This window comes from Martes martes, assembly GCF_963455335.1.
Source record: "Martes martes genome assembly, chromosome: X".
Lineage (NCBI taxonomy): Eukaryota > Metazoa > Chordata > Mammalia > Carnivora > Mustelidae > Martes > Martes martes.
In genome coordinates, this window is record NC_137897.1 from 85,814,861 (window position 1) to 85,959,039 (window position 144,179).

General features: G+C 41.0%; 1 protein-coding gene across 2 annotated transcripts; it reads right to left on the minus strand.

Moving 5' to 3' along the window:
- Positions 1 to 343: 343 nt before the first annotated feature.
- On the minus strand, positions 344 to 100,523 carry DCX (doublecortin; the record flags this gene model as incomplete). 2 transcript variants are annotated; one of them, XM_080795659.1, is made up of 7 exons in its annotated part: positions 344 to 400; positions 9,948 to 10,042; positions 24,800 to 24,922; positions 26,915 to 27,017; positions 91,179 to 91,519; positions 99,620 to 100,005; positions 100,319 to 100,523. In XM_080795659.1, the coding sequence occupies 7 exons, from the start codon at positions 100,420 to 100,422 to the stop codon at positions 344 to 346; spliced, it is 1,209 nt and encodes a 402-aa protein (XP_080651785.1). The 2 variants fall into 2 exon arrangements, with proteins under 2 accessions (XP_080651785.1, XP_080651784.1); XM_080795658.1 differs by lacking the exon at positions 100,319 to 100,523 and having other exon boundaries at positions 24,785 to 24,922; positions 99,620 to 99,983.
- Positions 100,524 to 144,179: the final 43,656 nt, after the last annotated feature.

Genomic DNA, 144,179 nt, shown 5'->3' on the forward strand with positions numbered 1-144,179 from the left:
GAAGGAAGACTGTCGTGTATGAGCAAAGTGAGACGGGGGAGAAATAACGCAGGCGCCTAAGTTTTCAATAGAAAGGTCATGGACTAGCACATTTGCATCCCCGGAAAGTTACCCCGAAGGATGGTTATCGATCTATCTCTTATAATTGGTAACTGTGGATCAGTGGCCCAGAGGAGAAATCACAGGAACATAAACCCAACATATTACAGTGTGTTTTTAAAAATAACAACAATGACAAATAAAAATTTGAAAGCACCAATAGCCCTGTTGGACGCTTGAGCAGAAGTACCCTATTGTAACGGTGAGCTTGGATTTGTACTCTGGACTCTGAACATTCTCTTCTTCACATGGAATCACCAAGTGAGTCCGAGTCATCCAAGGACAGAGGCAGGTACAGATCCTGTAAGAAGATAAGAGGTAAAGTTAACTCCTTTTCTTGACATACTGGGCTCTGAAATGGGCAACATCAGATGACTGGGTTGTTTTAATTAGTATTTTCTCTAATTTTTATTTTGAACTAATGACAGATTCAGAGGAAGCTGAAGTATCAGGAGGAATACTTGTGCTGATGTACCCTTCACTCAACTTCCCGCAGTGGTAACATCTTGCCATTTTCCACGCACTTGTGTTGCACAAATGTGTGCATAGTTCTATGCAGTTTTACCACGTGTGAATTTGTGTGCCCACCATCACAGCTGAGATACAGACCTGTATCCTCAACAATGGGCTCCCTCACGCTGCCCCATTTAGAGCTATAGAGCCCCGTCTCCCACATCTAAACCCCCTATGGCAACCAATGATCTGTTTCCCATCTCTACAGTTTTGTCATTCTGAGACTATTATATAAATGGAACCATACGGTATGTAACCTTTCAGGACTGGCCTTTCCCATTTAGCATAATTCTCTAGGGATTCGTGCAAGTTGTTCCACACGTCAGCAGGTTCACTCGTTTATATTGCTGAGCAGCATTCCGTGGTGCCATTATGCCACAGTTTGGTTAACTATTTACCCATCGAAGGGCATTGCGGACTATTACAATTTATGTATGTGGCTTGCAACCATTTTCTCCCATTCTGTAGCTTGTCTTTCCATACCTTTTGCGTAGTCTTTAATAAAGCAAAAGTTTTTAATTTTGATGAGGTCCAGTTTATTATTCTTTTTATTTTATAGATGGTACTTTTGTTGTCAAACCCGAGAACTCTTTGCTTAGCCAAAGATCACAAGATCTTCTCCTAGGTTTCCCTTTTACCTCTTTTACACTTATATCTATTGTCCATTTTTAAGTTAATTTCTTTTTTTCTTTTTAGAGTTAATTTCTGCATAAGACATGAGGTTTAAGTTAGGGGTCATTTTTTTGTTCTATGGATATTCAATGTTCCAGCACCACTTATTGAAAAGGCTATCTTTCCTCTTTTGATTGAATCTGCGCCCTTGTCAAAAATCAGTTGTGAATATATGTGTCAGTTCATCTCAGGCTCCCAGAGAACTGCCAGGTCCTGAACAAATGCTTAACCCAGAAAATGTACCCCATCTGCCTACTTGCACCTTATTTCCTGATGCTCTTCCATTTTGCACCAGGAATTATAGTCCATGGCTCCAATACTGCCCAAGACTTGTCTACATCTTGAGAAGATGAGAAGAGGACATGGCATTGGTTTTTCCCACTGTCCTCAAAGCTATATTTGGAGATACTTGTGATTCCTCTTGGACATACTTCACCCATAATCTAAATCAGTGATTTTCAAATCTCTGTCTCTGTCTCTCTCTTAATATCTCTCTCTCTTCTCCTCCTAAGTCCTCTATTTAAATGAGATCTTGTTTGGGAGCCCAATACATAAAATAAATACAAGTGTAGTTGTTGTAGTTGAATCAGACATGGGGAGGGGGCAGAATCTCACCCATCTCCAAATGAAGCAGTTTGAAAACCACGTTATCATTCACATTATCAGCAAGATACTAAAGGGAACCAAAAATTTTAGGGTCAACTCTGGATATTTAAGAGATCCTTCTTGGTATAATCTCTCTTAAGTAGAGAATTGTCCAAATAATTGAAGCGTACAGCTTCTCTGTGAGTCAGAAGAAAAAAATGAAGATGAGGAAGAAGGACAAGAATAGGGAAGAGAGGGACTTATTTATCTAACGCTAAGAATGGTTTTTGCTATGGGGCACCTGGTGGCTTAGTCGGTAGAGGATGTGACTTCATTTTGGGGTTGTGAGTTTGAGCCCCATGTTGAGTATAGAGATTACTTGAAATTAAGATGTTTAAAAAAAGATTTTTTTTTTTTTGCTTAGAAGGAAGGGGTAAGAAAATTTTTAGACAGCTTCAATGGAAAGAGGAACAAAGTATATTCAGAAATCTGAGTTTTTAGTCCTAGAATTAGTACTACTGTGACACTGAACAAGTCTTTGAACCTTGGTGTCTTCATCAAGAAAATTCAGTATTGGAAAGGCGATATGTAAAGTTTCTTCCACCTCTTTGACTGTTATTTAGGACCCTCAAGGGACTACAATCATTAAAAAAAAAAAAAGAAAGGCAAGTATAGCAAATAGACTCACTTCTCACCAACCCGGCTTCCCTTCATGGTAAATCAGGGGCTCATAAACTTTTTTGTAAAAGGCTAGATAATAAATATTTTGTGCTTTCTTTGCTGGTCACATATGGTCTCTGTCATGCAGTCTTGTTTGTTTGCACTTTGTTTTACAACTCTTTAAAGATATTAAAAAACATTTCTTTTTTCATATTGGGGGGCCATCCCCAAACAACGAGGTCATAGGCAGTATTTGGCACCCTTGTTCTAAACTACCAAACACAATCTCTTATAAAACTGATAAACAGGAAGTGCAAGGCTGAGGAAACAATAGAAGTTCAATAAAAACTTGTAAAATTGAACTCAGGCAAAGTGGTATATAATCTGGTCACATATCTGAAGGGATTTTGCCTCTCTTGTACTTGAATAAAGTGAAAATTGAATGTAGTCAAAAGTATCTTCGAGCTCTAGACTTTCAGAATGGCAAAGAAAGACTCTTTGAAAATCTGCTCCAACAGTGACACTGGAAAAATTGTTAAAACCAACATTTTCAGAACTCTGGAAATTAACCAAAAGCTTTCAGCAATCCAAAGAGTGTTTATTCAAGAAAAATGGCTGAATATCTGTAAGAATACCAAAATTTGTACTACTTTAGCTTATTCTCTTTCCCTTCTCTCTCTCCCCAACTCCAAGGTAGACTTGAAAGCCAATAGCCTCCCAATTCCAGTATCTGGAAAACAGCAAACTAGTAGTGAGATGGTGTAGAATGAATTAGGAGCTCCCTCCCACAAAAAAAAAAGCCCCTTTCGCAGAGAATTGTCACTATTTGGCCTGTTTGGTAGCTCCTTGGAAACTCCCATTCATACACTCTTTATTTGACCTAATGCAGAGCACACTCACTGTGAGCCGCCTTTTCAGGTGTTTAAAATCACAGCTGCCTAAAGAAGAGGAAACTGTTGGGGCAAATGAAGCTACTCCAAACATTAAAAGGAAAAGCTAGAGAATTAGTGTCCATAGGAGACTTTGAAAAGTTCCAACATATTCACATGCTCCCAGGCATCTCTGTGACATGGCACATTTTCAAGACTGGATGTATTCTGAGAAAAGACCTAAGAAGGTCCTAATCTCTCATCTCTGGTTGGCCTTGAGGCCCTGCACAAGCAGCAAATGAAGGCTAAGGCAAAATTATAAACTGCCTGAAAGAGCATTGAAATCATGCCCCAACACACACATACATACACACACACACACACAAACACACACACAGAGCATCTAAGCCAAGGCAGGGAGCCTTATTGGATCAAGGCATTTAAGGAAATCTAGTAAAATTATCTTTCAAGAATGAAGGAGAAAACAAGACATTCTCAGATAAACAAAGACAGGGCATTCATTGCTAGCAGACATATCCAAGAAATACTAAAGAGAAGCTTTCAGGAGGGAAATGAAAGGACAATGGACAGTAATTCAAATCCGCATAAGAAAGAAAGAACACTTGGTAAAGGTAAATACAGAGGTAAATACAAAAGACACAAGTTTATTTTTGTAACTCTTTTCTTCTATTATCCAGTTCAAAAGACAACTGCATGGAATGGTAATTATATACGGTTGCTGATGGACTTATTATGCATAAAGAAGTAATTTGTATGTTAATAGGAGCCCAAAAGGAGGGGAAGGGAGGAGGGTCAAGGCCATACTATAGTAAATATTTTTATATTCAATTGAAATTAAGTTGATATTATTCCAAAATAGATTGCACTAAGATGTCAATTGTACTCTCCAGGGCAGCCACAAACATAACTCAAAATTAGTAAAATAAATAAATAAATAAATAAATAATAAACCAAGGAGATTAAAGTGGTACATTAGAAAAAACATCTAACACAAAAAAGAGCAAAAATTGAAGAATAAGGAAACCAAAAAACATAAGATATGTAGAAAATAACAAAATGGCAGATGTAATTTCTACCTTACCAGTAATTACATTAAACATAAATAGATTAAGCAACCAAATTAAAAGGTAGAGGTTAGCAGAATGAATTTTAAAAACAACAAACAAACAAACAAACCAAAAAAAACCCCATGATCCAGCTCTCTGCTGCCTGAAAGAGACATAATTTAAAGACACACATAGGTTGAAAGCAAAAGGATGGAAAAAGACTTATCATGCAGATAGTAATCAAAAGAGAGCTGGAGAGGCTATACTAATAACAGGGGGAGAAAAAGCTGAACAACTCAAGTGAGCAGGCCAGATAAAGTCCCAAGCTGCCCCATTCCTTTGGGAAGGTACCAGTGGAAGGTGCTGGGGCAGGTCAATCTTCTCAGAAGGACGATAAGGGCAGAAATGCATAGCACAAAAACACAACAAGAAGCAATTTAGTATGGGAGACCTATATCCCAGGCCTATCCTGGCTATTTAACTTCCCCTTACAGGGTCTTTGCTTCTCTATCTGTAACTTGGAGAAGATGCAGACTAGAAGAACTTTCAGTTTCCTTCTGGTTCTAAAATTCTCTAGGTCAGATCATTGCATTTTGTATTTTATTAGTTAGACCAAAGCAAGAGAAACGAGCTAGACACTGCCAAGTTCATGAACTCCCTGGGAATTTTAAGGGTCTTTTCATTACGGAGGCCACTTTGAGTCCCACCACACTGAACCCTGGGTTTCAGCATTCACCCTTGCTCTTGATTATTCATGTAATAGAACCTTCATTGTGGTTGGTTGGCTGGTGGAAATAATTATAGGAGAAGATTATTTCAGACTTATATTTCAGAGGAAGGCCTAGGGGTAGAATCAGAAGGAGACTGCTCTTGTAGCTGCTATGACTTGGGGTGGATAAAGTGAGAGTCAGGCTGTGGAGGGAACCATAGGATTAGGCTTGGGAATGAACTTCTATAAGTCTGTCCTCCATCCACTTATTCCATATTCAAAAGATATTTTCTTGTGTGGGTAGAACAATGTTCAGGAAAAGGAATTATCTCAACTCTGTGTTTTTGTTGATCGATATGTAGAAATACAGAAACACACATATTGCTTAACAATACAAATAATTTGCACCTGAAATTCATTTGCTGAGTCCCCTGGAGCCCTACAGAACAAAATGTTTGTAACAAATACAGCTGTGCTGGCAATACTATTGCGTTAGAGAAAACAAAATCTTGGTTTCTGGTCCAAGGAGCTTATAGTCCAAAGGAAGTCAGAGAGGAGTTTTGAGAAACCTGGCTTCTGGTTTGGGTTTGCTTTTTCCCAAATGTGCCCTGAACTTTTCTGATGGTGTGGCTTTGTTCTTGTTGATTTATTATTATTATTTTTTTAATGATGGCGTGCCCATTCTCTTCACCAGCCATCAAAAGCCTACCCAGGCTTCAATGCCCCCACTTAAATGTCACCTAGTCTACAAAACTTTCCCCATCTCCCACCATCCGCCAGGCAGAGGACTTTCCCACCCTTCTGTCCGTTCTTGATTACACTACGAAAATCCACTTAGAGTGGTGTCTGTGATTTAAGGATCAGGACCCTGCTTTATTCATCAAATTATCTCTCCAAGCACTTACAGGACAATAGAAAAAAGGCCTAGAAACATAGAGGAAAATGTGTATTTAAATAATGTTAGTTATATTTTCAAATAATATGTCCAATATATTTCCCTCCACTCTCTGGATAACTTTGCAAGCCAAATACCTCCACATTAAAGGCATGAGTGCAATCACTGATCTGGAAAACATTTTTAAATAAACAAAAGGGTTTCCCTATATTTCTAGGCTTTTCAAACATCTTTAATGTGCTACCTTCTCCAAATTGTTGAACCATACTATGGTTGTCTTTGCCCTCGGCACCCCCTTTTCTTATTTCTAAAATGGAAATGCCACCTGCCTTATCACTGTCACAGTGTTATCACAAGGGTAAATAGGAAAATGTGCAAAAGGATAAAGCAGTATGGAAATGCACAATGTTGTTCTCATTAACTATCCAAGGACTTAACTTTGTGTCCATATTGTAGCACTTGAGTATGCGGACTTTGGCTAACCCCCTCACAGCTGCATTAAAGAAGATTCTCCATGAGCTGCTTAAGAGGGGAAGCCAAGAGGCTGATTACAGCTTAGGGCCCTGCCACAGCCATCAAAAGTTACCAAAGGGATGCTGGGACTTCAAGTTTGTTTCCAATTGCGCAGGAGGAAAGTCATGGCCTAGGCCACCTGCTTCCTGTCTCCCCCATGACTCACACCTTTCAGGTCCACTTGGATTGAAGTTCAGATGAGAACTGCTTAGGCCCACTGCCCAAGGGCCTTGATGGTGCTAAGGCTCAGGTAACTATGTAAAAGGAGGAGCAAGAAGCTGAGTCCTGAGGCCCAGGGGGACTAAGCCAAAGTCACGAAATTTTTAGCTTATTCAGAAAAAAGAGTTCACCCTGCATCATTAGTAGGGTTAAGTATGAGGCTGTTGCCTCTGGATTGGATACATTAAGAGAGACACGACATTACTTCTATGACAATTCCGCTCCAAAGGTGTCATATGAACTTAATCACAAGGAAACATCAGACACATCTAAACCAAAGGACATTCTACCAAAGAACTGGGCTGTACTCTCCATTTCCATAATACACCATCAAAAAGAAAGACTGGGGGCACCTGGGTGGCTCAGTGGGTTAAAGCCTCTGCCTTCGGCTCAGGTCATGATCCCAGGGTCCTGGGATCGAGCCCCGCATCCACGGAGTGGAGAACCTGCTTTCTCCTCCCTCTCTGCCTGCCTCTCTGCCTACTTGTGATCTCTTGTCTGTCAAATAAATAAATAAAATCTTTAAAAAAAAAAAAAAGAAAGACTGAAGAACTTTTCTAGATTAAAGAAGACCAAAAAGACATAAAAACCACAGATGATGTGTGGTTCTCGACTGGATCCCAGACCAGAAAAAGGATGTTACTGGGGCAATTGATAAAGTTTGAGTATGGGCTTTAGAGCATATAGTAATGTCTTACCAGTGCAAATTTCCCGATTTTGATCATCGTGCTATTGTCAGGACTGAAAATATCCTTATTGTTAGGAAATACATGCAAGCATTTAGAGATAAAAGGGTATGATGTCTTCAACTTAGTCTCTAATGGTTAAAAAAGTGGTGAAGTGTGTGTGTGTGGCATGGAGAGAGAGAACACAAAAAAATAAAGTAAATGGGGCAAAAATCTAAACAACTGGTGAATCTGTGCAAAGAATATACAGGACTTCTTTATATTTTTCCTGCAAATCTTACATAAATTTAAAATGATAGCAGAGGAAGAAGTTAAAAAGTTAGTAAAAAGTGTACCAAAATCCAAATAGTCAAAAGTTTGCTTTTAAATCATATAGGAAATCATATAATGTTTATTTGCTTATTTGCTTTAAATCATAGGAAATCATATAATGTTTATTTGCTTCACTGTCATAAAAAAGAGTCATTTAAAAAATAAAAGTATACACTGAAAATCACACAGCGAGGCTCTGACAGTGCCGCCACCTATAGCTTGTTCTTCAGTGGTTAAATTGGTTTGTAGAATTGAGTCAAAAGAAAATGAAACACCCACACAAAGTTTGCAAACCCAACCAGGAGAAACAGTTTAACAATGCCAGCACTCACCTCAACAGGCTTATGGACAATGGATCCTCAGCCTAAATGAACTGAACATGTCAATTGTTAAGCTGAACGACTCAAGAGAGCAGGCCATATAAAGGCCCAACTGCCCCATTCTTTTAGGAAGGTGCCAATGGAAGGTGCTGGGGAAGATCAGTCTTCTCAGAAGGACAGCAAGGGCAGAAATGCATAGGGCAAAGACACAGCAAGAAGCGATGTAGCGTGGGAGCTTCTGCTAGAGAGTGGAACAGCTGAAGTAGGCTACTTCCCATCTTGGAGTGTCCATCTTAATAAGCTTTTCCCAGAAGAATAACTGAGTAGTTTTCATCCATGCTACAACCTCTAGGTAACACTGGCCATATAAACAGTGTAGCAGATCGTCCTTTGGGGAAACCAAATAGCTGAGCAGGACAATTAGAAGGTTCTGGTCAGGGTCAGTACCAGAAGCTGAAACATTACAGGAATGGAACAGGAAGTAGGAACAGTGGAACAGGTAATGGTCAGATTAACCAGGAAATAAAATCCTAATGTAGAGAAATGAAAATGGATGTTGGGCAGTAGTGTGCTGTTACATGCTTAACAACTGACTTTCTGGGGGAAAAAATAATACCCTTGGTGTGTAGTGTGTGCTGATTTCCATGATGCAAATATTCCCATCACAGCTGAGTTCTAGGTACCAACATGGCATCACTGAACACAGAGCAGGGAAGGGATGTGCACAATCAGCTCTCATGAGCTAACATGAACTGGCTCGGGCATACTGGTGGCAGTAACCTGGGCGCCAGTCCTATGTCTACCACCACCTAGCAATGTCACCCTAGTCACTTAACCCTCCTGGAACTTCATTTCCTCACCTGCAAAAGGTCAACCTCACAAGATGATCAAGAGAATCAAATGAGAGTAATTTATCTCTATCTAAAATCTCTTTCAGCTCTGAACATCGGTGGTTCCATGATGGAACTGGCCACACTCAAAAGGCCTTTTGCCTTTTTCCATCTCATATTGAGTCTTATGAGCAGGGAGAAGACAAAAGAATTCTAGAGGAAGCTGCTCCAGAGTGTGGCTGTCAGAGCAGAAACCACATTCACGAGGCCTCAGGCATGAGGTTCAAGGCTGTGACCACTTCCACTCCAGATTTTCTATATGGAAGAGATTCCTGGGTGGGAATCTGCTTGAAAAGTGGGGCTAATGAGTTTAGAAACTTCCCTTATTTTAGCAGGATATTGATTTGGGATGACTTGGAGGTGTCAACTGTGCCCAGGCAGGGCTAACATGGTGTATATGTGCCCTCTCCTTGGCACTGATTCAGAGTCTGCCTGGGAATGAAGCATACAGAGGGTAACTTGGGTCTGTTCATATCTTGATGTCCAGCAAATCTAAAGGGAGTCACTCAGTGCTAACTTTCTTTAACTGCTGTCTTTGTCCCTTCTACCGACTGGTGCCTGGGGGCATAAATTGCCCTCAATCTCCTCTTTGCTGTGCCTCTAAATTGGAGTGAAAAGCACTTAGCTCATCCTTCGAGACATCATTTGGGGACTCCATGAACTCAGAATGGGTATTTGGGACCTTTGTTACCTCTTCCTTTTGGGTAAGTGTAACTGGAAATAGGTAAATGTGAGGGGTGGGGAGTCAGAGGAATAAATGAAAATGACTGGAACTTTGGGCCCTGCTTTGATTCCCAGGGATTCGAGCTCAAGGACCAGAGGAAGGGAAATTTTGGCTTTGATGCATTGCTGAAGTAGCTGGCTGAGCAGACCCTCACCCAGCCACTCAAAGAAGTTGGAGTGCAAAGGGGTTTAGTAAGGTATAAGAGACATAATACCTTGTGCTTCCGGAGGCTGCCAGGACTGGTGGGCGTGGAGATGGGTGACTGTTTAGACTTGGGGGTAGAGAGCTGGCTGCTGGAGGTCCCGTTTGCTAGCCCGAGGCAAGAGAAAAGGAAGGGATAAGAATCAACAGCATACAAAGGAACCAGTTTTCCTTCCCCTCCAAAGACACTAAGAACATTCAGGCAAGGTACACAGACAACCAAGTGATTTGATGAGTGGAACAAAGGTGAGAAGAAACACATTCCTCAGAAAGCCCAGAACTACAATCCTCAGTTAATTAGATCCTGGAGCAGTGCAGGGCCGTAATCCTCCCACCTCTCCCCTGAGTGCTTCCAATTACAGGGCTCTGGTTCTTTTCAAATCTTTCTCATATATTCATTCCCAGATTTGACCCTAACACCATCTCCAGGAGGTAGTCTGGGAACATATGATTTTGTTTCAATGTTACAAGGCAGAAAAAAAGTGAGGCAAGAGGTTCTGTGCCTTACTTTAAAGGGGAAGGGACAATGGGTGACTGAGACCAGGGATACATCCCCTCTGGTGGCAGCTGATGTGGCAGGTACAAGACAGCCCCATGGTCAATCTCTCCCCACTCTCTCTTTCCCTGCTCACCTCCCCCCATTCCCCCACCCACCTGGACCCACTCTCTCTTCCGCCTCATCCTGGCTGAGAAGAACAGAAGGAAAGGAAAAAGAAAGGGAACTACTACTCAGGAAGAAGAATAGAAAAGAAAGTGTGTGAGACACTAAAGGCCTCTAGCCCAAGATGGGCAGAGGAGGGAATCAAAAACGAGGGAGAGAAAGAGACCAGGAGTGGAGAGGGGAGACGAGGAAGAGAGGGGTAAGAGATTAGGAGAAGAAAATAATGAGGAAGTTTGAAACCAGGAGAAAGGCACAGAGATGGAGGAAGGCAGACAGCCATGGCCAGAGTCAGGGTGCACTCCCATTTCTCTCTAGGCCAACAAAAGGCTGAAAAAGAGATGGTTAAGTGTGTAACATTTTGATATTCCATTGTGTTTGCAAGTTGTTTTTACATTCCCTTTGCTAATGAGCTTTTTCAAGATCTAATCATGTGAAAAAAAATGCAGTGCATGGAAATGAAACAAACAGCTTTTGAAAGGATTTGTGTTTAGACATCTCATGTTAAAGTTAAATTTTTTTTTTAAATCTAAAGACCAACATTGTTAATCAGAGATATCCTGAAACATGCTTTAAAAATAAAGAGATTTTTAAAAAATATCCCAAAGCATGTGGGGGCAGAGGGAGAGGAGGAGAGAAACACGAAGGAAGGGCAGAAAGAGAGAGAGAGAGAGAAAGAATAGAAAATTCTGAAAGTTAGGCAGGAGGATGGCCTGAGAATGTTGCTTAAACTATTGTATCATGAATATTTCCTGAGGATATAGTTCCTCTCCTCCACATAGGATAATGTTTTTCTTAGGTTCCGGAACCTGTGTATCAACTGTAGAGATGGAAGACACACCAGTGGGGAGTTTGCTGAGTCTATCCAAGTGCAAGTAAGCTGAAAACTGGGCACATAGGTATCCACTGTCTGGCTTGAGCTGTGTGTTAGTGAATGCCTCTCTCACCTACTTACGGAGAGGTCTTTCTCCCTGTTGGGGCTTCCTGAAAGTCATTCATTCATTTAGCCAGTAGTTACGGGGTGCTTTCTCTAAACCAGGCCAAGTATTAGACACTGGGGTTTCAGAGATGAGTAACTCACTTCCTGTAGTGACCCAAGCAAGAATATGGTGTGCTAAGTACTACAGCAGACCCACGCAGGGGTAATTATTAAACCCCAGAGAAGAGGCTTTGAAATCAGGGGACTGGGAGGCACACAGGAGGAGGTAATGCCTGAAAAAAAAAAAAAACAACCTTGAAAGATGACTCTGGAATAATGGTAGAAAAATCTGTGGAGACAGAAAGTAGATTAATGGATGCCAGGGCCTGGCCAGGGTTGAAGTGGGTAGTTGGGGAAATTAAAAGTGTCTGCTAATAAGTACAGTTTATTTTAGAGGGATAAAGGTGTTCTGGCAATTGTGGTGACCATTGCACAACTCTATGGCTAAACTAAAATCCATTGAACTGTACATTCTAAAGGAGTCAATTCTCATATGAATTGTATCTCAATAAAGCCGTTATGAAAAGATGAATTGGAACTGCTTAGGCAGAGGGCAGAAAGGGTATTCTATTTCTTTTTCCAGAAAGGGTATTCTAGCCTTTAAGATTGTACCAGTAGGGGCAAGGACATGGGAGTATAAAAGAATACTGTACATTTATAGAGTACAAATAGCTTAAAATGGCTCAAAAACAAGGTGCCAATAGTGAGTTCCAGGACATGAGATGGGAGATGACATGGGCTGTGGGGGTCTTTTGTGGGGCCTTCTGTTTGAGTTTCACTTGTGAAAGAAATCTGAGAGTGATACTGCCAATTTTGCATTTTAAAACTACTACGCCGGTTACTTTGATAAAGTTGGGGTCCGGTGGGATGGGCTGAGGTAAGGATAGAAACAAAGAGACTGGTTAGAAGACAATGCACTAGTCCAGGGGCACCTGAGTGGCTCAGTCAGTTAAGCGTCCTCCTCTTGATTTTGGCACTGGGCTCCACACTGGGCGTGGAGCGTGCCTGGGATTCTCTCTCTCTCCCCCTCTGCCCCTCCCCCACGCTCTTTAAATTCTTATTTAAATTTTTTTTTTAAAAGAAGATATTGCATGAGTCCAGGTGAGAGGGGATGATGACTTAAAGCAATGGAGACGGAGAGAAGGGACAAGGCAGAAGATAGAGACCTAGAGGAGAAATAAGCTTAGAGTGTTATGTGTATGCACTGATAAGCCATGCCAAGAAGAAGGTGATCTGTGCCAACCAGCATGGAGATGTTGGGTGCTAGGCTTGGCCAGGGCACTAGGCTTTCTGGTGAATGAAGGAAGCACTGTGGAAAAGGCAAGAGTATGTGGAGCTACAGTGCAGTACAGTAGTCCATTACAGGAAAAGGAAGGGTTGTGGGGCCACCTACAGTGCCTGAAGGCCTCCCTAGCAGGACCTGACCTGTAGTATACAAGCTAAAGAACAATCTTGGAGATCGGTCTGAGCTGACATAATGCAAGTCTTTCCAAAGAGCCCTGACCTCAGCCATGGTCTCACAGATGTGGGCATCCCCAGGTAAGTTCCGGCATTTTGTTCCGTGGGATCGATGCATCCTTTGGCAACAATGGACTATAGTTCCCCAGCATTTGTCAGCCATGCTACACAGTGGTGGTGGCCATACTCCCCGTGTAAAAATGATCTTTTTCACCTACACTCTTATCTAACTGAGGGTGAGCCCACTGGTCTTGCCAAAATGGAGAAAATTGTGAACCACAAGCATGTCTGTAAGGGAGTTTCCACCCACTTGTTGGCCATAGACCTGCACAGACAGGTTCTTGTGCAACTTCCAGTACTTTTCTCAATATTTTTGGAAACTCTTTCCTTCAAACACTTTAGAGGTAATACATAAATCCATATGTTATCAATACCTCTCTGTCTAGTCTCTGTGTATGTGTCTATGTTGATTCTCTGCCACTCTCCGACTAATTAATCTTAAACTACCTATAATAAAAGTCTTTATTTTGTCATCCACATTCACCAAGAATTTTGAAAATCAGTTTCTTAATACCGTAACTGTCACTCACTTCATTGTTGGAAAATGCAAACACTTGCCCAGACTTCTTTCCCTCCACCAGATGTCCTGATGGACTAAAACCCAAAGATGGACATGAAGACATGAGAGAATGTAGACACCCACAAGCAGATGTCAAGTCTTCACAAGCTGAAGGAGTCCCTATGTTTACAGACTAGATTAAAAATACATTCACACGTGGGAAAAAATACCTGGGAGGGTGCTATTTGATATGGACTCTAAAGCCAATTCATATAAATGTCAAGTAAGAGAAGGAGCAGGAAAAAAAGTGCAAATAGGGTCTGAAAAACTGTGCACGGTCTCACACTGGTCAATCCACGTGGACGGCCATGACAGTTCATCGAGACAGTGGCCAGAAATAACACCACTCCTTGACATCCATTATTGTCCTTCATTTTTCTTTACTAAATACCCTCAGCTCTTGTCTCTGAGCTTCTAATTCTCAGCTGTAATTTGGGGATGCACCCAAGGAGACTTTGCCCCCTTATCAGACTTATCTTTCTCCTTTCCCTGCTCAGAACTACTGTCTTCTCTCACTGTGGTCACTTTTATTTCCTCAGAGTCCAAATCCTTTCATTCCTTTTTTTCTCATTGTATAGGGCAGTTTTTTTCTCTATATAACAAGGTACATCAAGGACTTCTCAGTCTCCTAGGCCATCTTATCAATCTTACCAATAAAACACAAGATAATATTTAGCACTTATTCAGTGTCTGATAGGCCAGCACTCACTGTGTGTGCACACACCCACCCACCCACCCCCCAAAAAGTACAGTCTCTTTTAGTTGTATTTTCATTTCCAATGAGGAAAGAGAGGCTCGTTCCAGTTGGAGATAGTAAAGTCAGGATTTGAACACACATCTCTCTGATTCCAAATCCTATGTGTGTTTCGGTTTGTTTTTGGTTTTTGCTCCACCACTCTTGCTTTTATAAATGAATTGCTTCTGGGACCCCTTCCTATGTCCTATGACAACTTTCTGATGGAGGAAAGAAGGGGGCAGAAAAGTTGTGGTAGAGAAAAAAGAGAGGAATAGGACAAGGTAGAAATAGACACCAGAGCTTGCATACATCTACCAGACTTTTATTCTACTTACCTAGTTTAGATTAGAAAGGAGGACATTAGGAGAAGGAAGGGAAAAATGAAGGGGGGTGGGGAATCAAAGGGGGAGACAAACCATGAGAGACTATGGACTCTGGGAATCAAACTGAGGGTTTTAGAGGAGGCGGGTGGGGGGATGGGTGAGCCCGGTGATGGGTATTAAGGAGGGCACGTATTGCATGGATCACTGGGTGTTATATGCAAACAATGAATCATGGAACACTACATCAAAATTCAATGGCATACTGTATGGTAACCGACATAACATAATAAAAAAAAAAGATTAGAAGTATTTAGCAAGAAACTTCTTTTATTTGCCAAAATGACTGGGTATGATAGACAATGTCATGAAACAGTAGCAGACAGAGCACCCAGCATGGCATGTAACTTCCGTCACACCACACATCACACCATTACTCCCCTCAGCTGCTGCCCCTCAACTATGCAGCACAATGGCCAGGCTTGGCTTGGCATACAGTCTTGTCTCCCTAGCTTCTCTGAATCATTATGCCTGCCCTTGCCCCAGTGCTCATCTTCAAAACCTTGGCTCTGTCAGAATGGAGCAGGACAAACCCAAACAAAAGATGGCTGGTCAGGTAACTAGGCTGACATACCTATTCACAGGGATTTACGTGTATGGTAGAAAATGGGTTCCCAGGAGTGAGGAATAAGACAGGTTGAGTTAGTTCCCAAAGAACAAGGAGAGAATCTAATTTCTGGCATGGGCAGCCAAGGACAGAGTATGGTCACCAGGCAAGCAGAGTTGATCCTGAGCTCCTAGACTATGGATTCCCTTGTCTGGAGACTGAATTGATTCCTGGAAATTGGGATGCAGCTGTGTGTAAGGTGGGTGTAAGTAGTCCAGGTGTGGCAATTATAGAACTGTCTGGGCAGCGAGTTAGACAAGTCATTATACTTTATGGATTCAAGTTTGGATGGCCGAAGTGGCACAGAAAAGAAAGGGGGGGGGCTTGGCATCTGCTTTTTACCCAACCAAGAGACCAAATCGATAATGCTCATTCACTTAGCTCTGGCTTTTCCTCCCATTCTAATCCCAACACTTGACCTCAACTCAAAATCAAGCCTATTGGTTTTGGTTGGATGTAATTTTGAAACATTGCTCACTAAAAATAACTCCTGTCTAAAAAAAAAAAAAAAGCCATGACAATAATTTAAGAGCCGTCTTAACAATTGCAGTTGTATTTCTACAATTGTTTTCAAACCAATTTACCATATATGAGTTCACATGATTCTCCTAATAAACCCAAGAAATGATGGCCAGGAATTAGTGGTCTCCTTTTAACCACAAGAATATAGAGGTTCAGAGAGAGTAGGACTTGCTTAAAGAGGAAAAATTGCTTATCTTCAATGGATGATGGCCTCTGGTGTTTCCACATCACATGCCTCCCACTGCGACCTTGTAGTGATTGGTTCTCTGTCTTGTCTGCTCTCATTCCCTAATGCCTTGCAGAAGGAGATCTCAATACATAATTCAGCCACTTCCTCATTTTCCCCATATTGAGATGCTCTAAATGTTCTTTCATTCCAGTTCAAACACACCCTGTTTTCTCCCTAGATATACAGGGAGTTTTTCTGGAAAGCCATCCAAGTAGAACCAAGGTGGTTTCAACTTACTTCGAACAAGGCCAAGAGACAGAGCCTGTGGTTTTTACACATTCATTCCAAAGACACCCTTGGTATGGGTGTCTGGACTGGTTTGGCTAATTGTTTCTGCTCAGTGGAAAAATTGTGCCCCTATCCCCAGACCCATCCACAAGGGATGCCCAAAACTGAGGGCACAGGAATCACGGATCCCAGCAGAGGGCTGGTTCCCAGGCCAAATTAAGTCATAGGTTGTGAGATACTGTCACTTCGGGAGCTGGAAGTGGAATTCTAAATCTATTTCCTATAGAGTCTTGGGCAGCATGAAGCTTTGAATCTTCTAAATCAGGAGAGAAGAATTTGCAAAACAAATATGGACACCCATTCCTGCAATATTTTGACACAGATCAATGTCCCGCAAGAAGAGGACATCTGTAAGGAGGGTGCTGGAGTGCCAGGATTGTTTTCTCTGAGTTGATAATGCTGACAACATTTGTTTCCTGTTGAAGGTGGTTTTGCTGAGAGCATGTTTCTGGCGGAGTGAGCCTACTGTCTATGCTCACTACTGTTTTCATGGGGTAGAAACTAGAAAACACAGCACAGCTCTTAATCTGCAAAAAGAACACATGCTTTTGGAGTCAGTCAAGGTTCTAAATCATGGCTCAGCCTGGATATATGTGATCTCGGGTGTTCCCTAACCTCTGTATGTCCCCATTGCCACATCTGTAACATTTGAATGAAAAGACTGCTTAACTCAATCGTTGTTGTTTTGAGGATTACACGGCAGACTATACATGAAACTCTTAGCTAAGTGCCTTAGCGCATAGAAAAGGCTTCATAATGACATCTTCTTTTCTTAATACTGCCACAACTAGAAATGGAAGGACATGAATAACTATGCAACCTATAGGCACTGAGTAAGGAAACCCCCTTTTACAAGGGATGATTTATCAATCTCTACGGACGGAGGATTTTCTTTGGCTGGCAAGTCAGGCATTAGAGGACTGAAGTTTTTCCAAGTGAAGCCCATTGCTTTTTAGTTTCTGCATTTTATTGCATTTTAATTATCCCGAAAACATTGTCCTTGCACTCAGCCCCCTGCATTTCTCTTTTTACTCTCTCAGCCATTACCATGGAGGTGATCCATGCATGCTGTGTGCGGCCACTGAAGGCTCTGCAGCAGTGAGGGGAGGGGGAGGTGTTACATGATGGGAATGCATTTTAGGGTGAGAATATGGCAGCACCACACCAGATGCATAAAGGGACCGAGATTTGAAATAGAGATGCTACTTCGGGGTCTGTGGAGTAACCCTGGTGTCAGGTGATGAGGGAAAGGAAGGAATTCCTGTGTGAGTGATGTGGAGATTTTTCAAAGTTTCCACAACAGGAGCGTATGGTGGACTTGAAGGAGTAAAACATAGGAAGAATCTAAGATAACGTGAAGACGTTGGACCTGGGGAACAGAATAGAATTGATTCTATTGTCAGGCAGGGAGTTGGGGGAGGAAATGTTTTTGGTTTTTAGACACATTGTATTTGGTATGTGTAAGTAGGATTGTCTGGAAGGCATTCATGGGATTAACATCCGGAAGGAAGGTTGGGGCTAAAGATGTAGATTTAACAGCCGCCTCCCTATGCCATCATATGCTATATTTATCACCTTCCCTGCTCTTTTGTTCATGCTTTTCCCCCCGTCAGAAATAATCCATTTCCTTATCAATTGAAATAACCCTCCCACAAGCCCCAGTTTTTCCAGGAAGACTTCCCTTAGCACTTACTGTCCTCATCTCCCATTCACTGGGCACTTAAACAAACCATTACTATTAATTCCCATTCAGCACCATGGTGCAATGGTTAAACTGTGGACTGTGGAGCCAAATTGCCTGGGTTCAAACCCCAGCTCTCCCACCGATTAGCTGTATGGTCTTGGGCAGGTCACTTAGCTTTCATGTGCTCTAGCTTTTTCAGCTGCAAAATGGGGGTAATTGTGCCTACCTCACAAGGTTGTTGTAAAGATTAAATTGGCTAATACGTATAAAGTGGTGAGAACAGTTGCTTGGCTCATAAGAACTATACAAGTATTTGTAAGTAAATTTTTAATCAAATTTATATATCTCCTGGTTCCCCAATTCTTAGTGAAAGGGAATTTGTCTTACTCCTTTTCCCTGTAGCACCTAGCACTACTAGGTATGCCACCCAAACTCTAGAGATTCAGTCGTATTTAAACACAAGTCCCAGACTGTAGCAGGTTGATAGAACCCCTACTATAGGGAGATGGGTTGACACCACCACATACCATGCCCCACAGTGTGCTCAGAGACCCCCATTATATTGCTTGCTTCAACAATTTCCTAAGTGGTTCTCCAACGATGACGGAAATGTTGCCTTAGACTTAAGGCAGTTCTTTCGCTGAAACTAGACATAAACTGTGGTTTTAGAAAGAATCAGAGTGGGTGAGGGGCAAGGGACACTTTTCTCTTCCCACAGTTTTGCCAAGGGCACCACTTCCCCTTAGAGTGACAACAGGGGAGGTGATGGAAATCTAGGACCAGGCACTGGAAACAGAGGTGCCTAATTCCTTATAGCTATGCTCGATGCAGCAAAAAGAGTGACACCAAGCCCACTCCACTCCCCAGCTTCCCCACATCCCTTGCCTGGAGGTGAAGGAAGGTGGAAGGAAACAGAGAAGCAAGGACCAGCCAAGAGAGAGCTTTCTATTTACTACTCTGGAGATTCCACACCTTGCCTTAAGGACAGTGTGAGGATTGCCTGCCTGGAAGTCAGGACAACTGGACTCTAGCTCTTGGGTACCAAGTGGCTGAACGGCATTGAGAAGACTACAAGATACTGAACATCTTTCCATCTTAGTCTCCCAGTCTAATTTTCCTTTCCCAACCTCATTCATGGTGCTATTATGCGTGACGGCGGAGGTGACGGACCCGGAAGTATTTTGTAAAGTGCAGAGTATCTCATCTACATCGAAGACTATTACCTTGAACCTCTCTTAGACAGAGAGGAAATTTATTGTGCTGTCTAGTACACTAGCTACTAGTCACATGTTGCTTTTGAGCATCTGAAGCAGGACTAGCCAGAATTGAGATGTGCGCTCAGTATAAGATACAACCTAATTTTAAAGAATGGAAAATAACTCCTTAGATTTTTTTTAACTTCGATTGCATGTTGAAATGATAATATTTTGGATATATTTAGTTGAATAAAATATATTATCAAAACAGATTTCACCTGTTTCTTTGACCTTTTTAACTCTGGCTATTGGAAAATTGAAAATGATCTACAAGGCTCACATTATATTTCTATTGGACAGAGTTGATCCAGATGGACACATTCAGGAAGGACAGAACAGCCAGGTCCCTCTTTAGGCAACTCAAAGCAGCCTCCTGGGTTCAGAAGAGAAATTACTCCTGGATACAATTCTCCCATGGACACCCCCCCACCTCCCCCCACCTCCCCCCCAACCCCCTGGCTTCACTGCTGTTTTGTGTCCCTTGACCTCCCCTTACAAAGGCTGTATATTTTGGTAGTGAATCCATTCTTCCTTGGGGCTTTGGGAATAGGGAAGATTTGACTTTCAGGACTAGGTATGCATAGGTTGGGGGAAGGAGGGTGGGGAATATTGAATTGCTACAACAATGACTTACTGCTGAACAACAGCGAACTAATTATCACATTACAATTCTCTCAGCCTACCAGGGTTGGTAATTAGCTTCCTTGGAGGCTCCTTCAGAAAAAAAAAAAAAAAAAAAGGCGGGGGGGGGGGGGGGGAGGAGAAAGCAAGAAAGAAAAAGAAAAGATTCCTTCCCAGCAACTAGCTACTTTGTCCTTTTAATTCAATTCAGTTCAATTGGGGGTAGCTGCAAAAAAGGAAAAGTTAACACGTTCATGGCTGAAATGGAAACAGCAAGAGACGCCCCAGAAAGGTCTTCCTGCAGCTCTCAGGCTGAGCTTGACTTTTTGTCCACCAAAATGGCAACTCCTGGGTTAATCCAAATGGGGGCACTATACAAGCTTTCTTCAGACCCCCCAAAGGAGACCTCTGGGCTCAGATTTTATCTGCTTACCACAGTTCCCTGTCCTACTTTAAAGGCAGACATGGCTAATGGGACTTGGATTCTAAAAGTCCATCAGCTCTGCCCAGAGAGAATGAGATCTCCTTCTAGCAATATTGTATAGACAACTGAATCCTTCCTTAACTGACGTGTAGGGCTTAGCAACAGACAGATTCCATTTGGGGTGCCCTCAGTATTGGCAGGAGTGGGAACTGAACTCAAAGGGAATAAAGTATACAGAGTTTGATTTATTCATGAAAAGAACAGAAAAAAAAAGATAACTTAAGGACCAAGGAATCAAATTATGATGCAAATTACAGACCAGATCACATCAATTTACTAAACCTCAAGGCAAACCGAACCCAGATATTAACTGAACCATGAATTGGATCAAATGTACACACACATATATATGGATGGATGTGTAACTGACTCATTGCTCTTATTCATTCACTAGTATTCTCTTCTGAAAGATTTGTTTTATTTTATAGCTTTAAATAAATATTTGCTTTCTCCCAATTCCATTGCTCTGTTCTTCTTAAAAAATATTTGAAAATCTAGCAAACTTGTTCAAACCAGAATCAAACCTATATATTTTCTAATGAACTAGAACATCAAAACATTCCTTTAGCTGAACCTGAACTGAGCCAATGTTTCGTTTGGTTTGAGTCCCTGCTGCAGTGGAACATTTTTGGCTGTTGTTTGCCTTCAAAGGAAGGTAGTTAAAATTCCCTGGAAATGGCCTATCTTCCTCAACCTTGGGTTACTCAGGTTGAATGAAAAAAATGTGAATCCATCCCACAAGTCCCAGATCCAAGACAGACAAACCCAGGATGGAAACAGGGCAGCACTGCCATGTCCTAGAAAAGAACAGAGAATTTCAGCCCCACTCCACACCATTATTCTTCAGTTAAATGTGTATTAACCTGCCTACATCCCTTGCTGAGAGCTCAGGAATACCTTACACTTCCTGATGCAAAATTATGCATTGTCTATAGCTCATCCTTCTAGCTATTCAATTCTGATTCCATGGAAGCTATTGCACAACTCTATAAATTGGAAATAACTGATAATACTGGAAAATGATTTTTGCCTATTAGACATGCGAATTCTGTCTTAACCAAATGGGAAACCAAGTCTTAGACAAGGTAAGAAATTTGTCCCAAGTGAAAAAGCTGGGAAATGATGTCACTGGGCCTTCCTACACAGAGGCCCCTCTCTCCTCTTCCATATCCTCTCCCCCTCCACTTTGCAGCTTGGAATGGTCCTGAGTGACGTGGAGGTGGGAAGGGGAAAATGGGTATGTCAAATCCAAACCTTACCTAAAGTACTGTTTTGCCTGAGATCAGCTTTGCCCCTGTGGAATGTTCACTAAATGGATGGCCTGGACATGGCTCTAAACTGCCATGGAATGGACAAGGTCATGTTATAAAGATCCTTTTATGCATTGGGCCTGAAATCATGCGGAAGATGTAGACACATCATCTGTGATGAGCTCAAACATTCTGGAAATTGCCATTAAGACTGGCTAGACTAGAGTTTGGCTTCATTTCTGTTCATGAACTATCTGAAATAAAGATTTAAATTCTCTCTCATGATAATACCACTTTGGATTTTTTGCTGATAGGGAGCAAGAGCTGTTTGTGGTTCTGGTATCTACCAAGTCAAGTCTCCTTTCCCTGCCTCAAATTGGGTTACTCTTTTTATCTTGTGTGTGTGAATCTCTACTCATTCCTTCTTTTTAGCAAGGGAGTTCTGAAGAAGCAAAAGCAGATCTTGCCTGCCTTTGTCTGGGTTGGAATCTATTATAACTCCTTTTAATTTGACAATTATTCATTGAGTCCTAATGTATTCTTTCTTGGTCTCTAGTATCTTAGAGTCAGTGAGGTGCATAGTTTCTAGAAGGGAAATTCTGCAGGCAGTGCTGATGATCAATAACTTGACATATGTTTAAGCTGTGTTTAATTACAGGTGGTTGTATTCACATGTGCTGGATAACCCACCTGGATACAGTCTACAGAGAATCTATTGACTTCAAGCTGCTGCCGCCTCAGCATTTTTAACTAACAGGTTATGTGGTGGTTTAAAAATAGGTCCACAAATTGTTGGCAGTCTAAAAACAAGTCCACCTTCCCTCAAGAGGTGAAGACTGATTCTTCTTTCCTTGACTATGGGCCAGACTTAATGACTGCTTTTAATGAATAGACTAAAACAAAAGTGATAGTATGTGGCCTTGGAAACTAGATCATGAAAGGCACTACATATCCCTTGTTCACTCTCCTGAATCACTCTCTGGGAGAAGATCCTGCTCACGGCTATCTTGGAAGCAGATCCCACAGTCCCCATTGAACCTTCAGGTGACTGTGGCCCCCACTGACACTTTGACCTCAACTATATGACAGATCCTGAGCCAGAGGGAACCACAGAGTTAAGCAATCCAAAATTCCTAACCCGCAGAAATGATAAAATAATAAATGTTTATTGTCTTAAGCCATTAAATTTGGGGGTAATTTGTTTCATAGCAAGAGATAAATAATACAGATTAGAAATCCCAGAAGTGGTCAGTGATATTTCTGAAAAAAATGATTGGTTAAGCAGTTATTGCCAGAGTTTATGAATCTTGACCAAGTATTTAAAGTCTATTCTTTTTTTGCAAAGCCCTGCCTAGAATTTGTACAAATAATTTCATTTTTAACCCAAGTGTTAAAACCTAGGTCTTCATAGTGTAACCCATATAAATTTGCTTAGATAGATTCATGTGTTGTTTTGTACACTTCACCAAAATATCACCAAACACATGCACTTTTGTTCCTTTAGCAAATATTCCCTAAAAGGTAACTAAGTCTCTAGCACCATGCTGGGTGAACTAGGTACTCTTACACGTCTCTTCATTCACAAACATTATTTGAGCATCGGCTAGGACCCAGGCACTGTGCTTAGCACTGAGGAAACAAAATGAACATGACATCTTGCCATTGAGGGGCCCAGTATTTAGTTGGGGGAAGGGGGTAGTAGACAGGTAAATACAGACTTTACAACACAGTGTGGTGAATATTACCCCAGATACATGAAGAACATGCTCTGATAGTGCACAGAATGGGAACTATTTCTATTTGACATGTTGAATGATGAACACACATTTTCAAGCAGAGAGGAGTGGTCGGCTCAAGGGATGGCATTCCAGGAGCAGGGAAATGGGATGAGCAAAGACACGGAAGTATGAAAATCTCAAGCTGCCTCTTCACAGTTTAGTTCCTTCTGCCCGAGGGAAAAAAAATATGGCTGGTGCTGTGCATGTTCCTGGCAGCATGAGGCCAGCAGGACAGGCTGTTTTTCTAGGCCATGAGCATTTCAAAGTGAACAGGCTGATCAAGCTGCCTCAAACCGAAGAAGAGAGAAAGGGCATTTGTGCTCTCTGCCCCAAAGCTCCCAGACTCCCAGGCTAGAAGAATTTTCATGGTCAGTCGAGCCTTGGGGTGAGGGATGTGAGTCTTCTGGACTGTACAATTGCCTTCCCATGAAGAATTCACACTGTCTGTCCCTGACTTTACTAAGTTTCTAAACTTGAACTTCTGTGGCCTTTTACCTTTTAGATCAGTGTCACTCAAACCGTGGGTGCAAACTTTTGCACCCGAACTTAAAAGAACACACTGCTGCTTTTCTTAAAAAAAAAAAAAAAATCGTGCAAAAAAAAAAAAGTCAGCTGAAGTAAATGTTTGCTTAGTGGCATAATTTGCATTTGGCACAAGCTTCTAATCTTGTCATAGACTGATAAATAGTTCATGCATTGGCAGTGATCCATAGACCACATTTTTTTTGATCACTCACTATCCACTAATTAAAATCCTGTGTGACAAATCTCTGTGTTTCCTTTCAGAACCTCGCCTATGTAATTTTTTTTTCTCATTGTGAGAATGATGCAAATGATTTCTTTTCTCTTTTTGTTTTGACTTCTACAAAGTTCAAAGTCAAATTTGAAGCTCAAGCACGTCAACTCTGTTGACACTTCAGGGTGGCAATTTTTTTTTTTTACATTTTTGTTTTCGATTTTGATTTTCTATTTCAAGTTTATGCTTGACTTGATTATTTCCTTGACTCTGCTTTTGCGGGATGATGTTGAAGATGATGACTATGAAAACAAACATGACAATAAACATTACAGCAAGCATGACAAAAAGGCCAGATTTCTGGTCTGAACCCATCTGAGTGGAATCGGGGGTCATAGCTGTGTCTCCATGACTCCAAACAAGTTTGGCTGGATAGTCTCTGAACTGAGAGAGCTGATATCATGGAGATACAGTGGTGTTCATGAGGAACTCATTCCCCTGCATGCAGAGGGTGTGGGCCTCCTTAAATGAAGTCAGCGTGCACAGTTAGGAGAAGAGCACTCACCGTCTTGGTCGTTACCTGAGTCAGCTGGAGACTTGCTCCGGCGCATAGGGCCGGGGCTCTTAGCTGAACTCTTCTGAGGCGTTGGAGATGCCTTTGGGCCCGCTGTGGCCGATGGGTTTCCCTTCATGACTCGGCATTCTGGTACAAAAGAACAGACGGTGCAGTAAAGCCAGGGGAGAAACGAGCCTTTGGCATATTACCAACTTCTGGAAACTAGAATAACCAGCATGGGCCAAAGTACCCAATGGTTCAGGACTACGAGGTGGTCCTTATTGTTGGTAGGAACGATGGCCCTGAGCAGGGAGGCATGGGAGAAACTTTCAGAATTCATCTGGGCCAAGCCAGGTGTTTAAATCCCTGGATTATGGAAACAAGTGAAGAAGTTGAAAAGCAGGTTGGGTGGGTTATTAAATAGTCAACTCAATCATTTGTGGGCACCCCGGCCACGTCTCAGAATAGCACCTGTTGACATAATGAATTAATTTCCTTGAAGAAGAGATTGACAGCTCTGAGGCTGCAACCACACAGATGAAACATTCATGAGTAATTTAAAGGAAGAGGGAGTTGCCATTTACTGTTCATTACATGCCATGTATTGTAATAGGCATATTAGGGATGTCATGTCACTTTATAAATAGGCACTAACACCACCACCACCACGCATTTGCAGACCTCTTTTTGATTTTCAATGTGCATGATCATAAATCCCTGTGCTGGTTTAATAAATCAAAGATCCAGCAGTGACTCTGTTGCTCAGAGCTTATAGAAAGCTCTTGGGTGTGTAGGGGTATCTGCCAAATGTTTCTGCTACTTGCCTCAACTTCAGTCTGCCATGCTTGGGGCACCTTTCCTACAGGTCACTCAGAGTCCCTACTGTGGCAGTTTGGGGACACTGATCATGCTAATGCATTAGGAGAATTATCATACTTGCTTTGCTGATGAGACTATAAAGAGTGTAAGCCTCTTGCTTAGGGCTGTGAAGCAAGGAAACAGCAGAACTAGGACTAGCAACCAAGTCTCCCAAGTCCCAATCTAGTGTTCTTTCCAGTGTAGTTTTTCCAGCCACGGAAAAACTCAACATGGAACCACATGGCTAGGTAGAGGGCAGTCTTTTCTTTGGACATTTCCTTGTCACCTCCTACTTAAAGATATATTGAAATATCAATTACCCACAAAGATTAGGGGATCTTTTCTGGCAAACTGAGTTTTTGGGGGGAAACTAAGTTAAGTAGAAAGCTCATTTCTGTTTGTTTTACTTCTTGTTTTGGTTGATGAACTTCAGGGATCACTTTCCAGAGCTGGAGATATAAAAGGTATAGGAAATGGGAGATAGCCTGGGATTTGTTTAGCTGTTTTATGGCTATTTGTCTCTTCTCAAAGTGAACACAGCAGAAATGCCACCTCTGTCAGAGTCCTTGTCACTCGAGCTGCTGGTAAAGTCTATATTAATACAATTCAGTTTGTTTTTCTCATGTTACCCCTCATAATTGGGAAAGATGTTTTGAATGTATCTTCCCATCAGGATCATATCCTAACCTTGTTGCTGTATGAGCTAATTCACCATTAACTTCCACATGGAACTTGGACTCAAGCAAAGGGAGGTGGGCAGATGTTTACCTCCTTCCTGAGATTAACAACCTCTGGAATCTTGAGTCACAAAGCAGGGGGAATGGGGCAGCAAGCCAGAAAGCAGGAAGAGGGGAAAGATTTGACACTAACAACACAGTGGAAAATCTTTCTAAAATGGAACCATCAATATGAGCCAAGTCACTGGAGGATGTTGACTAGAAAAAAATTATACATATAATATCCAAGTTCTGACTCCAAATGTTCCTTCCCATAGTTTGATTGCACCTGTCAGCCCATGTGACACAATATGTGGTTCGAGAAATATGGTTACTATTGGGGCTGAGAGTGAGTTTTATTGACTTTGGAGGCTGGGAATCTGGGACATTCAGTCAACCTTTCACTTAGTGACTCATGTAGCCCAACATACAGGAGAATGAATAACAATATTTGCCCTTGAGGGTCTGTGCATGGATGTTCTCTGGGCCATATGAACCCATGGAAATACTAAGGGATAGAAGGAGGGTGAACAATGGAGCAACGAAGTCCAGTGGTTGTGCTTACCATTTTCATCCAGAGAAAAGTCATCCTGAGCATAGCGAAACTTTTCAGGACCACAGGCAATAAACACATCGTCATCACCAAAGAAATCATGGAGACAGGTTACCTGTGGAGAGAGCAGAGACATTGGATTTACATGTGATAATCTTGTGACAATAAACTTAATATCATTTTGGCGGGGAGGGGGGAGAAGCTTCACATCTGGGCCATCATCTTAAGCCCCAGGGATCTTCATTTTTCAAACTACCAGGCTCATGGTCTCCATCATAACCCCCAGTGAATAAAGATACAGAGGAATGCTATTGTCTTTCCATGTTTCATATGTGATAATCTTGTTTCCACTGCATTAAGAATAACTTCAAGACTAGGGTGCCTCGGTGGCTCAGTCAGCTAAGTATCTGATTCTTGGTGGCTCAGTCAGCTAAGTATCTGATTCTTGGTTTCGGCTCAGGTCAGGATCTCAGGTTCATGAGATTGAACCCCAAGTTGGGTTCCATGTTGGGCACTGAGCCTGCTTAAGATTCTCTCTCCCTCTCCCTCTGTCCTTCCCCACTCATGTGTCTCCACTGAAGAAGAAGAACAACAACAACAAAAATTTCAAGACCATGTCCAAAGGGAATGTCTCTGCTTTTGAATAAAGGTTCACAAGTATCTGGTCCTGCAAATGTTACTTTTCTCAGAGCTTCAAAGACAGAGCTCCTAGCCCAACTCTGGGGCCAAAGGTGTAAGCCAAATCAGATGAGAAAGTTCTTCTGAGCCACATAGACAGACCCTGTGGCTGACCAAGATGTGGAAGTTCCTCTCTTCATCTCCATGAGTTTTGAAAGAAGGGTACCAATTCCTTACTGGTTTGGACCCAGGAAATTGGAATTTTGCTAAAAATGGACCAAGAACATGGATGTGGCCCAGAATACCATTCCTCCCTCAAGAACAAGGGGGAAAGCTGTCCTGACCACTTAAAAATTAATCAAGAGCAATGAGTCCCCATAGGATTGAGGCTCTGCTGGTAAAACCATGTTCCCTGGATCCTTCCTGCCCTCTAGTGCCCTATGCATTGCTGCTTCGCCACAACAGAGTGATAGTCTCCCTAACCCGTTTTCTGTACAAAGAAATGAGGGTCCCTGGGAAAGTATGTTGCTCCCTGCAGTCTCTCCACTTCTCAGCTTCCTAATTACATCTGATAATTAGTCCAGCACACCAGAGAAATCCCAGGAGACACCATAGAATCAAAACATTCTTATCCCAATCCTTAACTTGAAAGTGTTCAAAGCTCCTAATTGTTCTAAGCTACCCATTCAAGCTGCCAGCAATGGCTTTCCAAAGGCACAGTGCTCACAAATTAATAACAGCTTTCTGGGGGCAGAGAGCAATATTTCACATTTGAAAAAATGTTTATATTAATAACATCATCCCCTACCCAGGGTCTATTCTATCCTTGCCCACCCAGCCAAGATGATTGCAAGATTTACACAAGGCAAAAGATGCTTAGATTATCCCCATTATCTCAGCCTCCCGATCATCCAGGAGATGCCAAGATAAGGGAGGGAGACTTGGAGGATTGCCAGTGTTGCTCCTATTAAGCCTCTTCCCAGCCCTGGGTCCTGACCTCATCAAACAGGCCAACATCCCTCTTCAACCCACTTGTCCCTCACCCATTCATCCTGTGATCACGTAATGACAATTAAGAGCTACCACTAACTGAATGCTTATTTTGTGACAGGCAGTATGCTAAGTACTTCCAAACCTTTCATCTCATTTTACTCTCACCCCAAATTATAGAGGTCGATATTATTGTCATCACTGTCTCACAGATGAGAAAACTGAGGCCCAGAGACAATACATGGATGACTCAGGTGGAAAGTAATGAAGCTGAACAAAAGCAGATCCATCCAACTCCAAAGACTGTGCTTTGGGCCATGCACTAATACAAAGTACTCATGCATAGTTCAGGCACTGGGGAGACACAGATGTGTAAGACTCAGTCCATGACTTCATGGAGCTCACAGTCTGATGGAGTGAGATACTCAACAGAGTGCCATGAATGCTAGGATGTAGCATCTCAATGTAGTGTCATGAATGCTAGGATAGGAGTATCTGTAGATGCCGTGGAAACTTCTTAGTACCATATCCAAATGACACAGTCACTGGCTGGCACTGTTAGTTCAATCAGCATCCTCCATATTGCCCTGGTGGCAAATCCAATGACAGAAGTTACATGGCTTTGCACCCTGCTGCTGACTCCAACTGATATCTTGGACCTTGGCTCAAGAAAACCTGAAGCCCCTAATTCTGATACATTGTGTGTCTCCAAACTGTTTACGCCCTGGTGCCTCCTTGACCCTGAAGATCTCTGCAAAGTCCCCGTGCTCAAGGTTGGCCCTGGACCTGACTTAAGTTTTAGTTTAGAGAAACCTAAACTAAGTTTAGTTTAGTTTAGTTTAGGGAAACCTCATCCTTGAGTGTCCCTCTGGTAGTAGCCTCCAGGAAGTAGCACTTTGTTTCAAGACCTGCCTGTATTCTCATGAGTATTCCCCTCATCCTTCCCAAGTTTCCTGAATCTAACAATCAAGTTTACCCCTTTTTCTATATCTCCCCATGGTTCCTGGTGGAGTGCTTATCACATAGTGAGAATTTAGCAAGGGCTGTTTTTGCCTCAACCAAATGTAAAGAAAATAAGAGGGAGACTTTGTAAGGATATACAAAGGCAAAAAAGTTGGAACAAAAAAGAAATTTTTTGTTGGCAGACAACAGGAGCTAACATTGAAAGGTTTTGAAAGGTAACACTAATACACAAATTTAGGAATAAGAAAGGAATAATGATTATACATTCAGAAGTTCTTCTTTGCAGAAATATGCTAATTAGTTTGAAAATTTAGATGAAATGAATGATTTTAAAGGAAAATGTAAATAATTAGAGTGACTCAAAAAGAACTAGAAAAATTTCAACCAACTACTAGCCATGAAAAGAATTGAGCAAATGCTTCAAAAGTCAACCCTGCCCCCAAAAGTCACCAGAACATTCATTTTGGAGATGTTTGTGGAAATTGCTTTCCAAGAAGAAAATCCAAAAGCTCAAAAAGCAGTCATTGCAGTGACACGCCATGATATCCTATTGTAAGACAACAAAGCCCTCACAGATTTCTCTGGGGGTTGCTGTTACAATGACCCACCCTCCTTCAACCCCAAGCCTTTTTGCCCCCACCCAGGCTTTGGGAAAAGCCTTTGGATAACCCCTCCTTTGGGGAGATTCTAAGAAAGGCAAAGCCCCCTATGCTTCTGACAAACTCACAATGGTGTGGCTGGCTTCTAAAACATTTATTTTGCAATCCAGCTGTTCAGCATCAGGTTTCTTGTGTGATCCCTCCCTACATTTTACTGGCTCCCAAATGTAGGCAAGTTCACAGTATGCCTGTGAATACCCAGCTTTTCCAAAGGCCTTCAATACTGAGACACAACAGCTCTCCCTGCCTTTGTTACAAAGTTGAGGAAATAGAAGGCTCTCCATCCTAAATATGAGGAACCCAAAACACAAAGAGTCAAAGTGGCCCAAGGATACAGAGATGGCTCATGGCGGAGTCGAGACTAGTGCTCAGGCTGTCTTGAGTCAATTCAGGACAAAGCAATTCAATCGCCTGAGAGAGGGTGCTTTTCCTAAAGCCCTGATGTCAAAGGCTTACACAGAGCCTAAAACAGGAGAGTCCCCCTTTGTCCTAATCAATGCTGGATACTCATTAGAACATTTTACTAGATAGAAAAGAGAAAGCATCTATATGGATCGCATGATTCTACAGACAAGAAGATTCTCTTTTTAAAATTTTATTTATTTGTCAGAGAGAGCGAGAATGGCAGACAGAGAAAGAAGCAGGTTCCGCACTGAGCAGGGAGCCAGATGAAGGACTCAATCCCAGGATCCTAGGATCATGATCTGAGCTGAAGGCAGATGCTCAACTGACTGAGCCACCCAGGGTTCCCAAGATAAGAAGATTCCTACTCACTGTTGTAACTGGCAACCGAGTATGTGCCAGGGAAGGATGACAAGGAGAAGGGGGGGAGGACGAGAAAAAGAAGGAGGATAAGGAGAAGAATGGAGTGTAAGAAATAATTTCCAAATGAAACTCACACTTACACGTGCTTTGTAAAATTCCATGGAGGTAAAGTGACAGAAAGTCTAGCTTCACTTACGTGGCAAATGCAAAATTTTGCAACTGAGTTTTTTGAGATAACATTTCTGTCATGAGGTGGCAAAAGAAGTGGTAAATCTAATAATCATTATGATACCACTTACAGCATCCTCAGATCAAGGGTCTTTGTGACATCAGCTTTTGCATGAGTCACACCTGAGTTTTTAAGTCAGGGACAACAAAAAAGCACGATGCCTGTCTTTGTAATTAATCAACTGCCAGCACAAAATCAATAAAATCAACCCATACTAACATGGAACCATTAACTCAAGTGTTCTTCCTTTAAAGAAAAAAAAGAAAGACTGGCAGGCATATTAGCTGCGAATGACAAATTTTCTCTGTAGCTCAATTTAAGCTTGATTAGACTCTCCACATGTCCAGATGCTGGCAGTTAGTTCTTAAAGACATATTTATTTATTTTGAGGTTGGGGCAGTGGGACAGAGGGAGAGAGGGAGAGAGAGAATCTTAAGCAGACTCTCCAGTGAGCACAGAACCAAACACAGGACTCAATCTCATGATCCAGAGATCACGACCCTGAGATTACCACCTGAGCTGAAACCAAGGGTTGGATGCCTTAACTGACTGAGCCACCCAGGTGCCCCTGGAAGTTAGGTCTTCTAGAGTAGATTCTCCATTTCATGATCTAAGTATTCGGCAAGAAATGCTATCTCAGGAAGTAAGGTCTTATATATGTATGCAACTCACTTTCAACATGCCAAATATTTTCATTGGAAGTTCAAGTCCACTAATATTCATTCATGAAGCTCTTACTATGGCAAAGGAACTCTGTGAGAGATACACACATGGACAATAAAAGTACCCTGCTTTTGGAGTTACCAGCATAATAAGCAAGTCAGAACCACACAAATAATTGGAATGTGAGGTAGGCTGTTGATAGCCCTATGACAGAGACATTAAGAGCAAGGGGAGCACAGAAGACAAAGAAAACAATTCTTTTTTTTTTTTTAAGATTTTTATTTATTTATTTGACAGACAGAGATCACAAGCAGGCAGAGAGGCAGGCAGAGAGAGAAGGAGGGGAAGCAGGCTCCCTGCTGAGCAGAGAGCCGGATGCGGGGCTCGATCCCAGGACCCTGGGATCATGACCTGAGCCGAAGGCAGAGGCTTTAACCCACTGAGCCACCCAGGCGCCCCAAAGAAAACAATTCTAATCATGAGAAGTGGGAAAGAAGGTGACAGAGGAGAAGATTCCAAATAATCTGAGTCTTGAGGGATGTGTAGAATACAGGTGGATGGAGATAGGAGTAAAGGATAGTCTAGGTAAGTTCATCAAGGCAGGAACTGGTCTTTTCTCAATAGCCCTAGAAAAGAAGACCTGCATCTCATCAGCTATGGTCCCAGAGATTCTAACTCTCCAAAGCACAAGTGCCTGGACCCATCTATCAGCCTTGCAAACAAAGCATACAGTTGCCTACTGGTGAGATGCAGAGTGAAGGGAAGAGCAGAGAGTGCCTATGGGAAGAGGTGTGGCCTCAGTGGTGAAGAAGAGGGAATCTTGCGGCGAGGAAGACAAACCACACTGATTCTTCAGTCTTGCCAACAGTGTGCCCAGTGCATGGAGAGAGTGGCTGGCAAGCTTTGCAAAATGAGTTAATGAACGATTCAGTAAATATTACAGATACAGCTTTTTCTAAAAGTTACCACCATTCTTATTCTGGAACATTTCCTGCCTGCAGCCCCGGTGGGGCTCCAGAAGTTGGCATAGGGTTGGCTTGGTGAGCTGAGACAATGTTTCTGAGACCACCGTGGCTTTCTTATCAACGTTGTTTTCCTGTAGTTATCTTGAAGTCTTACTTGTGGTTTCTCATGACAGCATTTTTGCCTTGGTAAACAGTTCCTTGGTTCTGCAGAACCTCTATTGGCACAGATATGTTTATTCAATGTCTTGAACTTCCCTAAAATCTCTGGTGACAAAATAACAATGCCACTTGCATTTGTAAAATATTTTTACCATTTTCAAATTACCTCTATATTTGTAGTATCTTATGTTCTCTTCCACACTTCCAGTTCTCCCCTTGACCCAATCCAACCAGGCTTCCATCTCCCTCACTCTACAAGGCTGCTCTTGTCAAGGTCAACAATGATTTCCATGTTGTCAGATCCCACAGTCACATCTCTGGATTCATCTTACTCAACCTCCTAGCAATACCGGGCATAAGTTGAGCAAGTCCTCGTCCTTAAATACTTGCCTCTCTCCGCTTCTGGGATCCCACAGCCTTCTGGGTTTTCCCCCACCTCAACCTCCTTTGCTAGATTCTCTTTTTCTTCCAGACTGCTCCATTTTTGAAAGCCCCAGTACTCAGTTCTCAGATATCCTTTCTTCTTTTTCTTCCCCTCTCTTCTTCATTTTCATTTATTTACTAGGCTTTACATACTATCTATATACTGATGACTCACACATTAATATCTCTAGGCCCTTCTTATCATTGAACTCAAGACTCATATTCAACTGCCTGCTTGAGAGCTCCACTTAACCAAGATGGAGGAATGGGCATCCCAAATTTAAATCAAGACTAAACTCATTTCTCCTCCTCCTCTAAATGGTACCACAATTCCTCCAGTTGCCCAAACCAAAAACTTAAAAGTCATTTGTTACTAGTGGTTACATTTCCCCCTCCCTGTTGTCACTGGCCTAGTCCAAGATCTAGTACAATAGCCTCATAACTGGTGTCTTGGCAGCACATCCCCACAACCACATACACATACACTCATATGGCTCTCCCTACCATGGCCACGACAGTACTTCAAAATTTTATTTTGTTCTTATTTTTTAAAAGATTATTTATTGGGACGCCTGGGTGGCTCAGTTGGTTAAGCAGCTGCCTTCGGCTTGGGTCATGATCCCAGCGTCCTGGGATTGAGTCCCACATCGGGCTCCTTGCTCACCAGGGAGCCTGCTTCTCCTTCTGCCTCTGCCTGCCATTCTGTCTGCCTGTTTCTCTCTCTCTCTCTTTCTCTCTCTCTCTCTCTCCCTGACAAATAAATAAATTAAAAATCTTTTTTAAAAAAGATTGTTTATTTATTTATTTGACACAGAGAGAGAGAGACAGCAAGAGAGGGAACACAAGCAGGGAGAGTGGGAGAGGGAGAAGCAGGCTTCCCTGCTGAGGAGGGAGCCCGATGGGGGATTTGATCCCAGGATGCTGAGACCATGACCTGAGCCGAAGGCAGACACTTAAAGACTGAGTCACCCAGGCACCCCTGTACTTTATAATTTTAATCACTCATATCATTCCTCTGTTTAAAATCCTTCAGCCCCGGGGCACCTGGGTGGCTCAGTGGGTTAAGCCTCTGCCTTTGGCTCTGGTCATGATCCCAGGGTCCTGGGATTGAGCCCCGCATCAAGCTCCACATTGGGCTCTCTGCTCAGCAGGGAGCCTGCTTTCTCCCTCTCTCTACCTGCCTCTCTGCCTACTTGTGATCTCTGTCTGTCAAATAAATACATAAAATCTTTAAAAAAATAAAATAAAATCCTTCAGCCTGTCCATTTTAGAGAGAATAAACTCTGAGCTTTTGACCTTGGCTCTACTTTTATACATTTATACCTATACTTTTATACCTATCTCTTATACCACACATGCTGGCCAGCTCCAGTCAGACTGCCTGCTTTCTGCCACTCAAACACATCAAGACCTTTCCTCCTTCTGGGCCTCACTCTGGAAGCTCCTTGTACCTACAGAACGGAATATCTTCCAGGATGTTCACAGAGCTAGCTGCCTCTTGACAATCAAATCTAAAGAATCATATATATAAGTCTGTGTAACCCTCAATTTATGTGCTGTTGTTGCTTCAGACTCTTAGTTCTTTTATTTCACTCCACAAATTAGTCATTATTGTGTGACTTTATACAGTTAATACTGTTCAGATTTACCTACATATTTACCAGTTTATTTGCTCACCATTCCTTGTTACATCTTATATCTTCCCCCAGGGTCATGTCCAAATCAAGCACGTGGTAAGCCTTCCTACTCTCTTTCATGCCTCAACCTCACCTTTGTATTTTCCACCTTCTTATCTCTCAGTATTCCATTCTGGAAAAAAAAATCTTCATATCTGCCAGTTCACTCTTTCTCTCTTCAGATGTGTTTAATTTGCTGTTTGGCCCACTCACTGAATTCTATTTCATTTTTCCCCCAAATTTGCCTGGTCATAGCTGATCATCTCTTTTTCTTATCCCATTTTGATTACATGTTTTGTTTCTTGAAACAATCCATCTGAAGTTGTTTTATGTCCTCTATCTGATTAATTCTAGTATCTGAAGTCCTTGGGAATCCAAAACTGTTGTTTGAGCTAATTCTCCCTTGTGGTGGCTTGTTTTCTTATATGTTTGATAGATAAATTTTTTTTTTATGGTGAGCTCCTATTTGGTTGAACTAGGTCTTGAAGAATATTGAGGGGTCTAGATTTGGGTTGGTTTCTTCCAAAAAAGATGTAAATTTGCTTCTGCAAGTGCCAAGAGGCACTAACAATATGGGGCCACCTTTTCTCAGTAGTGCTTTCCCTCGTGACATGAAGACCATATATTTGAACTCCAGACCTGTGTTAGAACAAGCTTTGTGTTGCAAACTCTCAAGGGAAGGCTGTTCCACTCTGCAGCATTCACACCCAAAGACACAGACCCTAAATTAGTCACTCTCATTATCCATTTCAATAAAAGCTCCTCAGGAAGCTGATGAGACTGATCCACAAAATGAAACAATTCCTTCACACTACACTCCCTGGTTCCAGTAGTTTCTTTGTTTGGTCCTTCCCCAACGTTGACTACCTTCTTGGTGACCAGACATCTTAAAAGGACTTTCTGTGGCCCCTGCACAATTTTTACTTTGCAGGGATGGGAGCAGCTTTGAGGTTAGTGGCCCAAGCTCAGACTCACAGAAATCTACATTTGGCCAAGCATCATGGTCTGACACACTTTCGTCTTTTACTTTTAGTTTATCTATTATGTATAGTGATAGCCAAGGGACTGAATATTCTGCCTTCTCTTATTAGCTTGCACTTCCTTAGAGACGCATAGGGCAAGGAATGGGGAAAGGACACATAGCTTCCAAGCCTTCTGAGTGTGTCACTCTCCCTGCCTCTCCATGTGTTCACCAAGGGAGAAGCTCTCCTAAAATTCTCTTTTTTTGTTTTTTTTATGGAGGCTTCTTTACATAGACATGAATGATTACATCATTGGCCATTGGTGATCCATTCAATATCCAGCCCCTCTCCCCTCTCCAGAGATCTGGGGGTGGGACTAAAATTTCTACTACAAATCACCTGGTTGATTCTCTCCTCAACCAGCCCATATCCTTAGGTGGTTTCCCAAAGTCTCCTCATTAACATAAGAAAAGACACCTTTGTCACTCATCCCTTAGGATATTTAGGGTATCTAATATTATATTTAATATCTAAAGTAATTTTTAGGAACTCTTTGAGAGAAACAGGACAAAGACCAAATATATATATTTCTTACAAATAGCATTATCACAACATAAGACCCAGCACTTCCACTTCTAGGTATATACAAAAAAAAAAAAATTTAAAGCAGTGAACTGAATAGATCCTTGTATGCCATGTTCATTAGAGCATTATTTACAATAGCCCAAAGGTAGAAACAATCCAAGTGTCCAGCAATGGAGGGATGGATAAACTAAATACTTAACAAAGGAATCACACAGTACTCATACAATCCAACCACAAAAGGAATGCATCTCTGATACATGTGGCCTGGACCTTGCAAACATTATGCCAAATGAAACAACCCAGACACAAAAGGACAAACACAGTATGATTCTACTAACATGAAATATCTAGAAGGGACAAAATCATTGAGACGCAAAGTAAACTAGAGGTTCCCAGAAGCTAGGGGAAAGGGGGATTGGGTAGTTATTACTTCATACTTACATAATTTTTGTCAAGGGTGATGAAAAAGTTCTTGAACTGGTGAGTAGTGATTGTTGAACAACACTGTGAGTGTAATTCATCCCACTGAATTGCACACATAAAATGGTTAAATGGTGAATCTTTGTAATCTATATTTTACCACAATTAAAAACCCTTAGTGATGTAATATACCAAAAAATCCCTGTATGCTTTCTAGTTATATGTATAAAACAATGAGCTGTGAAGCTGCTGCCCCAACTAAAGACAATTTCTTAAGCACCTTAGTTGCCCTATGAGTTTTGTCCTATCTCACTCTTTCATCCTTCAAGGCATCTACTTCTTGAAGCCATTGACCATATCTCTGATTTCCTTTGTCTTGCTTAGCTTTAACATGTGACCCATCCTGAGGGCCTTAGGAAACAGTCCACTGGATGCTTGTGGTGGGAGAGATGGATATTCTGTTCCCACTGTCTTGCACCACCCTCTGGGAATTCTATGCCCATCTGCAAGCTGGTCTACCTATTTCTATGTCACGTCATAGTGAGGCTAACTCCCTCTGATCCCCCAGCACTAGACCTGACTGGGCTATTCTTTTCCTCATCTGGTGAAGAGTGACTTGTCCTTAGAAGCTCTTCTCATTGGTCTCTGGAATGTAAAATAGCACGTAAAACTTCAGGAATAGATTGAGTTTCTGTCAACAGATTTCACATAGCCAATGGTGACTCTCCTTCCACCTTCCTTCTGGAATTTCCCATGCAAAACTGAAATCCAGATCTCAGCTGGGCTATCAGCCCTCCAGATGATTCTTTCTGCCTTTAAAACAACTTATCTCTGAATGGCCAAAGGTCATAATGACCTTTTGTTGTTTTGCATTTGTCAAGTGATCTCACCTCCATTACCTCATCTGGTTCATTAGCCCCATTTTTTTTAAACTAATGAAGCATGAAAGCCCATCAAGGTTAAGTGACTTGTGCAAGACTGCAGAGCTGGTTAGTACAGAGTTGATACTAGGACTCACGACTCCTTTCACTCTGACACATGGGATACCTAAGTTACACAGCAAAAACATTTATTTCCTAGGTGGGGAGACCTGGGTAGGGAAATCCAGTAGGGCACTCTGGGTAGTATGAAAATATCTGTGCCCTGGGGGGAAAAAAAAGAGCATAGAAGTGGAGATGGGAAGGAGCAAGACTTTCTATCCTATTTTCCAGAAGATGGTTGTGATTTAATAACCTGAGCTAGGCAGTGCCAGCTCCCCTGGAAGCCTGGCAACCCCTCAATGCTCAAGGGTGTTTTTTCCTTAGCTTTTCTTTACCATTTTCCAAGAGTCTCTGTGTCAGCTCCCACTGGGGGCCTCATAGGGATGAGAACAGCTGCAGAGGCACTGGAGTTGGGCTGCTGAGTCCATGCCCAGGACCGACACCTGCCCTTCCACAGGGCCCTGGGGACAAGTTGGCTCAGAGAAACAGGGACGAGACAGAACTCCATTCATCAGAGAGAACTGGGGTGGAAAAACCCTGCTTGATCCCTTGGCACCACTAAGCTCTAAGGTTGGCCCTGAGCCCCACACAAGTCCAGATTCTGTTCAGCAGGGTCAATTAAAATAAGAGAGTTTACTTGTAGGGCCCATTGCAGTTATCAGTTGCATTTAACAAGTTATCTGGTGTCTGCTATGCATGAAGTACAGTGGGAATATGGCTTTGGAATTCAGGAGAGAAAGGAAAGGTTTGTTTCAAAAAGGAAGTTAATATCTTCTTAGATCCTGGGTGAAATCCTGCCTTTGACTCACTGTGGAATCAGATAATTTGCTTTCTCTCTGGGTCTCAGTTTCCCCTGCTGTTAAGGTGAGGGTGCTTCTCTGGAAACTTTTGAGGTCTGTGACTTTTTTGTGTTACAAGCACTTTGGAGAATTTGATGAGAGCTATGGATCTTCTCAGAAAAATGCATATATGTAGATAGACAGCTAATTTTTCATATCATTTCAGGGCTTAAATATTTCCCTAAAGCCTATCTATAGATCCTAAGAACCCCTGGACTAGTTGATTTCCAAGGTCTCTTCTAGCTCTGACAGTCTCTGTAACATTCCAAGTTGGACACAGTTAATGAGCAGAGACACCAGGGCCAGAATGCTGGCAGCTGTGGTGGAATCCCAGAGGCTTAACTGTACCCCCCCTTCCCAGGCTTCCTGAGACTCCAGTCCAAGGGAAGCAAAAGGATGTAAGCTCATTCTCTGCAAACTAAGTCCAAGGGAAGCAGAGGGGTGCAAATTGATTTACAGCAAACCAGGGACTGGAGTGTGCATCAGATGGTTGCCTCCCAGGATGCTGGAATTTAGCAAGGATATGAACTTTGTGGGAGAGAGTAGACATAAGAGTCATGGCCTCTAAATGTGCCTCAGTGGTTGGTTGGAGCAAGGACAAGAGCATGGACTACCCAACTGGTAAGGAACATATAGCTCAGTTGCAAATGTTCTGACCTGGTGACTTAGGAGCTGATTCTCAACATGGCTGCCCAGAATGCTAATGGCCATAAACCTACTGCACTCCTTACATAATGTCCCTCCTTTATCAGACTAGATTTTAGTACTAAAAAAAGATCAGGGGAGAAGAAAAGAAAGAGATTGGTTGGGTGTCCCAGTCAGGGTCCCAGTAAGAAATCCATGACAGATTCAGAGTGGATAAACTGAGTAGTTTAACAAAGGGAATTGCTTACAAAAGTATGGGCAGGGTACAAAGAAGCCACAGGGGATACAGCAGTATCCCAGGATTAGTAACAGTGGGGTCCATTATCACCCTTATTCCTGAGAGAGAGAGAGGGGAGGTGGAAGTTACCAGAACCCAGAGAAAGGAGAGAACATAAAAATGATATGAAAAGATCTCCCTGATTGGAGCTTTGACCTTCAGTCAAAAGACGCCCAACAACTTTTTAGGTAGGGGGCCAGGGAATAAATAGCTTAACATTATTTTTCTCCTCTCTGCCAGTGTTACCCATGAGCTAAACACAACCGGAATTCAGAAGACAAGGGAGCCTGTTGACATGGGTCAGCCTCCTAGGGCATGGAGCAGGATAGGGCAGGGTAGAAAGTAGAGAGCAAATCTGAAGAGAAAGGCCTGGGGAGTAGGTCTGTCACTGCAGGCAAGAGAAAGGAACTATTATCATGGCCTTGAATGTGCCATCCACCCAGTGGGTTCCTGTAACATCTGGGCAAGAATAAATGAAGAGGTGTGAACTGCAATTAAGCAATGATGAAACCATTTTGCATATGTAAAAGCTTTTACATGTTTCATGCTGCTTTCACCTCATTGTCTCATCTGAGCTGTAAAATTACCATGTAAGTAAATAGGTGGTTCCAGCCTACATATGAGGAACCTGAAGCTCAGCCAAGGCAAGGTAATTTGCAAGCTCAAATGTCAATAAAGAGGAAGGCAGGGAATAGAACATGGATTTGGACTCCTGATCTAGGGTCATTTGCACTATGCCCTGTGGTCTTTTCTGTGTCATGTTTCAGTCCACAAAGCTGCTCTGACAGGCCTTTATAAGACTCCTACTACTGATAGATTTGAAAATCCACCACAAGGGCAACAATGAGGAACAAAACTGCATGGACTGCCTCTTCACATTTTGAAAAAAGGGTCAGTATAATGTGGTGGTAAGAAAACAGGCAGAGTTGGATGATAAATAAGTGGATACAATATTCTTGCAACTATTTTCCGGAGCAGAGATTCCTGGACTCAGTTCTTCCCCCATCCTCTCTCCTTTGTTTCTAGCCTCTGGGTGTCCTACCTCACCAGCTACAGACTTTAACTGAAGAGAATGTCATAGCTTGAAAGTCAGAAACAAACGGAAATGAAGAAGTAAAAGCCCAAGGCAAATAAGAAAACAGTAACTTATCATGTCTTTTGAATTCATTGCAAAAAATAAAAAAGTGTTTTCAAATTTGTCCCAATTTGCATGCAAACCAAGGAAAACCAGGAGCTGTCTATCCTTAAGTTTGCAATTAAGTAGGACTGGAGGAAAATTCTGAGGGTTCAGGGTTCTTAGGAACTACATAGTGCTTAATGGAAGAGCTGAGTCAGGCATTAGATGTGAAAGGACACTGGGGAAGGATGGAATTGCAGATGCCTCTGCCTACAACCTTAAATTCCTTGTTCTAAGTATAATTAGAAGCCGGTGAATCCTAGAAAGTTCAAAACCAATGAGCTTTCACAATCCTAGATTCTAGAGCAGTTCTCAGCCCAGGGCCATTTTGCCTCCCTCTAACTCCCCCAAAGACATATCTGGAGACATTTTGGTTTGCCACAACCTGGTGGTGGAGGTATTACTGACATCTAGTGGGTAGAGACCAGACATGCTGCTAAATGTCTTACCATGCACAGAACAGAGCCACACAACAAAGAACTAAAGAAAGATCTAGACCAAAACATCAATAGCGCCAGGCTGGAGAAACCCAGCTCTAGGGCGTCTCTCAACTGTCAAGATGTTACCTTTGCTACAACCATAACACTCTCCACTCCCCAGCTGTAAAGATGGCCTCCTTGCTTCCACCTGTGGATGGCAGACTGGCAATTCTCTAGAGCCAGCTCAATGTCAGCAGGCTATTGGGCTAAGGCAGAATTCATCTCATTTCTCAGGATGGTTTATTGTTGTTACCATTGTCCATTGCTATTGAGTTTTTGACCTTTCACCTTACTTTAACCCCACTAAGAAGCTTATTTCCTGGTTTCTAACTGCTTGTCTGGTTAATGACTCACAGCCTTCCTAGACCTCTGGTTTTTGCAAAGCCCTTGGCTCTTCTAGCCCTGGCGTCTTTCCCAGGCTCTGAGGTCCAACTTCATCCATGGTTTCAGTACTCAGTACAACACTGCTTTACTCATTCCATTCTGGGACACCAAATGGAGTTTGGGCTGGTAATTACTCTGGACCTGTTGCCTCTTGAATCTGTGTGAGAAAGTTGCCAGTCCCAGGAAGGGAAAGACTCAATGAACTATCGACTAGTATAAGAGGTACTCCTTCTGTGACTGTGAAAGAAAGCTGTAAGAGAAAGATGGAGACGATGCTTTCTGATGCAGCACATTTCAGAAGACTTCTGTATCAGTTGGCTTAAGGAGAGACAGAAAGACGTACTATACAATGTTGTTTTAAATCTCATCAAGCATGTACTTCATGTTGGGGAAAAAAAAAACAACAATAAACGCTGAGGATAAACTGAGATCCCATAGTTGAGATAATGTCTGATTTGGTCCTTTTCCAAGTGTCAGTCTCATATGTGTACGAAGGAGTACAAAAAAAGAATTTGAAACAACAACACAAAGTATGAGGATTATAACCATGGAGGCAAGTACGAGTAACTGCTGTATTGCTAACAAACTTTTACTTCTGAATTTTGAGACTCAGGGTGATATTGGTGCAAAGGGACTGGCTCCTTGTCCTGGTTCAGTCACACATTGCTATGTGATCATGCACAAGTCACTCATACTTTATTCCTCTTTTAAATGGAACTCATATTACTATAGCTGTATTTTTTTTCAACTTGGAACAAAAAATAGTGCATATAAAAGTGTCTTGAAAAGCATTAGTTTTCTGTGAATGCAAATTATTATAATTATTTTCCAAAAGATGCATGACCTAAGGGGAAATGAAGGTGGGTAAGGAGGGACCAAACAAAGGTGGTAAAGTAAATCGGGTTTTGACAAAGGAAAGACAAGGACAAAGAGGTAGAGATGCACAGGAGTGAGGGAGAAAGAGACCGACAGAGACAGAGAGAGAGACAGAGAATCTCATGAGAACTATCTTCATTGTGTTTCACAGCACCCAAGGACTAAAAGAAAAATCCACTGTCTTTCTCTGCCCCTACAGAACACTTTACTCCCACATCCTGAGCGTAGCTGTACCTATCTCCTTTTATAAAATCTCTACAGCAAAGGACTCCCTAACATGATTTGGTAATGAATTCCAGAATCGATCTTTTAGTCACAAAGTTTTTCTGAATCAATTACTCGTTGAACAGCATTCACTGAGTGGTTATGAGAATTTAGCCACCACGGTAACCGTTGGGTAACAAGGAATAAGACACAGCTCTTGTCCTCGAGGAGCTGTCAGTCTGGTGGAAACTCCTTGGTTGAGTTCCTTCTGTCACAGTTTAATTCTCTTCTTGCCTCTGACCTACATTTAATGGTATGAAAAGTTGACTTTGGGACCTTGTTTACACAAGCTTCTAAACTGCCTCACAGTTCCAAGTTTTGAATCATAGCAATTGTTTTTTGAGCCTATTAAGATTGAAAACTTACCCCTGGGGATAAAAATACATTATATATTTATTAAAATAAAAAAAATTAAAAAAAATTTCAATTTGAAAATAAAATTGAAAACTTACACAATTAAATTAGTTTCCCTTAAGAATGGGGGAAATAATCCAAGTCCAATATATTGGCAACCAGTCCAAGTGGTTGCTGGGAAAGGATGAGTTGATTGCACATTTCTGAAAACTAATTTCTAGATGCTAGAGTATTCATAGCTTAATCTGCATCCTGCCCAAGGTTGTAGGTAATGCCTAGAGATGACTATAACTGAACCCTAAGGAGTAAAGCTCTAATAGCAGACATCTCCTATCCCTTAACATTTGATAAAGGATGTCTGAGAGCCTTTGATGGTCCCTTCAAAGCACTCTCTTCATGTAAACCATCTTTAACATTCCCTTTCCACTTTCTTTTAGTTCACCTTCCCATTATGCAAATCACCATGTTTAATGAGCCAAAGTGGTTCAAATGCAGCTAAAAGTCAAATACACAAAGAAGTTAGGATGATTCCTGTGAGAAAGAGAGCTTCTGTGGCAACTCTCAAGGAGGCCAGGAGACAAAATAGTTCTCTGAAGACATTCAGGAGGAACAGCTAGTGAAAGTTCTATATTCTCCCCCCCTCACAAAAAGTCCTTTCTTTTTCCCCTCTTAAATCCATTCCACCTCCCACACAGAGAGGCAGGACTAGTGGCAAGTTTAAGCAGGAATGCAAATTGAGGGATGTGTACAGGAAGACAGAAATAGACTGTATAAAATGGCAGCCAGTGTGATCGCCTGGAAGGAGCTCAACTCAAACCTTTCCACTGAGAGCAAAGCAGCCCCTGTTTACAGTCATCCCTTGCATGGGCTGCTGGGATCAGGAATCAGACTTTCAATGGTTGACAGCAACAGGACAACCCATTGGAGGGCTGAGGGTCCACTTCTCACTGTCCTCTTACTCAAATAAGTGGTAAAATCCACACAGAGGGGACAAGAATCCAATGAAGACCAGGCTTGTTGCAGCTTCCACAAAGCAAGCTCCAGCATGGGGTTCGGGAGACAAGCTACGGTCACCTGAATCCCATTTTTTCCACATTTACAGTGGATCAAGGGTCATTTAGTACATGGTTGGAACACAGCATTTGGATGAATTTCATTTTCCAGTCACTGAAGGTTAACCTTTTCAAAAATTCACTTGTACTTTAGTTCCAAATTTCGTTCAAGCAAAGATTTGGGGGGAAAAAAAAACAGCTAAACATCAGCCCCTGACTGTTTGTTATTCCCCTATCAAGGTAGAAAAAAAAAATCATCATGTTATTGCAACATCTTTAGGATCGTGTTTTTGCACCCTCCCAGGCTAGCACAGGACTGGGCATCTAGTAGGTTCACAGAACATTTATTTCTTTTAGCATGCTAACGAATCACCATTTTACTGTATTTGTGTGTGTGTGTGTGTCTCCAAAGCTGATCTCTCTTTTTCACATACATACAGCCTGAGGTACATCTGTGATTAACCCAATATCTTCAATTTCTTGAAATTGTTTCTTGTTTTGCTTATTATCTCTGTCATTAACAGTTACTGACCTAGGCCCTCATCCGGAACTCAAGGGCAGATGTGCGTTCTTCTGGTCATTTTTGTGCTGAGGTTATGCTTTAGCCATCCAACTTCAGCTCAGAGTAGACAAACTACAGCAAGAGGAGAACATGAAGCCAAAAGAAGGGGAAGGGAAGAGAGACAGGGAGAGCCATCTGAAATGCTTGCTGGGCCATGGTTCAGAGAAAACTGCCTCCCTAGACTTGGCTGTCGTTCTAGGCCAGGCCTCTGTCAATAACACATTTATTGGCCATCCTGACTTAAGCCTCTGATTTGCCCAATTCAAATATACTTTTTCCAAGAAACAGCTCTCCTAGTCATGGCCCCTGACCATGACAAACAATGCTGTTGAAAGGTCCGAGTGAATGGGGCCGTTTTCTCCAAATGAGTCACCACCACCTGGAAAGTTCTTGGAAAATGGAAGAGGCGCCAGAAGGCTAAAGACAAGAAAATGTTGTCCTACTTTTTGAAAAGGAAAAGAAGTTTATCTCAGAAAATATAAACCAATAATTAACTTGATGCTGATACCCAGAAAAATACTGCAAAAGGACTATTAGAATGTTGTTTGTGAGCACTCAGGAGAAATTAGGATCACTAGACACAAGTAAGGGTCAGCACAAGCCATGCCCAGCTACCTTTTATTTTGATAAAACTTCTAGATATATGTGGGGCATATAAAAATATAGTTTCAAAAACATATTTTGTGTACTGACTATGCCCTGGGCCAGGGTTAGCAAAATACTTCCTTCCTGAGCCCATGGCAGAAATCATTGACCCCTCACAACACACTAGCGCTGAGTTCCTACCTGATGTGCAATCCTTCTCAGTAGGCAGTCACCATAGTCCAGCCACCCCAGGATCACTGTCTAGAGATGCAGATAATACATAATACCCTTTAGGAATTCAAAAAATACTGAAGTATGCTAGTCATTAAAATTCTAGTATATTATAAACATGGGACCCATCAATTCTGTTTCAAAGAGGAAGAAATGAGGGCATAATAACACTTCACAGAGGAGGTGACATTAGAAATGGCCTCAAAAAAATGGGTCTCAATAGACGAGCATGAGTTCTCCAGGTAAAGGAGCAGAAACGCCATAAAATATAAGGCTTAAGTTTTTGAAGTTAGGTTTTGATTATGCATTTATTGCCAAATTGAAGAACTGGGAGTTTAATGTCAGTGAAATGAATTGTAGCTTTACTTGAATAGCCCTGTCAAACGAAATCAAATGATGTTAAATGACAGAATCAAGATTTTAAAGAGTTTTCTGGGGCACCTGGATGGTTCAGTCAGTAGACCATGTGACTCTTGATCTGGGGTTGTGAGCTCAAGTGCCATGTTGGGTGTAGAGATTACTTGAAAATAAAATCTTTAAAAGAAGTTTTAGAAAGTTTTTTTTAAAAGGCAGGACTTATGGGCCAAAAGCAAAGATTTCTAATGTTCCTTTGAGTTCCAGGAGAGATTATATTTAATGCACTTAATAAATGTAAAGTTCCACATTTAGATTTCTGAAAATCAATTATATATGATGGAGCAAGATGAGTATTAACAGCAGCCCTAGGATTTTAGTTGATCCCAAGGCTAATATGAGTAATTAAGGTGTGAGAGTTAATAGTGAGGAATAGAGTGACATAGTGAAAAGATCTCTGGAATGGGAGTTAAGAGACCCGAGTTTGGTTCTATCTACTCCACTAAGTCACTGTGTGACCTCAGCAAGTCACTTTGCCTCTCTAGGCCACACTGCCCTCTGAAGAAATCAGACTCAATTCATGGTTTTGAAACTATGCTTTTCAGATCCTTGGGATGCTTCTTGGGCTACCTTGGGGAAGAAGAAGGAAGCGGACATGAAGATTCTATGAACTCCCACCCTCCTTTCATAAGAGAAACTCCACTCTTAAGTGTTTTAAGAATTAGGATTCTGGCTAAGATTTCATTTGCAAAAGAAATCATTACAGGGGCACCTGGGTGGCTCAGTTGATCATGCGTCTGCCTTCAGCTTGGGTCATGATCCTGGGGTCCTGGGATTGAGCCCCACATTGGGCTCCCTGCTCAGGGAGGAGTCTGCTTCTCCCTCTGCCTCTTTCCTTTCTCATGCTCTCCCTCAAATAAAAAAAAAAAAGAATTCCATTGCAAAAAATAATGTGTTAAAACCATGTAGCTCTAACATTGTAATTTTACAGGACATCGAGAGGAGTTTTATATGCAAATTAGTAAAAATTAATTTCTCTATATGTACTCTGCAATGGTCAGACAACATCTGAACTCTCTTCCACTCTGGGCACCATGTTTTGAGAGGGACATCTACAAAACAGAGTGCATTTGGAGAGAGATGAGTCAGGATGGGAAATGCATATATATTGAAGATGACAGAGGTGCTTATCCTGGAAAACAGAGGATGTGATAAACATATTTAAGTATTTGAAGGCTTATCTTATAGAAGAATGATTTGCCTTTTTCTGTTTAGCTCTAGAACACTGAACTGGAATCTAGAACAGGTTTTGACTCAAAGGAACTTTTATTTATTTATTTATTTTTAAAGATTTTATTTATTTATTTGTCAGAGAGAGAGAAAGAGAGCAAGCACAGGCAGACAGAGTGGCAGGCAGAGGCAGAGGGAGAAGCAGGCTCCCTGCCGAGCAAGGAGCCCGATGCGGGACTCGATCCCAGGATGCTGGGATCATGACCTGAGCCGAAGGCAGCCGCTTAACCAACTGAGCCACCCAGGCGCCCCTCAAAGGAACTTTTAAACATGCAGCATTACAAAGTAATGAGCTCACAATAAGAACAAAAAAATGAGGTATAAATTTTGCAAAATAGAAGAAAAAATTATCACTATTTTCAATTAGCAATAATTGTGCCTTGGATAAACCTCATTGGCTGCAATACTGACCCTCACAGGGCTAAATCATTGCTATTCTCATAATGGATGATTGCCTACTCAGAAAATTGCAGAAAATGAACAAAAATCCATGTGCTCCAAAAGGATAGTTTAGCAAGATGACCACATACAAGATCAACATACAAAATAATAGTTTTCTTATACTCTAGCAATAATCAAATTAATTAGCAATAATCAAATTAATATTTAAAAATTTAGAGAAAAAATATTCTATTCAAAAGAGCAAGAAAAATTATAAGATATCTAGAAATAAATCTATAAAAAATGTCTTGGACCTAATTGGTGAAAACTATATAAGTCTTTATTGAAGAAAATAAAAGATATTTTCATTCTCAAAATGTTTTTAAAATGTCATTTCTCCTTAAACTTAGAGATACAATTCAAGGCAGTCCAAATGCCTTGAACTTTCACATATTCTCAGTAGCACTTTTATGAAAATTGACAATCTGTTTTAAAAGTTCATATGGAAGACAAAATATATAAGAATATTGCATGATATCTTGGGGTGGGAACAGTGGAGATTTACAACATCAGACATCAAAATAAACTATCACATTTAAAACATGGTAGTATTATGCCAAGAATGGTATTATGCCAGGCAGAAATAAATCTATGGAACACAGATCATAGATGAATTGAGAGTCAAAACGACACTTCTAATCAATGGAGAAAGAATTAATTATTTTATACATTGGGATGAGGCCTTGCCTATCTCTTTCAAAAAAATATAGATACTTCCCTGTAGCTCACAACAAACACACAAAATAGAGATGAAGATAAAAGGAAAAAAATAATAAGAATGTTTGAATAAATAGAGAAGAATGTTTTGATCATCTTCAGGTAAGGAAGGCCTTCTTCAACAAGATCTAAAACACAGAATCCACAAAGTAAAAGAATAATAAATTTGATTATGCCAATATTAAATGCTTTTAATTTAACATTTTACCAAAAAGAAGTGGTAAATAAATCAAATAAATAAATACAAGTTATAAGACAAAGAATACAGGCCACATATTCAACAAAGGATTACTTTCTAAAATATATCATATCAATGTTTCTTAAAAAGAACAAAGAATCCACTAGGAAAATGGGCAAAGTAAATAAATAGGCAATTAACTAATTAATTAAAAATGGCCAAAATTCTCATTCACTCAATCTTTATAGTCTCAAGGCAATGCAAATTAAAGCAGCAATTATATATTATTTTTACCCATCAGACTAGTAAAAATCTAAAGGACTGATGAACATGTTGCAGAAAGTATAAGAAAACAGCTCTCTTAAACACAGTGGATGGGCGTAAACATTTACAAAGCCTTTTGGGTATGAACAATTGGCAGAATATATCAAAACAGAAAATACATATAATCAAAGACCCAGTGATTATCCTTCTAGGAATCTAACAATATATATACAAAGATGCTTATTACAGTATTGTATGTAATTGCAAAAATTGGAGGCAACATAACTATCCACCAATAAATGACTATTTCAGAAACTATAATATACCCATACTAAAGAATACCACGCAGCTATTAAAAAGGAATGCAGTGGGAATGTATATACCTATACAGAAAAAGCTCCAAATGGTGCAAAAGCAGACTGTGGACAAATGGAGATTATGTGACCTTATTTAAGAATAGATATATTTTGGGGCACCTGGGTGGCTCAGTGGGTTAAGGCTTCTGCCTTCAGCTCAGGTCATGATCCCAGGGTCCTCGGATCAAGCCCCGCATCGGGCTCTCTGCTCAGCAGGGAGCCTGCTTCCTCCCTCTCTCTCTGCCTGCCTCGCTGCCTACTTGTGATCTCTGTCTATCAAATAAATAAATAAAATCTTAAAAAAAAAAGAATAGATATATTTCTCTCTGCCTCCATCTCTACATGTAAATCAAGTTTTCTCAACCTTGGTACTGTTGAAATTCGGGGTCAGATTATTGTTTTTTGTGTTTTTTTTTTATTTTATTTATTCATTTTAGAGAGAGAGTGAGAATGCATGAGTGTGCGAGTGGGGAGGGGCAAAGGGTGAGAGAGAAGAATCTGAGGCAGACGCCACACCAAGTGCAGAACCCAGTGTGGGGCTCAATCCCACAACCATGAGATCGTGACCTGAGCTGAAACCAAGAGTCTGACTCTCAACTGACTAGCCACCCAGGGGTCCCAGATGATTGTGGGGTTGTTTTGTTTTGTTTTGTTTTTCATGGAGGAGCTGCCCTATGCACTGTAGGAAGTTTAGCAACATTCCTGGCTTCTACCAACTAGGTGACAGTAATATCCCACCCCCAGCTATGACAACCAGAAATGCTTCCAGACATTGCCAAATGTTCCCCTGAAAGACAAAATTGCTCTGATCGAGAACCACTGATATAAATGTATTTAGAAAGGGCTAGAGGGATACACATTGAACACTTAACAGTGGTCACCTCTGGAGAAAGAAAGAGTAAATGGAGAGGAAGAGAAAGGACTTTCGCATATTCTCTTTATACTTTTGGATTGCCTGACTCACATAAAAGTGATGATAGATGAATAGTTTATGTGTATGCATTTTCAAAAGACACTAAGAAGCAATGAGTGTCATGTCTCTGAGATATTCAGAGTTGAAAGGATCACTTTCTAAAGGGAAATTGTCAGTATCTTTAAAAGAGCTAGACTTCAAGGGTGCCTGGGTGGCTCAGTTGGTTAAGTGTCTGACTCTTGTCAGATGCTCACATCATGATCTCAGGGTTGTGAGATGGAGCCCTGTATTGTGTTCCGCAGCTCAGCAGGGAACCTTCTAGAGATTCTCCCTCTCCCTCTGCCCCTTCCCTTGCTCGTGTGCTCTCTCTCTCTCTCTCTCTCTTCTCTCTCTAATAGTAAATAAATCTTTTAAAAAATAGCTAGACTTCAAACTCTTTCATTTCAACATATTTTGAAGTTTGGTTTCATTAATTTCACCTAAGCTCCTAAACTGTTATCATAAATCCAATCCTCAGGCCTATTGGGAGCTATCTCCTTGTAAAATGTGAAAAATAAACAAATCCAAATACCCAGCTAAGCAAATGACGAAGTTATGTTCCATCAAAGGAGCATCTTCCCCTTCTTATTTCTTCTATAACTGTTTTTAAATCATCTGTGTGTTTCATTTACAGTGAAATTTACAGCTATGATACACAATGCTAATCCACAGTTTACCCTTATCATAGCTGACTTGTTCTTGTCCCTGAATGAATGATGGCAAACATAAGCATGAAAATGAAATTAGTGATACTCAAGCTAACTGCTCTATCTATGTCTTGAGTTTATGGGATTTGCAATGGTCTCCCTGGAAATCTCTGGGTTTTATGAACAAGAGCTCTTGAAGTTAGCAACTGAGGAGCTGATGCAGAAAAAGTACTCATACACTTCATTGCCCCTCATTTCTGTATCAAGGACCTGAGTCATAGAGGAGAGGCTGGGAATTCAGTTTAACTCTTATTTTTGCTGTGGACTAACAGAGGTATTAAGACATTGCATGAATTCTGGGCAATAGATAAAGGGTCAAGAGAAGGGCTATGGGAAAAGAGCAGGGTTTGAAGAGGTTAAATGGGATGGCTGGTAAGAGGTGGAGAAAGAATCACTAGTTCTGTTCATAAGAATTCTATTGAATCAAGGCTTGAGTCAAAATTTGTTCACAACACTATCTCTGCTCCATTTCTACCATCTTTGCAACACCCTCCATCCTCTCCTCCTTCCATGTCAATTCTCTTTGAGAGGCAAGAGAGTGATATATTGGTTGATTTCTGCAGTAGTGAGGATTCAAGAAATGCACCAGTATGTCCTTGTTTCAAATTCAGTGGAAACACTGTCCCTGAGCTATTCAGTTGCCCAGCATCATCCCAGATCCACAGCTTGCTGGAACAGTTTTACCCCTAAGCTCCAAGGAGTAAGATGAGCCTGTGCCTGCTAATGAGCATCTGTCCAGGAGAAGACTGTGTCTCTGAGAACACAGGAAATAGTTAACTATCAAAGGCAAGCTTCATTCTCAATCATTTCCAACCTCCCTTGATGAGAGCACTGTTGGCAGATTCAGAGGATGGCTATGGCTGGGGACAGCCTTATATAAAGATCAACTGTGGACTCCCAGGGTGAGATGTCTCCCTGAGGTGACGGTAGAGAGGTAGAGAGATTCCCTACCCCTCACAAATGCCGCTCCCCACCCGCTTGCCCAAACACCTGGCTGTCTTTCATCCTAAGAACATCAGAGCCACAACCATTTGTGTTTTTAGTCAACAAATTCTATTTCACACTTATGTGGCAGACACGGTTAGGTGCTGGGGATACAGTGGTGAACAAAAATAGGCCTGGTTCTTGCTCCCGTGTTGCTTACAGACTGGCCCCAGAGACTGATATTGACAAAATAATCACCCAAACAAATGTAAAATTGTAACTGTAGTCAAGCTACCAAGGTGCCATACCTGACCCCCCACTCACTTCAAAAAGAAGACCATCACCATGGTAGTTGATGGTCAGGAAGAGTTTAACCTACCTAAACTCAGACAAAGGTCTAGAAGTCCCTACCTGCCCTTCCCCTAACACTTCTGGAACTTGGGAGAACAGTCTGCTCCACCACAGACACAAGCCAACTGGGAAAGTCATGAGGTAGAAGATGACCTTCACTTCAGGGGAAGAAGGATGGCAGGCAAGCAACATGTTGGTAGCAGGGATTTGAAGTGCTTAATATCAACAGTCCCCCAGCAGAGAGCAGAGCCCCAAGGGGACAGAGCAGGAGGGTATGTGAGATAGGGCAACCAAAATAAACAGAGGAGACCAGAAAGGCCAGACTGGGTAAGGGCCAACTTGACTGTACCCAATCTGGCCAGTTCTGGTTGGGTCTCTTCTTCTGGTTGGGGCCCCTTCTTCTGATCCTGAAATTCACCAGGATGAAATCAATCATATTCTTCACCACAAAGGGACATGGCTTACAGGTACCCCAGTTTTGAAAAATGCCTAAGAGTCTTGAAGAAGACTTCTCTCTAGCTTTATTCCTTAGCCACTACATATCACATATTATACATTTTCCTGCCACATCTCTTTCAGTTTATTCCTGCAGGGTGGGAAACTAGTTGATGCAACTACTTACTTGCAGTGGTCACAATTACCCAACCCCATCTTTGGTTTCTTCATGTGGGCTAGACAACAGATGTTCTTAATGAAGATTAACTGAAATTTAATGGTCCTAATTGCCATTTGCACGGACAGCAGATACCATTCAATTCACACGCTGCCTTTCATGGTCCTTTATGCCTCATCACATATCAGATTTGTATTTGACCAGAGTGAATCTGATTGGCAGTACCTGCTGGTTACTCATTGTCAAGATGCTGGCATAGCAAAGGCTCACAGTGCAGGGCAGTGGGGAACAGTGGTGAGAATGGGCCTGGGTAATATGTTTCCTAATACAGCTGCTCTCTTGCTTTCTCAGGAATGGCAAGAAAGGGTTATTTTGGCCTGGGTGGGATTCAGGCTCTATCTTAGGTAGAAAGGACAAGCAAGACGCTGGGTAGGATGACTTCCTTGTTTTTACACAACCGAATCCTGCTCTCCTTTGTTCTTAAAAACCTTTGGAAAGGTCTTGTAATACAAAAGTCAGCAAGGGGTATGGACACCACTGTTCACAGGAGAGAAAATGTGACAGATTCAACAATTATATGGAGAGGTGCTCAGCCTCATCTGTAACAAGGGAAATGTAGATTAAAACAAAAACAAGGTATTGTTTTGTAAACATTTGATTGGCAAATGTGAAAAACAAAGTAAGTTATTAAGTGTTGGTAAGGGGGTCAGAAAATTAAAAACGTGGGTTCTTTGGAGGGCAATTCGTAGTAGGTGATAACATTTTTTTAAAAAATTTTAAAAATTGTTTTTAAAAAAAATGAATACTGTTACGCTGAAAATAAATAAAAAAATTTAAAAAATTGTTTTTAAAGATTTTATTTATTTGTTTGAGAGAGAGAGAGAGAGAGCACAAGAAGAGGGAATGGCAGAGGCAGAGGGAGAAGCAGATTCTGCACTGAGCAGAGAGCCCTACTCAGGGCTCCATCTCAGGACCCTGAGGTCATGACCTGAGCCAAAGGCAGCCACTTAACCAACAGAGCCACCCAGGTGTTCTGGTGATAACATTTTAAATGTGTGTTTTTCATAACCCAGAAATTTTCATTCCCTTACCTACTTTTGGAAAACCCTGGCGAGTATGCTCAAGGAGGCATGTACAATGCAGCATTTGCTATGACAACCCTGAATCAGAAGCAGCCACATGTCCATTGGCAGAGAAACAAATAAACTGCAAAATACTATGAAGCTGTAAAATAATGAGATAAAATATGTTTTCTATAGCTGCACATAATCTACATGCAAATGTGCAGATAGAGCTCTGAACGTTCACATCCACAAACTAGTTACCTCTGGGAAAGGGAACTGAGGTGGGAGAAGCCGCATTGGTCAAGGAGGTCTCTAGTTGCAGTACTGTAATACTTTACCAGCAAAATATGTTCATATCTTTAGGTGAAAAATAATTTAAATTAAAGGCAACATGATTATATTAGAAAATTTGCAAACCAGAGAAAGAAAAAAAAAGATGCATGATCCTGCTACCCAGACACTCTCCATTATAACTGTGGTGTATATCCTTCCAGTCTTTTCTCATCTGTATATTTTACATAGTTGTGATCTATAATTTGTATCTGTCTTTAATACAAGATTATTCAACATTGGCGCTACAGACATTTTGGGTTGAATAATTCTTTGTGGGGGTGGGGAGCTGTCCTGTGCATTGTAAGATGTTTATCAACATCCCCGGTCACTACCCACTAAATGACAGCAGCATTCCCACAATTATGACAATTAAAAATATCTCTGGACATTGTTAAATGTCCTCTAGCAAAATTGCTCCTGGTTGAGGACCACTCTTTGAAGACATCGTTAGCATAATGTTACAATATGAATCTTCATAACCTATCCCATGCTTCCAAATGTAAGCCAGCATGTTGTCTCCATTTTACTTTCAGATCCTGGCCTGTGTATCTCAACTCCAGCCTTGATAACCTGAGCTTGCCTTCTTATTGATCCTTTTCTAGGTTAGTTGGTTTGGAATTCCTCAACCCAGAACTATACTCTGACTCTGACTTATCACCAGTAAAGCAAATATACGGTAAGAGCCAAGCCTCTTCCCTTGACATCTGTGGACTAATGTTCACATCATGGGTCAGGGAAGAGGGATAATAATCAGGAAAGCTAATAAGGCTATAAAAAGTTATCAGTCCAGCTGTGGGTCAAAGCCACAAAGCTAAAGGCCAAGGCCAAGAAGAGGAAGCCAACTAGATCTCACCCTAGACCAGCTCGCAGAAGAATCCAAAGCATGGTGGCTTGGCTAACAATGCTTCCCTTTTCCCTGACTGCTTTACGTAGACATTGTCTAGGCTCCCAGGGCATAGTCAATCCAGAGGGCAGACAAAGGCCACAGAAGGGATAGCATCTGCCTGAGGTGATCAAGAGACCAGAGACCCTACTGCTCAAATTCCAAAGTGACAAGGACAGGTTAATGCTGGATATCAGTCTTACTCTTTAAGGAAACATTTACTGAGCACCACCTATGGAACTCTGCGCTAGGTGCTGAGGATGCCAAGGTGATTCTGGAATGACTTCATCTAAAATCTCTCTACCACAAAATTTTCCAGAGAACATTTCTCGGGAATCAAAACCTAAACGCAGTGAGAACACCCCTAATTTTGAACACATAGACCATGTATCATGATCCACATTCACACACTGTGATCGCTTAGACCATGTGTCACGAATCTGGAGTGCACCGTGACCTTCCCTGGCTTGGAGACCCCAGATTCAGGAAGAGGACTGAGTTCATTTCCAGAGCAGCGGAGGTGGTGGTATCAGATTTCATCATGTGAACTTACAATATGGAAATCTGAATTTCCTGCTCCCTAATCTCCAAACATGCTCATCTGGCCCCGGTTTTTGCAGCTCTAAGCTAAGTTGGAGGTACCCTCTTGTGCATCACTGTCTGGCACCTCGCTCCCCAGTGCCCTGAGGGGTGGAGATAAGTTGAGCACTCTATTTCCCGGGGGCAGAGGGCCGAGGGTTGGGGAGTTAGCGAGGGGGACTGGATCACTTCCCTGCCTGCCCATCTGGCCTCTTCCTGACAAGATGTTCCGTGACAATTTGAGATCTGCAGACACAAGGAAAATGGAGCCAAGTAAGATGAACCCTGGTGTGAAATATGGGGAGATGATAAAATCTCTTCTTAGCAGGAAAGGGAGCATTGCAGGATATCATTATGCCTTATAAATAACCCACTGTTCTCTAAAGAATGAGATGAGTCCAGTCAGAGGAATTTCCACAATGCTTTCTTGAAAATTGAGTTTTGTTTTTTTTTAAACAACCAGGTCAGTCACTGGCCAAATGCTGGACTGGTTCCAATTGGCATCCAATAGAGATAATTCCCCCTCTGAAATACATATGTATTCGATATTCTACCGAATACCTATTCTCTTTGTCTTCCTGTAGAATATCCTTTTTCCTGGGTTTCTCTGGCACTAATAGTGTCCAAGGAAGTGACAAATCACAAATGATGCACTGAGTAGTAGCATAGTCAGTGGCCCTTTGGGGCAGATTCACAATTCTGGGTCCCAGTGACAACCCCGTCTCAATTTGTATTTGAAAGCCCAGGACTTGTTAGTTGCAGACAGAGAAAACCTAGAGCAAAACTGAAAAAAAAAAAAAACAAAAGAAAAAAAGACCAGTTTGGGATACCTGGGTGGCTCAGTCAGTTAAGCATCTGCCTTCAGCTCAGGTCATGATCCCCAGATTCTGGGAGCAAGCCCTGCATCAGGCTCCCTGCTCAGTGTGGAGTCTGCTTCTGCCTCTCCCTTCCCCCACCCCTGTTCATGCTCTTTCTCATTATCTCTCTGTCTCTCTCAAATAAATAAATGAATAAATAAAATCTTAAAAAAAAAAAAGACCAGATTGTTTCGTTAGTCCCAACCTCCTAGCTGGTACCCCCATCCCCCAGTGGTGGGCTCTTTTTTTTCCAAGTTGGCCAAACCATCCATGTCCCACTCCTTAGACCTTCATTCACAGCAAGATATAAACATGACCAATAGCTAAACACGCCATTTTTCCTCCCAAAAGGCATTTCAAGCCACAAGTTGGAGGGTGGGCAAAGACAGCATTACTATGTTTGAAATTGTACCCCTTGAATGTTCAGCAAGCATGAGCTCAGCCCTGGGAACAGGGGCTCCAGATCCTAGGCCCTGCCACTTCCGATTGTTAAACAGATTTATTGAAGTAGCCCTGCCACCCTGCCATTTAACTTCCAAATGTGCCATACCAAACTACTGAAATTACAGCGGGTTCATGGAAAGCCACAGTGGAGAGACAAGAGTTCTCCCTCTGTGGCTTTGGAGCCTTTGGCCACAAGGCTATATGAGATAATTGTGGTTTTCACATCATCTCTTCCAAAACCAAAACCATGTCTCCATTTCAATGAATAAGAAAGCCATTTTTCTCTCGCCTCAGGTCTTATAGCTCTTTGTAGGAGGCAGCAATGGTCCCAGTGGCTTGATCTAATTTAAAGAGCTTCCAGAACCATGGGGACAGTGCCAAACCCTAGACTTTATCAATGATGCCATGGGTATTTTATCTTAGGGGACCTGGCTCTCTTTGTTCATGGCATCCAAATATTTCCTGGCTGTTTTTCCAAGCAATGAATCTAATGTTGAACAACTTGATAACAGTTGGGATCATTGGCAGTTGGATTCCAAAAGAGCAGAAATGGGTTTATGGGGAGTTGAAAATTAAGGAAAATTACCAATTCCTGCTCTGTATTTCTTGCTTTAATGTTTCCTTCCCTGTTGGTGGGAGCATCTCTTTCCCCACCCATGTGGTACTCCAGAGTTTCTCTAGTTAGCTCTTAAATTAACCTCATATCTCCTAATTTAATCCATATATTTACTTTTACTTTAATTTTTATGGTTTTTCAGATTTTATTTATTTATTTTATTTTAAAGAGAGACCGCAAGTGGGGAGGAGGGGGCAGAGGGAGAAGGAGAGAATCTCAATCTGACTCCCACTGAGCATAGAGCCCAATGTGGGGCTCGATCTCATGACCTTGAGATCATGACCTAAGCTGAAACCAAGAGTCAGACACTTAACCAACTGAGCCACCCAGTGCCCCTATATATTTTTATAATAGCTCTATGGAGATATAACTCACAAGCTATCTAATTCACTCATTTAAATTGTACAATTCAATGGGTTTTAATATATTCCCAGAGTTGTGCAACCATCACCACAATCCATTTCAGGACACTTATTACTCCAAGAAGAAACCTCATACTTATTAGCAGTCACTCCCCATTTCCCTCCTATCTCCCCAGACCTGGGCAACCAACCCATCTATCCTCTCTACACACAGTAATCCATATATATTATTTATATTTATATTATTTATATTTATATTTATTTATCTGAGAGAGAGAAAGAAAGAGAGAGACCCAACAAGAGTGTGTTCAAGAAGAGGAAAGGGTGGAGGCAGAAGAGAGGGAGAGCATTTCAGCCAGATTTTGCACTGACTGTGGAACTTGTTGCAGGGCTCAGTCTCTTAACCTTGAGATCACGACCTGAGCCAAAACCAAGAGGTGGATGCCCAACTGACTGAGCCACCCAGGTTCCCCAGTAATTATTTTTAAAGTAATATATTTTAACAAGAATCTTTAGAAAATGTGCCTTATCCAAGATGATAGTCCTCAAAGGGGTGCTTTCATGTTCTGTGGTAGGCCCAGGAGAGGGAACATATGGAGCAGCGGCAGGACTGGCAGACCTCAAATCACACAATCGATTAGCACACGTTTCCACGAGTCAGAAGTAGTGGGAAGAGGTACAATGCCAAGTGTATTCACCCAATACTACCGGATGATTCCCCTCTTTGGCCCAGCTCCTTCTAGGGCCGAAGTCTTCAATCCTGACCACAAAGTTTCCTTTCTGACAAAGGAAGAGCTAAAGCATCACCCCCTGCCCCACCATACTGTACCAAACTGACCCTGCTCTGTAGATTTCTTTTTTTTTTTTAATTTAAATGCAGTTAATTAACAGAGTGTATTACTAGTTTCAGAGGTAGAGTTCAGCAATTTCTCACTTTGAACAAAGAAGAGTGAAAACATACAACTATTCGGTGACCTTGCTGCCACCCCATGGTGGGCAAAACACTCTGGGAAGGTGCAACCCTTTCAGTACTAGCCATTCAAATGGAAAGATGCAGAAGTGCATTTGTTTTCTATCCTCGAAGGGGTTGATAACAGTGTTCTGCCCTAGGAGACAACTTGCTTTGCTGCTCTAGCAGTTATCTAAAGGGCTATAGATAATTTTTTTAGAAAAGATTTTATTTATTTATTTATTTGAAAGAGAGAAACAGCAAGAGCAAGGTGGAAGGGTAGAGGGAGAGGGAGAAGCAGGCTCCCGCTGAGCAAGGGGCCCAACTCGGGAATCGACCCCAGGACCCTGGGATCATGACCTGAGCTGAAGGAAGACACTCAATTGATGAAGCCGCCCAGGTGCCCCTATAGATAACATCTTAGTTGGCTCAACAGACATGTTTTAGGCATCTGCTTTGAACTAGGCACTGTACTGGGTACCAGGCATAAGAAAATATACAAGACAGCTTCTCCAAACCCAACCTAGGTGCACCTGGCTTCTACTGAGAATTCTGCCTTGTCCCCAGAAGGAATCCCAGAGAAAAATGCACCTCTCCCCCGGCTTTGCTCAGCTCCTGAAATTCTCATCCAAGTTCATCTTTGTTTTAAGGCTTTAATGGCCCTAGATAATTGCAAGAAACACATTAATCTCTTTTTAATCATCACTGCTTGGTAGTTTTTCAGAAAACCCAAACCTTAAGCAAAGCCTGGAGAGGTTGGAACTCTAGATAGGCAGGATCTGGCATGGGATAAAGAGGGAAGTTATAGGTCCTTGTTACTCAGTGTGTGGTCCATGGACCAGCAGCATGGGCATCGCTGTCAGAAATGCAGGAGCTCAGACCTCACCTCAGACTTCCTGCATCAGAAGCTGTGCTTTCATGAGATACCCACATGATTCATACACACTTCAGAGACATGCTGGTCTATAGCAGGCTTTCTCGACTTTGGCACTACTGACATTTGGGGATGAAGAATTCTTTCTTCACGAGGGTTGGGTGAATTCTCCTGTGCAATGTAACATGTTTATTGGTCTCCTGGCCCCTACCTACTGGATGTCAGTAGCACCCCTCTCCACAAGTTATGACAACTTGACATATGACAAAACGTCTCCAGATGCTGCCAAATATTCCCTGGCATGGAGGAATCACTCTGGATTGAAAACTACCAGACTAGACCAGTCTTTACTAGTTTTTAGTCATTTGAGTATCACCTTCATGATTTTTGCCATCTCCTCATATACTTGTTTTAAAAATGATCATTTTTTTCTTTTCGCCTACAGAAATTAGCCTCATCCTAGGCAGTAATATTGATGAAATAATAGGATTGATGTGCCATTTTTTCCTAACACATCAAAGCAAACATAACTATTGGAACTTGAAACACTTGGGACGCCTGGGTGGCACAGTCAGTTAAGTGTCCCTCTCTTGGTTTCCACTCAGGTCGTGATCTCAGGGTCATGAGATAGAGCCCCACATTGGGGTACTTCAGATTCTCTCTCCCTCTCCCCTGCTCTCTCTCTCTCTCTCACAGATAAATAAATAAACCTTTAAAATGCTTATCTAGGAAGCTCATTTAAAAAATCATGTGCCACAGGTGGAATATCTACCACATTTTAGAGAACCCTGGCCCAAAGTATAGCTCTGGAGCAGGACAGGCCCAAGCCACAGAGAGAATCTGGGTTGTCAGGAATGTTAACTGAATATGTGATGCCTGGAAATAGAATAAAGCCATTAAGGGGCACCTGGGTGGCTTAGTTAGTTAAGCATCTGCCTTAGGCTTAGGTCATGATCCCAGGGTCCTAGGATCCAGCCCAGCACTGGGCTTCCTGCTCAGCAGGAAGTCTGCTTCTCCCTCTTCTTCTGCCCCTATCCCTATTCATACTCTCTCCTTCTCTCTCAAATAAATAATCCTTTAAAAAAAGGAATAGAGCCATTAAAAGCACCTTTATTTTTCCTCCCAACTTCATTTCTGGCCAGGCCAGAAAACCTACAGTTAGTAGGTTTAGGTATTGGGGCAATGCAACTACCTGCATTTTGGAGACTCCAGGAGTAGCCATTTTAATTTAATCCAGCATATGGCTCTAATTTTATTCCCCTCAGTCTGAACTGCTGATGACGGCACTGATTCCCAAAATGATTCCACTATAGTCTGACACAAATTTCACATAACCCTTCTTCTGCCATATGTCAGTCTAATTAAGGAGTCCCTGGTTCTCCTGGCAGAGCTGCCTTTCAAATGTAGGGAAGAAACAATCTCTTGTATGAGTTACATCACTGATAAAAAGATGATGAATCAGCTGAATCAATAGCCTGTGACCCCTGGCACATTGATTGTAGAAGAAACAATTTCTATGTGACTTTAACTTACGGGTCATTTACAGCATGAGTTATTTCCTGCATATGAGCCATTACAGACCTATGGCACTCCAGTAGGAATGATAGAGAGAAGGAGAGAGAGAGAGAGAGAGAAAGAGAGAGAGGGAGAGAGAGAAAAAGGAAGAGAGAGATATAATGAAATCCTAAGTAATGTTGGGGGAAAAATGCATGGTAAGTGCCCCTAGGAGATCCCATAAGCTGAAACTTGGATCCTGGAGCTTCTGCTCTCCTTGGAGAAACCTAAATAATGCTTGTTTGATAACACAATCCCAGACCTGCTCCTGATAAATAAGAGGCAACAAGACAGAAGCTAAAATCCAGGCAAACTTGAGCTCTCTCTTCCATGATCCTCTCCGTGTATTTAGCTCTAGCTATCTGGTCAACCACTCAGCCAAAAGATGAGTGTGTGCCTCTCCAGGAGCTGGAAAGTGGAGGCCTGGGTGGGGCAGAACTGGGGGCCATGATCTGTTGGCTGGGAGTGGGTGAGAGAGGGAGGTGGCTTCCACCTATAATTTAGCTGACACTGTTTATTGCAATTCTTCCTAGTGCTGCTTTCAGCTAGAGGACATGTTTGAGGCTAGGGGTGGAATGTAGGAAGTAGAGATGTATGGGTGAGAAGGAGGGATGGCCTACCATTGTCTGACATGTCATCAGGACACTTTCAGTTTGGGACCTAGGGACATTAATTGTGAACTGGCTTTGAGAGCCCAAAATACATTATGTTGTTTTAAAGACCCTTTAGAATCACCTGAAAAGATTTTTTTAAAAAAACACATATCTGGGCACCTGGGTGGCTCAGTGGTTTAAGCCGCTGCCTTCGGCTCAGGTCATGATCTCAGGGTCCTGGGATCGAGTCCCGCATCGGGCTCTCTGCTCGGCAGGGAGCCTGCTTCCCTCTCACTCTCTCTGCCTGCCTCTCTGCCTGCTTGTGATCTTTCTCTGTCAAATAAATAAATAAAATCTTTTAAAAAAAAAACGCATATCTGCTGAGGGTTTTGAAGGGGTGGGGGGTGGGAGAGTGGGGGAGCCTAGTGGTGGGTATTATGGAGGGCACGTATTGCTTGGAGCACTGGGTGTGGGGCATAAACAATGAATTCTGTTATACTGAAAAGAAATTTAAAAAAAAAAACGCATTCCTGGACCCTATTCCAGACTAATTTGTTTCTGAAACGCTGAGGGAATCCCAGGCTTCAGTATTTTTAAAAAGCTCCCCAACTGATACTAATTTCTTTCCCCAGCATTTTATTCTGAACGTTATCAGGCACGCAGTTAAGTCTGTATCACCCAAATTCTACAATTAACATTTGCTATATTGTTTATGACATATCTATTCCTCCATCCACCCACATTCTTTTTGATACATTTCAAAATCGGTTGTAGACATCTGCAAATTTCACCTTTAAACACTTCTGCAAGCATATCATTAATTAGAGTTCAATATTTGTTTAAGGTTTCTTTTTTTAGATAACACATATAATGAAAGCATAAATTGTAAGTGTACCATTTGATGAGTTTTGACAAGTGCATACACCTGTATAATACAAACCCTTATCAAGTTATTTAAAAATCCCCTCATGCATCTTCCCAGTAAACACCCACCTCCACCCCCTGAGAGGCAATCAGTGTTCTGTTCTGATTTTTTCCAGATGATTCCAATTTGCAGCCAGGGTGAAGAACCCCTTAAAGAGAGGTAGAGACAAATTCCAACCTGCCAGCCCTTTGTAATTGAGGCTGTAGAGCTTGTTGGTTAACAGCTCTGGAGTCAGCTACCTTGAGGCCAAGTCCAGCTGAAACAATTGCTATTCGTGTGATTTAGGGCAAGTTAACATCTATGAACTCCAGGTTCCTCACCTATAAAAGAGGGATCATAATAGTACCTGTCACACCAGATTGATTGGGAGACTTAAATGAGAGGACATAAGTAACTTAGTGATAAAGTTAACATTTAGTAAGTGCTTACAATTTTCTAGGTGCTAAGCTAATCACATGGGTTATCTCATCTAACCCACACTACCATAATGATCCCTGTGACAGATAAGGAAAGCGGCTTAAAAAGGGTAAGTACCTTGCCCCAAATCACACAGCTAATAATTGGAAGAACTAGACTATAATCCCCAGGTGGTTTGAGTCTAAAGATCCACACTGCTACCACACTTCCTTTTCTGTGCCTGACACACATGGTAAGAGCTCTAAAATGTCATATATTGGGGCGCCTGGGTGGCTCAGCTGGTTAAGCATCCGACTCTTAATTTCAGCTCAGATCATGATCTCAGGGTCGTGAGATCTAGCCTCAAGTCAGGCTCACAAGCTGAGCATGTTGCTTGCTTAAGATTCTCTCCCTCTGCCTCTCCCCTCACCCTCTCTCTTCCTAAAAAATAAAATAAAACTTGTTGTTCCTTTAAAAAATGCCATATATTTACTACATGCATGTTGTATTGTATATAGTATTATATATGTAACATATATGATAATATATATTAGTATACCTGTTATTTGTATAACTTATTTGGTTACAAAGTCCAAATGAAGCCATGGGACCTCTAACACAAAGCTTTGAAATCACAACAGTCCAACGTTGCTAGTCTACACCTTGGCGTGAGCATATATATCTATTGCTTTCCTATCAATGCCCCTTTCACCCTGACTTTGAGAAACACCAGTAGTAAGATGAGTCACCTTGCTGACCAACACACAAAGCTCCCATTGACAGCATCCCTTTGGAAGAAAGAACCATGGGAAGCGCATTTTCCCCATTAACACATTCAGCTCCCTGGTGCTCTGTTCAGCAGCTGTGCCGCAGTCACTCAGACAAAGGGCCTGCTGGAAAATCAGTTACGTCATGGGCTTCAGCTCTGACAGATTTGCCAGGAGCAGCATGATTAACATCGCCACAGAACCAGAGAATGGGCAAGGCTCACTCAAACTACATTATGTTACTCTTCCCCCTAATGAAAATCCCATTAAATTGGACAATTATCCACCACCACCCCCTTCGAGGATTCTTATGCACATCAGAGTTCATTTTCTTCCTAAGTAAGGTAGAATCATAAAGAGCCATCCTACCCTTCAGTCTTCCCTATTGGGCCACTCATTTCGAACAGCCTTCCCTCAAAGGAGAGATGACACTAGTTGGTTGGCAAAGGAAAGAGAGTGGCAAGCTCTAGGCAGGGCAGCAGATGGGCGTCTAGTAGTAAACTCTCTAGCTGAGCCTTAAGAGGAAGTGTTGGTGACAGCTGAAAACAGAACAGTACTTCTTTCATCACCATCAGGAAACCTGCGAATGACTGGTAAATCAATTTCAAAGCTTTGGAAGCTCAGTTCAGCAGGCAGGCAGCAAAGAGAGTAGGAACAAGTTGGGGAGGGCTGCTGAGCCTTGAAGCTCCTTTGGAATCTCAGACTGCCAGGCTTTCTAAAAATCCTGTGAAGGCTATTAGGGACTCTTCCACCAGGAAAAGGAATGAGTTGGCAATTCAGCTCAACACGGGCCTGGGGTTATGATGGAGTCAGTAATCAAAGGATTCTTTCCAGTAGAGGAAATTTGATAATACAGTGCAATGAAATGAGTTTCTCTGTTCGGAAGGTCAATGCTCCATTATCACAACATCCACGGAGTTAATATCCCCAGAGTAATCACTACTATTATTTGATGCTATCAGCTACTGGACTTGCGGACAAAACAAAGCAAGGCTGGCCTTTCTATCATTACCCTTCTAGCCTCAGAGGGTCTGAGCATCCCATTTAGGTATTGAGCTGTAGGAACAGAGGGAATAAGTTCAAGTCACAAGAAATCCCTTTCTTGGTTCCTAATTCCACAGAAAAGACAAGACAATTGTGTGAATATTAACCAGCAATGACTTGCCTAGTCCTTTAGGAGATTTTTTCCCGTGTGGATACTTTGACTCTCAACCTAAGGAGTCAAATATCATAAGGATTGCTCTGGTCCTCATTTAGGGTTATTGGTATATGCACACACAAAAAAATGGTGCTTGCTGAGCAAGAAATGCGAAGAATTGGTTGTATTTATTCTTGTTTCTAAGAATAATTGCAGTTCCTGGGACACATCTGTCAGATATGCTAAGACATAATATTATATAGCATCAACTCCTGGCCAACAAGAGTCTGATTCACCATGCATGGCCCAAATGAATTCAGGTCCCCTAAGAAGTGGAGTAAAATCTTTTTTAAAAAATGATTAATAATTTTACTTGATGCTCTTTTTGAGTGCCTACTCTGTACTAGGCACTTTATAACTATATCTAATTATCACAAGAACTTTGTGAAGTAGAGAGTGTCTGGCATATAGTAACTACTCAATAAATAGTACCTATTAACTATCACTATATCCATGTTACAGATGATAAAACTAAGGCTCCAAGAGGCAGATTAACCTACATGAGTCACAATCTATAGTTACATGTGACAGTTTAAAGTGATCTGGAATTGGATACATTCCTGCCTTGATCTCTTCTAGGCAAACCCAGACTTCTTAGAGTGATAGCTATGGACTCACTCCATCTATCCTTTTCCTACTTTGATTCCCTAAGTGATTGTAGAGTCCATAAAATTACAGACTTTCTTTAACTTACAGTGGGGTTATGTATGTCTTGATAAGACTATTGTAAGCTGAAAATATCTATTGTAAGTAAAAAATGCAGTTAATACATCTAACCTACTGTACATAATTTACCCTAGCCTACCTTAAATGTGTTCAGAACTCTTAAATCAGCCTACAGTTGGGAAAAATCATCTAATACAAGCCTTATTTTATAATAAAGTATTGAATATCTCATGTAATTTACTGAATTCTGTACCAAAACTGAAAAATAGAACAATTATAATCATATTGGTAATACCCCCATGCTTCATATGGCTGACTAGGAGCATCACAAGAGAGTATTGTACCACATATTGCTAGCCTGGGAAAAGATCAAAATTTGAAACAAGAAGTACAGTTTCTACTGAACACATACCACTTACAGTTGTAAAGTCAAAAAATCAGAAGTCAAACCATTGTAATTTGAGGCCATCTGTAACTGAAATTTGAGAGTAGGCATCCTTGCAGATGAACACATAAAAGCTTGCTCCAAAAGTTATTAAAGTAGATCTCATGCTATAATGAGAACCCCAAAGGAGATCAAGAAAACCAAGGCTCAGTATGCAAGGCTGGAAGGAGTGTCAGAGTTAAGCTAATCCCTTCTAATTATCTGGGTCCTGCTATCCACCCACTTGAGCATAACCCAGAGTAAATTTAAAAAGCTTTCTGTGACTAGCCTAGGCAGCACTCTTGAGTTTTCTTACCCTTATGGTTGCTTGATGGTTAAATGATTTGTGAGTCCCACTGTAGGCCCTTGATTGACTGTCATATCTTAGTGTTCTCCTCACTTATTCATAATTACAGGGTCGCATGTGGGGAATGATTCATTGCTTTTAAGTAAACACACACTTTACATACATCCCTCTGTGTCAGAATAAAATATAATTACCCAAGCTACGAGCTCCTTTCTTTTCTAGTTCACTGGGAAAGCACCAGAGGAAAGGCACTAGCCTATAAAACATAACTGCCCTGGTCACCTTAACCAGGCTGCATAATGTGGATTACCAAATTCATTAGGTTGTCTCCGGTGAGAGATGAAATAGAGGTCAGACTACTACAACAATCCAACTTCCTCTCCTTTTGTGGACATTTCCCACCAAGACTTCCAAGGTTAGGCTCAATAACCACATTCAGCACCATGGACAACACCACAGAATGCCACTTATTGCAAGAAACCAGCTACAGATTACATTAGCTCCCTGAGTTTCTCCTCTTGATTCTGCTTCCCTCCCTTTGTAATCAGAGATTTATGAAGACAGTGCGGTGAGGTCCTCTACTGTTCTACAGGAAGAACAGTAATGGGGCAAGAGAGGGCCTTTTGGAAACAGGGTTTTTTTTTTTAAGATTTTGTTTATTTATTTATTTGACAGAGACAGATCACAAGTAGACAGAGAGGCAGGCAGAGAGAGAGGGGGAAGCAGGCTCCCCGCCAAGCAGAAAGCCCAATGCAGGGCTCGATCCCAGGACCCTGAGATCATGACCTGAGCTGAAGGCAGAGGCTTAACCCACTGAGCTACCCAGGCGCCCCTGGAAACAGGGTTTTAAGAAAAAATCACCTGGAGAGCTTGAGAAAACTGATTGCAATGCCCTGTCCCCAGTTTCTGCTTCAGAAGGTGTGTGTGGGCCTGGTAATCTGCATCTCTAACACAGTCCCAGGTGATACTCATGCTGCTGATGGAGGAGGAGGCACATTTTGAAAATCATGTTCTAATACAACGTGTTTGGGCTATAGAAAAGTCAACAATGTACCAAACTAGCAATGACTTGTTCAAGATCACACAGCTGGCTAATAATCCATCCATCCATCAGGTCCTACATCCCAAGCCTCCTGATTTCCAATCATGTGTTTCCATTCCAGAGCACAACACCCAGGTTTAAACACTAGACTAGCATCTGGTGGATAACAATAATGAAAATGGACAACAATAGAAATGGGTTTAGCCATTTCTTTGTATGACTCTATACAAAACTGCCTCCAACTTGAACTTCTAGCATACCAAGCCAAGGCTGATGTTTAATCCTCCATGACAGCAGCAGAATTGGTTCCATCCCTATTTCTACTACTCTGTTCATATCCATCCCACACAAAATTCACAGCAAATTGGTTGCAAATTAAGTAGGGTTGCCAGATTTTGCAAACACAAATTCAAGATGCCCGGTGCCATTTCAATTTCTCATCATTTATCTGCAACTCAAATGTATCTGGGTGTACTATACTTAATCCTGTAATTCTATTTCTAGGAACTTGCTGGTCAATGTGAAGAACAGGAGTTAACTTCTTATTTCATGGTTCAGCTATGCCCTCCACCACCCAGATGCTAAAGAGGCTAACAAACACCTGACCCCTTTACCACCCTCCTCCACCTGCAGCCTGCCAGGCTTGTTGTTGTGGCTCTATTGAGCCAGGGTAGAAAGGCTGTGATTTGAAGAGCAGCAAAAAAGCAGCAGCAGCTGAGCTAGTATCCTCCAGCATTTCTCATTTCTATGAAAAGTTTGATTCTGGTTCCATGCCCTGTGATTAACCAAAACAAGAGGAAGACAAATAAAAATTCTGTACAGCTGTTTCACACTGACAGACCTGACCTACCCAGCTGAGGGTTCTTTGTGTTGGGAAATTGTTACCTAGCAACCAAGCCTTGCAGCTGCCAGACTCCAAACACTGAAAGCATGACTTATAGAAAAGAAGCCAGGAGAAGAAGGGTGGGGTGGGGACTGCATCAATATGAGCTTTGTCTTGAGGTCTAATACTATATTCCAGTAAGAGATGATAAGCAGGAATTGAAGCCTCCTTCCTGTTTTGATTCAATTGCCAAATCAGGCTGGTTGGGCTCAGCTTCCTGTCACCTCCACCTGCTCTAGTAGTCACCCCTGGGTGTGTAAATGGTAGGGTTGAGGGAGGGGTTCGAAAGAAGATGCTTCCCAGAGATGTCAAATATTCTGTGATGCACATGGTTTTCATTCTTTGATAATAGAACTTATCTTTAATCTTCAATACACATCTTCAATAATTGAGTATTTCTTTTCTCCCTCTTTCTCCCCATTCCCTCTCTCTCCTCCCTCTCCTCCTCCACCTCTTCTCCTTCTTCCTCTTGTTATTCTTCTGCTACTGCTTCTGCTTCTTTTCTATGTATGTATCTATCTACAGACATCTATCTCTGTCCCTCTTTCTCTTTCTCTCACTTTTTAAAAATACAGATGGAGGTACCTACCATCTGTACTTTTTTTAAATCCCAGGTGTTAAGCACTTCCCAGTGTTGCAAAAGGTGAAAGATTACATCGGTGCATTTCAAACAGTAGCACTTATGTGAATCATCTTACAGGTTTGGGGTGGGGTCAAGGAAATCTGCATTTCTAACAACCTCCCCATAAACGTGGGGTCTATGCACAACACTGCAAAATATTGGTTGATAGTATCTCTTGTCATAAAGCATTCTTAAACATTTTTTGTGTAATCAAATATTCTTCATACAAACCAATTTCCCTTTTTTAATTTTTTTAAAGATTTTATTTATTTATTTGACAGACAGAGATCACAAGTAGGCAGAGAGGCAGGCAGAGAGAGAGAGGAAGGGAAGCAGGCTCCCTGCAGAGCAGAGAGCCCAATGTGGGGCTCGATCCCAGGGCCCCGGGATCACGACCCGAGCCGAAGGCAGAGGCTTTAACCCACTGAGCCACCCTTGCGCCCCCAGACCAATTTCTCTTAACAGATAATTGTCTTCCAACTTCATATGTGCAATTAGATAGTGGCCAGTTTCTGTCTCGGGGCAGAAAGAGCCTCTTCAGGGGGCATTACTAGTTTGCTCTACTCTAACCACAGTTGTCTGTCTAGTAAGTATCAATTTGGTCTCTGTCTCCAGGTCCACCGACTTGAAAGGAGGTTGGAATTGACTGCACTGCTCATTTAGAGACTTCATGTTAGTTACACTTGGGTTATTCAGTCCGCAGCCCTTTAAGCTATAATAAATGCACAAATTCAGATGCAAAACAAAGAGGTCACCCCCTAACTCCATCGTGGCTGCCCCATCCCATTCTCACAGCAAGTTTGTGTAGAAGTTTTCTACCGTGGTATAACAAATTGAACAGCTTAAAACAACAGCCATCATTATCTCATGGTTTCCAGAGATGTAGAGTCCCTGAATAGCTTCCCTGGGTCCTATGCTCAGAGTTGCACATGGCGGCAATCAAGGTATCAACTATAAAGCTGTTCTCACCTGGGCTCTGGATTCTCTTCCAAGCTTATTCAGGTTGTCATCTGAATTCAGTTCCTTATAAGACTGAGGTCCTCATTTTCTTGCTGACTGTCAGCTGGGGGCCACTCTCAGCACTTAGAAGCCACCCGCTAATAGGCACCTTCATACAACACTCTACACCCAACCTCACAAGCAGGAGAAAACTTTCTGATTTCTCATATCTCTGATCTCCAGGCCCTACGTAATACTTTTTTCTCCTATTCGGTTATTCTATGTGGCCATTTGGAGACTTCATGTTTAACATTTAAAACAAGGAAGCATCGCAAGCTGTGATATACAATTTTTTGGTTGATAGGTGTACATTATAATTCATACATTAACTATATTACTGAGTTTGAATATCTTTCAAATAGAAACTTTAGGGGTGCCTGGGTGGCTCAATCAGTTAAGCATCTGACTCTTGATCTCAGCTCAGGTCATGATTTTGGGGTCATGAGATAGAGCCCTGTGTCAGGCTCCATGCTGGGTGTGGAGTCTGCTGGAGGTTCTTTCTCTCCCTCTCCCTTTGCCCCTCCCCCACCCTCTCTCTCCCTCTAAAAAACATTTAAAATTTTTCTTAAATAGAAACTTCAAAAAAAGCTTTGTGTAGCTATAATTCACATTTCATATAATTATTGAAATTACTTAAATTTAAATAATTATTTAAACATTTAAAGTGTCCAATTCATTCGGTTTTTAGTATATCCACAGAGGTATGCAACTATCACCAGAGCAATTTTAGAACATTCTCATCACCCCCAAAAGAAACCCCATTCTTTTAGTAAGGTTTTATGGGGGTGTTGGGGAAGAATGCAGAAATGCCCTCAAGACACCAGCAGGCAACCATCTCCTTTAGAAAACAAGCATTATTTCCCAGAGTCTCTCATGGTTTGTCTCCCTCTCTGATTTCTGCCCATTCAGTTTTCCCTCTGGAGTTGGGAAAAAAACTGAGGGTTACAGAAGGGAGGGGGTGAGGGGATGGGGTAGTTCAGTGTTGGGTATTAAGGAGGGCACGTGTGGTGATGAATACCCGGTGTTACACACAACTAATGAATCACTAATGAACACTACATCAAAAACTAATGATGTACTATATGTTGGCCAACTGAACATAATAAAAAAAAGAAAACAAGCATATTTAATCCTTCAGTTTTGTCTGCTCAAGCAAAATATTTCATGCTCTAGCATTGATTTGCCAATAGGAAATGTCTATGTTTAAATATAAGTCCTAGTAGCTATGGTTGTCCAAAGGTGAAACTCCCCAACATCTACTTAACTCTCAAAATTAGTCTCTGTGTCAAAAAAACAAAATTCAACAGCAGAGAGGAGGCCTCCAGTTTCAGCTTGCACAAAAAGATAGTTCTTATTTATAATCCATTCTAAAGGGCTTTTGGCAATGCAAGAATATTATTCTGGTTTCCTAATGTAGTTATCTAATACAAGCCTTTGATTCCTGAAATGTACATGTAATCCAACTGCCTGCCAGCAGTTGATAAGGCTCCTGATAGATAGAAATTCAAAACAGAGGAGTTTAGCTGTGTCTCTCTGATAGGAGCTGTATGCTTTAACTCAAGCAGATGAGTAAAAGCTGGACAGGTTTAAGATTTTGAAAGAGGGCTTCGGCTGGTTTCACATCCGTGCTTGCAGTAAACTTATTAGCCTGTAGGGAATATCTAAAAGGACTTTTACTTGAACAGTCAGCATGGAATGGGAGAGAGAGCATTGACCTATGACCTTGGGTGAGTCCCTTCACTTTACTGAATACCAGATTCTGCATCTGTCAATGGAGATAATCATATCCATCTACGTTATCTTACAGGGTTATGGTGACGATTAAAATGGGTAATAAAAGTGAAAGAACTTCTCAGGGCACCTGTGTAGCTTGGTCAGTTAGGTGTCTGCCTTCAGCTCAGGTCATCATCCCAGAGTTCCAGGATTGAGCCACGCATCACGTTCCCTTCTCAGTGGGGAATCTACTTCTCCCTCTCCCTCTACTCCTCCCCTGCTAGGCTCTCTCTCTCTCTCTCTCTCAAATAAATAAAATCTTTTAAAAAAAGAAGTTAAAGAAGTTCTAAAAGCATCAAGTGCATGTGTAAAATATTTTATTTAAATAAATTGAAATATTAAAAATTAAATATTAGAAAACAAATGTTTTCTTCTAAGCAAATATTTTTATTACTACTCAACTCACTTCTTTCAACTTTTACCAGTGGAATATCTGCTAAAGCACAAGGACCACTAAGAACTATTATGAATGCAAGATGTTAAAAAAAAAAGGAGGGTGAAGATTTGATTAGAACCATAACTCATATTTGAAACGTATCTCATAGTTCACAGAGCACTTTCACACATACTGTCTTGTTTAAGATCTATAATAGTCTTGTCCATTAGGCAAAGCAATAGTGAATTCCTCAAGGACACAGAATGTATCTTATTCATCTTAATGTATTTCCAACACCTAATGAAATGTCTGGCAAAACAAGTGTTTGTTGAATTGATGTATATGATTTCTATTCCCACTTTATAGATGTAAAAACTAAGGTTCAGTGACAGAGCTGAAATTTGAACTTTTTCAAATCCACTGCACCACTCTCCTGAACTTTATTACTAGTGTTATTTATAGCAGTGGTTCTCAGAACCTGAACATCACACACAAACATTGTTGGGACCCAGATTGCTTTGGATTTGGTAGATCCAGAGTGTGAACCAAGAATCTGTATTTCTACCAAGTTCCCAGGTAATACCAATATTGCTGGCCCAGTGATTGCATGCTTAGAACCATTACCTTATAGCTTGGTTTGGTCTTCTGACCAGCAGCATCAGTACCACTTGGGATCTTGTCAGAAATGTAAAATCTTGTATAAAGTTTGAGGACCACCAGAGAACAATGAGTCTAGTTGTTTCATGACTTGGTTGTTCATCAGAATCATTAGGGGGAGCTTCAAAATAGACAGTTTCAGGCCTCTCCCCGCTGGAAATTCCAGTTCCCAGGTGATTCTGATGCACAGGCAATTTTGGGAAACATTGCTATGGACTACTGATATTCTAACATATTTGGGTTTTGTTTTGTTTTGTTTGTTTTTCAGAAATGGACAGGAGGTGAGGGAAGAGGGAGAGAGAGAATCCCAAGCAGCCTCCACACCCAGCATGGGGCCTGATGTAGGTCTCAATCTCACAACCCCCAGATCATGACCTGGGCTGAAATCAAGACTCCGGTGCTAAACTAACTGAGCCACCCAGGCGCCCCTATCCCAACATATTTTTTTATTACAACTGCCCCATCTTCTCTACACTCACCCCCACATCTTATCTTCCCAGCAATTTCCCCAAGGGGTAAATGACCCCAGGAGAGAAGCATTTTACTGAGCTTCCAAAAAGCCTTTAGCAATGGGTAGTTTCTCAGATACATGACTCAAGCATTGCTTTTGAAAAAAATAATATTCTAGATCCTGGGGTAGGCCAAAAGATCAAGGGAGTGTAAGACAGGATCTACTGGGGAGATAGATCTAACACATTAAAATAATTACAAAACAGTGAACAATAAACTCTCTGGTATTCTCAGTATAATAGATATTGAAATAAGGTATGTGAATTGGAGTAGTCCAGAAAGCTTCCCTACAGGGGTGGGCAGTGGGCCTGCATAATAAAATTATCTGGCATTTTTGTCTCTTAGACAAAGAATAAACATATGTCAAAAATAGAGGCTAAATGGGGGAATTAGAATATGCACTTTATACCCAACCTCACAGGCTTGTTTGGAAGGACCAATGACAAAGAGTGGATCTGATAAATAACGAAAGGGTAGGAATGGGGAAATATGTCTTGAATAGAAATCACCCTGGCTTTTCATCCTCTGCAAAGCGAAGCACCTTTAAGTTCAATGCAAGCCAAAGTCCCTCAAGCCAGGAGCAAGTGAAGACCCTTGTAAGCAAAAATGCCTGGTAGCACACTGAAATTTCCAAACCTCATCACTCTGCTTCCAGGCATGACCACACCCCAAATAGATAATGTAGCTAGAAAGATGCTAGAACTATGCTAAACAACACTTCCTGCTATGGCTCCACATTTACAAAACACTTATGTTTCTTCTCGAGAAAATGTGAATTTTTAGGGCAATGTAGGCCCCCTTTATCTACCAAGAATGCAAACCAATAATCCATATCTTAGCTTTCAGAATGGAACATTTACTCGTTTGCTAACTTGGGGAGACTTGGAAAATAAAAGAGAATGCAAGTTTCATCCATTGTCCTTCTTAGCGTAATTTCATGATGAAGAGGATGTTTTGCCCGGTTGCCAATTAATACTTTCTTGTTCTGTTGGTATGATAATCTCTTACAAACAAATGATGTTCTATGTTATACAAAGCACTTTCACAGATATTTTGATACCTAAGGTCCCTTTAGCTCTAAAATTTTATGGTTGCGTATTATCCTTCTAATGGTCCCATGAAGTAGGTTGAACAAAGTTCCTTGACCCACTCTGGGCCTCAGTTTATCTGTCTATAAAATTCACTATAAAATGAAAGGGCTATGATATAACATTGGTTTTCAACCTCGGCTGAACACTGACTTGCCTGGGGAGATTTTGAAAATACTGAAAAGGATGCCTGAGTCCAGTTTCAAAGATTTTTCACATAATTGGTATGGGGCCAGGCCTGAACACTGGGCCCTCTAAAAGTTCTCCAGGTGTTTCTAATGGGCATTCAGGACTGAAACCCAGCAGACCAAATGAGGTGTGAGGTCTCTCCCATCCCTCAAATTCTGAATCCAGATGTCATTTGCACTTTGCAGATAAGGGAACAGAGGCACAGAGAGGTTAATAACTTAATGGGAAATGCTAAGTCAGTTGTAAGGTAGTAGATAGAGCCTATGTCTTTCTACTCCAAAGCTCAGACCTCTGTTTCAGGCAACTTTGAGTCTGTTTAATGTCCAAACCTGTATGAGCCTTAACCCAGACTTCGCCCTGTGTATCTTTATGTTCAGAAATCCAGCATTTCAGAAATATCACTCTCGAGCTATTGGGCTTCTTTTGTTGAGTTCACCATACCCTCTCGTCCATTAGAAGACCTTCCCAAATTAGCCTCAACATGGTCCTGATCTAAGTATGCATGCCTTCTTTTAGTACTTACTACTCACTAAGCCATCCTTCACTCATTCATCCATTCAATATCTGTATTGGATACATAACATATTCTAGGCACTGTTCTAGGTCCTGAGGACACATCCATAAACAAACCAATGCCTCTGCTCCCAACAGATGTTTGTATGTTTCTCTACAAGATTAAAGAGTTTATTCTAGGTATGGCATATGTCTTCCTAACTAGATTATAAGCACCTCAAGACTAGATACTCTGTTTTCTGGTACTTATTTAAAGTGCCCCAAAGTGCCTTGTATAATACCAATAACAGATGTCTCTAATGATTATAGAGAACACTCACAGTCAGTTATCCTTAACAGAAACTACAATTAAGAAACATTGATAAATTATAAAGATTGGGCATTTTGTTTATTCCATATGTTATAATGAAAACTTACTGATATCTGGGATTCTTGCCAGTGGAGAGTTATTTCTAGACATCAACAGGAAGCAGTTTAAGCTAGCCTATTTGGGATCTTCCAGATTTGAGTTATGGAATCATAGAACTTTACATATAGACAGAACTAAAGTGCATACAATGTTTGCTGTATGGAAAGGAACTCTTAATCTGCTCTATAAAAGTAGAAACCAAGACCCAGTGAGGGGCAGTGGTTTACTCTAAATTACCCAGCTACTTAGTGGCAGGGAAGGAGTCTCTAGGTCGCTTGCCCAAAGGTCTTCTCCATTATTCCTGCCTTTATTTCAGGGGTTAGCAAATATTTTCTATAAAGGGCCATGCCTTCAGACTCTAGACTGAAACATTAACCTTCCTCTCGGTTTCTTGCCTACCAGCCTGCCTGCGTAGTTCAGATTTTATAGGCCCCACAATCACCTGGGCCCATATATATACACATACATACACACACACATACATACATGTATGTGTGTGTGTATATATATGTGTGTGTGTGTGTGTGTGTGTCTGTGTGTATCTTTTTGCTTCTGTTTCTCTAAAAAACACTGGCTAACACAGGCCATATGATAAATATATTGGGCTTTGTGGTCTCAAATGGTCTCTGTCGCTTATTTTTCTTCTTTTTTAGACATATACATAGTTTTCTGACCCTTGATCTATTGTATTGTGAGTAATGAAAAATCAAGTTCTCCTTTGTATTCCAAAGGAAAGTTTCTTAGAGACTGCAAACTCTGATCAGCCTTAATTCTAATGATATTTCACTCTTGCTTTGTATCCCCACTAGTTCTCCCTTTGTGTGAAGATTTTCAGAGTCTGTATCTTTGCATTTATGCTGTATGTGTTACATACGCAAACCGAGCTACCCTACACCATTCTGTTCTACTTCAGGCTAGGTCTTGACAAGGGCAAGGGCAGTATGGAGCAAATGCTGTCATCCTTGAAACCCACATTCAGCTGGGGGAAAGAAACATATTGATTTAAACAGATTTTTTGCTTTACAAGAAGGGAGGGGAAAAGATTGCTCAATCTGACCTCAAGGTCTCAGCCAAGTCCCTGAGGAGTAGCCAAACCCCATACCACTCAGTGAACTGAGCCAAAGCCAGGACTGTTAAGCCAAGTGGTGGGGCGGGGCAGTCTGGGAATGTTTTAGCCTGCCCAGTGACAGCTATTTCCCCTGGAGTCAGAGCCCTAGCCCTAGCCCTAGACTCAGCTGGAGGAAAATCAGAAAACCAGGGTAGCTATGTAAAGTAAACCCCATGAGGGGGACCCCTCTGTATTCTTACCTTCTACATCAGTTCATCCCCAATTCCAGCCACTACCAACTTCCAGGTGAGGCTTATTGGTAGACCTTTAGCCAACAGACTCTTTAGCAGCCAACATAACAGCAGCAGGAGCATTCAGATCCCCACTTAGCTGTTGCTAAAGAAGATTGTGGTAGAGGTGTCTATATTAACTGCCACTAAAAACAGACATGGATTAAAACAAGCCCCCACCCTGATTGCTCTGGGTGAGCTACAGTAATCTATCTCATTGTTAATCAGCTTTCATACCACTTTTTCCTCAACTGCAACTTCAGCCTGGAAATGAATGATACCATTCACCAGTCCCAGAAGTCTCTCCTCGAAGACGATGAGGAAGCGGACCCCATTTCCCAATTCTGAGTCCATCAAGCCAGAGGAAATCCTAACTACTGACAGCATTTTATCATGCTTTGTACTGGAGGTGAAATATGTTGGAACCCAATTCAGGGTCCTACTTGCTACTTCTCAACTAATTGTTGGGAGGTCTAAGTAACTACTGCCCTCTTTTTTTTTTTTTAGATTTTATTTATTTATTTGACAGACAGAGATCACAAGTAGGCAGAGAGGCAGACAGAGAGAGAGGAGGAAGCAGGCTCCCTGCTGAGCAGAGAGCCCGATGTGGGGCTCGATCCCAGGACCCTGGGATCATGACCCGAGCTGAAGGCAGAGGCTTTAACCCACTGAGCCACCCAGGCGCCCCTAACTACTGCTCTCTTGATCTGAATCCTGAGTCACGGCATTCTTATTCACTGATTGGCTCCCATGAGCTCATGCCCAGCCCAGGAAACAACCCAGTATACCCACTGTAGATTATCCATTATGCACAGTGGCACAGGGTCTGGGGCCCACCATACTTCTATGGACCTATAAAAATGATTTCATTTAAAATCAGAAAAAAATACTTAGGTTGAAGAAAGTGTTTACATGTATAACATTAATGTATTCTTCTTTATACCAACACAGTAGAAAATTATTATTATTTATTACTATTATTATTATTAATATTTTAGTGGAGGAATGGGTCCACAAAGGCAAAAGTACCTAGGGCCCACAGAAGTCATGATGCATCTGTAAGTATATCAACTATTCCTTAAGATCCAAAATCTATAGGGCAGGATGGTCCATTTGAGAACCCATACTTCTTTTAATCAGGGGAGTCCCTGGGAAAGCACAAATATCAATTCCCAGCAGTCCACAAGCCAAACACTCGGAACTCCAAGCAAGGCAAGGCTCCATCCTCTTTGCAAACAGCAAGAGGAAGTTCACCTATCAACTGCCATATTAAATAAACTGTGGAGTCAAAGACTGCCAGAGGGAAGCTTTTTATCAAGGCTGTAATGTCTCTGGTGAGTAAGACCAGAAATGTCCTGACATATAAATATTTATATACGACTTCATCAGATGAGACAGCCAATACTTAAAAGAAACAGGGGCACAGGCATGCATATGCAGACACAAAGATATTTCAATAGGTACTAGTCTCTGGCCCAAAACCTCTTGCAAAGGATATTATCATGCTGGGTGAGCCATTCAGACCCCTAGGGTCTACCAAATTGTTACCAGGTGGAGAAGCACAGACTTGGTGCAAAAGAAAGTACGAAGTGTACATCTGTGGAAAACTACTTACGGCAGTTGAGTCTAATTAGTAAATCTGTCTCTGATTCCTCCAGTGAGACAGCGCAACATGGGGTAGTGAGAGGAGTGCTGGTTTCTATAGGACTAAATCTACTGTGAAGGATCTAAACTGGGCAATGCATCTCACCTTCCTGCACCCTTACCACTGTGGTTGGAGAAGCCCAACTTTAATGCCTGTAGTCAAAAGGATTCTCTTAACCTCTTACAACTTGGGTGAGGGTGGGGTAGCTCTTATAACATCTGCTAGAGAAATCTCCCCTTCTGATCAGTTTCCCCTTTACTCTCTAGAGTCTGTATCAGGATAGCCACTCTCAAACACCCGCCCCCAACCACCACAAATGAATAGGTATTACCTTGGTGGTGATTGTGGGTACTCTAGCAACAAAGCTCCTCTTGCCCCGGTTTATCACCCCTGTCAAAATATAATGGTGCCTGTTTTCTTTCCATTTAATTATTCCTCTGGGCCTTGAAGGGTTTTTTTTTTTCTTTTCAAGATTTTCTAATTAAAATGCAAATAAATACCGGAGGCAGAGGGCAATGATTCCCAAAGTGCATTCTACCATATGGTCACTGTTTTTTGTTTTGGTTTGGTTTTTTGTTTTAAAGGTTTGGTGTTCAAACAAGTTTGGGGAACACTGGACGACACAAAATCAATTGGGTTTCTTTACAGAGGGCTTATGGGAGGTTTTTTCCTAAGAGGGGAATATACTATGCAATGTTACTAAACTTATTTAATCAAAGAACTTTTGATCGGACTAGTATTACATGTAACACAGTTTTGGGAAATGTGTTCTAAACTGATAGGATCTACCATGATAGTGAGGATTGATTTGTTAGAGCTTTGCCAATTGAATCCATAAACTGAGATCAAGACTCTGAGAAAAATCAGACCCCAAAAAAGAACTGATTTATCTGGGTATGGAGCTTTAAGTTATACTGTAGGTTGGAGCACAATTGGACAAATGACTAGCTTTGCCTAGTAAAATGCATATATGACATAAGCTATTTCAGAAGGGCATTTTAGCAACCATGTCTAACACAAGAGCTAGCAGAGAGTAATGCCCTAGGAAGATAGGACACTGGACAGGCAAGTTATGATAGATCTGGAGCATGGGAAGTGACCAAGAATCATCAAATCCCACAGCCTGACCCAGTCATGACTATCTGCTTGGTTGTCTCTGAGGTCTTCCTGAGCCAGGCCCTGCCCTCTGATCTGTTTCTGGCAATAATCACTGGCAATCAGATAACCTGGATTTGATTGGCTTCATAGCCTAAATATTCACCTGAAACAGACCTTGTCTGCCACATTTGAAATAGCTGCACACTCTTACCATAAATTCTTAACTTCTCTGGACCTATCTTCATCTAGCTCTCCATGGCTCTAACAGTTCCTAGGTTTCTCCTCCTACCCATCCCTTTAATGTAAATATCCCCATCGTCTCCTTCTGTAGCAACTTCACACATGAACCCTTGGTGAGCTCATCTACTTGCTTGATTTTTACTTCCATTGTTTGCAAATCACTCTTAAATCTGTATCTCCATCCTAGACCTGTCTCTTGAGTTTTAGACCCATATATACCACTACCTTCTGGAGACTCACTTGGATACAGCAAGGCATTCCAACTTCAATATATCTAAACTCTGCTTCTCATCCCGGATTTCCCCACCTCAATGAATGGCCCTATCATTCACCCATACATGTCAGCCACAAATCTCAGCATCGCCTAAATCTTCCCCCTCCCTTGCTTGTGGTAAGCAGAATTCTAAGATCAACCCTTGCTTTTGTATGACATCCTCCCCCTGAATATGGTAGGAACCTGTGAATATATCATTCCTATAATTATGTTATGTTACACGGCAAAGGGGACTTTTCAGGTGTAATTAAGATTAGTAATCAGTCAACTTTGGGTCAATCAAAAAGAAAATCATCCAGGTGAGAGCAATTTAATCACATGAGCCCTTTAAAAAGCAGAAAGTTTGCTCTGGTGCAAAAGGGGAAGTTAGATTCTAAGCATGAGAAGGATTTGCTGTAAACTTGCTGGCTTGAAGATGGAGATAACTATGTGAGAAGGATGTGAGTAGCCTCTACAAGCTGGAAATGGCTCCCAGCTAACAACCAGCAGGGAAAAGGGGACCTCTGACCAACAGATCCAAGGAACTTAATTCTGACAAAAAAACTGAATGAGCCTGGAACTGGATTCACCCAAGAAGTACCAGATGAAAGCTAAGCCTATCTGACATCTTGACTTCAGGTCTGTGAAACCCTAATCAGAGAACCCAACCAGGTATGCTTTAACTCTGACCTACAGAACCTGAAGTAATAAATGGATGCTGTTCTAAGCTACTATGTTTGTGGTAATTTATTACGTAGCAGTAGAAAATTAATACGTACCCAAATTCAATTAATCACAAAGTTTTCCAGTTACTACCTCCCAAATATTTCTTGAATCTGTTCTCTCTTTTTCTATGTCCATTACTACTGCCTGAGTTTGGATCCTTCTATTCTCCTTCCTGTACCATACCACACAGCCTCCTACTTGGCCTCCGTACCGGCCTTGTCTTCCTCAAATCCAAAGCAAAAGAGTGACTTACCCAAACTGCTAATCTGATTATGTTATTTTTTTGCTTAAAATCCTTCAGTGGCAGGACCCCTGTGTGGCTCAACTGGTTAAGTGTCTGACTTCTAGCTCAGGTCATGATCTCAGGGTCCTGGGATAGAGCCCAGGGTCTTGCTCCCACTTAGCAGAGAGCCTGCTTCTCCCTCTCCCTTTGTCCCTTCCCCCGACTCATGTTCTCTCTCTCTCTCAAATAAATAAATAAACAAAATCTATGAATGAATGAATAAATAAATAAAATCCTTCAGTGGCTCCTCGCCCTACAGGATAACATCCAAGCTCTGTATCATAGTTTACAAGGTTGTTTCTGTACCTTGCCCTTGACCTCCTCTCAGCTGCATCTTCTGCCACATATACCTTGCTGTTTATCCTGCAACACAGGGTTTCTCAACCATAACACTACTGAGATTTTGGGTCACATCATTCTTTGCTATGGAGAGCTGTTCTGTACATTGTAAGTAAGATGCTTAGCAGCATCCCTGGCCCCTACCAGCTAGTTGCCAGTAGCACCCAACACCAATTCATGACAACCAAAAATATCTCTAGACATTGCTGAATGCCCCCTGGGGTGAAAACTGCCTGGTTGAAGATCATGAGGGACCTGCTGTGGTTCCCTACACAGCTGGATTTTTTTTCAGGCACTAATTGATATCACAATAGCTGGAAAGGGTAGGGTTTATGATATCAAGAATAAAAGTATTCTAAATCTAGGAAAAATATACTGGGATTCTGGAATCCCATTTGATATACCTTTTTTTATTTTTTTATTAATGATTTTTGTTAACATATAATGTATTATTAGCCACAGGGGTATATGTCTGTGAATCATCAGGCTTACACACTTCACAGCACTCATCATAGCACATAACCTCCCCAATGTCCATCACCCAACCACCCTTTTAAAGTTAAATAATTTTGGTGGTTTGAGGGTAGTCTGTGACTCTTGCTACTAGGACTCCCTTCTGTTTAGAAGATATCTTTGATTCTGGAGAATTAGAAGGGCCAGGAAGGGACTAAGATAAAAAGAAAATGGAAATGACTTCTTTGTATTTACTTTAGCTTTAAGAAAACTTATGAAAGGGACATTTGTGTTTCCTTCTATATTGTTTAGGCAAGAACTGTGGGCAAAATCTCTACACAGAAAGAAGAGTGAATTTGTTTGAAGCACCCCTTGCAGAACATGTTTTAGGAATATGGGCTTTTAGGGGACAGGAGAAACCCCAGCACCAATAATTCCATTACTAGGTATGTATTTTAAAGAAATGAAGATATATGTCCACACAAAAAGTTATACACAAATGTTCAATGCAGCATTATTAAAATAGCCCAAAGATGGAAATAACTCAAATATTCATCGACCAGTGAATGGATAAATAAAATGCAGTAAATCCATGCAATGGAATATTATTCATTCATAAAAAGGAATGAAATCTGGATACATGCTACAACACGGCTGGGCCCTGAAAATGTACGCTGAGTGAAAGAAGCCAGTCACCAAAGAAACTACATATTGCATGACTTGTTTATATTAAATGTCCAGAAAAGGAAAATCTAGAGATACAGAAAATAGATTAGAGGTTGCTTAGGGCTGGGGGGGGGCTATGGGGTAAGGGGTGGTAGCTAAAAGGTACAGGTTTTTTTTTAGATGATAAAAATGTTTTAAAATTAACTGGTGATGCTTGTACATATCTATGAATATAATAAAAAATTATGAATTGTACATATTGAATGGGTGAAGTATATGGTATGTAAATTATATCTCAATTAATCTATTACTGAAAAAGTAAACCAAGCAATTCAGGGCCTTTCCCTACATCCCCTGCTCCAATCCTGCTTAGCACCACCCTAAAGGAATAGGACATGGGAAAAGTAAGTCTGGTTGGGTCTGGGATGTGAAAGTCAGTAGTCTAGAGCATGGCAGGAGACACTGCCAAAGAACAATGGTTCCTTAAAAAAAAAAAAAAAAAGAACAATGGTTCCTTTTATCTTCTTTAATCAAGCCCTTTTGATTTTTTCTACTTAATGAGGCTTAGCCTCATTGCTATAGCAGGGGCCTTGGAGTGAGTTAGTATTTCAGAGCATCTGTATAGGAGAAGCTTCCATACTGTTAGTTTACATCCACAGTTCCTGGAAGTTCTAGAAAACTTCAGAGTATTTGGCTGCTAACTTTTGATGCCAGGATAGCTCCCCCCCAGACAGGAGAATATGGGCTATTGCTATTTCTAGGCATCATATTAAATTCAAAATTGTTTTAAAAAACTGTCTTCTCTTTTCAACAAATGGTGCTGGAAAAATTAGTTATACTAATTAATAAACAAATTAATAAACAAATGCCCCTAACACACATACCAAAAATGAACCTTGACACTTACCTCACACCATATACAAAACTGAACTCAAAATGGATCACATACCTAAATATAAGAGATAAGACTGTAAAACTTCTAGAAGAAAACATGGTAGAAAATTTTGAGCACCTTGAGTTATTAGCTATGATACCAATGCATACTGCATAAAAGAAAAATTAATAAAAAATTATAAGACTCCGTCAAAATGAAACAAATGCTCTTGAAAAGTTAAGAGAGTCATTCAAATGATAAAAAGACATGCTACAGACTGGGAGAAAACATTTGCAAACTGCATATGTGATAAGGGACTTGTATCCAGAATATATAAAGAATTCTTATAATCCAATAATAAGGAGACAGATAACTCAACGTAAAAATGGTCAAAAGATCTAAATAGACATTTTCAAAAGAAGATGTACAAATGTCCAATAAGCATGTGAAAACATATTTGATATCATTAGTTATTAGGGAAATACAAATGAAAGCCACAATGAGATACCACTTCACACCCACTACGGTGATGCCAATAGAGGCAGACAATAACCAGTGTTGTTGGCAAGGATGTGGAGAAAACAGAATTCTCATTCATTGCTGATAAGGATGTAAAATGGTGATGCTACTTTAGAAAACATTTTGGCAGTTTCTTAAAGTTTTAAACATACAACCCAGCAGTAACACTTCTAGATGTTTACCCAAGATAAATGAAGTCCACATAAAAAGCTGAACATGAATGTTCACAGCAGCATCATTCATAATAGCCAGAAGGTGGAAACAGCCCAAATGGCCATCAACCAATGGATTAACAAATAAAACAGGATATTTTCATACAATGGAATATTATTCATCCGTAACAAGGAATGGAGTACTGCTATGATACGACATGATGAAACTTGAAAACATGCTAAGGAGTAAACCACAATAAATCACTTTATTTTATGATTCCATTTATAGTAAATGTCCAGAATGGGCAAAACTGCAGAGATAGAAAGTAGATAAGAGATTGACTAGGGATGGGACAATTGGGGATTGAAGCATGATGTCCACAGGGAGTACTGTGTGTGTGTGTGTGTGTGTGTGTGTGGTGATGAGATGAAACTGTTCTAAAACTGACTGTGATAATGCATGCACAACTCTGTGAATATGCTAAAGACCACTGGATTGTACACTTAAAATGGGTAAATTGTATAGTATTGGAATTTTATCTCAGTAAGCGTATTTTCAAAGCTGCATTTGGAGACAATGCTTTTCTTCCTACTTTAAGGAAATGACAACAGTGAGAAGGATGAAAAGAGTGAATGATAAGAGGCTAGTTACTTCAATGGCTGGTAATAGAAAAATCTTCATCCCTGGGTCAATCTCCACTTGATGATCCTCTTCAGTTTACTCAAGAAATAGCTCTGATGTTAACTTTCCCTAACAGCAGTGATCCTTTCCAGCACTGAAAATGGCACCATGGTGGTGGAGACACCTTAATCATGGCACTGTCAAATGCCTGTCACAATTTTGGCAGGCTGGCTTTTAGCTTGTATTGTTTTATGATTCCCCCACCCTCTAATCCTCATGTCATCCACTGGAAAGAAAAAGAGGTCAAAGCAAAAATTGTAAGTTTGAAAATATTCTTTGGTCATGCCATCACAGAAATTGCAAGAAAGATCCGAACATGAGAATGGCACAAATACTGTAGGGATCATCCTAGGAAACAACATACCCACCCAGGTGAGCAGTACATCACATCGGAGATCCTGGGAACACAGAGAATTGAAGGTCATTGAGAAGACTAGTGACTTGATGAAAAATATCTAGATGGAAACAATACCATGAGATAAATACTCTGTTCTCATGAAGCTAGAAGTACTCTTAAAGGTCATGTACATATCTCAAAACCTAAGACCTGGAGAAGAGATGTGATGGGCCCCATATCACATGGTTAGTGGAGAGCTGAGTGACTACTAGAACTCAGGTCTCTGAATCCAAGTTTAGGGCTCTTTCCATAGGCTGAATGTTGGATATCAACAGACTAGTCAGTGTGGAAGACTGGAATTTTATGCCAAAGCTTTTGAAGGAAATGGCCAGGCCCCACTTCACTGCTCAGAACCAAGAGCATCTCATCAACAATAAAACTCAAAGAGGATAAATTACTGAAGAAATAACCAATTTCCAGGCTACACTTAGTCCTTTCTTTCCTGAAGGATGGCATATCTGATGTTTGGCTACCACCATCACAGGCCCTCTTTTAAAGCACAGAATCTACCTCAGTGTGAGACACCTTCACGTATACACTACATATGGCAAGGTAGCTTGCAAACTGTCTCCTTTCAAAGAGCCCAGCCTGGCTTCCCATATTTGTTCTTTTTCACTTCATGCTCAGGCCAGTCTTCTCAAAGCCTGTCTCCAGGAATTGAATCTGTGGAAGGTTGGGGAAGGGGGTATCTTTTGGTAAGACAAACATCATCTTTCCAGCCTTGATTGGCTCAAGAGAAGGTCAATGGTAAATGACCTCCATCTTGGGGCATAATTTATGGCCACATGGCCTTTTTGATTGAGCCCAATGTTGGCTGAAAGGGTCATAACACTAGGAGGAGGGAGAGGTTGGCTTTGGGAGAGTTGGAGGCCAGGGAATATAAGTAAGACCAGATGTGGCTGGAGGGGCAGAGATGATGGGGGGTTGGCTACACAAGCAAAGTAAAGACATATTCACCTTGGGAAATGCACTCAACATTTTCAAGGTTAAATACAACTTGTCTTCCTGTATTTTCTGTGATTGCCTTTGTGCTTGCAGCACCAGTTATTTAGTTAAGCAAGATGGAGCAAGTTTTTTCTGGAATACTTAACAGCCGCTCAAACATCCTCTGTGCTCTCATTTTTCCTATTTCATCATCTTATGGTTCAAAACATTTCGTAAAACTCCTGTTCTAGCTTCCAAGGCTATGGGTAATCTTGGAATCGGCTTAAAACCCTTTCACATTATTCTGAGACCTACAATTCCCTGTCCAAGTAGTTGGTACTAGAAAGACAGAGACAGAGACATAAAATAAATTCATCCAATTGAAAACTGGCCTAACAAAGCTAACACACATACTAACGGCCATATTTATCCCTTGGGCATGTGTCTTGAGGCAATGATAAATCTTTGACTGCACAGACCTTGGATGTGGACAAAACTGAGACCAGAGATGCCAATAAGTGTAGCATGAATATGGATGGGGTGCAGACCAGCTGCACCCCTGTTTAAGATGCCAAAAAGCTCAGAGTCTATTATTAAAGCTCTGCATCTCTAATGGAAGCACCATGCTCTGTGCTTCACATAAATGAATTTAAGGTTAGACTACAGAGCTACTACAATCAAGTGAACAAGGAATTTGGGTTCTAGTTTTTATGCACCCATGACCTTTAAGCATAAACATGTGGCCTGCTTATAGAAATTAATATTTGGTTAATTTTGTCAACACACTGCAACAACCACTCCAGCTGCCAAAGAATCAAAGAACAACCTCACCAGAGAATTAAAAATATGCATCATCATCTAGACCTTCATATCTTCCCTGATCTCCTGGATATCCATTACAGCCCACGGGAGTAGCGAGGGTGCTGCCAACTACTCATTTCATTAGCAACTCCTTTAGGTGAGGAATAAATTGAGACCCCTTTGTATTAATGATGGTTAGTTTCCCTGTCTACACAGACCCCAAATATTTCAGAGGCAATGGGTGAGGAAATCTGTTTTCCATACTGGCAAAACTTAAGCCCTAAGAAGATCAAGGGCTCTAAAAGCCATCCAGACAAAATAAAAACAAAGAGAAAGAGATGACAGCCGTGTCTGCAGATTCCCCATCAATCCTCGTAAGCCCATCAATCAAATGGCACACACAAGGACAGAAGCAACAGTAAATCTGGAATCATCAACTGGGCTGTTTTAACTAATCATTATTTAAACAATGAGGCAGAAAACCACGTGATTTTTGTCTATTGGGGATCCGGTCAGAACAAGGCCAAAATGAAGTGATGGTCTTGATTTCATGATTAAAATGTTCCATAACAAAGAGCCTTGACCGTGCATTGTCCTTTCTGCCTGGTGCCAAATTTAGCCAAATACAGACATGGACTATCCAAGCCAGTCCAAGCCATTGCAACACATGTGCCTTCAGCCTGCACGGAGGAAGATCATATTCCCAAGTAGCAAGAATACCCACCAGTAATCGAAGTGACTGACAGGTGTTAACATTAGAGCTGTCATCACCAGAATTGGGGAATGGGCTGGGCTCCAAAACTTTGAGTTTGGCTAACTTTCAGTACACTCAGCACCTATTTTGTAATTAGTAGGTTTGTCCCTGTACCCCCAAATTTTGTTATTTAATGTCCTTGCTGTAACCGCGCAACAATGTTTGATTTGTGGGTTACCCCATGCATACCAATCTTACCAGTGAGGTTAGGGTAGTTAGTTCCTAATCATTCAGCATCTTCTGTAAACAGCACTTCCTCATGTGCTCTGCACTATATATATATATATATATATATATATATATGTGTGTGTGTGTGTGTGTGTGTGTGTGTGTGTGTGTGTATGTATGTATATTTCATAAAAAATGTTTGTGGTTAAATAAAATTGGGAAATCCTGGGTCTAAATTAAATGGGTTTCCTTCCTGCAGGACTTCTCAGAACATTTAATGTGCCAACGAGCACTGTGAATCTCTAAGAAAGCCATATAATTTGCAGCATTTCACCACATTATTTGACCACAGAACCGTTTTATGAAAAGCTGCTGGGGAGCAGGAGATGGGGACAATTTTTAGAATATACTCTGGGAAATGTTGTCTTAAAGGTCTGCCCTCCATGATTTCCAAGTAAGTAACAAAAAGGAAGGAGCTCCCCAGGGGCAATACACACTCCTTTGGAAGTCTCCTATCTTTTCTGATGGACGAAGGATAGTGTTTGGGGCATTGAGAACAAAGGGCTTCTCAGGACATCTCAGAACATCTACCTGAGCCATGTGAGAAACTCTTTGTCAGTCCATTCAATCAACAATCACATATAGAGATTCCACAATGTATCAGCAGCTGAGCATTAAAAAAAAAAAAAAAGTTTGAGACTGCTTTAACTTTGCACAGTGAAGACGGAGCTTACAGAGATAATAAGATATTAAAAACAAGCCTTAAAAGATAACCCCAGAAGTCCAAGTAGGCAGAGGGAGACATTTTTTTTTCAGGGAGGGCTGGGGGGCAGAGGGAAAGAAAGAGGGAGAATCTTAAGCAGGCTCCACGCCCAGTGCAGAGGCCAACATAAGGCTCAATCTGAGATCATGACCTGACCCAAAATCAGTAGTTAGACTCTTAACCAACTGAGACACCCAAGCACCCCCAGAGGGAGATATTTTAAAGAGAATGAACTATATAGAGAGGCAAGGATGCCTGCCAAGACATTGTTCTGCTCCCCTGAGCACTGCTTCACAATGTTTCTATATACGCATTATGTCACACATTGACATTTTGTAATGTGTTCCCCAAAGAAATGGGAGTCAGTGCTTGAAGGAGTTGGAGAAAATGTGCTGTTCTGCGTGGCCTGCTGTAGGATGAAAATCCACCCATCACTGGACTGGAGCTCGCTTACCTGGGAGATAGGGATGTTGCTTCATTTAACATTAAGAGCAACCCCAGAACGCCAAGATGTGGTATATTGCTACAAAGTATTGGAAATTCATTCTAAGAATGACGGCAGTAAAGTGGAGGGGAAAGAAATATCGTTTATTGATATATATGTAAATTGTTTAGCAATTTACATATTTTGTCTCATTTAATGATGAATTAATTGTATGCATACATATTTACATCTTGTGTTTTAATTTACAGAGTGCCTTCATATCCATTATTTCTTTTGATCTTCAGGAGAATTCTGTGAGCTTGAGTGGGGCAGGTGTGACCAGCCCCTTTGTACAGAGAAGCAGAAGGCTTCGGATAGTTAAGTGATTAGCCCAAGGTCACACAGTAAGTTGCAATATTAATACTAGAAACCAAGTCTTCAGATTCCTAGTCTTATGTCCTTGATTTGTGTTTGTCATACATTACTTCAAGAGACTGAAGGTATAGAGAAGTAGACTTATGCCCAATATAAGGTGAATCTTTCTAAAACTCACAACTTTTCAACAGTGGACTAGACTGAAATGGTTATAGAGTATATCCTTGCCATAAGCGGGAGATTAAATATCATGGCTTCTCAGGTCCCTGTCAATGCTAATATCCAGTGATCCTAAAATTCCTAGGTTCTTTTTCTCCAAGATGAGGTTTCCAGTGATTAAGCCTATTCCTGGGAAGCTCTTGTTTATTATATACCTGGTCCTCAGGAAAGAGATACTCTTTGAGAGATGCTGAGGAATTCAGACTTTTCCCACTGTGGGTAAATTCATTGCTTTGGTACAACACACACAAATCACATACAACCAATGCTTCCAGGTGTTGCTCAGCTCACAAAATGAGGAACAGATAGAGGTCCCAAATTTAGAAATGTTCTCACATACATGAGTTTGAGTTTTACCAGAAATGTAAAATCTTGAAACACCACTGTCTATGTCAGAAATTTTCGGAGGAGCCGTAGTTCTGCATTTGAACACTCATCAGTCACACTGATGCATAGAGTCTGCTTCTTTTGAATCTATCTAGTTGTTCAAACACCAAAGATATTTTAAGGGGTAGAAAGTATGGACTGATAATAATCCACAGTTGTCTTCTCTGATGGGAGACCAGGATTCCCTTTAGAGCCAACAGAACCAGCCACTGTTCCAATTCCTTTGGAACGTATTTTGTCATACAATTACAGCTCCCTATGCTCAAGAGAATGGTGCATCTGTCTGATGGAGACGCCTGGCTGCATTCTTTCCCAGATATTAATATAGGTGGCACTTTAGTAGCATAACCAATGACATGAAGAACCTGATTTGGAGAGGAACAGATGGCAGCATCTTTCTTGGGCTAATTTTAGGATCCTGAAATAGTCCCTTTCTCACACAAAACCATCAGTGGAACCAAATTAAGACAGCTATGTCACATGGAAAAGGGAGAAAGAAAAAACGTGGTCTAGTGTGAGGCAAAGACAATGAACCCAACACTTCAGTGCTCCCCCTGTATCTAAGTCCTTTCATCAACTATGAGGGGTTATTTCGACCTCTTTTCACCAGAATGGACCCTGAACACCAACAAGAGACTGCCTCAGAAGAAAGGAGCCAACAAATCTTATTTTGAGTCATATGCATCGAACAATCAAGGTTGTATTGCATAATAGCTACATTACTATTCATAAGAATGTGTAGGACCTAGGTTCTAGGTCCTCTGCTTAGCAGACCAGAAAGTTGAGGTTAACTTGAAAAGACAGAAGCAGAATGAATTTCAAAGGCTCAGACATATGGTCCATTGCTTGGTCTGCTGAAAAGACCTTTCTTCCCAGGGAGACCTAAAATATCAGGTAGCAATGATGGAGGAGGAGGAAGAGACCCCCCACCCAAAAATGATGCCTCAGGTACAGGGTGGGCATCCAGGTATCTGGAACAACTGAGAAGAAGAGTACTTTGAAAAAAAGTACTTACCTGTTTTCCATCCAGTGTGTAGAGTTTTTTGACAACCCCAGTCTCCAGCTTGATGGCTTCAGTGATATCAGTGAGGACTTGCTCAAAAGAGTGGGCTGTCTTCTTGTTCAGAAGCACACGTACGGCTTTCCGAGGCTTCACCCCACTGCGGATGATGGTCACCAGCTTGGGGCGCACAAAGTCCTTGTTCTCTCTGGCCTGGGCACTATTGCTGCTAGCCAGGGACTGGGGGGCTTTCATATTGGCAGAAGTCTTTACGTTGACAGACCAGTTGGGATTGACATTCTTGGTGTACTCCACCTTTTTAAAGAAGTTGTCTGAGGAACAAACATAGCTTTCCCCTAAGGGAAGAAATAAGTGGTAATTAGTTGAATAGCAGATACTCGGACTATTCTAACCAAACTAATGCACGCTGACCTTGGAGTAGGACTTTTGGATACATGGTGATAGTAACCAACTGTAGGCACAATTTCTAATTTGACTGTCTCTCTAACAACTCGCCTCGTTTCAAATTCAAGGGCAAGTCATCAGCAAAACATTCTTCATTATAATGGCATACCTAAGTTGACAAATGCTATAAAGCTAAGGGTTTCTAGGACAATGAACACTTCTAAATATAATCTAATAAACCAGGTTCTCAAGCTTCGTAGGATTTTACTGCAGTTGAAATGCCTATGTCAGTTTCTCAGATATTTGTTAATATCTGGGAGGCATTACTGGAGTGTTTTTAACATGTCTCTATTTCTTAATGTTCCTGTCTTGTTTCTGAACTCACATCCCCATTCCATGGTTATAGTATAAACCAAAGAGAACTCTCAGAATGAATACAGTTTATTCCAAGTTAAAGTGACCCAGTGTCCTTGCATATTGGGCATAGAGTTCATATTTGCCAAGAAGCCAGATTGTCCTTTGCACAGAGTATATGGCTAAGTAGTAGAATACTAAAATGTGAAACGTGTGTGTGTGTGTGTGTGTGGTGAATATATATATGTGATGTGTGTGTGTATAGTTGTGTCCTATATTGTTCAACCCCAAACCCAAGAGGAAAACTGTCTAAATAACAACATGCATGCACACACACACACACACACACACACACCGTTGCTTGTGTTTGCAAATCTAGCCATTGCTTGAGAAATACTTTCCTCTGTTTCCACCACCCAACCTTCATCTTTCCATTTTCCTAAATACTACACCCTCGATCTGTGTGTTCAAGGCCATCTTCACCAGGGCTCACCCTTGGCTGCCACAAGTAATGAGGTGGAGATGTGAGAATACATTATACAGCCAGATTTATGGATTGGAGAAATCTAGCATAATTTTCACATTTACCTTGGGCTGGAGGAAATGACTAATACAGCGGAAGAAACACAGGGGCCAGAGGCAAGGGGCAGGAGCGGGGGATTAGACACCTGGGACTAGAAGCTAGAGAAAAGAGGAAGAGAGGTAGGCTCAGCCTGGGGGAGAGAGAGTACTGGAAAATGTTGCATTTGTTGCGTAAAACACATTAGCCTCAAGGTATACAGAAGTTCATCCAGAGGTCGAGCTGCAGAAGACTAGTGTGAGTTAATCAGGCTTAACTCATCAGTAATAACTCTAAATAAATAAGTAAGTGAACACAGGCCAGGGCAAAGAAAGCATTAAGCACAATTATAGTCTGATGGCTCTTCCTTTGGTCTCAGCAGGAGAACCACGCAGGGACATTCAGAAGCACTGGGTTGATAATTCACTCCTTTTGCAAATATCGATTGCTTTGCTGTAGCACCAAATCCTTTAAGTCGTGTTAATTAATAAATTTCTCAGGTAGTGAGGAGAGAAGATTCAGTCAGATTCTCTAGGGCACTTTTGTGGACATTTATGTATACGTGTGAAGGGGAAGGGTGAGGGGCTTCCAACGCTGCCCTGAGTCCCAGAGGCTATTAGTCTTCTGTCTTGACAGGATCAAGAGATGGTTTGTAGGTGAACATGGGCATCCTCTCCCACTTGGTGCACATGCACACACACACACACACACACACACACACACACACCTCCAGGATGGAGTAGTCAAAGAACTCAGCCAAAAGAAACCCTAATTTCTCTGGCTCCCTTGCTGGCTAATCCCACCTAACCCAAGTGATTAGAGGCTAGGGTCTTTAGTTTGTGACTTAAAAGGGTGAAGGGGCCCTTTTAATTCCATCTATTCACAGCCAATATCCCCTACACCCTAGAAATGGCCCCTCACCTTAGCATGCCACCGGATTCACAGGTACCTTCCAAGAGGCTAGTGCCTTTGAGTCAGATGTTTTCCATAACTTGTCAAGTACTTTAAGACTCTGACAACTGGTAGTGTTGAAATGTGTGAGGCTATATATTTATGATTTCACTCATCTACAGTCTCCTCTGGAGAGTCAGCTGTGTAGCCCTATTGGGACTCCGGACTTATTTTGCTCCCATCTCTTAAACCTCTTAAGCCTCTGAACTATGAGTATGATTAACCACCCCCAGATGAAAATGAACATGATGGCAGACAGCTATAGTATCATATGGCACCACGAACTTTCCGGAGGGCCCAGCTCTCGGCCAAATCTATGTTGCGGTCCTTCCAACAGTACATTTTAGTCTCTCCATTCTCTCCTTTTGGCCCCAATATGCAGTAATGGAAAAAGAACAGCTGACGTGATGTCAGTAGGAATGGGGTCTCCAATACACAGTGTGTGTCCTTGGGCAAGTTACCTAACCTCCCCTGGCTTCAGTTCCTTATCTGAAAAGTGGGAATGATAATAACAGTACCTACCTCACAAGTGGGGAGCGAGGCACAAATAAGAGGGTGGCTAGCAAGTGCTGAGCCCAGAGCCTGGTGCACGGTAAGCACTTGATAAGACCCACCTCTCGTTATCATTAAACCCCTAATCTGAAGGAATGGAGAGAGAACAAGAAAGAAAGAGCAAGGAGGAAAGGAGGAAGAAAGGGCTGAGAGAAAGGAGATAAAAAGAGGAGGAGCGAAAGCCCAAGGAAAGAAAAGAGAAAGAAGCAAGGGCAGCCATCTTGTAACTGAGCTATGACGGTTACATAGTATGACCACTACCCAGGCCTCAAAGATAAGGATTTCCTGCTGGTTAAGAGGAAGTGTCTGGTTGCTGAAAATGCCATACCCAGGAGCTCAATGGTTAACCACAGCGAAGCCACTTGCTGCCACTCCTGATGCACACTGAGGGCAAGATATTTTGTAAGACTTTATTTTTTTAGGGCCATTCTAGGTTCACAGCAAAATTAAGGGGAAGGGGCAGAGATTTCCCACACGACCCCTGTCCCCACACATGCATAGCCTGCCCCGTAATCAAGCAGCCCCTACCAGAGGGCGGGATAATTATGGCAGTTGAGGCCAGCACCTTGGGGAATCAGACAGACCTGAATTCTGGTCCCAATCAGGCCTTTATGAGCAGTGTGACCTAAGGGAAATCACTTAATCTCTGAGTCCCAGCTTTTCCATCAACAAATTGAAGGTATTACACTAAGCGACATCTCAGTCCCCTTCCAGCCCTAAAGGTCTATAAGAAGGAATTTTCTTCTCTTTTCCAACCCCAGAAGGCAGTAGGAGGTAAAGTTATTATGGTCATTAAATGTTAAAGAAATAGGTGCCTACTACTGAGGACTCTCCACTTGTACTACTGGAAAGACATCAAACGCGCTCCTTCTCTAGACCAAGGCCTTCTTGTTCTGATTTTGCAAACATCTGCAACGTCTGCTGCCAGAGCTCCGTGCTTCCTGCACACCCAGCTCCCTGGCACTTGGAGCTGGATGAGGTTTCAACTTTACACAGCTGGGTTCCCATCCTGCCACAGCATCCAAGGGCCATTTCCCACCCATAGAGAGCCTAGAAGGCAAGCTAGCTTCAGAGGCAAGCAAGGCGACAATTGGCTGGAACTGACAATCTGCTTCAGGATGAGGGGGTAAGGAAATGAAGTCATGGAAGCACAGCTGAAAGTGCAGGAAGGGAGCAAGCTGTGGGCTCAAGATGATCTAATGTCTACCTCCATTCACTTTCAGTAGGGCCCCATTTTCAAAAACATTTAATGCATTCATGTTTCCTCAGTGCAGAAACACTTCTGACTGGGCTTCCTCCTCTTTGCCAGGGCTTCCTCATTCAAGAAGGAAAATATTAAATGATACTTTATTGTATCCTCATATCTATTAATGATGCATCTCTCTCCCAGGTATCTTTAAATCCTTCTCCTTGGCGATGTGCCTGCTTTAGCAGCTAAAGGATAAATTAGTGGGAGGGTAGTTTCATCTCATCTCATCTCTTTTCAAATAAGCTATGGGAAAGGAACTGGATCATAACTAGTGTCACCATTCAACTCAGATTTTCCAACAAGACTGTCCCAGTTGGAAATATTCTGTCCCATGGTCCATGTAATAATGCTCAAAACAGTACCCCTAAGATTGATCGGGGTACTCACAAACAAGGAACTGGGGAAAGAATTGGGCAGGAAAGGAAGGAGAATGACTTGGAGATGGAAGACTAAGCAAGACAAAAGGGAAAGTCACTGGTGGATTTCATTCATTGACCCACTGGGAATATGACTAATACATATATGATCACAACCTTAATGGCTTCACTGACTCTTTGTGTACCCAAGGAGCTGTGGAAAAGCTGACGTAAATAACCTGATTTGGGCCCAAAACTTTCCCCTTGTGACTTCCAGTATCTAAAAGACAGTAGACTAGAGGTATTAGACAAGGAGTATCACAGGCCAGAGTGATTATTAACCCATTGTTTTTTATTTCATTTTATTTTAGTCTAAATATTTAACAAAGTGGCCATTTGAAAACAGTATGTTCTATGTTCCATCATTCCTTTAAGATCTACAAAACAAAAAAGCAAAACAAAAACAAGGACTTCTGTACTCCTAGGAACTCCCACCACTGTAGTTATCTGAAAGGAAACTCAAGATCACCTAATCCAGTATTTCTCAAGTTTAAGTGCTCATAAGAATCACCTGGGAACATTTATAAAAAGACAGATTTGGGGGCCCTAACCCTGGAGATTTTGATTCAGTAGATCTGGGGTGTGACCCAGGAACTGATATTTTTCCAAGTCTCTGAAAGTTTGTGAAAGGCATCCAGGTTTGGGAACCTCTGTCCATTCCAACCCCTCACTAGCATCATCATTATTATTACTTTTTTTTACATCACTAACAATAATACCTTGTAGCTGTAGTTTTACCTTGTCAGTATGTTTTTCTATCTATTTCTCATTATATCCTCTCAACCACCCTGATAGATAACGAAGGCAGGTATTACTAATCTCTTTCTACAGATAAGAGTATTACAACAGTGACAGAAGATGTGGCCCATACATGCAATGGAATGTTATTCCTCCATAAAAGGGAACAAAGTGCTGATACAAGGCACAACACAGATAACCCTTGAAAACATTTTTCTAAGGGAAGGAAGCCAATCACAAAAGACCACACGATGTATGATTCAGTTTATATAAAATGTCCATAATAGGCAAATCTATAGAGACATAAAATAGGTAGGTTGTTGCCTAGGGTTGGAGACAATGAGGGAAATGGGCAGTGACAAGCCAATTGGTAAAATCTGGGTGAATAAAATGATCTAAAATTAGATTACAATGATAGTTGTACCACTTGGTAAATTTTCTAAAAATCATTGAATTGTACACTTAAATGGGTGATTTTTATGTTATACAAATTATACCTTAAAATGGTTGTTTTCTTCAAAAATGCTGCTTTGAAAAAGAGAAGGTTATTCACAGTGATGATAAGGACAGACCTATGGTCATGTTGTTAGCGAGATACAAACAAGGACAACTCAACAGTCATAGATATCCTTTACTGAGTGTTACTCTATGCCAGAAATAATAGTACACTTCATGCTCATTGTCTTATTTAATCCTCAAAGCAGTTATTTCCACTTTACAGATGAAAAACTGAGGCTCAAGGAGTCTAAATGGTTTCCCCAAGGTCACATGAGCTAGAAGGTGGCAGAACTTGGATTGACAACAAATTTGATTCCAAGGATTTCTTTTCCTGTGAAAACCTTCTGCCTCTATGACTAGAACCCACTAACTCTGACTCTTCATCAGGAATCTTTCCAAACTTTTCCAGTGTGAAGTCTCTTGGGGAGCAATGTGTATGAATGTCTTTAATCTTTCATTCAACCTCTTCCAATGGTGAACAAGGCAAGGGACTTCTCTCCTCCACTTCCTAGAAAGGAAGTTCCAAAGGACAAAACAGGAGAGAAAAGACCTTTTCCCTCTTTATCTTGCTTATCTCAGTACTCTTTCCCATCTGACTCTGCAGCAGTGGGAAAATGGGTCACGTTTCTCAACACTAGCCTAGGGATACCCCAGAATTTCCTTGACTGCATGGGCAGTACTCAGGATTGGGAGGGGGTTGAGGGCCAGTACAGCTTGTGGTTGTAAATGCTATATGAATAAATCCAACTGAACCTTATTTACATTCTATATAACCCAGGATGTACTACTATGCATCCAAGGGAGGAATCCAATGTATAAGGACTCCAAAGTGTCAGAAGAAATGGTGCAGTCTTCAAAATTACATTTATTGTCTATACTGAACTGAGATTATCACAACATACACACACACACACACACACACACACTCACACACACACATATATCCAGGAAGGAAAAGCAATATCAAGGACTTGTCCTTGATATTACAAAAATGGATTTGTGGGGGGAGATGTGTGCATGATACTTCTCTTATATCAGACACAAGAACATTCTAATTCCTACTCTGAATACAATGTCCCTGGGTTCAAAATTCTGCCCTGGCATCTGTCATGGTCTTTAAAAAATCACAGTTAGGGGAAATGAGGATACACTGGGTGATTCAAGGTGCTTTGTGACAATTATTACAGAGACACCCCTCAAATTTACCCGAGATATGGATCTCATGGTGACAAGACACACACCCTATCAATTACTATGTTGGACAGCTCCCTCAACCTCACCCTGAGTCCTCCCAGTTTGCCCTGACTCTCCTTCAAGACAAGGGCTAGGATAGTCAGTCCTCCGATGTGCAGAAAAACCCTAGGATTAACCTCTGCCTGGCCATCCAGCACACCATCCACACGGTCTAAGCCTTCTCAGCATGTTTTTTCAAGGTCAGCTATGTGGCAAAACCTCAGACTTGAACCCTGAGACCCAGATCCAGTAGCTGTAGGGACACTGTCGTTTAGAAGTAACTGGCCCCAAATCACTTGACCTGACTTGAGAAACAGCAGCTATGTGTGAGAACGTGGTCTCGTGCAAGGGAAGCCCTCATGCTCCTTTGTCTGAGAGCACAAGAAACCTAGAAGCAGCGAAGTGGAGGCGGGGTACTCCCACACCAAGTCATTTAATGTGCTGATTCCCATTCCCTGTTGGCTGTTTCATAATTTGGTTTCCCAAGAGATCTGCCTGCTCTAAACTCACCTGTGTCCGGGGAATGGAAGCAGGGGGTGGGGGAGGAGGGAGGGCTAGAGAGTCAGAGAGAGGTCTGGGGAGGGCCATTTGCATGATCAGTTGCTCACATGTTATAGCCATTTAAAAGCGGGCATAGGGAGGCATCCACAATATGAAGGACTCAACGAAGTAAAATATTAAGCACGTGTCCCAAGATCTATTTTCTAAATAACCACACACAAAAAAAGTGTTGTGAGTTAGCAGGCTCTGGTAAGAGCAGAGACTTCCCTCATTTCTAAGTTCTCAGCAACCTTGTCATAACATTCAATTGTAAAACCAAAGTCTAGAGACGCTTGAAAGGAATTTAGGTACAGTGAGTCAGTTCCTATTCTAATAGAAAGAGTCTTTATTAAAATACCAGACATACCTCCGGCTTTCTTTGGTATTTCTCTCAATGACCTCAGCCTTAGGGACACACCCCAGAGTGGGCTTTTAGAAGCGACAGCTGAGCAGTGACCACTTACCTAAAAGTATAATCCTTTGTGAATGTGACCAGGAAGTCCTGTTTTTAGGAGGCAGGTTTCCATGTGTTGCAATGTGCAAATAGCCTCTCAGCAGTCCAAAGGATATTTGGCTATCTTTCTGTGAACCCAGCCGAGGTTCCTTCCTCCTTTTACAGCCCTAATGAGTCGTGGTCTGGCTCAATAACGTTACTTAGAATTAATTATGAGCAAGATCTAGAGTAAATGACACAATTCAGATTTCCCTTTGTATACCCCGACAGAGAAGCACAATGCATTGTCACCACCATCCACGATCCAATGCCAGCAGAGACCGAAGGCCGTGAGGGCTAATGGCTAATGGCTCTGTCAATGCCTACAGACTCAGCAGTAGCAGCATCAACCTGGCGTTCTGACAAATCTATCCCCGAATTTGTTTTTTCAGCGCATTCCAAGAAATGTCAGCATGGCCAAGGATGCCACCCCCACCCCCCCACCAAAAGCCACCACCCTTGTTTTACCTTCCTCCAGTTCATCCATGCTTCCGATCTTCCTGGATCCATCAATGGTGTAAATGTAACGCACTCCCTGAGGCAGGTTGATGTTGTCAGACAGAGATCGAGTCAGGTCAGCCAGCAAGGCGTCAAAGCTGCGAAAACGGTCAGAGGACACAGCGTACACAATCCCCTTGAAGTAGCGGTCCCCATTGCGGTAGAAACGTACCTTCTTGGCTTTCTTCTCATTGCTCAGCGCCTGCAAGGTTCTGGTTCGGTAGAAGCTACAATGGGCACTGTGAGTGGGGCTGGGCAGCCCATTCATTCGTGAGCCTCGCATGTTCCTGGATGTCTTATCTCTTTCATCAAAATGTCCAAAATCAAGTTCCATATTTCGGTGGAACCTCAGACACCTGAGTGTTGGACAAAGGGGGGTGAAAAGAGGCAAGGAAAAAGGGGACGGGGGGTAGAATTCAAATATTAGCCAGATCCAGTTTTGCAATCTGCTGCTTGTAAAAAGAACTGGTTGAAAAAAGCCCGTGACCCATCTGCTGCTTGCCCCTGACCTGCAGGAATATTGATCTTAATAGACAAGAAGGAGGGGCTGGGGGGGTGCTGCTGGTGGTGGGGGGTTGGGGTGAGAGATAGGGAGGGAGGCACTCTGGGCGCTGTTCCAAACAGGGGAGAGGGAGGGATTTTGAAATCGCTTGAAATCCTGGGACTTATTGACAGTGGCTCCTATCAAATTGTAACTTCGGGCTAAATACATTAAAACTGGCATCTGTTTCCTCACACATGCCCACATGACTAACAGTTGTAAATGAATCCATAGCCCGACAAAATCCCCTTGAAGAGAATAGAAGGCGCTGGCTGACGTTCACATCTCCAGTTTAGGAAGCAATCTTTGTGCCTCAGTAAAAGGACTACGGAGGGGAAGGTTTTTCTTTTATTCCAAACCCCCTTGCCTACTCTAATGTGTGCATCCCTCCCCACCCGACCCCCCAGAATAAACCAGGATTCTCCTTTAAAGGGACAGCCTCCAGGGAATAGCTGGTGTCTTTGTACTATTCATCGAACCCTTTCCCCACCAAGCTGGGGCAGCTATCCAACATTCATAAGAAATAAGCTGGGAAAAAAAAGGATTAGAAAAATCAGTTATTTAACAAGTTATTAGCTCTGCTTTCTCCCTGGTACCATTTGGTCACAAAATCCTTTCCTTTCTTTCTTAATTTTTTTTAACATGTGCTCTATCCCTCCCCAACAAGGCAGCCGCACCTCTTAATGGAATAATTTAATCGTTGAAAGATTCCCAAATGAGTCCCTGGGAAGCATATGGGACCTTTCGAAACAAGCACACCTTTCATTGTTCTGGTTTTCTACCCTGACCGATGGGGCATTTGCCCCTCAAGGAAGCAATTCACCCCCAAACTTGTCTATTGCCCAGGTTCATTAGCTGAGGCAAAAGATGGTCATTTGTCAGGTTTGCTTTTTCCCCTTCTGCTGAGCCAGAAAGAGAGAGAGAGAGAAAGAAAAAAAAAGAGAGAGAGAGAGAGAAAGGGAGAGAGAGAAAGAAACAGAGAAAGGGAGAAAGAATCAGAGAAAAAGAGAGAGAAATCCAAACATGAAACCAAACACAACAGAAGCCTCGAGCATTAAGAAAGGTAGTGACCACAGCCTAGGAACCCAACTATTAACATGCATCTCACAGATGGGGATAAAAGGACTCACAGAGCAAGCAGGGCTCAGCTGCTACACACTGCCACATCGAGATATTTGCAAGGGACCAGGAGGACAGGAGATAAAGGAGGACTGGTGCCTAGGAGGCTTGCCAGTCTTGATCCCCCTTTTCTTCCAATGTCACCATGACCTGTGCTGAGCTCAGCATTGTCTCTGTCAGACAACCTGCAGTGGTGAGAGACCCCACCTCCTCAAGACAAGTAGCAAGCATTTCCCCGGGCATGCCAGTAACACTTGGCTTTGCTTTAGAATCACGGGTGGTATTATTCTAAATCAACATCACAGTGAAAACAAATGAACATCAAACTCACTTTTCCAAAGGAAAATCCCAGGTAGAGGCTTGGGAAAAAATCCGATAGAATAAGGCAAAATAAAATTTAAGGGAAAAAAAAGGAGAAGGAGAGAAAGAGAGAGAGCTAGAGCGAGCCCTTTGCCTTGTGCTTTTACCGCTTGGCATCTGTTACATTCTGCCTGAAAATCACTGGAAAGCCCCACTCACCGGTTTTCTGCTGGTTGGGTGGAGATGCTGAGAGAAAGAAAACCAATCTCTCTATGCCTTTGTTGTCTGAGCTCCAAGCAAGAAATTCCTGCCAGGGTGGATAGATGCCTTCTAGGTCCTAGTGCCTTGTCCAGCTTCTCCCCTATAACTCAGGCTTAGTGAATCCCCCCAACTCCTATGATTAATTACATGCTTTTTTTTTTCAATTCACAGGCTGCATTAACAGCTAGAAAGGTTTCATTTATAACCAACAGGAAATTGCAGGGTGGCAAAAAGATTGCACAGGCAAGTGCAGAATGTTCTAATGAGCAATGTGCTAGCCCCCCCCCCCACAACACCCTCTTTTTTAAAGAGAATTGGTAATTTCATTTGGCCAAAACCTTGGCCTAATCTGCCTGGGGACCAGACTCAGGCAGTCAAACCAGGCTTCTTAGAAATTGTAGCTCTCTTCCTCTCACCTTCTTGAGACCAAACAATCTAACCTGAACGTTCTTGAAGACATCGTTAGTTCATCCATCCAACAACTGGTTGTTTTTGAAATAAGGTCAGTGGTATAGACTACAAGGAAGAACAAAAGAGACAAGACAAGGGAAAAGAGTTCCAGAATTCCATGGGGGATGATGTCGGCAAAAGAACCCCAAAGAACTTTTAGCTTGCTGTAATAACCTGGTTAATAGGATTTATGGCATTTACCTATGAGAGTTTGTGAGTTCAAATCCAACCCAGAGACCTTTGCATGTGAAGTGAGTCTGATGGCTACAAGATAAACATTAATGGCTCCTCACATTTCCTGTTGGTTATGAAGTGTCTTTTTTATATCAAATATGGTAGAAAAGGGAAGGAAGCAACCACATTAAATGTATTAAATCAAATCAAACTATAAGAAAAAGAAGGGAAAGGTGAGAGAGTAAAGGAGGGGCGGGCTATCATCTTCACAAAAGAAGCTATGTGTATTAACAGGCAGAGTCTTAAAACACCGTGACTCCATTGTCGCTTGGCTTCCAGAAAGTTCAGAGCTAATAGCAGGCTCCTTAATGATCTTCTATATGATTCCTAATACAATTCACCCTCCTCTTTAGATATAACTGTTGATGACTAGATAAGCATTTTTTTTGATGCATGTGTTTTACTATAAGATGCCTCAAAGCAGGATAAAAAATAATGACATTCCTTTTCGGGAAGGTGTTGGCAAAGGAAGCCTAAGCTGTCCATGTCAGGGGGTAGAGAGCCCCCATGTGCAACCTGCCTAGTCAAGGATGTTGCTCTTCTGGCTGCCAAATAACTAGCTCAGGGGACCACCTGTGTCCGGTGTGTTCTCTTCCATTTGTCTCTGCCTTACATTGTGGACATCTCCAGAAAGATCGGGGTTATTCATGTCAAGGGCAAACACATATCAAGGAATAAGGGCAGGAAAATATGGAAATTCTAGACAATAGTTGTAGCTTCCTGGTCCAGCAAGGTCAATGTCTTAATTTTTTTAAATTGTACATCATAAGTGTTTCATAAATATAGGGTGATTGGTATTGTATCAGAACTCAAATTTTTTGTTTATTTTCTGGGGAGGATAGAGGAATGGATGGGATGATAAAACTTAAACATAAACGGTTTAGAATAGATTTTAGAAGGGATTTCCTCATGATCTAGACTTTGCAACATTACTGTGGAAGCTGCAAGTTGTCTTTAGGAGACCGTCTGAGGTAGATGATTTTGTGTTTACATCCATCAAAGAGCAGACAGGTGAACAAGATCAAGGTTTCCCCTTGTGAGGTATGTGGATGTTAATGGGTGGTCTTTAAAAACAGACAAAAATGATTCTTTGGTCAAAAATGTTTAAGAAGTGAGGGGGATAAACTAAATTTGTTTTCTTTACCATAAAATTTCTCCTTTAATATGCATAAAATATGGCATGTGTCTCCAAAAAGGAATTCAGTATAAAGGGCTTCCTGCTTTAAAAAAAAAAAAAAGAAAGAAAGAAAGAAAGAAAGAAGGAAAGAAAGAAAGCCAGCACGCTCAGGGGCGCCTGGGTAGCTCGGTCCGTTAACCATCTGCCTTAGGCTTAGGTCAGGATCCCGGGGTCCTGGGATCATGCCCCATATCGGGCTCCCTGCTCAGCTCTGTCTCCCTCTGACACTCCCCCTGCTTGTGCGCTCCCCCTCACTCTCTCTCTCTCTCTCTCTCAATCTCTCAAATAAATAAATAAAATGCTAAAAAAAAAAAAAAACAACTCAGAACCTCTTTTTCCAGAGCATCTCATAGTCTAATGTTTTGTGGATCAACGTTTTGCAAAAAATGAGCTAGATCATTTCACAAATATGCTTTCTCTCAAAGAGCTCTCAGCTACTCATCAGGATTTTTCTCTCACTTCCTCAAAGGAGGAGAATCATTGCCGGAAAAGAAGAGCTTAGGCATGAGTCCAGGGATAAAGTATATCATTATATATGGAAGTTAACTTTGACATCAAGGGAGAGTCATGTTTGAGGTCTCAATGGAGTGAAGAGATTGAAGGGAAAAGATTGTGGGAAAAGTAGCAGTGAGACCTTTTTGAGTAATTCCCATGTGCTCACACTCACTGTCCCTGGAGAGCTTAAAGACTCATTGAGACAGGACAAAAATCATGAAGGGGAAAGACTTAGATCGTTCTTGATATGTTATGGTCTTGGTTAATCAAATTCATCTTAAAGATCAGGATCAAGTAGCAAGACCATTCATCATACACACACATACACACACACACACACAAACAATAACTAGAGTACATTACCTATCAAAAACACAGAGAGTAGGATCTGGAGTAGGGCAATGTAAGCAACAGGAAGTGAAGCTGAAAATATATACAAACTGTTTACAGGAACCACGAAAGTATAAAGTACATAGGAATAAATCCAACAAATATGTATAAAACCTTTATTGAGAAAATCCTAAAATGATTGAAGAACATAACAGACATTGTAAATAAATGTAAAACCAGACCATGTTTATGGATGGCAAGAAGCAATGTTGTAAGGGTATCAACCCTCCCTAAAGTAATCTATATCTATATATGAAGAAATTCAAATAAAAACCCCAAGAGAAATTTTTGTGAAATTCATAAATATCTGTTGTGATGAAATATCTGTTATTGTAAGGTTTAAATGAGTAAATATATGTAAAGTGCTTAGAACAAACCCTGGCACATAGTATATATGATACAAGTATTAGTTTTTATTTTCCCTAAAATATTCACAGGGCATCTCCTTCATTTCTTTCAAATCTTTGCCCGAACAGAACTTCTCAACAAGACCAACCCAGACCACCCTATTTAAAGTTACAACTTTCTCTCTTGAGGAAGCACTCCTAATTTCCTTTATCCTGCTCTATTTTTTCCATAACATTTATCATCTTCCAACATACTACATAATATACCTCTTTATTATGTTTATTATCTATCTTGCCAAATAGCATATAAGCTCCACAAGGCCAGAAATATTCTAATAGCTTAAATGAAATACAATTCACCACACTGATAGTAACATCTTAGTTTGTTTTTAATTTTTAGGATTTATTTATTTATTTGAGAGACAGAATGTGTGTGTGAATGAGAAGAGGGAAGGGCAGAGGGAGAGGGAGAGTGTCTCAAGCAGACTCCCTGCTGAGTGCATAGCCCAATGTGGGGCTCAATCTCAGGAACCTGAGATCATAACCTGAGCTGAAATCAAGAGTCAGGTGCGTAACCGACTGAGCCACCAAGGCACCCCCCTTTATTTTTAATACTGTATTCAATAATTCTTTTTTAAAATTATTATTATTTATTTATTTGACAGAGAGGGAGAAAGATATATCACAAAAAGGGGGTGGGGAGAAGAAGAAGCAGGCTCCCCTGCCAAAGAGGGAGCCCGACACAGGACTCAGTCCCAGGACTCTGAGATCATGACCCAAATGAAGATAGTCACCTAACTTAGCCACCCAGCCACCGCTTAATACTATATGCAATGCCTAGAACAATGTCTAATACATAGTAGGTCTGGGTATTTTTAAACTGGATTCAGTAAGGGAAGCATGGAATATTCAAAAGATGGTATTGGGACAATTAACTTTCATATGAAAAAAATTAAATTAGATCCACGCTTCACACCATACATAAAAATAAACTCCAGATGTCTTAAAGTCCTGAATATAAAGAACAGAACTTTACAATTATTAGACTAGAATATGGGAGATTCTCTTTAAATCCTTGTGGTTTAAAAAAAAAAAGATTTTTTTTAAACCAAGACAAAAAGCAGAAATCTCATAGGGAAATATTTGTAAATTTGATTACATGAAAATGTAAAGCTTCTGAAGGTGAAAGAAAGCATTCAAACATTAAAAGATAAGTAACAGGGGCGCCTGGGTAGCTCAGTGGGTTAAGCCTCTGCCTTCAGCTCAGGTCATGATCTCAGGGTTCTGGGATTGAGTCCCGCATCGGGCTCTCTGCTCGGCAGGGAGCCCGCTTCCCCTCTCTCTCTGCCTGTCTCTCTGCCTACTTGTGATCTCTCTCTGTCAAATAAATAAATAAAATCTTTTTTAAAAAAAGATAAGTAACAAATTGAGAAAAGATATTTGAATCTTATGTAACTAACAAGGATTAATGTCCTGAAATATATAATATAAAGTTATATCAATAAGGCAAAGGCAAAACTCCAATAGAAAAAAAAATGAGCAAAGGATTAGTCCAGGTTGTTCACAGGAGAGGAAACCTTGATGGTCAGTAAACCTGTGAAAATATGTTCAACCTCACACATAACTAAGGAAATTCTAGTTAAAACAGAAATTACATATTTTGCAACCATTAGATTGGTAGAAATTTTTTAAATATGGCATAGCACGTATAGACAAAGACAAAAAACAGCGGGAACTCCCATACAATGTTGGAGGAAACAAATTGGTACAATTTTGGAGAGCAGTTTTGGGCAGTAGCTAGTAGAGTTGAAAATGTGTATGAATCTATGACCCAGAAATTTCATTTCTAGATGTCCATAGTAGGGGAATGCTCACACATGGGTTCAAAGAGACCGCTACAAGGATATTTATAAAGGTATTATTTGAAATCTGTGGAAAAATGGAAACAACCCAAACGCCCATCATCAGCATACTAATTTGATTAGTGGTCATTCATACGTGGAATGTTATACGCAGTGAAATAGAATAAATGAGTGTTAAGTGTAAGTGGTGGTGCACAGACTTGTGCAGCCCTAAGTTTTCATTTCACTGCTAATGAAATGCCCAGGAGAGCAATTGCAGAGTCATATGATACTTGTATGTTGAATTTTATGAGAAACTGCTAAATTTTCTTCCAGAATGGCTTAAAATCTTACTTTCTCACCAGTAGTGTATGAGATATCCAGTTCCCATACATCCTCACCAGTGTTCAGGATTTTTATTTTAGTCATTCTAATAGATGTGTCATGATATCGCTGTATGGTTTTAATTTGCATTTTCCCCAATGTATCACAATGCTGAGTATCTTTCATGTGCTCATTTTCCAACTGGGTATCTTCTTCAGGGAGATGACTCTGCCTTTTGCTCATTTTCTAATTGAATTGTCCGAGTTTGTTTTAAGATTTTATTTTTATGTGATCTCTAAACCCAGCACGGGACTCAAACTTAGAACCTTTGAGATCAAGAGTCTTCTGCTCCACCAACAGAACTAGCCAGGCATCCCAATTTTTGTAATGTCGAGTTTTGAGAGTTTATTATATATTTTAGATATAAGCCCTTTGTCAGATACGCGGTTTGCAAATATATTCTCTCCGACTGTTTCTTGCTTTTTCATCCTCTTGACGTGGTCTTCCGTAGAGCAATAGTATTAATTTATTTTTCATTTTAAGGATTGTGCTTTTAAAAAGATCTTTGTATTTTAGTATAGTTGACACACACAAGGTTACATTAGTTTCAGGTGTACGATACAGTGATCCAACACCTCTATACGTTATGCTCTGCTCATCACATGTGTAGCTACCATCTGTCACTATACAACCCTATTACAATGTCACTGACTGTATTCCCTATGCTGTGCCTTTTATTCCCATGACTAATTCATTCCATAACTGGAAGCCTCTATCTCCCATTCTCCTTTACCCATTTTGCCCAGCTGCCCATCTCCCTCCCCTCTGGGAACCATCAGTTTGTTCTCTGTGTTTATAGATCTGATTCTGCTTTTTGTTTGTTTACTCATTTTGTTTTTTAGATTCTACATATGAGTGAAATCATACAGTATTTGTCTTTTTCAGTCTGACTTATTTCATTTAGCATAATGGCCTCTAGGTCCATCCATGTTGTTGTAAATGGCAAGATCTCATCTTTTTTGTAGGGGGGTGTGTGTGTGTGTGTGTGTGTGTGTGTGTGTACCACATCTTCCTCATCCATTCACCTATCAATGGACACTTGGATTGTTTCCACATCTTGGCTACTATAAATAATGCTGCAATAAACATAAGGGTGCCTCTATTTTTTCAGATAAACGTTTTCATTTTCTTTGTGTAAATACCCAGTAGTAGAATTACTGGATTATATGTTCTATCTATTTTTAATTTTTTGAGGCAACTCCATACTGTTTTCTTTTTTAAAGATTTTATTTATTTATCTGAGAGAGAGTGTGTGTGTGAGAGTGAGTGAGAGAGAACACAAGCTGGGTGAGAGGTAGAGGGAGAAGCAGACTCCCTGCTGAGCAGGGAGCCTGTTTCACTCGATCCTGTTGGGACTCCAGGATCATGACCTGAGCAGAAGGCAGATGCTTAACAAACTGAGCCACTCAGGTGTCCCTCCATACTGTTTTCCACAGTGGCTGCACTAACTTACATTCCCACAAACAGTGCATGAGTGTTCCTTCTTCTTCACATCCTCACCAAAGTTTGTAATTTCCTGTTTGTTTGTTTGTTTGTTTTATTCTAGCCATTCTGACAGGTGTAAGGTGATACCTCACTGTGGTTTTGCTTTGAATTTCTTTGACAGTTAGTGACGTTGAGCATCTTTTCATGTGTCTTTTAGCCATCTGGATGGCCATCTTCTTTGGAAAAATGTCTATTCAGGTCCTCTGTCCTTTCTTTTAATGGGATTGTTTGGGGTTTTTTTTTGTTTTGTTTTGTTTTGTTTGGTGTTGAGTTGCATAAGTTCTTTATATATTTTGGATATTAACCCCTTACTGAATATATCATTTGCAAATATCTTCTCCCATTCATTAGATTGCCTTTTTGTCTTGTTGATGGTTTCCCTTGTTGTGCAGAAGCTTTTAATTTTGATGTAGTCTCATTTGTTTATTTTTACTTTTGTTTCCCTTGCCTTTAGGAGACCTATCTAGAAAAACGTTACCAATGTCAGAGAAGTTACTACCTGTGTTTTCTTCTAGGATTTTTATGGTTCAGGTCTCACATTTAAGTCTTTAATCCATTTTGATTTTACTTTTGTGTGTGGTATTAGAAAATGGGCCAGTTCCATTCCTTTGCATGTAGCTGTTTTCCCAGCACCATCTACTGAAGAGACTGTCTTTTCCCTATCATATATTCTTGCCTCCTTTGTCATGGATTATTGACCATATAAGCATGGGTTTCTTTCTGGGCTCCCTATTCTGTTCCATTAGTCTATGTGTTTTTGTGCCAGAACCATACTGTTTTGATTATGTTAGTTATGTGGTATAGTTTAAAATCCAGGACCATGCTATCTCCAGCTTAATCTTTATCTCCAGCAATTTCTCAAGATTGCTTTGGCTATTTGGAGTCTTTCGTTGTTTATGGATTCTGCTTTTGGTGTCATGTCTAAGAACTCTTCAAGAAGCCTAGGTCCTGAAGTTTTCTCCTGTGTTATATTCTAAAAGTTTGATAGATGTATGCTTTACATTTAAATCTATGCTCCACTTTGTGTTCATTTTTGTTTAAGCTGTGAAGTTTAGATTGTAGTTCATATTTTTTTTTGTCTGTGGATAGATAGTTGCTCCAGCACCATTTGTTAAAAAGATTATCTTTCCTCCATTGAGTTGCTTTTTCACCTTCATCAAAAGTCAACTGAATATATTTATGTGAATCTATTTCTGTGTTCTCTATTCTAGCCCATGGATTTGTGTGTCTATTCCTTCTCCAATACCAAACCATCCTGATTACCAAAGCTATAAAAAAGTTTTGAAATCAGGTAAACTGATTTCTCCCATTTTATTCTGCTTTTTCAGATTTTTTTTGGCTATTCTAGGTCCTCTGCCTTTCCATAGAAATTTTATAATAATCTCATCTGTATCTATCAAATATCTCATTTTTTATAGGAATTGTGTTAAACCTATCTACCAATTAGAAGAGAATTGACGTCTTTCTATTTCTATATTGAGTCTTCTAATCCATGTACATGATATGTCTCTCCATTTATTTATATTTTCTGTGATTTCTTTCCTCAGTGTTTTATAATTTTCAGCATACACATCCTATACATGTCTTGTTAGATATATACCTAAGGTTTTTGTTTAAAGAATTGTATATGCTATTGTACTTAAAATTTTGCTTTCTGCATGTTCATTGTTAGTAAATAGAAATACAATTGATTTTTGTATATTGACCTGACACTTTGCAAATGTGCTGAATTCACTTATTAGCTCCATAAGGTTTTTTGTAATTATCTTGTGGTTTTCTATATAAATCATGTCATCTGCAAAAAGAAGATGGCTTTATTCCTTTCCAAACAGAATACCTTTTATTTCATTATTTGCCTTATTGCTGGGGACCAAGTCTTCTATAGTTCTATTTTGAAGAGCAGTGGTGAGAATGGACATCCTTAACTTGTTCCCCATTCTTAGCTGGAAAACATTTAGCCTCTCATTATTAAGTGTGATATTAACTATAAGTTCTTCTTCTTCTTCTTCTTCTTCTTCTTCTTCTTCTTCTTCTTGTAGATGTTCTATATCAAGTAAAGCAAAGTCTCCTTTATTCCTAGAGTTTTCTGAGGCTTTGAAAAAAATTATGAATGAATGTTGAATTTTGTCAAATATTTTTTTCTGCATGTATTGATTTGATCATGTGATTTTTTTCTTCTGTAATCTGATAATATGACTGAGTATATAGATCTTCAAAATCCGTATACTTTTGCATATTTGATATATTTCTCACTGATTTTTAGTTTGAATCAAATATGAATTGTCAATATTTCTTCAAAATAATGAAAAATTACACCGACAAGTAAAAACATAAGCAGAGTTAGCAATCAGGTAATCAAAATATTTGACATAAAGCATACACAGGCAGAGACAAGAAGAAAAAAAACTAGTTAGAAAGTACAGTAGTACTCAACTCTGCCTTCACAATAGAATCAAATGGGAGGCTTTTACAAACTCTTCTTGACTATGATTTAATTGATCTGGTACTGTTCCCAAGAATTAGTACTTTCTAAAGCTGCCCTAGTAATTCTAATGTATAGCCAAAGTTGAGAATCACAGGCAGAGTGGAAAAACCTAATAAGGTAAACTTTGGAGTCATATCTGACTTGGGATCCAGGTAATCCTTGTATGACCTTGAGCAAATTAGTGGAGTCTATCTATAAAATAGGGATAATATAAGGGTTGTTTTAAGGAATAAATGAAACATCATATGTAAAGTTGCTTGCAGTATGCATGGTGTGTGTAAAAATACATTTATCAGACTCCCAGAATATAGAAATATCACATACAATGTATAAGAAGTATCCATAGAGAAAGGGATGACACCCTTCTTTGCCTTTCCTCCTCCCTACTTGCTGAAATGTGAATGTCATTTGTGTGCAAGCAGCCATGTTGCACCTGGAAGTAGAAGGCAGGTTTTGAGAATGGCAGAATGACAAGACAGACTGGAGCCTGGTGATTATGGGGCAACCATATCAGCCCTGAGAAACATTTTCACAAACTTTATGTAATAGAGAACAAAGCTTCTATCTTTTTGAGCCACTGATGTTTACTGTTTCTTCCCTTTATCTATTCTGCCTGATACAGCAACAAAAAATGATTCAACACATAGTCATGTTTGAAATCACTCTTGATGGGCCAAAAACTGAAAGGGATGTGTGAAAGATGGGGAGTAGGTGTGTTCTGATAAAAGGAAGAAGCCATAGCCTAGGACACACATGGGAGAGAATGGTAGAATATTCTTATAGATGAAGAAATCACCACAGGAGCTCTCCATGCCAAAAGATAAAAATTAGGATGAAAGAGTTGTCTTAAAGGCAATTACTCAGTATCCCAGGAAGAAAAGCCAAAAGACTCGAATTTTGCCCATCACTTTTGCCACCACATGCAGTAACAGAGGGATCTCTCTTCAAGTGAAACCAATGAGTATGGAAGCTTAGTATATATGTTGGGTGATGGACAATGGCCAAACAGCATTTATGAAAAATAGAGAGGCACACAGATTTATCAAGGTGCCCTTCTCATGGCATGTTCTCCAGCTCATCCACTCTGATTGGAAACAGAAGCTCTATCTATTCTGTTCATTCTTTGAAATAGGTTGCCCAAACAGAGGGAACAGGTAGTCTAAAAAGAAATCTCAACTATAGAGAGAAGCATATAATAAGAGAGTCATCAAACACTTAAAGAAAATAACATGAAATATAGACAATAAACTCAACAAATAAAAAGACTTTCATCAAACAAATGGTCTTGAGAGAAAAATTGTTCAGAACGTAAGCATAAAATGATCATAATTTTAGAATGGTAAGAAAAGGTATCACATCTATAAAAGAACAAGTATTTTTGAAACAATAATGGGTAAATATTAAAAAATAAGAAATTTTTAAAATAAATATCATGGAGGGGTGTCTGGGTGGCTCAGTGGGTTAAAGCCTCTGCCTTCAGCTCAGGTCATGATCTTAGTGTCCTGGGATCAAGCCCCGCATCAGGCTCTCTGCTCAGCGGGGAGCCCGCTTCCTCCTCTCTGCCTGCTTCTCTGCCTACGTGTGATCTCTGTCTGTCAAATAAATAAAAAAAATCTTAAATAAATAAATAAATAGATAGATATCATGGATAAAATTAAAATGTAAATAAAGGACTGAATAAAGATTTGTAAGGGATACAAGTAGAGATCAAATCAAAGAACTGGAAAATTGCACTCATGCATTCTCCTAAAGCATAGGATAAAGGATAGGATGGTGGAAAATAGTAAAGAAAGGGTGAGATGCATGAAGGACAGAACAATCAAGAAATTTCCACATTTGTCTAATAGGAGTTCCACCAAATAAAAATTAAGAGGATAGATGGAAATCAGTATCTGAAGAATAAACAACAAAACAAACAAACAAAAAAACCAAAAACACTTCCTAGAATTGAAGCCATGAATACTCAGATTGAAAGGACCCTTTAAGTGAGAAGGAGGAGGACTTATAAAAACAAGAATGGTAATTAAAAAACAAAAACTTTAAACCTAGACACATCACAGTGTAATTTTGGAGCATCAAGGGTAACAGGAAAATACTAGAAACTTTGAAAGATGAAGATCACCTACAATGGGACACAGAAGTCTGACATCAGACTTGCCATTAGCAACATCAGACACGAAAGCAATAGAGCATTTATCTTCAAATTGTTGAGTGAAAATAATGTTGAACCTTGGATTTAATATCAAGTCAAACTATTATATAATTGGGAGAGTTCTCTCCCATTTTGGACACAGGTGAATCCAGAACACTTACCAACCACAGAAACTCTTAGAAATAATTATTAGAGAATATACTTCGGCAAAAAGAAACATAATTTGTGGAAAGTAATGGTGTTAAGGAAACAATGCAAAATCATTTGTGTACATTATAGAATTACAAAATTATTGTAAAAAATATGAGATGTAACCTATCTCCAACATGGGAGAAAGTATGGCAAGTGTAAGGTCAGTAAAAGGTATTGCGCACAAATTTTGCTCAAACCAAGCAAAACATTTTGTTCTCATTCTACATCAACAAAGAGAATGTGAATGCTTAGGTCATTTTTCCAGAAGTTTAGAAGGGCATGAGGGATGTCTGTGGTCACTGGCCTAATTTAAATCCCAGGAAACAAATTCTAGAAAGAGATCCATTCCTGCTCTAAAATATCCCTGTGTGGAGCAAAATGAAAGAAAGCAGAAAACTGACCTATACAATAGATCAGTTCTCACAAGATTTCATTTCACAAAATAGTTCCTGAGCCTCTGCTCTGTGCCAGGCTGTGTAGGCACTGAAGGGAGCAACAGTGAAAAGACAAAGACGGGGGCACCTGGGTGGCTCAGTCCGTTAAACGGTTGCCTTCGGTTCAGGTCAGGATCCTGGGGTCCTGGAATCAAGTCCCAGATCAGGCTCCCTGCTCAGCAGGGAGTCTGCTTCTTCTTCTCCCTCTGACCTTCCCCCTGCTTGTGCTCTCTCTCTCTCTCTCTCTCTCAAATAAATAAATAAAATCTTTGGGGAGAAAAAAAGAGAAAAGACAAAAAGGAAATGGAAGATCCTTGTCTTTGAAGATCTGGCATTCCTGATGGAATCCTTCAGAAAAGAAGGGGGCTTTCAGATGAAGCTAGTAAGTGAAAGACATAGGTGAGGGACAGACCCACATTGGCATTTTAGAAAGCTCAATGTGGTAGGCGTTTTAGAAAGCTCAATACGGTAGTACAAGAGGACACTGTACCCCAAAAATCTGAAAGCAGAGAAACCAAGAAGCTAAGGCAGTCATTACAGACATTTAGTGAAAGTGGCTTTGTGAAAGTTGGGAGGGACAAGCATGGGAAATCGGAGTAAGGTTTCTTTTTTTTTTTTTTAAGATTTTATTTATTTATTTGTCAGAGAGATAGAGTACAGGCAGGCAGAGGCAGAGGGAGAAGCAGGCCCCCTGCGGAACAAGAAGCCCGATGTGGGACTCGATCCCAGGACACTGGGATCATGACCTGAGCCAAAGGCAGCCACTTAACCGACTGAGCCACCCAGGCGCCCCGGAGTAAGGTTTCTGTAATCAAACCCTAGAGATTCTACCTTTTGTTGGATATTTAAAATATAGTTCTCTCTAAAGAAGCCATGTGACATAGTGGAAAGAGTATAGACTTTAGCTGCATGACTTCAAGCAAGTTATTGAATCTCACTGAGCTTCGGTTTACTCAGCTACAAAATGTAAATACGAATAAGGCCAACCCTGTAGGAATTTTGCAAGAATTAAATGAAATAACAGATACAAAGTTCAGAGCCCATAGGTGGTGATATTAAATACTAACTATGATTTATAAAGCTGCAGTTAAAAATTACCCTACAGATATGTTACTGAATTTCTGTGTGTATGTCACCTAGTACAGTTGCTATGGCTACATAACTAGTTACCTGAAAACTTAGAAGCATAAAGCAACCATTTATTATGGCCATGGATTCTGTGGGTTGGGAATTTGGACAAGGCCCAGCCGAGATGCTCCATAATACCTGGGGCCTCCCCTGGAATCTCAGAGGCTAGGGGCCAGAGCCAAACTCGAGACTAGTTCACTCACTCACACATGTCTGGTAGTTGATGCTGCCTGTCACCTAAGGGCCTCGGGTCCCCTCCATATTGAGCCTATGTGGTCTTCCTATGTGGGCTAGTTGGGCATTGTGGCTGTGTCAGTGATGTATCTTTATGATGATCTTTTGTCTTTATGATGTACTGTATTTTTATGATGAACTAGCTTCAGAAATAACATAACCTCACTTCTATTGCATGGAATTGATTGGAAAGGTCATAAGCCCCTATCCAGACTTCAGGGAAAGAAGCATAAAGCCCACCCCGTCAGTGAGAGGAGTATTGCAATCATAGTTTAAGAACACATGAGGTGAGAGACTCTGTTGCAGTTTTCTAGGAAACTATAATCTTCCATATAATCCAAATTTGGAAATTCAAAGAGCAAATGTCAGATAGGATCCCAAGGCTTCTTCTGCCCATAGAAAGGTAAAATTGCTACACTTAGGATTGGCTAGCACCCTTCAAAATTCTTTAGCTCTCAAAAAAGATTTTGTTTTCTTCTTCCCAGGTGTTTGGATAGGAGCTCAACTTACTTTCATTAGAAATGAAGCAGCAGAATGTCCTCTTTCGAGATAATGACCTCTCTGTAATCTATTTTGTGTCAGAAATTTTGAATGTATTATTGTACTAACCATCACCACAACCTTGATGGACTATTACTGTGTCTATATTATTGTGTCCATTTTAAAATTTAGACTCCTAAAGGCCAAGGTAGTAGTCATCAAGATTCAGGTCCAGGGTGCCTGGGTGGCTCAGTGGGTTAAGCCGCTGCCTTCAGCTCAGGTCATGATCTCAGGGTCCTGGGATCGAGTGCCGCATCGGGCTCTCTGCTCAGCAGGGAGCCTGCCTGCCTGCCTCTCTCAGCCTGCCTCTCTGTCTACTTGTGATCTCTCTCTGTCAAATAAATAAATAAAATCTTTTAAAAAAAAAAGATTCAGGTCCAGCTCGGATTCCAAAGTCTAACTTTTCCCCATTACAATCATAACCTCTATTTAAATAGACTGGAAGTTTCATCAGTTAGAGATGCTGGAGAGGGAAGTCCTACACCAAATGGGAGTTTGGATCAGGACATCTAAGATTCTATGTTTCTCTTCTAAATTTATACATACACTCTTTGCCAATACAAAATAATTTCTATTCTACAGGATTTTATATGACATAATATCACTGGCTGTTAGTCCTGCATTGCAAATTTACAAATTCAAACAGAGACATGTTATATAGTGAGTAAGCTCATGAATTTTGGAGTCAGACAGACCTTGGTTTGATTCCTGGCTTTATCATTAACTACCTATGTATTTGGATAAATACACAGGATGAATTTAGCTGCCAATGAAAGAATAATTGATGAAAAGTGGCTTAAACAACAAATCTGGGGACAATTACAGTGTTCTCAGTTCAGTAGCTCTTCAGGAAACTGGTGTTTTCCATTTATTCCCTCTGCCTTCCCTAGTTTGTCATCAATGTCCGCTTGTATGAGCCACGAGGTTACAGATGTTCTAGGCATCGTGTGAAGAACCACCTACTTTAAGCAACAGGAAAGACCATTCTTCCCATGAATGTCTTTTTATTCTCAGTGAAAATCTCTCCTAGAAGCCCCTCATCAGACCTCTGTTCAAGTCCCATTGGCTAGGATTAATTCCACTTCCATGCAGAAACCAATTATTGGCAAAGGGAATGAGACCCCTGGTTGACTAAAATTAATCATGATTCACCTCCTCAAGATTGGAAAGAGTTCTTCTCCTCCCCCCAAAAAATCATGATGACCCTAAGGAAAGTGAAAAAAATCAAGGTTCTATTAGTGAGGAAGTGTGGAAAGGACCAATAAGGTTTGCTTTAGTACTTAACATTTCTGAGCCTTCCAGTGGGGTCATAGTACCTTTTTCCTCAAAGAAATGTTGTGATTTTTTAAAAGAATTCATTTATCTATTTGAGAGAGTGAGAGAGAGATCATGAGCAGGGGGCAGAGGTAGAGAGAGAAGCAGACTCCCCACTGAGCAAGAAGCCCCAAAGTAGAACTCAATCCCAGGACCCTGGGATCATGACCTGAGCAGAAGGCAGATGCTTAACTGACTGAGCCACCCAGGTGCCCCAGAACTGCTGTGATAGTAAACGAGATAACGCTTGTTAAGTGCTCAATAAATGTCAGCTATTAATGTGGTGGTTGGTGTTATTTGGCTTTTAATTTGGTATCTCATCAAGAGCTGGTCCTTTCCATATTCTCCCGTCCCTCGCAGCTTGACGTCAATGCCTCATTTATGGCCAGAAGATGGATACAGCAACTCTAGGCATCATATGCAAATAATGTCTATGATCCTCAGTTTCTCAATCTGTAAAATAGACATATTTCTATTTACCTCAAAGATTTGGTGCAAGGATTAAATGACACCATTCACACAAGAGCTCAATGAAGTTAGCTACTACTGTTGCCATTACTGACATCAATACCCTGTGGACAGTGTCTGGCATAATGTGAAGTATAAATCAAGAACGAAACAAATGGTAGCTGTTGTTGTAAATAAAAGTTTGCATGTCCGGTCTGTCAAAGATTTGTGAATCTTGGTTAAACAAAACCTTTTCTTAAAAAAGATTTATTTATTTATTTTAGAGCGAAAGCACACACAAGCAGAGGAAGGGGCAGAAGGAGAGGGAGAGAATCTCAGGCATGAGATTCTCTGACTCCCTACTGAGCATGGAGTGTAATGCAAGGCTCCATCTTACCACCCCAAGAGCCCAAAATCAAGAGTTGGCCACTTAATTGACTGAGCCACCCAGGCGCCCCTAAGCAAAACCTTATAAGCAACATCAGAAGCAGAAATGACAAAGGAAAAAATATACACCTTGGACTTCATCCAAATTAAAAACATTTGAGCTTCAAATGACAGCATCATTTGAAGAGCAAGTAAAAAGACAACCTGCAGAATAAGAGAAAATATTGGCAAATCATACAGCTGACAAGGGACTGGCATGATAGGATATATAATGACTCTTGCACCTCAAAAGTAAATCAACAAATAACCCAGTTAAAAGTGAGCCAAGGAATTAATAGATGTTTCTCCAAATAAGATAGAGTAATGGCCAATAAGCACATGAAAAGACGGTCAGCATCATTGGTTAATAGGGAAATGCAAATCAAAACCAAAATGAGATACTGCTTCATGCCCACTAAGATGGAAGAATCATAAAGACAGATAATGACAAGTATTGGCCAGAATGTGGAGAAATTGGAACCCTCATGCACTGGTGATGTAAAATGGTGCAGCCATTTTATTTTATTTTATTTTTATTGCATTTTATTTTATTTATTACCTCAAATAATTAAACATATAATTACTAGATAATCCAGCAATTCCACTGCTGGATTATACCAGGTATAATCCCGGTATATACCTGGAATACATTCCAAGTATATGCTCAAGAAAAGTGAAAACATACATACACAGAGACGTTTGTACGCAAATGTGCATAGCAGCATTACTCATAACAGCCAAATGGTGGAGGAAACCTAAGTCCTTATCAACAGGTGAATGGACGAATCACATGTGTTATATCCATACGATGGAATATTATATGGCCATATCAAGTACTGAGACATGTTTCAACATGGATAAACCATGAAAATATTATGCTAAAGTCAAGGAGGACACAAAAGGCCATAGGTTTTATGTGTCCATTTACATTAAAAATCCAGAATAGGCAAATCCATAGAGACAGAAAATAAGTTAACGGTTGCCGGGAGTTAGGGGTAGGGGGAATAGGGAGGGACTCCTAATGGATATGGGGTTTCTTTGTGGGGTGGTTAAAATGTTCCAAAATGGATTGGGATGACGATTGCACAGCTCTGTGGATATACTAAAATCTGTCAAATTTTATACTTAAATGGGTGAATTTCATAACACATAAATTTATCTCAATAAAGTTGTTTTTTAAAAAAAAGAATGTATCAAGCCTTGTTAGAAATACAAAGATGAGGGGTGCCTGGGTGGCTCAGTCAGGTGGACAGTCGCCTCTTGGTTTCAGCTCAGGTCATGATCTCAGGGTTGTGGGATTGAGCCCCATGTCAGGCTCTGCGCTCAGCGGGAAGTCTCCTTCTCCCTCTCCCTCTGCAACTCCCACCCCCCACACTCATGTGCACGCTCGCTCTCTCTCTCCCTCTCTCAAATAAATAAATAAATATTTTTAAAAAAGAAGAAGACATATGGGGATGCTGGGGTGACTCAGTCAGTTAAGCATCTGCCTTCAGCTCAGGTCATGATCCCAGGCTCCTGGGACTGAGCCCCACATCAGCCTGCTGCTCCCTCTCCCTTTATCCCTCCCCCTGCTCATTCTCTCTCTCTCTCTCTCGCCCTCTGTCAAATAAATTTTTAAAAAATCTTTGAAAAAATAAATAATTTTTAAAAAATATATAAAGAAGAATAAAACAGTACTTTCCTTATGTCACTCACTATTTGTCAGAAAGGTTAAGAACCATACAAAACTAGCATTCCTGGTTCCATTTATGTCCCCACCTTCATTTTTCTTCCATTCCACTTTTAATTTATATCTAATTGTAATTGATTTCTTCTTACAAAATCAGTTCAAATTCTTGCTGGAACAAGTTGGGGTATTAGGTAAACAAATGACTTCAAAGATGTGATGATACAGGGTCGAAAGAGGTCAGTGCCCTAAAGGAGACACTCCTGAAGTGCTCTGAGAAGAAGTAAAAAGAATTTCTGGAAGGGGGGAAAACAAAAGTAACGCCCCGCCCGCCCCCGCCCACTCCCACAGCATCTCAGGGCTCCTGTTCTCCAAACTGACCATGGGAAAAAGATGTCCGAGTCCACAGAAAGGGATCCTAGAGTCACATGAGCAGAGCCAGCCAGGAGATGCCTGTTCCAATGTGATGAACTCCAAGAACTTGAGCTGTGTTGAGCTGTTGCCCACAGGGCAACTAACCCAGTGGTAAGAGGAGGAAAGTGATCTGAGCCTCCTGGGCTGGAGAGCGCTGGCAATCTGCACCTGACCAGCATAAGGAGCATGTGGAGACACGAAATTCTTGGCCCATTAAGCAGCCCTATTGAAGAAGAGCCAGGAACGGGGAGGTGAGTTTTCAGCACGGCAGCTTCAGGCTGAGCTCAGCTGTTGGTGCAGCAGGCACTGGGCTTTCTGCTCAGAAACTGTCAGAAGCATTATAATTAAACCTCCCCGCCTCCCCCTGACCAGGGCTGACAGCTGTGAGAGCAGAGCTGTGAGGAGAGGCACATATAGTCTTGAATCAATTCGGATCCAGGAAGGGGGTGGGAATATTCCACCTCCACAATTTCCACAACAAAGGGCACTTCTATTCCTGGGAAACCCGGGAATCGGAGGCGCTGAAGGCATCTTCCGCAGAAGGATTTCTCTGCATTTGGAAAAAGATATGGCAGCTGTTTATACGTTACGTACATATCAGTCTTTACGACCCAGCAATTGAACGACTGGGTGTGTAGCCACGAGAAGTGCAAATGGGTATCCGGTAAAAGACTTGTACATGATGGTTCGCAGCCGCTATATTCATAATAGCCCACACTGAACAGCCCAGGTGTTCATCCATAGAGGACTGGATTAATAAACTGTGGTCCTATTCAGACAATGGAATACTACCCAGGAAGAAACAGGGAGGAAGTCCTGATACAGGCAAGATGGATGAATCTCCAAACCACGTTAAATAAAGAAGGGCTACATGAAAGAATACATTCTGTGTGATTCCATTTATATCATGCAAAAATCAGTGGTGGAAAATACAACAGAGCACTGATTACTTTGTTCGGGGGGAGAAGGAGTAGGGAGTAACTGGAAGAGGCACGAGGGAAGTTTCTGGGGTGAGGATTATACTGTATCACTTCACAGGAGTTTAATTTCCACAGGTAAAGGCGTTCGTCAAACCTTGCTGCAGGCTCACCAAGAAGAAAAACCGATTGGAAAATAAAGAGAAATAAGAGTGATGTTGGAAAGAAGGAGAGACATGGGATAGTATCAGAGTTGATTTTTTTTTAAATGTCAGTCTGAAGCTACTGATTAAAAGAAAAACCAGAAAAAATCTCGAGCATTTTACTAAAAAGGGTATGCAGATGGCAAATAAGAACGTGAAAAAACGTTCTGCATCATTTTCCATTAGGGAAATGCAAATTAAAGCCACAAGGAGATATCACTGCACACTTATTAGAATGGCTAAAATAAAAAATGATGACAAGCCCAAAGGCTGGGAAGATTGCAAGCAACTGGAAATCTCATATATTACTAGTGGGAATGCAAAACTAAGCAGTCACTCTTGAAAAGAGTTTGGTGGCTTCTTATAAAGTTAAGCATGTCCTTACTATGTGACTGAAGAACCCACTCACAGATACTTACCCTAGAGAAATGAAAACTTCTGTCCACACAAAAACCTGTGTACGCGACAAGAATGGCTTGTCTCTGTTTTCTGTTGTCTGAGGCCTCAGCTGGCGAGTCTCGAATGTCTGCACATGACTCAGATGCCTGAGGACTGGAAGTATCTAGTGGTTTCTTTACCCATCTATCTGGCATGTGAGCTGGGATACGTCAAAGACTGCTTAGTGGAGACTATAGTTAGAGCACCTACAAATGGCCACTCCAGTGGAGTGTCCAGAGAGTGAGCGTTCCAGGAGAACTAGGTGGCAGCTGTGTGACCTTCTCTGACCTCATCTCAGAAGTCACACGGTGTCACTCCCACCACCTTCTACTGATGAATACAAGTCGCTAAGGCCATCTCAGATTCAAAATCAGAAGACTTAGGCCCTACCTCTTGAAGGAGGTGTGGCAAGTTCTCATTGCAAAACATGTGCAATTGGAGATATGGTTGCCTCCATCTTTGGAAAAGGTGACCTGCCACAGGGAACAAACAAATTAATCTATGTATAACTCTAAATAGCCATCGATTATAAAATCCAACAAAAATTACATTTTGCAATGCTAAAACTAAAAGATAAAATATTAAATAACAGTACCGGGAAAAAATCCTGTTCATGAATGTTTATGGCAGTGCTCTTCAAAAATGCCAAAAACTGGAAAGAACACAAATGTCCTCCAATGAGTGATGGATAAATTAAATGGTACATCTATACAATGGAAGACTGCTCATCACTATAAAAGAATAAACTATGGATACATACGACAACTTTGATAAACCTCAGTGTTATGTTAAAACATAAATGTCAATGTTGTAGAATTAGGGATAATAGCTGCACTTCATGAATATACCAAAAATACACAAAAGCCACTAAATTGCACACTTTAAGAAGATCAGTTTTATGGTATGAGACCTGTATTTCAGTTTAAGAATGAGAAAAAAAACCCCACAATTTTCAAAAAAAAATAAAATCATGGTTCTCATACAGATATAAAAATGAACATATGTTAAAGATTTATTTTACTATGTCCATACTATCCAAAGCAACCTGCAGACTCAACGCAATTCCTATCAAAATACCAATGGCGTCTTTCACAGAACTAGAACAAATAATTCGAAAATTTGTTTGGAACCACAGAAGACTCTGAAGAGCCAAAGCTATCTTGAGAAAGAAGAACAAAGGTGGAAGTGCCAGGCTCCCAGATTTCAAACTATACTACGTAGCTAGGGTAATCAAAACAGTATGGTATTGGCACAAAAACAGACACATAGATCAATGGAACAGAGCAGAGAGCCCAGAAATAAACCTATGATTATATGGTCAATTAATCTACAGCAAAGGAGGCATGAATATAAAACGGGGAAAAGACAGTTTCTTCAATACATGGTGCTGGGAAAACTGGACAGCTATATGAGAAAGAATAAAACTGGATCACTTCCTTACACCATATACACATATAAACCCAAAATGGATTAAAGACTTAAGGGTAAGACCTGAAACCATAAAACTCCTCAGAGAAAACATAGGCAGTAAGCTCTTTGACATTGGTCTTAGCTGTATTTTTTGGATCAGTTTCCTCCAGGCAAAGGAAGCAAAAATAAACGAATGGGACTACATCAGACTGAAAATGTTTTGCACTGCAAAGGAAACCATCAACAAAACGAAAAGGCAACCTACCGAACGGGAAGTGAGGTGTGCAAATGATATGTCTGATAAGGGATTAACATCCAAAATCTGTAAAGAACCCATACAACAAAAATAAACAATCTGATTAAAAAATGGGCAGAGGACCTGAATAGGCGTTTTTCCAAAGACATACAGATGGCCAACAGACACATGAAAAGATGCTCAACATCACTGACCATCAGGGAAATGCAAAGCAAAATCACAATGAGCTATCACCTCCCATCTGTCAGAATGGCTTTTATCAAAAAGACAAGAAATAAAGAGTATTGGTGAGGATGTGGAGAAAAAGGAGCTCCTCGTATACTATTGGTACATTTGACAATCAATTGGTGCAGTTACTCTGGAAATTGATATGGAGTTTCCACAAAACAAATCAAACATAGAATTACTATATGATCCAGCAATCCACTTCTAGGTATTTATATGAAGAAAAGGAAAATGCTACTTTGAAAAGATGTATGAACTCCCATGGTCATCAGAGCATTTATGGACACTAGCCAAGATATGGAAGCAACCTAAATGTCCATCAATAGATGAATGGATAAAGAAGATGCAACATATATTTAGAGTGGACTATTATCCAGCCATAATAAAGAATGAATTTGGAGGGCACCTGGGTTGCTTAGTCAGTTAAGCAACTGCCTTTGGCTCAGGTCATGATTCCAGGGTCCTGGGATCGAGTTCCGCCTTGGGGAAGATGTGGGGCGGGTGAGGGGGGGGGTCTGTGCTCAGTGGGGAGTCTACTTCTCCCTCTGTTCATGTGTGTGCGAGCACTCTCTCTCAAAAAATAGAGTCTTTTAAAAATATATTTTTAAAAAAGGATGAATTCGGACCATTTACAACAACATGGATGAACCTAGAGTGTACTACGCTGAGTCAGATAAGTCAGAGAAAGACAAACATCATATGCCATCTGAAAGACAAAACAAATGAACAAAACAAAACTGAAACAAATTCAGTAATACAGAGAACAAAATGGTGGTTGCCAAAGGCAGGAGGATGCACCAAATAGGTAAAGGGGATTAAGAGGTATAATCTTTCAGTTATAAAATAAATAAAACACGAGGATACAATGTACAACATAGGGAATATGGTCAGTAATATTGAAACCACCTTGTGTAGTGATAGATGGTAACTAGACTTATTGTATTGACCATTTTGTGATGTATATGAATAGCCAATCACTATGTTGTACAGCTGAAACTGATTAACAACATTGTCAATGCTTCTTCGGATTAAAAGCGAAGATTTAGGGGCACCTGGGTGGCTTGGTTGGTTAAGTGTCTGCCTTTGGCTCAGGTCATGATCTCAGGGTCCTAGGATGGAGCCCTGAGTCTGGCTCCCTGATCAGTGGGGAGTCTGCTTCTCCCTCTGCCCCTCCCTCCCCCCTCCTCCCCATCATGCTTGTGAGTACGCACGCATGCTCTCTCTCTCTCTCAAATAAATAAATAAAATATTTTAAATTTTTTTTTAAGATTTATTTTACTCAAAAGAGGAACACAGGCAGATATTATAACCGGTGTAAAGGAAAAGTGAAAAAAGCACAAATTTGTATGGAAGAATTCAATTGCAAATACAGGCAAAATTTGTTTTCCCACAGAAAGGAGGGAAGCCAATCAAAACTCAACTAGATAAGACAGAGTTAGCATGTCTACCAATTACCTACAATTTACAAAACAATTTTGCTCTTTGCAAAATTGCTCAAAGACCATGAATAGGCTTGAATCAGATAGCCTGGAACAGTGTGCTATAGATAATGCATAGTTTTCCATTAAGATTCCATGGTGACTTTGTAATAATAGGTGACCAGAATGAAAATGGAGGACCCAAAGAGCCTGTTGCAGTTGAATACACTGAACACCGGGGAAGTTAGTATTAGGGTGGAGCCTGTGGACAATGAGAAAAACCAACTCATATGCATTTCTGACAGTGAAGTCACACACTGAAAGCCATTTTTTAAAGCAGCCCTGCCTAATCTAGCAGAGCAGTTTAGGAGTTGAGAGGAGGGGCACCTGAGTGGCTCAGTGGGTGAAGCATCTGCCTTTGGCTCAGGTCGTGATCCCAGGGTCCTGGGATCAAGCCCCCAAGTCAGATTTCATGCTCAGTGGGGAGTCTACCTCTCCCTCTGTCCCTACCCTCCTCTTGTGTGTGCTCACACACTCTCTCTTTCAAAATAAATAAACAAAATCTTTAAAAAAAAAAAAAGGAGTTGAGAGGAAATCCAACTAGAGACATGGGTGGCCTTTGGGAACCAACCCCTAAGCTATGGTTAGGTTTACCAAGTCACCATATGGAAGACAGTCCCCACTCCAACTCCAACAATGGAAATACCATAGGTTATTTCCTCAAATGAAACACATTTATTAACACAAAAAAGCAAGGACAGCAGCTTTATTGGTAATAGCAAAAAAAAAAAAAAAAGAAAAAGAAATAGGGCAGGTAGAAGAATGGGTAAGTGGTGGTATGCTCAAACAATGAAATACTACTCAGCAATAAAAATAGGTGAACTGCTGATACGTACCAACATAGTAGGTTCTCAGATGCTTTATTCGGGGTGAAAGAAGCCTTCCATGAAGCGTACATTCTGTATGATTCCAGAACACCAGTTACCTGTAAAGTATGTTGTAGGTGAATATGGACTGTGAAGGGACATGAGGGAAACTTCAGATGATCACATTCTGTATCTTGACAGAGGCTTGGATTACTCACTTATATGTATTTGTCAAAACCCAGCCAATGTACCTCTTAAGATGCGTACACCTTGCCGTATATAAATTTCACAACAAAAGGAAAAAGAACATTAGTCAATTATGGAACTCTAGGTAATGACATGCATACTGAAATGCTTAGGGGAAGTGTCACAAAGCCTGCAAGTTAGTTTAATGAATGTATAGATAAGACAGCTAGATGGAAAGGTGTATTTTGAAGGGAGTTCAGTAAAATGTGGAATAGGTGGTAAGTATACAGGTGTTCACTGAAACATTCTTTCCACTTCTCTGTATCTTTGAAAGCTTCATAATAAAATGTGAAAAAAAATTTTTAACCGGAATCTTCCCCTCAGAGAGAGGGTGGGAAAGAGAGAGAAAGAAGAAAAGAAAGAAGATCCTTCATGAATCCAAGCCAGCAGCTTTCATTTAAAACTGAATTGTACTACATGCTTTCAGCATTGGTAAGAGCAAGGTGAAATGAGAAATTAATCAAGGGTAAACCTTGGTGCTTTTCAAATGAGTTTCAGGGCTTTGATTTATTGTGTGTGTGGGGGGCACTCATTCCTCAGAAGACAAGAATCAGCATTTCTAGAAAAGAAAAAGGGAGCCAGGTGCCTGTTCCTGATTCATTTGTAAAGCTGCGTGGGCAAGTGCAAAGAAAAAAAGAACAGAAAAACAAGCACAATATCCCAGGAGTCCTCCTCTCATTTCCTGGGTTATGTACTGCGTATTTTATCAGGGATGTAGCAAAGGCCTTCCTGCTCCCTTTCTTAACCCTTCAAGTCCTATTCTTGTCCTTTTCCCTAGATTGAATCCAAAATCCACTTAACAGATCCTAGCCTTGAGGTAAGGCTTTGATACCAGCTAGGTACAGGATAGCTACAGCAAAAATGCAAAATTTAAATGCAGATAGGGACATTGTGGCGTAGAAAGGGATGGGAGCCTTGCAGGGATGGGGCAGAGAAGAGGGAGGATGGAAAGACCATTTTGATGATTCCCCACACTTCTGCAAAACAACACAAATAAATACACGAATACTGCAGTTCATATTAGACAACCTCAAAAATCATTTAAAGCCCAAAGGGGGTAGGGGGAGCCAGCAATGATCCGATCACCCAGAGATAGTATATTTCCATTCATAACTCTTTTTCTTCGTATGCATTCTGATTTTCTGATTTTGTATTTTTATTTTGAGATAATTGGAGATTCATATGATATTGTTTCAATAGGAAGCAATGCTGAAAGGTTCCATATAACCATTACCCAGATTTTCCCCATGGTATCATGCTGCAAAACTAACGTACAGTTATCACCACTGGGACATTGACATTGATACAATCAAGATACAGAACAGTTAGGTCAGTGTAAGATTCTGCAGCAAGAATTCCTCCTGTTGCTCATTCGTAGCCTCATCGGTTTCCTTCATACCTCTACCCACTTAACCTCTGACAATCATTAATCTGCTCTCTGTTTCTATATTTTGTAGTTTAATTATTATGCATCTCGGCATAGATTACTTTCAGTTTATCCTGCTTGGGGTTCACTTCTTGAATCAGTAGGTCACCATTTTTTGCTAAAATTAAGAAGTTCTCAGCCATTGTTTTTTAAAGTACTTTTCCAGCCATGCCTTTTTTCTGGTACTCCAACAACACGAATGTAAGATCATTTGTTATAGTCCCACATGTCCCTCAGGCACTTTTTTTCAGGTCACCTTCTCTCCCTTATTCAGACAGTAATTGCTATTGTGTTACTTCCTAATTCACTGAGTCTTTCTTCTATCCAAACCTTTCAGCTGTTGATATCCATTTGCTTTTTCCTTATATATTCTATTTACTTGTGGAGATTTTCTGTTTCATTGTTGTGTTGAGGAATTCCTTTTTTTTTCCCCAAGAGGGTTCATAATTTGTTTTGGAGAATTTCATAATGGCCTCTTTAAAATCTTTGTCAAATAGTCCTGACATCTCTGTAATCTCAGTATTGAAATCTATTGACTGTCTTTTTTCCCTCCGACATTTTCCTGGTTCTTGGAAGGATGAAGGCTTTTTTATCAAAACCTGTGCATTTTCACATTATGTCCTGAGTCTCGGGATCTTATTTAAACCTTCTGTTTTAGTGGACTTTTACTGACACCATTCCAGCAGGGGAAGGAAAGTTCCACCTCAGGAGTGGAGTTAGAATAGAAGTACAAGTTCTCCACTTGGCCTCTGTTATACCCTATTAAGGAGGAGCTCCTCCTTTTTGCTGTGTGGGGATGGGACTTCTAGCTCTCCACACAGCTCCAATTGACATACTGTGAGGCATGGTTTCATCACTCTTGACCTGGCTACCTTTGACATTACCCCAGTACAGAATGTGAGGGACACTTTGCTACTGCTGCATGAGCATAGAAGTGCAGCCCCCCAAACCCAGATGGTCTCCCCGACATCATAGTGGAAGGAGAGCTAATTACTGCCTGGTGCAGCTGAAAGTCTCAGTCCTCAACACTAACATTTTCTGGAGGGCATGTTCTACACAGACTCACAAGGGTGAAAGTTTATACTCCCCACTAAATCTTTGCTGGTGTGGGTGGAGGTGAGGTCGTGGATTTTTCTGGTGTTTGACTGGAATAGAACAATTATATTATGAATATTTTCTAACATGTTAATCTGTCCCTTTCTTGGTCCTTTGCCTAGAGAGAGCAGGCTTGTGTTGAGTTTTTCTGTTTTTTTTTTTTTTTTCCATAGCCATTGATGTTCCCAGGTTGCTGGCTTCCTTCAGCTTCAACTTTGGGAAATAGGAGATAAAAAGAAAACTCAGGGAACTCACCAGTATGTCATTCTCTGGGTCCTGAGGTCCCAGACCAGTCTGCCTTCTTTGCTTTACTTTTTAGAATTTTTGCCCGTTTATTTTATATATAATGTTCCAGACCTTTTACCAGGACTTAGTGGGAAGAAGAGGGAAAAGTACAGCTCTTCTATCCTCCTGGACCTGATTTATGTTCCATTGCCCCAGTCTCTCAGTCCTCCAGTGTGGCAGCCAATGTTATTTCTGTTAACCTTAAAGGTTAAACTGCTAGTTATTTTACAAGCAAAAGATGGAATAGAAGAGAATTGCAGTCTGGGACAAGAAGCTGCAGCAAATCTGCAGGAAAGTCCTGAGAACAAAGGAGAGGTATGTTTTTCTTAAGGAGTAAAGGGGTAAGTTGGGAAGGCTGTTATGAACTAAAAGTCCCCTGGAGTAAACTGGGAGTCTGAAGTACAGTAGATTTTCATTGGCTGAGCTGTTGCCCAGGGCAGAGGATGAGGAAAGTGTTTCTTCATCCTTCTGGAGAAGTAGAGTAGTGTATCTACATGCAAGGTCAAGTCCGTGTAAGGTCAAAGACATCTCTTCTTGTTGGATCTGCAGTTGACTAAGAGTGGTAGGGCATGAGAGCTTCCCCAGCCAAAACCTCCTGACTCCATTTTAGTGAGGTTTCTCATGACTAATTTTCACATTTCACACAAGAACCACAGGGTTGAAGAAATAAGAGATCATAAATCAAGAGTGTCTTTGATTGTGGACCGAGGAGGGAAAGGAACATAGCTTGATTGATCTGCAGCTGTGGGTTTGGAGACAGAGCCCATCCAAGAGTAGTCACTCTCATTACCACTGCCCCAAACTGATCAAACTTTGTGGGGATGGGACACAGAATGAATTTTTTTTTAGAAGGGACAGGGAAGAATAAGATGGATACAAAGATGGGAAAAGAACAGTGACATTTAAGAGGCAAAGCCAAACGTAGACCCCTGTAATAAGAATGGCTGCTACATGCACCACTCTTCCCAAATCTCTACTTGTGCACCTACCCAGAAGCTCTGGGAAGCCTGTCTTGTTGGCTTTTTATGGAAATTTCATTCCATTGGCATGGTAGATTAAACTATTGGCCACTGGTGATGGATTCAACCCTCAGCCTTTCTCTCTTCCCCAGAGGTCAGAGGGGTGGCACTTTAAGTTCCAACTCACTAATCACAAGCTGGACTCTTCTGGCAATGGGGGTGGGGGGTGGGGGAGTGGCAAGTGTCCAAAAGCAGCCTCATTAACATAACAAAAGACACATTTCTCATTTTCCTTGCTTGGGACATTCCGAGGGTTTTAGGGGCTCTGTGCCAGAAACAGGAACAAAAATCAAATATAGTTTTCTCATTATAAATCACATGAGCACAACAATATAGTTGAGAAGTCAAAGCTGATACATGAAATAATGCGTGCCTGTTATAAGGATGCCATTACACAGTAGCATGGCTGGTACAAGCACTAGAGATTGTCCGGGTAGGAAAGGAGCATTGAGTGAACAAACACAAGGGAGATTAGGGTGGGGCCAGATAAAGATATAGAAGGCTGGGAAATCAGAGCAAAGTATTTGTCCTCAATGGCTGGTGTGGTAGGGCTGATGATGGTTGATTTACCTGGCACAATGACTGGCACGGGGTAAGTGACCCACAAGAGCTAAGGGGCACACGCTGCCACTCTTGGGAAGAGAAGTGGGTGGGGGGGACTGAAATTGCTGCCTCCCACTCTGAGTAAAGCTTTGGTGCCGATCAAGAAGAAAATGGAGTTCTGGAGTCCACAGAGCCACATAATTAGACCACCCGGCTAGGGTGGAGTATAGGAAATATAAATAGAACTGGCCTAAGGCAAACAAACCCTTGCTTTCTTTTGGCTCTCTGGGAGCCCTTTTTCTGCATAATTTGCTCTTTTTATTCTTTCAGATCCCAGAAGGCTCGCGCGGTAAGACACCCTTCCCCAGCTTTTGGTAATTTGAGCAGGATCAAGGTGCAGCCCAGGAGAAAGGAGACAGAAAGTGGGAGGCTTAAGCCCATCGAGGTCTTATAAAAAAAAAAAAAAGACAGGGAACAGTGAAAAAGAAGGGGAAGGAAAGAATACTTTTTCTATGTCCTCGATGACTTCCTCTTTTTAGGCCAAGCTGTCAGATCCAGTGAAGAAAGGTAGGGTGTGGGTCATAGAGAGAAGGGCCAGAGAGAATCCTTGGCATCCTGTTGAGCTCACGCTCTTGTATGGGCCCCATGCTGGATGGGAAAAAGGAACCCTTGCAAGCACATGTGGTCCTTTCCAGGATTGAATAGAGTGTTTTCTCAGTGGCATTTTATCCCCTGGTGCAGTTGAGGTTTTTGAAAATGGCCACAAATTCACCAAAACTCCTCCTGTCCAGATGTGGAGGCTACATTCCCTCTCCTTGAATTGAGGTGGCCTTGTGACTGCTTCAACCAATGCAATATGTCAGAAGGGACACTATATTAATTTTAATATCAGTCTATAAAAAGCCATGCCACTTCCACCTGGTCCTTTTAGGATAATCCCTCTGAGGGAAGCTAGCTGCCCCATAAGTTCAAAAGCCCTGAGACTACCACGCTGGAGAGGCCACATGTGGGTACTCCAGGCAATAGGTTCTGCTGATCAAGTCTTCCAGCCATTCCCACAAAGGCACTGGACACAGAAGTGAAGCCATCTTGGATCCTCCCAACTATCCCATCTATCACCTACATATCTCAAGTGACCTCAGTTGATACCTCCAGGAGTAAAAGAATCACTCTGCCTGAATTCCTGAACCACAGAACCCATGAGCATAATAAAATTGCTGCTGGGTCCCTAAGCTAAGGGTAGCTTATTATTGAGCAATTGCTATTGGTACAAGTACTTAGTTAGGGTCTCCAGATGGTTAGTTGAGGTTTGAGAGACCCAAGATACCCCACTCAAATCTCTTTCTGTGGAACATACCCCTGGCTTTGTGGTGATGCTGCTCTTCTACCTCATTTTAGTCTATTTTCAAAAATAAGGCCATGGTCAACCACTATATGGTGGTATGGCTCACCTGACCTGGTCCAAGAGATGGGAAAGCAGAAAGAGAAAAATATAAACATTGGGGAAAAAATTAATGCTTCTTAAGTGATTTTGTAAGAAAGAAGTGCCAGGTAGAGAAGGATCGCTTCAGAAACTGTCGCAGTGTCTCCTTATCCTGATAATTTCCCTCTGTCTGCTCCAGCTCCAGGGAGATGGCTCCAGATTTTGGTTCCTTCCCACCATCAGCACAGCTGCCTTCTCTTGTCACTTCATGTAGATTCACTATGAAAAATTGGGAATGGTAATAAGCATGACATCCCATCTCAGAATCCTTGGAAGGGCCAGGGAGGTGAGAACAAACTAAAAGGAGGCCATAGAAATGGCCAAGGGAACCAATGTCTTACCATCTGGATTTTCAATCATAACCTTTGATAATCTGATGGATGTTGAGGTGTCCACAAGGAAGCATCCAAGGCCAGGTGTCCACTGTTAACTGGAATTCTAGAATCTGGGGGCATGAAGACACTCAGAGGTCTTCTAGTCTATTTTGCTCATTGCACCCACGAGAAAACTGAAGCTCAGAAAGGGGAAGCAATTCGGATCTATTCATTAAACCTGTAGGTGGAAGAAAGCAGGACGAGAAACCCGGTTTTCCAAGTTCTGACCCAGAGTTATTCTCACCAGTTATTCTCATCAATGCCTCACAAATATTAACGTGCACGCAAATCACTTAGGGGTCTTTTCTAACGTGAGATATGCCAGGGAGGCCTAAGATAGATTCTTAACCTGTAACAAGCTCTCAAGTGATGTCAATGCTGCTGGTCCTTGGGCATAATCCTTAGGAGAGGCCAACAAATCCTCCTCTTCTTGAAATGTGGGGGTCATGGCTAGTGTTGTGTCATTCGTGTCTTTTGCTCCACGAGTAGACTTTCCTTTGCCATCTCCTTATGATTCCCCTTCTTTTTTGACCTTCTGGCTGCATGCCTTGGTATCAGCAGCAGGAGAAAATGAATGCAACAAGCACCAAGAGAAAAGAAGAGAGGCGACGGCATGGCTAAGTCGATTTTGCTTCTCCATAGTGGCTTTTTGCAGAAGATTTGTTGAAGGTGGAGGTAGAAACTGGCTTCAAAACAAGTTTGGGGGTTATTTCTGGATTTCCTGTCCCCTGTATTCATGGAAAATCCAGAGCACGAAGTATGAATATATAATAGTGTGCCCAGTTTTCTTGTGTGGTTTGTGGAAACTGGTCACATTGCTTTATAGCCACACCACATATATTTAAAGGCTAAAGCTATGCAGTGGGGTTTCAGTCCAAATGATTCAGAAAATTGCTTCAATCCTTTACTTTGTCAGTCGAGTTCTGGCTGGTACTTAGAGAAGAAGTGGATGAAGAACAGGGAACTTATGCCTTCTGTTTATGCTAGCCAGGAGCTTTGACTGAAGCAAGATTATTTTCCTTCCCAATTTTAGAAACTATAAGCTCACACTGAAGATGGTTCTCTGCTTTTTCAGTTCTGTGACCCTCGTGACCTTAGATCATTCGCTTTTCTCTCTGGAACTCAGTTCCTTCATTTCTAAAATGAGGAGCAAGACTACTTCTAAAGTTCTTAGATTCTAAGTACTATCTCCAGGCCTAGGCAGTGGCCACTAATAAGCAAAACAATGACTAAAGCCGTGAAAATATCTGCCTCAACCTTGTCCTCCAGGTGCTCTCACTTCCTAATGTAGAAAAAGAGACATGCCTATGAGAAAGATTTTCAGCCACGAGGATTGAAGCAACATCCTTTCTGGTTATCCTTTACTTACCCAGAAAAGTAAATAGGCTGGAAACCTTTCCTCAACCACCAAGAGTTCTAGTATCCTGAGGCTTCTTTCTCTGATAAGCTCTTCTGCTTGTGTCTTTTATGCTTACAGGGGACCAGAAGCAAGCATGGGGGAAAGAGGTAGGACCAGGGAAAGCTGGAGTCTGTACCCTATGGGCCACAGAGTAGGATGACAATCCTGTCCTGTTAGGGGTCAGGAATGACCCAAAGTAATATATAAGATAGGAGTGATGGGTAGGAAACATTGAACACCTCTTTCAAAGATTTAGATTCAAATTCCTCCATCCCCATTTTAGAAAGAGAACCAAGGAGAGGAAATAGCTTAGACCTTCTGGCGTCCCCTTGGTGAACCAGCACTGCACCTTCCTTGTTTGTACAGGCACTTAGTGTTTTAAGAACTGACTTGAATGCTTCTGATCTAAGAAGAAATTAAAAAGAAAAATATGTAATAAAATGTGGATTAGCTCTAATCTAGCTGCATCATTTGTCTTTAGGAGACAGATACTGGAGTTAGATACTGCCTAATTTATTTTGGGTTTTTTCCCCCTCTTCCTCTTCCTCCTCCTCCTCCTTCTTTTGTTATCTGGCTTGCATGAGAAAACAGAAAGACCTTCTAAGGTCTTTCTTCTAAGGAGCCACATTATTTCAGTAGGGTCTAATTTTATACTGAGCACGGTTTCTTTTTTTTTATTATTATTTTAAGGTCTAGCTAAACTTTGTGTTATTTACTTTTTAAAGTAAGCTCTAGGGATGCCTGGGTGGGTCAGTTGGTTAAGTGTCTGCCTTCAGCTCAGGTCATGATCCCAGGTTCCTCGGATCAAGTCCCATATTGGGCTCCTTGCTCAGCAGGGAGCCTGCTTCTCCCTCTGCCTGCCTCTCACCCTGCTTGTGCTCTCTCACTGCCAAATAAATAAAAACTTCTAAAAAATAAAGTAAGCTCTATACTCAACATGGGGCTTTGAACTCATGACCCCAAGATCAAAAGGGTCATGCTCTACCAACTGAGCCAGCCAGGCACCCCAGAGATCAGAGTTTCTTTCTTTTTTTTTTTTTAAAGAGAGAGAGGGAAGGCAGGGCAGGAGCTGCAAGAGAGGGAGAGAGAGAATCTTAATCAGGCTCCACCCCCAATATGGAGCCTGACACGGGGCTTGATATCACGACCCTAAGATCATGACCTGAGCCGAAATCACTGAAATCAAGAGTCAGATGCTTAACTGACTGAGCCACCCAGGTGCCCCTAGAGTAAGGTTTCTTAACCTCAGAATTCCTGACATTGGAGCTAGATAATTCTTTGTTGTGGGGGCTGTCCTGTATTACATGCATTGTATATGTATATGTATGTATATGCGTTTATATGTGTATGTGTATATGTATCTGTGTTGTGTGTGTGTGTGTGTGTGTGTGTATATATGCATTGTATAACATGCATTGTAGCATGTTTAGCAGCATCTCTGGCCTCCACCCGTAAGATTCCAGCAGCACCTTCCTCCCAGTTGTAACAACCAAAAATACGTCCAGACATGGCTGCATGTTCCCGGGGGATAAATCACCCCCCACCTTGTTCCAATCCATTTGGTCCCCATATAAAGAGCCCACCTTTTAATTAGAGGTTATCAGAAAAGATTGCAGTGCACACCTTGGAGCCAGCTGACGGTCTTCTTCCTCTGCTGGATGGGCTTGTCCTCATCCATTAAGGGACCTCTTTGTAGGTCCAGGATAGGAGGACACAAATCTTTCCTCTCAGCTTGACACTTTCATTTGCCACATGGACTTTTCTCCTGCGAGTCCTCTGCAATAATGACAAAGAAATCACAACAGAGGGAGCCAAGGTCTGGTCTGTTTAATAAAGCCATTGCATTGGTTTTGACCTTTTGGTTCTGAGAGGCATTGGTGGCTCCTGTGGTTTAAAGATAAGAGACCAGGGAGGAAGGAAAGAAGGGAGGGAAACGAGGGAGGGGAGGGTGGACTGAAAGAAACAAAGACAAGCAGAGAGAGAAAGAAAAAATCAGACAGAGGGTATCTGGTCTCTCCTTCACATCTAAGGAAGTAGAAACCTAAGCCAGCTCAGGCGGGATCAGCCATATGATGCTTTCAAATGTCCATATATGGAAATTTCACACTGCAGCCTGTCAATTCTGCCAATTCTAGTCAGGAATTTTCTATTCCGTTTGAAACTTCTGTTTTCTGGAGTTATAAAAAAAAAGGCACTTCTTCTCAATAAATGTCTTATTCCAGGCCACGGTAAGAAGGGAACAGAGCTGAAAATAGGGATTTTTGAGCATGGCAGAACAAGCTGATAGCCCAGACACCTGGGTTTCCAGCCCGGGTCTCCTGACCGGCAGTGTGATCCTGGGCAAGTCATCCTTCTACAGCCTTATTTCTTTCACCTGGAAATTTAGAGAAGGCCAGACTGTAAAATTTCTAACTTTTCTTCTTTTCAGACAATATACCAAATATTCGGTTTTGAAACTGCTGAAGAGCACCTTGGAATTTGATTTCCAAGCAACTAATAACGCCATCTTGTGGCCAACTTCAGGTTTTCTTTTTGTTCTAAAGATGACTTTCTCCTTGAGATAAGGCACCAATGATGATTTGCATTCACTAAGTACATTTCTACCTACCTACCTATCCGTCCATCCATCCTTTTTTTCTTCCTTATTAAAGTATAACACTATTCATAACGGTGATGAATTTTCACAAACTGGGCCCACCTAGCACCCAGATCATGAAAGAGAACATTATCAGATCCCAGAAGCCCCCTTTCCAGTCACTTCCCTCCCACAGACAATGGATTTCACAAATGCAATGTCCAAGCAAAAGGAGCCATGTGCAATTACTACCTGCTCTTCCTCCAGTGGTTACTGTTATCCCAATTACCACTGGCATAGACTAGTTTTGCTTGATTTTGTACATTACACAAAGCAAATTATGCACTATGTACTCTTTGGCAGCTGGCTTCCTTTGCTCAGAAGTATGCTTGTGAAATAGATACATGCTGTCACATGTAGTTGTGACTCATTCTCGTTGCCGTGAAACACTCCTCAAGAGCCATTTAAAAATCATTCTGTAATTAAGATCAATTTTGTGGTTTTCAGGAGGAAAACAATGTCACAGGCAAGGTAGAACAGTTTTTGGAAAAGTTACTTATAACCCTCCACCCCAAGGCATCCATTGTTAATGTTTTTTAGTATTTCATTTCATCCATCAGTGTAGTTTCATGGGTTCAACATACTTGAGTACAGAATTGTATATGCAGATTTTGTTCCCCTAATACTATAATGTAAGCACTTCATTGTGTCATTGAAAGTCTTCGTGGATGTCATTTTTAATAATAGCATTCCTTTACTGTTAGACATTTGGGGTATTCAGAGTTTTGTTTGTTCTTTTGTTCCTTTTTCATACTAACAAACACGATGAACATCCTTGGCCATAAGCTGTTTTCTGTTTCCTGGCAGGGTTTCTTCATGATTGAATATCAGAAGGAGCATGATGGGATGGAAGCCTTTGGAAACAGCAGACAGCTACAGTTTGTGCCTGGAATGGGGAGTAAAGACTGTGGGCAAGGAACTTGCACATACTGGGCCCCTTGTAGTACACATATCAGACACTGTGCTAGGTGCTTGGCCAAGATTCTCTCACTTCATTATCACAAAACTCTGGAGGTACAGACAAAACTGCATTTTGGGGAGAGAAAAATCAAGGCTCAGAGAGGTTAGGTAACTTGTCCAAAGGCACACAGGAAGTGAAGTGGTAGAGCCAAGATTTGGACCCTTGTCTGTCTGGCCACAACACTTGAGATCTTTCGGCTCTACCACACTGCCCCCCAGAGTGCAATTTCAACAGTGCAACGGACATGCACCCTCTTCTGGGATTATCTTTCTCAGCCCTATCACAGTGTCTAATTAATTGCATGTTATCTGGGCAAGGGCAAATTATACTTTTCTCAGCCATTACACTGAACCAAGATTATCAGGGCTGCTTTGGTCTTCTAGTAGGTCCAAGAGACAGAGATCAGACCCCAAGAGAGTATGAACAATGTTGCTCACCTATGTTCAGATGTTTTAAATGTCCTTTCCCATGAGCTGGGAGTTGGCTTTTAAAATTTTGTTTCCTTTTTATTAATGCCTTTGAGTACTCTCTCTTCCCTGCCTCTTCCTCCTCCTTCTCCTCCTCCTCCTACTACAACTGTTATTACCACACCATCGCCACCACTAATGGAATCTTAGTTGATCTCCCAGGTTACTAGGAACCACTTCAGGAGGCCAAGGGTAAAATCGTGAGAGAATGACAGAGAAGAAAAAGCCCTATTCTTGGGGCCACAAGCTGTCAAGGCCTCAGCTTCAAGCCCGATATATGTTAGATAAGTGTTAGCCAAATGCCAGCCTTCAGCACCGGCTTAGGGACGAGGCCTGAGAAAGATGTCCATATGTTCTTCCATGTTCTCAATTGCCCAACGAGTAGGGCTTTTCTCTGAGGAATGTGCTCCCCTCTCTTTCAACCTGACACCAAACTAAAACTTCCTGCAACATCCTTACCCTGATGCTAAAGTCTACATCAAGTTTGGGAGACCAATGGACACAAGGCCAATGGGCAACAAAATCCTATTTGTTTCAAAAATGGTTGCAGTAACAACTGGATATCCACATGCAGAAATAAATAAGCATTAATGCTTATCTCATACCATACATAAAAATTAACAATGATCATGGACTGAAACTATAAAAGTCTTAGAATAAAACATAGGGATAAATTTTCATTGCCTTGAATTAGGCAAAAATCCTGCAAATATGAAAAAACTGTAAGTAACAAAAGAGTAGAAAAATTGAACTTCATAAATATTTAAAACTTTTGTATGCCAAAGAATTAGATAACCTAGATCAAATGGGTGAATTCCTAGAAATCCACAAATTACCAAAACTGACTAAAGGGTAAATGGAAAATCTGAACAGATCTATAACAGGAAGATTGAATTAGTAATTTTAAAAAATACTATCAACAAAGAAAAGTCTAGGACCAGATGCCTTCACTGGTGAATTCTACCAAACATTTAAAGAAAAATAAACACCAATCCTTCTCGAACTCTTTCCAAAAATAGAGGAAGCAACATACTCTAACTCATTCTACAAGGACAGTTTTACCCCAATACAAAAGCCACACAAAGGCATCACAGAAAACAAAACTACATACGAACGTCCTGTAGGAATGTAGATTCAAACGTTCCCAACAAAATACTAGCAGACTGAATCTATCAGCATATTAAAAGTACCAGAGCAAGTAGGATTCATCCCAGCAAAGCAAGGGTTGTTTAGCATAAGAAAGTTAATCAATGTAATATATCACATTAACAGAAAGGATGATTAAAAACACATGATTAAAAAAATTAAAAAAAACACATGATTACTTTAATTAAGGCAGAAGAAGCAACTGATAAAATCCAACTCTGTCTTGATAAAAATTTTCAACAAAATAAGAATAGAAGGGAACTTTCTTAGCATGCTAATGGGCATTTATAAAAGATTGCAGCTAATAGTGTAATCATGAAGGACTAAAACTATTCCCCTAAGATCAGGAACAAGATGACTGCTTTCACTACTGCTATTCAAAATGTTGAAGTTCATGTCCGGTCAATTAGTCAAGAAAAGAAATTAAATGTACCAAATGTTCTTGCGTTGTTCACTTTTAGATGGTTAATTTTATGTTATGTGACTTTCATATCAATGTAAAAAATTTAAAACTTCTGTGCTTCAGAAGATACCAACAAAAAAGTAAAAAGACAACCCATGATTTTGGAGAAAATATTTGCAAATCATATATCTGATCAAAGACTTGTGTCCTGAGTAATTAACTTTTACAACTCAACAATTAAAAGACAAATAACCCACTTAAAAACTCAAGGAGCAAAGGATTTGAAAAGAAATTTCCCCAAAGAAGATCTAGAAATGGCTAACAAGAAAAAGTGCTCGTGTGGTGCATAAACAATGAATCTTGGAATGCTGAAAAAAATAAAATTAAGATGTTAAAAAAAAGAAAAAGTACTCAACATCACTAGTTTATTAGGGAAATGAAAATCAAAGCTACAATGAGATACCACTTTACACCACTAAGATGGCTATAATAAAAAAAAACATGGAAAAAATAGCAAGTGTTGGCAAGAATATGGAGGAATTTGAACACTTATACATTGCTGGTAGAAATATAAAATGGTACACCCTCTTTGGAAAACAGTATGGCAGTTCCTCAAAAGATTAAACATAGAATTACCATACAATCCAACAATTTCACTCCTGGATATATGCCCAAGAGAAATGAAAATGTATGTTCACAAAAAATATGTGTACAGGAATGTTCATAGCAGCATTACTCATAATAGCCAAAAAATCAAAACAACCCAAAAGTTTGTCAACTGGTAAATGAGTAATAAAATGTGATACATCCATAAATGGATATTATTCATCTTTTAAAAGATAGTTCAAGTTCAGAAAACCTTATTCAATTCTTGCCTAGTCTGACTCCAGGGATCACTGAACACTCCCTTCTTCATGTTCTCACAGTACCTCACACATGTGTCTATTATGCATTCCCTCATGAGAAATTAACTCATCTACCACCACATTGTTACCTACATCAACATCACCATTCCAGGAAATTCTTGCCTGAAAAGATTAAAGTTGCAAATAAACCTTATTGTACATTCCAGGAACTTACTAAGAGAACCACATACTCCTCAACAGAAAACAACCTAGTGTTTATACCCAAAGACTCTCTGGACCTCCTCCTCAAAATCCTCACCTGTAAGGTCTACCAATCTTAAACTCTTTTATCATGATTCTTATCCAATCATAACCAAGACCCTTCTCCACTGAAAGATCTACCATAAACAAGACTTCAAAATCTCATAAATATCCTGACTTCGCCTTCACGGTTTATAGATGCTACTAAGTCTATGAGCTAGTTCTCCCCTTCACTGTGGAGAACATAAACTCAGGTTTGTCTCATCAGCAGATTGCTTTGGGATATTCTGGAGGAACCAGAATCCACATTTGTTTATAGATATGTCTCTTTCTACTAGATCTTTAATTCTATAATACATGGACTATGTCTCTTAATTCTCTGTATCTAGCATACTGCCTGGGATATGTCAGCATTTAACAAAGAATTTTATTCCAGTGAATGGAGGAAGGAAGGATAAGCAAAAGGCTTTTGGGTAAAAGGTAAGCAAAAGGGTAAGCAAAAAATAAGAGGCTGCTAAAATACTTAGGAAGCTATTGAAACAACACAGGCTAAAAAAGATTGAGTTTTACATGAGGGCAGTCCAAACGGAGAAGAGAGTGAGACAGGTTAAGAAGACAGACCATGAGACCACATGACATATTTTATGGGTGGATAAAGGAGAGGTCATAATTAAAACCGACTTTGAGTTTCTGTCTTGAGTGACTGGGTAGATGTCACCCACCAATAACTCTTTTATTCTTTTTTTAATTTTTTAAAAAATTTATTTATTTTTAGAGAGAGAGAGAGATGGGGGAGGGGCAGAGAGAGAGTGAGAGAGAGAATTTCAAGCAGACTCCCACTGAATGCAGAAGCGGACCCTGGTGGGGGAGGGGGACTTGACCTCACAACCTTGAGATCAAGACCTGAACCAAAACCAAGCATCAGACTCTTAACTGACTGTGCCACCCAGGCATCCCACCAATAACTCTTTTAATGTTGGTTATGATTTTAGGAGGAAGAAGAGTATTAGGGCAAGATAATAAAGTCTGTTTGGACATTTAAGTCAAACACACTGTATTTTTTTTTTTTACTTCCATATTGCCATTCTGACTAAAGAGCACTGAATCTGGAGTCTAGTGCCTGAGTTCTGGCCCCGGTTTGACTGATTTAGGTACTTCATTATCTGTGCTTTGCTGCCTTCAAAATGAGACTAAGTGATCTCCATCTATCATTCCCACTCTAACAGTCTTAGACAGAATGATGGTACAGACCAAATCTCTTGTATAATCTGAAGTAAAGATATATGAACTGAGGGCACAACTCCTGATCTCATTTCAGGGTCCTGAGTTTGAGCCCCATGTTAGCTATAACGATTACTTAAAAAAAATTTTTTTGGAAAGGTACATGAACTGGTCAATCACATGCAGAACAATGAATATGGGCCATTATCTTACACCATATGTAAAAATCAACTCAAAAATGATGGATTAAAGACTTAAATGGGAGACCGGAAACTATAACAATTCTAGGAGAAAACATAGCAGTAAGAACCTTCACATAACTCTTAGCAATATTTTTTTTATCTGACTCCAAAGGCAATGGCAAATCAACAATAAAATAAAAGGACCACATCAAACTAAAAGTTTCTACACAGCTAAGAAAACCATAAACAAATAAAAAGACAACATACTGAATGGAAGAAGAAATTTGCAAATCGTATATCTATCTGATAAGTGGCTAATATCCAAAATATATAAAGACACTCACACAACTCAATTAACAAACAAAAACTCTGATTAAAAACTGGGCAGAAGATCCGAATAGACATTTTTCCAAAGAATACATAGAGATGGCCAACAGGCCCATGAAAAGATGCATAATATCACTCATCGTCAGGAAAATGTAAGTCAAAACCACCATGAGATACCATCTCACACCTGTCAAAATGGCCATCATCAAGAAGAAAAGAAATAACAAGTATTGGTAAAGATGTGGAGAAAAGGAACCTCTTGGACACTATTAGCAGGAATGCAAACTGGTGCAACCACTGTGGAAAACAGGAAAGAGGTTCCTCAAAAAAATTAAAAAGAGAACTACCATATGATCCAGCAATTCCACTTCTGGGTATCTATGTGAAGAAAAAGAAAGCACTAATTCAAAAAGAGATACGTACCTTATGTTCATTGCAGCATCATTTACCATAGCCAAGATATGGAGGCAACCAAAGTATCCACTGATGAACGAAAGGACGAAGATGTTGTGTGTGTAACATGCACAGTGAAATACTACTCAGCTACAAAAGATAATGAAATTTTGCCATTTGCATTGACATGGATGAAACTAGAGGGTATTATGCTAAGTAGAATAAATCAGGCAAAGACAGATACCACATGATTTCTCTTATAGATGAAATCTAAAAACCAAAATGAGCAAACAAAACCAAACCCATAGATGCAGAAAACAAACTGGTGGTCATCATAAGGGAGGGGTTTGAGGGTTGGGAGTAAGGGAAAAGGGAATCAAGAGGTGCAAACTTCTAGGCATAAAATAAGTAAGTCATGGGGATGTAATGTACAGCATGCTGACTATGGTAATAAATTTATATGGTGACAGGGGGAAAATAGACTTTCAGTGATCATTTCACCGTGTATACAAGTATTAAAGCACACCTCGAACTAACATAATATTATATGTCAATTATACTTCCATTACAAAGAAAAGATATCTAAGAGAACAGCAGAGGGCATCATTATATAAAAGGTAGACTCAAGATTTAAAAAAAAAAAACAAACAGTCTGAAGAGTCAGTCAGCCTTTTCAGGCCATAATGGATCTTTAAAAAATAATCTCATACTTGTATAATATTTTGTAAAATTGAAAAAATAAATTTACATATGGGTGTTGAAATATTTGATCTGTCCTCACCATAATCATGTGATGTGCACAGGAAATAGATTGTGCTATTTCATGGATGAGGAGATAAGCTCTGACGCCAGCAAGTTTTCCAGGCACACAAAGCTAGTGAAAAGCAAAGATAAGACTAAAGCCAGAGCTTTCAACTCATCTGTTTCAATGCACTGGCTTGAAAGTTGACCCAAAGACCATAAAGAGGTTTGGATGGTTTCGTGAAAAGTAATGAGTGCATGGCCTCTTTTCTGTATGGTGAATAATTATTATACTACACATACATATATAAAAAATAAGTCCTCTGTATTTACTGTAGTTGGTCTAATTTTGTCCAGGAGCTCTCTACCTCAGTGGGACACAGGTGGTATAGGGGAAAGTTTATAGATCCTTCTAGAAATCAGAATATGGAAAGCCAATTGACAGTGCCATCCCTCTCTGCTTGTCTCTGCTTGTCTGTGCTGCAGGATGACTGGTCTGGTCTTCTTTCTGGACTTACATACACTGCATGCAAGTGGTTCTCACCCTCAGTGGCCTAATCCAACTTCCAAGCTTCCTTTGGTCCAGTGATCCTGGCAGTATCTCCCTGACCCTTCAATGGGGCACATGAGAGGTGGATCAATTTGGGTCTTACAAGAAGCAGATACTAAGGTGGGTTTAGACGTGCAAGACAAATTTCACCCCATTCTAGGAGTCAAAGCAAGTTACAAGGCCAGCCCAGATTCAAGGAGGAGAAATAGAATCCACCTCCACAAAGTTGGAATGACATGCATATACCATAATGGGAGGCATTGTTGGCCATCTTTATAAAATATTTGAAGTCATGCAATTGGAATAGATCACTCAGGGACTGAGTATAGATAGACATAA